At 34.7% G+C, this 144179-nt stretch overlaps 8 protein-coding genes and 1 long non-coding RNA gene across 15 annotated transcripts; 4 read left to right on the top strand and 5 right to left on the bottom strand.

Moving 5' to 3' along the window:
- Window positions 1-5928: 5928 nt before the first annotated feature.
- On the bottom strand, window positions 5929-11372 carry LOC115958574 (protein trichome birefringence-like 43). The gene is made up of 5 exons (XM_031077005.1): window positions 10976-11372; window positions 7950-8121; window positions 6893-7071; window positions 6612-6770; window positions 5929-6308 (listed from the first exon to the last, which is right to left on the bottom strand). Exons 1-5 carry the CDS (start codon window positions 11245-11247, stop codon window positions 6011-6013), a joined length of 1080 nt encoding a protein of 359 aa, XP_030932865.1. The 5' UTR covers window positions 11248-11372; the 3' UTR covers window positions 5929-6010.
- A 5365-nt stretch (window positions 11373-16737) lies between these two features.
- On the bottom strand, window positions 16738-19843 carry LOC115955582 (golgin subfamily A member 6-like protein 22). The gene has a single exon (XM_031073757.1). It carries the CDS (start codon window positions 19621-19623, stop codon window positions 17038-17040), a length of 2586 nt encoding a protein of 861 aa, XP_030929617.1. The 5' UTR covers window positions 19624-19843; the 3' UTR covers window positions 16738-17037.
- A 4191-nt stretch (window positions 19844-24034) lies between these two features.
- LOC115955298 lies at window positions 24035-29806 on the bottom strand. Of its 4 annotated transcripts, none has more exons than XM_031073388.1 (8): window positions 29582-29805; window positions 27757-27870; window positions 27624-27656; window positions 27393-27506; window positions 27048-27297; window positions 26450-26564; window positions 25954-26118; window positions 24035-24335 (listed from the first exon to the last, which is right to left on the bottom strand). In XM_031073388.1, the coding sequence occupies exons 1-8, from the start codon at window positions 29672-29674 to the stop codon at window positions 24299-24301; spliced, it is 921 nt and encodes a 306-aa protein (XP_030929248.1). In that variant the 5' UTR covers window positions 29675-29805; the 3' UTR covers window positions 24035-24298. The 4 variants fall into 4 exon arrangements, 3 of the variants coding, with proteins under 3 accessions (XP_030929248.1, XP_030929250.1, XP_030929249.1); XM_031073390.1 differs by having other exon boundaries at window positions 27096-27297; window positions 29582-29803; XR_004084088.1 differs by having other exon boundaries at window positions 24073-24335; window positions 25954-26105; window positions 29582-29806.
- A 5420-nt stretch (window positions 29807-35226) lies between these two features.
- LOC115956910 lies at window positions 35227-35571 on the top strand. Its single transcript, XM_031075172.1, has one exon. It carries the CDS (start codon window positions 35227-35229, stop codon window positions 35569-35571), a length of 345 nt encoding a protein of 114 aa, XP_030931032.1.
- A 9374-nt stretch (window positions 35572-44945) lies between these two features.
- Window positions 44946-48014, top strand: LOC115955297. Its single transcript, XR_004084087.1, has 2 exons — window positions 44946-45169; window positions 46259-48014. It is a non-coding gene; the product is annotated as an uncharacterized LOC115955297 (long non-coding RNA).
- Window positions 48015-53367: 5353 nt separating this feature from the next.
- Window positions 53368-68753, bottom strand: LOC115955296 (probable sugar phosphate/phosphate translocator At1g06470). The gene is made up of 6 exons (XM_031073387.1): window positions 68544-68753; window positions 61708-61893; window positions 61349-61435; window positions 59023-59117; window positions 55927-56076; window positions 53368-53873 (listed from the first exon to the last, which is right to left on the bottom strand). The coding sequence occupies exons 2-5, from the start codon at window positions 61738-61740 to the stop codon at window positions 55959-55961; spliced, it is 333 nt and encodes a 110-aa protein (XP_030929247.1). The 5' UTR covers window positions 61741-61893; window positions 68544-68753; the 3' UTR covers window positions 53368-53873; window positions 55927-55958.
- Window positions 68754-75671: 6918 nt separating this feature from the next.
- LOC115957620 lies at window positions 75672-79515 on the top strand. 2 transcript variants are annotated; one of them, XM_031075911.1, is made up of 2 exons: window positions 75672-75834; window positions 78164-79515. In XM_031075911.1, the coding sequence occupies exon 2, from the start codon at window positions 78950-78952 to the stop codon at window positions 79322-79324; it is 375 nt and encodes a 124-aa protein (XP_030931771.1). In that variant the 5' UTR covers window positions 75672-75834; window positions 78164-78949; the 3' UTR covers window positions 79325-79515. The 2 variants fall into 2 exon arrangements, with proteins under 2 accessions (XP_030931771.1, XP_030931772.1); XM_031075912.1 differs by having other exon boundaries at window positions 78161-79515.
- Window positions 79516-80469: 954 nt separating this feature from the next.
- Window positions 80470-91267, bottom strand: LOC115957618 (dynamin-related protein 1E-like). Of its 3 annotated transcripts, none has more exons than XR_004084382.1 (11): window positions 89933-90599; window positions 89679-89785; window positions 86167-86217; window positions 86012-86073; window positions 82567-82657; window positions 82410-82474; window positions 81849-82043; window positions 81648-81767; window positions 81491-81544; window positions 80960-81328; window positions 80470-80854 (listed from the first exon to the last, which is right to left on the bottom strand). XR_004084382.1 is itself a non-coding variant. In XM_031075909.1 (11 exons), the coding sequence occupies exons 3-11, from the start codon at window positions 89743-89745 to the stop codon at window positions 81257-81259; spliced, it is 777 nt and encodes a 258-aa protein (XP_030931769.1). In that variant the 5' UTR covers window positions 89746-89785; window positions 89933-90096; window positions 90953-91267; the 3' UTR covers window positions 80470-81256. The 3 variants fall into 3 exon arrangements, 2 of the variants coding, with proteins under 2 accessions (XP_030931769.1, XP_030931770.1); XM_031075909.1 differs by adding an exon at window positions 90953-91267 and having other exon boundaries at window positions 80470-81328; window positions 89933-90096; XM_031075910.1 differs by having other exon boundaries at window positions 80470-81323.
- Window positions 91268-115270: 24003 nt separating this feature from the next.
- LOC115958201 (geranylgeranyl pyrophosphate synthase, chloroplastic-like) lies at window positions 115271-116367 on the top strand. Its single transcript, XM_031076595.1, has one exon. It carries the CDS (start codon window positions 115352-115354, stop codon window positions 116315-116317), a length of 966 nt encoding a protein of 321 aa, XP_030932455.1. The 5' UTR covers window positions 115271-115351; the 3' UTR covers window positions 116318-116367.
- The last annotated feature ends 27812 nt before the right edge of the window (window positions 116368-144179 follow it).

Genomic DNA, 144179 nt, shown 5'->3' with positions numbered 1-144179 from the left:
GTTCAGCCCCTTGTATAAATTAGGGTACATTACCTCCACTGCGCTTCCTAGGTCTACCAACACCCTTCTCACATCGAAGCCTCCAATTCTCAGTGTAACCACTAAGGCATCGTCGTGAGGTTGGATAGTTCCCCTCTTATCCTCATCCGAGAATCCTAGTATCAAAGAGCTTCCCTTTTTAGACCTTTTAGGTTCCCTCTGCCTGTCCTCGGAGGGGAGCCGACCAACAGCCAGTACCCTGGAAGGAGGTGGCCCAGTTCTTCCTGGTGCTGCGAGGATGACGTGTATCATCCCGGTGGGCAGTCCTAATGACACATCCTTTCGAGGCTCTTGCATTGCCTGACCCGGATGGCCGCTCGATGGGTGCAAAAGGTGACGTAACTTCCCTTCTCGGACCAACTGATCTAGGTGATTCCATAGATTCCTGCAATCCTCGGTGGTATGCCCATGGTCCTAATGATAGTGGCAGTACAGGTTCTGGTTACGTTTTGAAGGGTCTCCAACCATCTTTCCCGGCTACCTGAAGAAGGGTTCATTTCTTACTTTCTCCAGCACTTGTTGTACCGGCTCCCTGAACACTACATTCACCGTTTGCATGTTACTCTGTCCAGCCTATCTCAAAAAATATCTCCTCGGCTGGTTATGGTTATATCGTTCCGACCTGAAATCATTCGCTTTGGGGGGAATGATCTTCTCCTTTCCCTTTCCTTGTAGCTGATCTTCTTCCACCCTTTTGTACTTGTCGATCCTATCCATCAACTAATGAACGTTGGCAACTGGTTTACCAGTGAGAGATTTCCTTAAGCCATGCTCGGTGGGGAGACCGCTTTTGAATGTGCTGATAGCAACATCATCATGGTTCTCATCTAACTCGTTATACATCTCCCAATATCTATCCGAATATGCTTTCAGGGTCTCTCCCTCGTGCATGGACAAAGACAATAGCGAACTGAGGGGTCGAGGGACTCTACTATTTGTAATAAAGCGGGAGCAGAAAGCCTGAGTGAGCTGCTTGTATGAGCCTATGGAATTTGTCTTCAGGCTGTTGAACCACCTCATCGCCATTGGTCCCAAGCTGGATGGGAAGACTTTGCACATCAGGGCTTCATTTTGCAAGTAGATAGCCATTTTCTAGTTAAACTGACTCACGTGCTCCACCGGGTCTGCTCGGCCATTATAGATGGCGAACATTGGTTGATTAAAGCGTCGAGGCAACTTAGCCCCTTCAATTCTGTACATGAAGGGTGATCTTGAAATCTGGTCTAGCGCCCTATTCATAGCATTGTTTCCCAAACCCTTGCTGGATGGGCTCTCATATTTTCATACAGGGCATGGTTCCCTCTCGTAAGAAAAGGTTTCACTTGGGGGGGGTTCTCGACCTCCGTCGATAACTCGCGTCCTCCCCATTAGAGGACTCATCTGAGCTAGAGGGAGATCGATTTCGCTGTACACGTCGTAACTTCCTTTTCAGGTCATCTATCTCTCGCTGCATGACCTGATGACTATTTCGCCTTTGGGATACATGACTACCTATCTGGGTGTGACTCTGGCTTGTCTAGGTAGTATGCACGCTTCCCTCACGATTCCCTCTGCCGCCTGGGTTAGGAGGGTTATTTTGCCACTGGGACTCAATGGTTTCTGTCTGTTGAAGGTTAGCCTGGTGAGGATTCTCCTGGTATGGACCTAGTTCTGCCATGCTCGACCGTTGTGCTTACTGATACTTTAGTTTTTCCCACAGACGGTGCCAATTGTAGGGACACAATTTTAGTTAACCCGGTTCTGGATGGTCAGGCCTTGGCCCAAAAGGTCCCACACAATGAATTTTTGTAGAGTATGGGCTGAAGAACTTGGTTCCAGTTGGCTTAAATGGTTCGTTGCATGTGCTTAGTAGATATAGAAACAAGAATGAAGAAAGTGGATGTGAAGGGGGGAAATTTTATTCATGGGCATGCATTCGTACAATGAACCTTTGCTCCTCTGTCTTTTCTCTCCTTTTTTCTCCGTCTCCTTCTCTTGGGGGACTCTTACATATTATATAGGCCCTCTTTTATCATCTGGGCCTTACACTTGTTGATCATCCAAACCCCTACTTGAGCACCTATCCTATCAGACACCCATATCAGTTATTTATGAGTTGCAGTGACCAAGGTAGCACTGTTCAAAGATCTTCTCTTCATTAATGCGGTCAGGAGAGTAGCTATGGTGCATTTAATGTGGTGGTGATAGCCTTTGCTGGGATATTTTGGGACTCCTTTCTTTTTACGTGCTTGGAGGGAGGACTACAGTAGCTGAGATGCACCTTTGACCTGGATTTGGAATGTCCGAGGAGTAATTACTCCTCAAACGTGTTCTCTTTGCTCCAGTGGGCCTGAGCAAGGATTCTGGGCCGCAACGTCTCCTCAGACAAAATGGTCCTCGGACGGGCCTAAGGCCCAGCCAACCTGTTATTCTGGGCCGGTCCCCACAAAAGCATATCCCAATATCACAAATAATCAATCACAATATGCAGGGATGGACCCACTAAGGGGCTAGGGGGGGGCCATTGCCCCCCCCCCCCCAATTTTTTTGAAAAAATTAAATAGTATATAGGATGAACAAAAAATCCTCAATTCATGAATATCATAATTTGATAATTCATAACCAAAAAAATCTCGTAGAAAAAAATTTTTGTTACAGGGGTTACAACAATTTATATGACTTTTTTAATTGATTTATAAACTATGGGAAAGTGAATTACAATATTTATATTTTTTTCAAAAGATAAAATGCCAAAATTCTTTTAGAAGCCAATATTGATGACGTAGCATTGCCAACTCTTAATATTGATATCCCAATTTTTTAAAATCCTCAAACAAAGTTTTGAAAAATTTCATTAGTATGATTTTCAGTTGCATCCAAAAGTATGGGATTATCATATTGGTGAGTTGGTCAACATGATAAAATCAACATATTAATTCCAATTACTCAAAATCTGGAGATCTGAAATCCTCTTCTTCTTTTCTTCTTCTTCTTTGAAAAAGGTTAGAATATCATGTTGTAACTTTCAACTTTTTTTGTTCATATTATATCCTTCTTGACTTAAATATTTAGGTAATAAAGTGCAATTTTTTGTCTACCATGATTTTTTTTTAACTAACCATGTCACATGAAATTTTTTTGGTTCATGCTTTGGCCCCTCCTAGGTTCAAATCCTGGTTCCGTCCCTGACAATATGTCAAAGAAAACAAACCACAACAACTAATAAGTTTATATACATAGAGTTTGAAGGGTATATTGGTAAAATGTCATTTAATTAAACGGGTTAGACGGGTCAAACAGGTTCTATGCATACAACTCTAACCCAACCTGTTTATTAAACGAGTCAGCCATCTCAAACCGAATATGACACAAACCCGTTAAGCCTTAACCCATAACCTGCTAATTTTGTGTCGTGCCATGTCGTGTCAAGTTCGTGGGTCGTGTCCAATTTTGCCAACCCTACTTAGCTATGAACTTGAAATATGAGCTTTGATGGAATTGGTTCTTGTTGATTCAAATGGGATTCATCTAGGGCTTAGTTGGGTGTTTTTGAGGAATTTCTATTAGCAAAATTGGATAAAGGTTTTGCATTTATGAAACTGCCCAGAACAGAGTCTAAACTAAGAAATCAAAGATCTAGTATGAGAACTAGGTTTTTATAAATTGTATTCCTTCCTTTGATACTTGTTATTTACAAAGAACTAGGTTTCATCTTTTAAGAAAAGCAGAAGTACATGATTTAGATTGAGGTCTTTATTAGTTTTCAATAATTGGCTGAAAGACCTTCCTTTTTGATGTACAAACTGTTCATTCCATGGATGATTGAGCTATGTTACCTGCCTTTGTTAGCATTGCTGTCTTCTAATATCTGAACCTTTTCATATCGCATCTTTTTTCTTTCAATTTTTCTTGCTTTTCCCTCACTTTGAAATCACTTTTTCTTTCAATTACTATGATGTTATCCCAGTTTTTCATGACTAGTAAAATGAATTGTGACTCTTAAGTGGTTCTTGCTAATATATATTTTTTGATAGGTAGTTCTTGCTAATATTAATTGTGGAACCCTTCCTTTATATCTTGAATCTGTTAAAATCATTGGGGGTATTTCTTTCATGACATTGCTTTCTAATCATCATTGATATTGTTATACATAGACATGACTTTAGAACTAATAATAAGTCTCAAATCATCTTCGGTGTGAACCACTTCTAATAATAAGTCTCAAATCATCTTTGTTGTATTGAAAATCTCCTTGTGTAAAGCAGCAGCCATTTCAAGTCATTGGTGGCTACAGCAGTGGCCAGTGAGATTGAGGTGTGGTGTTAGCCTTCCGTTAATAAACTGTTTAGATGTATGATTAATGAAAGGAAAAGGAATTCATTTTAGACTTATCCATGTTGGATGATGGCAACTAGAGAGAGAGAGAGCTGATGATGACTTTGTGATTTGTATGGTATTGTATATTTGTATATCTCCCTCTCTGTTTCTCTTTTCATATTTTAGCCTTGTAATTTCAGTTATTCTTCTTCTTCTTCTTCTTCTTCTTCTTCTTCTTAGTATTATTATTATAGTCTTCTTGGTTTGTCTGCAATGATTGCAATCAAAACTAGATATATGAACTATGTTGTGCCTTTTTTGTTCTTTTTGAAATTGTGTGTATCTTGAATTTGATATTGTGGAAAGGTGTGTAGATATATTTGCTGGGAAATTAACAAACTTTTGGTATCATTCTCTATTTTTTAGAAACTAGATGGCACAAATAATGGTTGAAATGTTCAATTGCACTAGCTGATGACTTCTTGCTTTGGAGATGATGATGAAGAATATAATGTATCAAAACTTTTAACTCTTACAGATTTGGTCTTTGTACAAAGTGTGGTTGTTGATATCTTTTCTCTTAAACAATAATTGTCATATCGGTTGTTTGTATGCAACCCCTAATTTGTTAAGTAATCTCAATATTGAAATTGATACTCATCATAGGTGTTAATTTGTTAACATAATTTAAGGCCTAAGATGATAAATTTAAGCAGGACCTTTTATATTTAAATATCAATTAAATAAATTTATTTAATACCAACCAAATCAAGGTTAATTTGATGAATTAATTAATACTAACAAAAGAAGTTAATTTCATATAAAGAATCGAATATATCATATAGTTCAAGCATAAAATTTAACAAAAAGAAACCAAAATTATTATTCTTTTCGGAAGGAGGTATACTTATTGATACAAATCTATGGGTAGAACTCATCTTTGAAAAACCAACATGTAAGGGAGGGTATCTAAGAGCTTATATACACATGATTAAGCTTGCACTTATCTTGAACAAGCGATGCATTGTTATTGTTAGCCCAAACTATTCATAGTTTTCAATTGGATTGAGTTTCTATATCTAGTATTTTGGAAACCTTTTTGGAGATAAGAAAAAATAGTGCACAACCCTTTTTGGTTTTTTTAAATCACTTATTATCACACAATTTTATAAAATGCCAAATGTACTATCAATTTTTTTTTTTTTTTTTTTTACATAAAGCATACATATAGATATGTTAATAAATGTGATTGGTGAATTTAAATTACTTAATAAATAAATGTTTTTTTTTTTTGTAATTGGTAACATGATACATTATTTTGTAAGTTTTATATAATAAAATTTGTAATATCTCTAACATCGCTCTACAATTTTGGGCCTTACGTTAACGGGACAGACCTTAATATCTTATTAAGGGTCTGTTTGGGATCCGCTTGTTTTGCTAAAACTGAAAACTTCTTGCTAAAAGTATAGTAAATAAAAGTAAAAGTTAGTTGAAATAGTACAGTAAGACCCATAAATAGTACCAAAAAGTGCAGTGGAACCCATGAATAGTAACAAAAATAAATTAAATAGTAAAATAAGTTGATAAAATTATTCGTGACAAACGGACACTGGAGAGAAAATATTTCTTTTATGGGGCTTAGGCCTAGGCGCCCCTGGACCGCCACTGTATTCTAGTTCGTAATTAGAGCAGCGTATAAGAGTTGATTCCAAGTATCAGGTACTCCGGGTAGGCACCAATGGCTGCAATCAATGCTCCTGTGTCCATGTCCATAAAATGATGGATGTCCATCTTTTCTTAGTTGTGATAGGGTTGTAACATTGAGCAGGTGAACCGGCTTCGACATGGTGCTTAGCACTTTCTCTAGCAGCTGCTGTGCTGGATGTGGACCCCCTCGATAACTATGGTGAAGCAATGGTTGAGTTTGCCCCGCACATTGATTTGCATGTGGTTGCCCCCAGAAATATCCACTGGTTCAATAAAACATACATATAAATATAAGACGAGAGGCAATTTTTTTTATCATTGTTTTGAGGATATACAATATATAACTAATTGATTAAGAGTGAGTGAGTGAATCTATATAGGATGGTTATAATGTCTTTTCCCTTTACTCCAAAACATTGAACTTTCACCACAACGAAGTGTACAGATATTTAGCTGTGGCCAAATCTAAAGCTAGAAGTAATTTTGTACCCTTTTTTTAAAAAAGAGAAAAGACTAAAAGCTAGAATTGGAGGAAAAAAAAAGAAACATGAAAGTAAGGGTCTTACTTTATATGATCAGGAGAAACACCTAGGAAGAAGACCTTGGTTTTTTTGGGGTTGACATTGGAGTCTATCCATTTAGCCCATGTATTCAACGCAATCTTGTATGCAACGAATCGATTCAAGTTTCTGTAACTCTTACCCCCTACTTGAATAAAATCCCATCTGCATCATATTCCCAAAATAATTATTCAGGAATGGAATAGAAAAGCCAGAAATAACTTCAACATAGAGTTCATGCACAAAAATTATAAACAAAATTAACAATAGGGGAGGGTTCAATATACGGTGTTTCTCTTCCCGTGTGAGTCCACCAATGCCATGAATTGAAGATCAATACGTCTATTCCTTTCCATACTTTTGCACTTTTTTTGATCGAGTCTAGTTTAATAGCACGCCCCTTGCTTGTGCGTTTAATATCAACAAGTAATGCGTTACGGTCGAACAACACTTCAACATTGTAGGCCTGAAAATTGTGGAATGTGTTATGGTGGAATTATAGAATCTAACTTCTTAAAAATTTGGAATCATATAGAATTTAGAAGTTTTCATACAGATAATAATTTCGTGAAGAGGTGAGATTAATTTCTAAGCTATCTTAAAATGTAAAAGTTCTAAATTTAAACGTGATAAGAAATTGAAATCAGCCTTTTGAATCAAACATTTGCTTATTTTCTCTCTTTGTTTCAAGAATTATGAATAAACCATCCAGGCCCCATATTATATAAAAGTAAACTTTTTTATTAAAGCCATTGTCATTTTTTAAGAATGATTAACTAACTTTTCAGTTCACTTTTTTCCCCCCTTTTGCCTTCATTTGTCCTTGTATCAAGCTTGTGAGGGGAACCAGAAATTTGAGTAGTACCTTCTATCCACGTATAAAAGATTGTTATAAACCATCTTGATGTTTTCTTATTCTCAAAGTAAAGCTTCTACTTATGCAGCTGTACATAGCTGGAATATTAACACATACAAAAGAGTTTATAAGAATAAATTATATTGATTTGATTTTAAAATATGTTAACAGCTATATATAGCATACTATGGTTTTTACCAAAATTATTTTTCTCAACAAACAAAGTTACAAATGGAAATAATCAAATTAATACTAACTTGTTATATTTGAACGGGTAGTTTGCATACTTTGTAAGAAGTATGTATGTCACTTTAACATGTTTGATATATTTACCAAAGCTAGAGTTATAGAGACTACAGAATAGTGGCAAAATTATTTAACCTGATTTTGACATCTTAGTTATCCCTTTCTTCACAATAAATAGGGGGACCTCTATTCCATGTGATGTAATATTTCTTAAAGTTACGGCATATATAACTTAATCTCACCGGGAATGTAAATGTGGAGATGTACCCAATCCTGGTCAAGCTGTATCTAGCCTCTGGTACAGCTCTATGAAGCATGCAAGTGAGTGATTGCCATTGGTTCAAACTCAACGAGTCCCCCACAAACATTATTCTTTTTCCTCTAAGTCTTGACAACAAATATCGACCATTGAATCTACATAAACAAATTAAGCGGGGTCCAATTAATTAAGGTGTCCATGATTTTATGTGTATAAACTTTCTTCTCTGTTTTGGCTTGGATATAGATATAATATCTATTTGAGGACAAATTAAAAGACGGTCAATAGCAACTTAACAACATGATTGTTTCTCTATTCGAAAAAGTTATTAAGCACTAAGTCATTGTTGGATGTGAGAGTCCAACTGCATAGGACCCCCTAGAACATGTTATGATTCCTTTTAGGTATGAGATTCTCACACCCTATCTTATACACAAATCAATTTTCTGTTAATATGAGTCGTTGTAGCATAATTAGCAAACTAGTCTCTATGCTAGCTACATTCTACCAATGTTGCATGGTGGATGGAAACGAATAAATGATCATGACAAGTACATCAATATTCTACAATTTTTCTTTTTGCCTTTTTTTTGTTTTTTCTATTGGAAATTAATTTACTATAGATAAAAGTTAACAAGCCAACACAAAATGGTGCCATGAGACTTCTTATATCTGAATATCCTAGATTAACAGACCATATGTTAGCATCCTAATAATAAAATGTCCTTTGCGCATGCTAAATCTCATTTTCATCAGATTCTATTTATTATCCGATCCTAAACTCAAGTTTTGTATATAATTTTGAAATAAAAATTATATAAATGAGATAGTTATTAATTTTTAATAATTTTATATTTTACAATTATAGAGGGCATAAGAAAACCGTATAATTCAACCATAAATTTATAATAAAATGAAACAGATCCAATAAAAGTTATCAAGGGGGAACTAATTAATGTAACACTAAGAAAAGTTACAATAGCTGTAACAACTAACAAGTGTGACTAAAACTTGATAAAGAAAAAATAATATTCTACTTTTCCAAAATCGTGGGGTATTCATGTTTGGCTAATGAAATTCTAAATGTAATTCAACCATAGAAGAAGAAAAAAATGATATGCAATTGTCTGACATCACACCCCACAAATTCTCAAAACAACTTAAGGTTGAGTAAAATATGGATGCTTAACAACTAATTAAATTATGGAAGAAAAGGCACCATATAGAGAACAGAATCATAATCATTGTCGTTAAGCGTAGCGTGATGATGAAAAAGACCATGTAAAAGCCTAATTATGAGGTTGGGTGAAGTGAATAGAAGCCTAGAGAGTCAAGTTCTTAACTTTTAGAAACATATACGTCTAACATGTGCTTAAAGTTGTGTGAGGTCCAGCCTAGCTGAAGGGCCCTAATGACCAGTTTCGACAACATTTAAAACAAGAGAAGAAACAAAGTAAATTCATACAGATTTTTTTGCTTCACTACCGTAGTGTGAAGTGTAAAGAAAGAATTGTTGTTGGGAGAACTAAACACCTTGGAGAGTTTTCTTAAATAATTAATAATTAATACATTTTAACCCAAAAGACCTAAGTCCAATGGGTACATATTATGTTATATTAACTACTTACACGTAATAAGTTGTGATTTGTGGAGTTGTAGACCCACCACTTTTACTTCACCACTCATGACTTTCCACGTGAGTAAGTTGTAGCAAAAATTATGGTCATAGCATTTTCTCATTCTATTTTTATAGAGCTTAGAATGAGGATTGAAATTAATTTAAATTCCTGCATTAAATCTACCATATAATTCTTAAAATTATAATTATTCATTAATAAATAAGTTCAAATTTTTTTCTTCATTCCTTATATTACATTATGTTCCCCTATATATATATATATATATATATTGTTGAAGATATGAGTTGCTATGCATGGTATAATAATAAAAATAAAACAAAATAATTATACAATTCAGTGGTGTATTCCTAGACATGCACTTAATGTAACTAGTTTTACAATATTGTGTATGAGCAATTTTTCTACTCTACCCTAATCTATGTATATGTGTGTGAATTTCACTCTTAAAAACTTAAACCCTGACCCTTCACCACCATCCATCCCACAAAAATTTTGTACTTTTGGAGTAACCATCATACCAAAGTTGTATGGTGGTGTGTATGAGCAAATTAATCTAAATTACGTCGAAGAAGTACCAATGTTATGTTATCTTCAGTTGTAACTAGTCTTAAAATATTCCAACTTAATTAACGATGATTGTAATTACTAATTAGTGAAGGAAAACTCAATCAAACTCTGATTAATAAGGAAACATCAATTAGCTCTCATGAATGAAGGCTTTTAACTTTCATAAAGAATCTCATAAATCAAATAAATACTAGGATATCAAGTAAGATTCGACATCGACCCAACAAATAAAAATGAAAGGTAAGCTTTTAACTCAACTAAACTACGGTCCACTCGTGCTCATTCACCCTGTGACTTTTCCCAGGATTTGCTTATATGCCTCTAGTGATCTATACCTACATTGTCCTATTTTTTGTTCTCATTCGGCTAGCATTGTCTCTATTCATTTAAATACAATTGTCCTAGTCCCATAGACCAATCATACAGAGCAAAAAGCCATTAAGATGTCTAGAATTGAATTAAAAGTGGCCCAAATTTACCATAGTAACAAAATATTTTTGAACCAACTAAAAAAGAAAACTAAAAAATCTCTACAACTAATCTTATGTCGTGAGGAAGGCCGGCCAAATTTCATTCATCCATTTGTAAAACAGATTTTTATTATAAAAATAAAATAAAATAAAAAAATAAAATAAAATAAAAAGAACAAAGAAACCATACCAAATGTTAGGAGAAAAATAAGCATCCATAGCTATCTCTTATAAAAGTAAATTGGATTGGATAAAAAGCATGCAAACATAACTTTAAAATAAGTGAAAAGAAAAAGATAGGTAGAAAAGGGCTATATAGTATATATATGTACCTTGGTAAGTTGCAGCCAGTGGGTTGCCATCTATATTTGAGATAGTTTTTGTCTGGGCGACCATTCTTTTGGCAATCGAATTCCCTCTCAATGAATGGACAGCTTGATGCATCGTAAAGAGGGTATGATCTATCGAAAACCCATTTCCCTGTGTAAAAGTCACAGCCCCTCTTTACAACTCGTCCCACCTTGTAAGAATGCTCACAATGCACATGGTGCAAAAGATTAAGTAGTATCAATGCAACACATAAAGAAAAGGCTCTCATAATCATGGGAAAAAGAATATTTGTTTTTTGGGAGAAAAGGCTCTCACATGAGTAATGTTTCGTACACAATAATTTATAGAAAGGTGGGCATGCATGTTTGCTTTGTTGTAATAATTTTTCGGAAGACTATAAAAATAAAAATAAAATTAAAAAAAAAATGTAAGAAATAAACAGAGCAAAAGAAATGCGATATGAATGATTGAATATCCTCCAAAAATAGAATGGAATATATTATTTGATTGAGCGATGCTAGATTCACAACAATATCATAATATTTTCACAACAAATTCTAAATAGCAAATTGTTATTGGATATTACTTATAGACAAATAAGTAATTTCAATAATAGATCCAAATTTAGAACTAATAACAATTTGCCACTTAGGATTTATTGTGAAAATGTTATGAAAATATTGTGCAAGTAGCATTTCTTTTATTGATTTAGAATTTGCTTGGCAATAAAAGTACACAAGAACAAAAGAGATTTATAAATAAATAATGGCATTATGCAACATAAATATTGGAATCAGTCTTTTCAAATACAATTTGAAAGTAAGACTGTCTACCAGGACCTCACAACCCCCACAAAAGTGGAAGTTATATCCACCAAGACTTTTTGTTGTGTACTATAAATAACTTGCCAGCATGTAAATGCTTTTTGTTGCGAACTATAAATAACTTGCCAACATGTAAATGCTAAATATGTAAACTAATGTGTTGGCAAATAAATATTCAAAATAAAAGGTCATCCCAAATTTCAAAATAAAAGGTTATCTGAAGTTCAAACTAATAATTTTGTTCCACACATTTTTTCCTAAATTGAAATAAAAGTAGGGGTGGCAATTCGTGTTCGTGGGTCGAGTTTGTGTCGTGTCGAGCCATTAGTATTCAACTATATGGGTTGACTCGAACTCGACCTATTTAGTAAACATGTCAGGAATTCTCAACCTGAACATGACTTGTTTATTAGACAGGTCGACCTGACCCGACACATTTAACTCGTTTAATTAACAAGTCATGTAAAGGTCAATACAAATGACCCATTTAATAACCTATTTGATTAATAGGTCATACCAAACCTATATAATTTTGATCAATTCTCATATATCTAAAATTAAAATACAATTACAACTATAAATATAGTAATAAACATATAAAAAATCATTAATTAAGCAATAATATCAAAATAACTAATAATTTTATAAGCTAAACGAGTCAAACGGGTTCGCATGTTGAACACGAACACGACCCGTTTATTAAACAAGTTAACTGTGTCAACCCGAATATGACCCAAACCCGTTTAGCCTCAACCCATAACCTGTTTATAAACGGGTTAATCGTGTCAGGTTTGCGGGTCGTGTCAGATTTTGTCACCCCTAAATTAAAGGTTTTGCTACGTGGCATATTCATTTTCTTTGTATATATATATATATATATAAACAATAATGATACAAACACAATATTTTTTATCACAATAAATTTTACAATAGTTAAAGCATATGATTGTAAGAGGTGGACACAATTAGCACTCATGGACCCATTACTTTTTCTTCACCAATCACCGTTGATCATTTTAGCAATTGTAAAATGTGTTGTCAAAAAAAATTGTGTCCATAGCATTATAATAATAATAATAATAATAATAATAATAAAAAAAATAGAATACTATAATACTATTCATTTAACCTTCAACCCTAGCAAAATCTTAATCATTTGTGTTATTACTTTTATTATTCTTTTTTATTCCATAAAAAATAATGGCGTTTTCTTTTATGAAAAAATATTAATTTATTGTCATGTATTTAATGAGGTACGTGCATTCATTTCTAAGTTTTAATTTTTTTTTTTAAAGTTAATAGATGTCCTAAGGGTATTGGTTTAGAAACTATTTTTAGAATTTTTTATGGGAAAAGACAAAATTTATTAAGTTTTTTGATAACTTTTTATATTTTCCATGAAAGTAGTATTAAAATTATCCTAAAATAGTCCATTAACAAATGTCCTAAGTGCATCTGTTAAAATGACTCTTTATTTTTTAGGAGGTACATTAATTATTAATATAATAACCTATTAATACCTACCGTAATTGTATTTTGAGTAGTTCCATTCAAAAACAAAATTATAATACATACCTATTAATAACTATCATAATTATCAAATTTTATATTCAATATTTCATAAATAAACAATTATTATAAAGTTTTATAAATAACTATCATAATTATCATATTTCATATTTATATACAAAACAAATGAGAGAAAATCATTTGTTTGAGATAAAATCATATTTTATTAAACTTTCACACATCCATTCTATAGGTTGCTAACTAGTATAGATTTTCTCATTAAATATCTTATGGTTTACAGCTTTGTGTTTCTTAAGTTAGGCATGTATTCCATTCTACTTCTTATGGTTATTATATTGTGACAAATGACTTTCTTGTCTTACGTGCACATCCTTCCTATGCAAACCATCTCAAACAATGAAACAAATTTAAAATCTTCTTCTTCTTCTTTTTTAATCAGTTTAAAATCATTAAAAAAAAAAAACTACATAATAATTATTAAATTAGTCAATATATATATATAGGTCTATTTCGGTATTGATGCATTGATGGCTACTATTGATGAAAAGATAGACAAGAGTGCTTGAGATGTTTTAGTTATGTTCTAAGGAGAGCAATTAATACATGGACAAAAAAAAAGTTATTTGATTGAAGTTGAAGAAACAAGAAGTAGTTGAAAATATGAAATATACTAGTAGAAACAATAAAATTGAAACATATGAAACATTCTAAATGTTTTATTTTATTTTATTTTTTTATAAAAAAAATAAATAAATAAATAAAAATAAAAAAAACATCAAGGAGAATATGTTGATAACGAAGATTGCCTTTTGTATTGTAGCAAGTAGCGACACACTCAATGATCACTCTATGAAGCAAATTGTTTGACGCGATTTGCAGTTGAATTTGAGGTCAAAGTCCTTTTATTTTTTGTCAATGAATGGTTAAAGTCTTGTTGCATAGAAAAGCCTAATTATTTATCAGCAAAACTAGTACTATAGGCCTTCGTCCTTGGCAAGCCTTGTGGCTCTCCAAATCCAATTCCAACGTGTTTCCATTTGTGACAGACATGTTGGGCCTTTTGCATGCCACTGGACCAGGGAGTGTTTAGCGAGAAGTATCTTGGGTCCTGGATCTCTCTTTTTATGTCTCATAGGTTTGTGTTTCATGATTGGATATTTGGAATTGAGCTTTGAGAGGCTCACCACTACGCTTTGTGTTTAAACAATTGAGCTTTCTTTCCCAAAATATGGAGTCAAAAAGAAGGGGAACTAAAATAGACGAAGAATTTTAGATGGATTGATGCGAATGCTCTAAGCAGCACATGCTAACGTGGTTAAATCTCTACATATCTTTCTACCATATAAAACTTAGTCTACACAGAAACTTGATCATAGAACCTATCCGCATTTAAATGAAGGGTTCGTGCCAACCAATAACATTACAGAATAAATTTTACTCGTGCATCTCTGCAATGCCACTCCTATTCTAGGTAGAAGAAGGCAGCAAAATAGAATAATAAAAATGTCCTCCTACGTAGAAAGTAGTTATAGATTGTACATTATACCCAAAAATATCAACTCATACCACTCCAAAAATTTTTTAAATAAAAGTAGAAATAAAAAATCAAGTCATGTCATAAACGCACATCAGAAATTATAAAAATTGCTTTCATCCAACCTCTCACTAAAGATAGCATGGCAGACAAATATATATTTTCTAAATTAAACCTGCTGGGATGTTGTGACCCAGTGCTCAAGATAAAATTAGTTGCAGACTTATAACTAAGGAATGAAAAACAAAGGAGAAAAGGGGCCCAAAAATAAAGAGAGACATGTGAAACCTGCTAAGTTCTAACCACACACATACATTCAAGTATTGTATAGCATATTAGCATACATCAAAATACTTTTCAAGCCATACCCTTTGTTCCCTTGCTTCAAGGTTCTGTTTGGCAAACAAAATTCCACTTATGCTACACTACAACCTGAAGAAGAGAAAATAGGGACATAATGAATGCACAATGTCCAATGTGAAAAGTGGAATTTTAAGCATGTATTGACTGGTAACAGGTACCACCGCTGGTATAACCAGAGCTCTAATGATTTTCCAAAGCACTATAAAGGTACTCACTGAAGCTTCCATTTCCCTTTACTGTCTTCGCCTGCTAAAGCCGCACCAAGGGAAAAAAATAAATTCTATTGGTAAGTTCCGCACCTACCTAATGGGTCTTAAACCATTCTTACAATTGGAGGTAACATTTGAGTTAAGAGGTCATTGGCAGTAGAAAAATATCAAGATATTATAATTGATTGATTATCTTCTTCTGTTCATTTGGTCAATTTATAGCTAACATCAACCTAGCAAGAAATTCATTTTCACGAGACAATGAAGAGCAAAAAAATTCATAAATAAGATTTTGAAGCCAGAAACACCCTAGAACTGATTATGTCAGGCAACGACGTTCACTATTCACTAATGTAAAAGCATTGGGCTACCAAGGTGTGATTTCCTAGTTAAATGCTACAAAGACCAGAGGAAAGGGGGGTTGGGGAAAGGAGAGACATGCAGCACAATGATCATGGTCCAGAAAGGATAAACTAATTTAGACACTCTATTGGAAAGTTATAAGCTACATTTAAACAAAAAAATATATAATTGACGGACAAGAACTACAATAATATCTTCGTAGGCAACTAAAGAGTTCATAACCTTTCAATCTAAATTCATTAAGCCAACAAGACTTACTACAAGACAGTGCCCTATAATTTAACCCAAAAAAAAAAAAAGGAAACAATTAAAAATTATACATAGATACATTATACATATAATATATAAATATAACAAAATAGCTTTATTAAAAAGAGAAACAACACAATCTATGTACACAGGAAATGCAATTGTATTGATACAATACATCATCTAAAGGTATTAGCTCTTTGGACAGTAAAGACCAAGTCAACACATATGAAGACTCAAGATAATAACAAGAACTATGGTTTACATAGGTATAAAACTAAAACCATTGAAAATAGATAAAAGCTAAAAGCATTGACAATAAAAGACCAAGTCGAAGACTCAAGATAATAACAAGAACTATGGTTTACAAAGGTATAAAGCTAAAAGCATTGACAATAGCTGAAAGTGTTAAAGTACCCCCACAGGCGGCTTGTAGTGCAACTGGTTGGCTCCTCCCAAGTGTTTCCAAAGGAGAAAGAAAAAGCAACAGAAAGATATAATTTATTAAGGACAAATTACTATCTCTCTCTAGTTTTCTAGTATTTCCATGTTGAACTCCATTCACCTAATCTTTTCTGCAAACAACTTGAGCTTGGGTTGGGCGCTCTTGTCTCTATTCCATTTTGTTTTTATCATCAATTCCAAAAAAACCAGTAATGACTATACACAGAATCTAGATACTATCCGCAAAGAGCAAACAAGCATACATTTTCATGGGATAAGCAGATAAGGCTCATACATGAATGCAAGTTGGGAAGAAAATGTCAGTAATGAACATGAATCATGTGTTCTATACTTAATAAAAGCAGTACTCGTAATACTAGTAGTCTACTAAACATAACAGGTCCCTATCACTACTTCAAGCGGCCAACAGATATACTAGATTTGGATAAATATAATCTCCATCGAAATATGAAGAAAAAGCTGAAGCTTCTATATTACACAAAAGAGCTGCTCCACATTCTTACATTTAGACAGCACAAAGTGAGGACTTACTGAGAAGTGCATGGTTCATTGGGAGCCCCTTCTGACGTTTCTGAAACCCTACTTTTCGTGAAAGACTCCTTAACTACTTTCACTCGATTCTCAACATCCAGCAACCTATTACCAAGCAAATTAACCGCCTCAGAATGTGATTCAAATTTATGAACCCATCCTCCTTCAAAGTCTTTAACTTTCCTCTCGATCAGCAAACGGTTCATCCTGTCTTCTTCTTCTTGCTTCAGGCGTCGCTTTTCCAGTTCCATGGTGCTCAAAACAAGCCCTCCAGATCCAGGAACATCCTTGTAAAGTGGCTCTTCAGGCTGCGGGCAGCGTGCCCTGTATTCAGAAAATGCCCTACTCGTTTCTTTCAAGGCCTTCCTATAACCCTCTAATAGATTTCCCATCAAAAAAAGCTCACGCTCGAGCCGGTACACCTCCACTTGTCTCTTCTGTTGCTCTTCAAACTTAACAGTGCGCAAGTGATCAATCATGGTTTCTCGCTGCTGCAACTCATTCAGTAGGAACTGTTGATTCACAGTAGCTTCCGCACAAGCCTGTTCTTTTGCTGCATACACTGTCCTAGTTTTCCCCATCCAATGTTGTATTTGCTCCATACACATATCAAAGTCAGTTGCTTTACCATCCCATGACCCGTCACTCCTCAACCTCTTATTACCACCATTAAAAGAGTTATGAATGTTATCATTCTCATGATCAATCCCCCTCTTGTTAGCATTACCAAAAAGTGACGTACCAGCAGACAGTAACCTACTATCATCCCTAGACGACAAAAAGTCAACTGCCAAATGATCACGGATTTCCAACCCCGAGCTAAAAGGCATGTGCATATCCGGAATTAGACTCCCCCCCGGAGCCAAACTGTCTAGCGGATTGCACTTGGGCGAAAGATTGAACCCACCAACCTCCCGTTCACCTTCTTCTTCTTCTTCTTCTTCTTCTTCTTCTTCCTCTTCCTCTTCTTCGTCTTGTCCTTCTTCATCTACTTCTTCCTCTTCTCTCTTCTTCTCCTCCTCCTCACTAACCAAGCCCCTAACTTCGCCCACATTGCATGGCCTCAAAAATGGTTCCCCCAAATCACCCAAACTGCTCTTCCCATCCAAAAGCCACTGCGCACCCTCGTCCTGCTCCTTACTTTCCTCCCTACATTGCTCAAAATCCACAACATCCTCATTCTGCTCCTTACTTTCCTCCCTACATAGCTCATAATCCATAACATCTTCATCCCCAACCCGCTCCTTAACATTCTCAACCTCAACCTCAACCTCCATCTTCTCTTCAACCTTCTCCGCCTTTTCTTCAACTCCCTCCACCTTCTCTTCAACTCTCTCCGCATTATCATGCCCAAGACTCAATTCAATTGTATGCTCCTCCAATTCACAAACCCGAGATTCTTCCTCTGATCCCTGCACCTGAAAATTTTCAGCCTCGGCCATCTTAACATCTCCAGCACTACCCAACAAATCTTCCTCCACATTGTCACTGCCCTTCACCTCCTCCACTTCCTCCACCACCACATTAGGTGCCTCCTTCGGCGGCGTGGGCTCATTGTCATCGTCCTTCACCTCCTCCACTGCCTCCAGCACCACCTTAGGTGGCTCCTTCAGCATAGATAACTCATCTTCATCGTCATCGTCCTTCACATCCTCCACCTCCACCTCCACCTTAGGTGCCTCCATCAGCAACTCCTCGCGCTGCGACCTTATGAGATGCTGCAAATGCGAGGCGTAATAACAATTAACCAGATTTGGCGATTGCACAAGCTCCTTCTCGACCATAAACCAAATCAAACTAGCCCAATCCATCTTCTCAAAATTCCCTTCCTTAATCACCTTGGTCCAATTCAACACCTCATTCGGCATCATCCACGTATCCTCGTGCAAAAGAATCCAATTCGACACCAAATCCTCCAAAAACCCAATCTCCTCCGCCGACCCCAGCGAGTCCACCTCCACCACCGAAGTGGCGGCGCCCTTCTTCACCGGCAACGGCAACCTCAACGCCCGAGCCAGATCGGCACGGTTGAGATTAACACGAACCGACTCAACATAACTACAACGACCCTGGGAACTGTAATTAGCAATGAGCTGAGCGAGAAGGTCGGTGCGGAGAGACCTATCGAACTCAATATGAACGAAATCCCACAAACCGAGGCGCCTTAGAAGCTTCTCGTGGCTCAGAAAGTCTAGGGTTTTAGAGGGCAAAAAGGGAATTGGGTTGAGGATTTCGATTAGGGCTTTGAATTTCTTCTGGGACTTTTCGAGAGAGATTCGGCGCTTGTGGGCGTTCTTCTTGTTTCGCTTTGGGGCTCGGCGAGAGAAGACGTGGTAGTGGGAGTCGGCGGTGGTGGTTTTGGGAGAGAAGAGTGGGGTTGGTTCTTCTTGGATTGCTGGGGTTTGATCGTGAGATGGGTTTTGTGGGTCTTCAATTTGAAGGGTTAGGGATAGTGGGGATTGGGGATCTTGAGATTGTGGGTTTTGTTGATCTTGATCTTGATCTTGATCTTGATTTTGAGCGGTCATGTTGTTTGGGTCTTGAGAGTGGTGTTCTTGTTGGGAATGGGTGGGAGAGCTCATGGTGGGTTCAACAGTGAAAGACTTCTTTTTAGTGTTTGAGAGATGGGAATTGGGTTTCTTTTTCTTTAGTTTGTGTGTTAGTAATACGAATAGTTTTTACTTACTCTCCCTCACTCACAGTTCCACACAGAGAAAAGCAGATGCGTATGGAGTGGACCTGAGTCCTGAGTGACCTTTTGAATCCCCTCGTTTTCGTGGTGAGATGGGATTTGATTGGGAATTTCCTCGTACTAATTTGCCAACTCACCCTAACTTTGAACTCGCACTGTCCCTCCTTTTATCTATTTCCATTATAATTAGCACAAAATCTAGCTTAAAAAAAATTAATTAGCTAAATATAAATTTTGATGTTGTGAACAAAATTTAAATGTGAAGGACATAAAAAGAAAATGATAAAATTTAGTTATAAAATTAGATGAATTACAATAATCTTATTTAATATATTTTTATTAGAGGTAAATTTTGACAAATCCACAATTAAATTACATCTACTTCTTATATCCTTCATACTTACAAAATTTTTAGAAAATTAAATATCATTAGCTATATCATCAATAAATTATTTAAATTTCAAATTGTTGTAATTTAAAATTATGCATAAAATATAAACTTATAAATTATATAGTAATAAATAATATATGATTGATACATGTGTATTAAGAAAGCATAAAGAACACAAATTTGACATGTGTATTGATGATGCAAAAAATCATTAGTGAGCCGCATGGTCCTCACTTGCTTTTAACAAAACCTAAGAAGACCTTACAAAGAGTATCCTACAGAGAGTACCGGTGTGGTACTGATCAAATACCCTCTAAATGTTAAGTTAGAAATAGAATTTCTACCACTTTAGTATGTCGGAGCTGGGGAATTATGCGTACACAGCGTACCTTGATTTATGAGAGTTTTGGGGTTTTTATAGTAGTGTAGAGCTGACCTCCGTTTCTTGGCGGAGAATGTATTTCCTTGTAGAGAAGATTCTCATTGATATTTGTATTTTATGGGATCCCTTTCTTGTAGGGATTCCTCTGATTATGGTTGGGCGTAGAATGCAAGATATTTCCATATTAGGATTCTTGGAGACCACTCATGCCACATAGGTGCCACGTGGCTTCAACAAACCGTCTCCCTTGGATCTGTCTACTTTAAGGAGTCCACCCGTCGCCCTGCCTCTCCGTCCAAGTTATGAACCCGTCTACTAGTTCTTTGGTTGGTAGAATGACTAGGCCATCTCTTTTGGTGACTTTGTCACTTATGATTGCCTCCGTTAATTGGATCCATCTACTTTGAGATTTATTCCTATCATGCATTAAGAGAGTAAAAAACATGTAATTTAATAGTTAAATTTTCAAAATACGTAATACTATTTATTTTAGGCGAAAAGCACATTTTGGTCCCTACATTTTCGCACGATTCCTACTTTGGTCCCTAAATTTTATTTTTACCGCTTTTAGTCCCTGTTTAGAAAAACGCCTTCTATTTTAATCCTTTCCGTCAGTGCCGTTAGGGCACTGACCTACGTGGCAAACGGAATTATTAAAATAATAATAAAAAATTTTATTTTGTCATTAAAAAATGCCAAGTCAGTATTTAAATTTTAAAAAATAATTTATTAAATTTAACTAAATAAAAAAATAAAAAACAGAAATAAAAATAAAAAATCACATTTATCAAGATTGAAGTGTGTCTTGAGCAAGAACAACAAGAACACTAACCCAGATTTAAGTACACAAACCCAGAACACAAGAACATAAAATTAAAATTCAATGATTTTTTTTGTGTACTTAAATCTGGGTTAGTGTTCTTGTTGTTCTTGCTCAAGACACACTTCAATCTTGATAAATGTGATTTTTTATATTTATTTCTGTTTTTTATTTTTTTATTTAGTTAAATTTAATAAATTATTTTTTAAAATTTAAATGCTAACTTGGCATTTTTTAATGACAAAATAAAATTTTTTATTATTATTTTAATAATTCTGTTTGCCACGTAGGTCAGTGCCCTAACGGCACTGACGGAAATGACTAAAACAGAAGGCGTTTTTCTAAATAGGGACTAAAAGCGGTAAAAATAAAATTTAGGGACCAAAGTAGGAATCGTGCGAAAATGTAGGGACCAAAATGTGTTTTTCGCCTTTATTTTATTAAGTAAGGTTGTAGCTTAAAACTACAAGAAATTTTGTAGCTAAAATTTGTCTAAAAGAAAATATAATTCAAATTCTCATACAATAAAAAGATGTTGAGTGGAGTTATAGCTATTAACTACAAATAAGTTTGTAGCCACACTTTTGTCTCCTTTATTACATGGGTCCTAATTTCTCTAATTTCCTTTTTCTAAATAAAATTTGAAAACAATGCCTCAATTTTTAATCAATTTTTAGCAATTTGCCAAGAACTTTATAACTTAATTGACACTTTTCCATACACAAAAGTGTTTAAAAGTTTAGACAGAAAGGGTTCGACTTGCAAAGTGTGAGAGTGCTTTTTTCTTTAGCACACAGGCCCGAGGATCCTTGGCCAAATGATTGTAACTTGGTGGACTGGACTTTGATTCACTGCAACTAAAGGGCTGTTTAAGAATCAAGTGGTGCACAGGGCATACTTCCTACAATATACATAAACTAGCAAACGAGAATATTTATATTGAACAACAATCAAAACAACAAAAGTAATGCAAAGCAAACAGTAAATGTACAAAGTAATGGTTAGGGATCCTCAAATCAATAAGAAATACTTCATTGAATTTTCTTTATTATGATTACAGTGTACTCACTAAGACGTGATACAAGGTTCAAGTAAGCTCAAAAATCACAGTCTTAGATGGCTATTCAAGCCTCTAAAACTTGCAAAGTTTGATTCTTTTTGAATCGAGTATATGCTATAGTGGCTGTTTCTGGGATACTGGGAGATAATTTACTAATTTCTCTGAGTTTTCTTCTCGATAGAACTTTCTCAATGATTCTGTTGTAATTTTTCTCTCTATCCCTTCTTCGCAATCTTTCTCCCCTCTTATAGTGTTATTCTAGAGTCCCGGGGAACTATTGATTTCCCTGTTTTGCCCCCTGGGTACCAGAGCCTGTTTTGTGCCCATCGTCCAGGAGGTTCAGTTTTCCCTGTTCCTCATTCTTTTCTTCCTTTTAGTGTTGTTTCCTCGAAAGTCCATGGCTTACTATCTATTTCAGAGTGCACTGATGTCACATTCCTCATGGTTCAGCTTTTTGGCCGTCCTTTTTCTTTATCTTTTTTCTCAAATGGGCGGAATCCCACTCTGCCGGTTCGAAAGTCCTTTGTTGCTACTCCCCTTTTTATAGCCCTTCATTCTGGTTCCCCGAGGTACCGTCCACTTGCGCTGTGAGAGGTCACTCCAGGTTTTCCTCTTTTCTTGCTGGATCTCTAGTACCTGAGAAGGATGTATCCATCCTCTGTTTCTTGTGTTCTTTTGGCTTTTCCTTTGAGCTGTTTTAATCCTCTCTTGGCTGTGCTACACGCCTCGAGGATCCCGAGCCTTTGGCAGCCTCTAGGGATCCTGGCTCAGCTTTTTTTTTACACTGGTAATTTTCCAATCTTCTGGTCTGAGCTTCTTTTCACTTTTTCTTCTTTTCTCATAGGCTTCCAGGCTTGTCTTTTTTTTCTTTATGGTTTTTGGGCTTCAAGCCTTTTGGGCTTACCACCTCTTTTCATTTTTTTATGGCCCCTTGTGTTTATTTCTTTGGACCTCGGTACTGTGATTTTTTGGACCTCAACACAAAGTTAACAGCATAATGTAATTATCTCAAAAAAAAAAAAAAAAAATTGTTTTGTTTCATTTGAGGTCTATTTAAATACCGCTTATTGCTGAAAACTGAAAATACTGTAGCGAAATAATTTTTAAATGTGTGAATAGTACATGAGACTTAGTTTTAAAGTTAAATTTATTGAAATCCGTACTTACGAGTCACGTGAACAATACACGAGACCCACAGAAAAACGTCAAACGCAGAAAGAGATAATTTCAGTGCAATCCAAACTCAACCTTATAGTCATCAGATTTTTCATATGATTGTGCTGCTGGTTGCAGTGCTCTAGTACATGAACCATGATCTATAGATGATTTTCAAAATTGCCCCAGCTTGCCGCCCAATGCAAACAACATAAAATTATTTTAGCTAATAGTGCGAATTTTACACTTCAACAATGCTACTGCTATTAGCATTGCTTTCAGTTTCATATGAGATAACCACTAATATCATTTTTATTGTACACCAATTACAATATGTCAACACATAAAATATATTGTATATTTATTGTGTCATTAGATTTATTGTTTAAATTTTTAATTTTACTCTTGTTACAACAAATGGACACAGGGTTAATGCATAATAGTGCGAAGTTAACCATCAAGCACAAGCAAGAAAGAAAAACCACCGTCAGGATATATAAAGGAGATTAAAATTTCTGACTGTAAGAGTAATTTGCTGAACTTAAACATAATCTATATTAAAATCTTTATTCAGAGCTTCATTTTCGTCCTCCTGTTTATAAAATATACTATGCAAAGAGTTGAAGTGGTACACACATACAACGCATGTTCAAGATGATGAACACTGCTTACAACAGTGAAGATTTGTTTTTTCAAGTGCCACACATACATTCAAACAAACATATTCATGCCACTGCAGCTCAGCTCAACAATGATCTTATATTTTAGGAATAATAATTTGTAGAAATCCATCCCTGCATCAACAAAAATTATGAAGATTAGCACTGTGTATGATATAATGATTACATGACATTATATAATACTCAATCTGAATTTACAACAGTGACAGTCCCCATTATAACACTGAAAAATCTAAAGTTTGAAAATATCATGGTTTGCATAACATTGTGATGAAATTTGCACTACATAAACATAAGAAATACTCTTTATTTTTCGTGACTTCACAATTTCAATGCAATTTTCGTGTGTTTGTACGATTTTGTGAAAAAGTGTGTGTATAACAATAATTACCCTAACATAAAAGAACAAGAAGTGCTTACTGAAGTCAGAAAGTACGTATACAACATGTTTTTATTTATATTTGTGTAGCACTTCCCCCACAGCCTAGCCCATCAAATTGATGGAGTTGTCACGTAAAGAACTAATATAAATGACTTTTCCCAAATATTAAAATTCTACAAACATTTTAAGCTATATTGAGGAACAATATAAACTGGCGTCAAGTATATATGTGATGAAATTTGGCTTATAGGAATGAAGGCAATTAGAAGTTTCCAGCTTGAGTTTCCAAGTGGTAAATTGAGAGATGAGACTGTTTATGCATCAATATTTAAGGAATCATCATTCATCTGCAGAAAAACCTGATACATTCAAAGATACCACTTGAGCAACTGGGAGCCCTTGCACTTAACCATGGACTAAGAAAATCAGGAAATCCTTGCATGCTGATCACCAGATTGACCACTGAATTTTTAAGGAGTTTCATGAGAAAAATCACATCATATTGGACAAACCAAAAAAAATCGCCATTTGCACATCATGCCAGCTCCTTTACTTCTCTAATCCAATTTTTTCCAACTTTCTGTTTATTTGTTTTTTTTTTTTTTTTTTAATGTTTCTTTTGTGTACAGTAAATTTGATGAATGGCTTCAGATGGACTATATAAACGCTTGCTTCATAATGACCATCATGACCTGTTATCAAAAATAACTGATACTCTCTTCACCATCTACCACTTTAAAAATTAAATATCTGCCCCAAAAGGCTTGCCCCCTTTATTTGTTGATATCTTTTCACCCAAAATCACTTGATCAGTGTTATAGGCTTATAGCTAGCCTTTTCATAAATGCAGTTTAATTTATGCTTTTGACAAGAAAAAGTAGCACCAGTCTTTAGCATTTTTGTTTGGTACAAAGACAACCTTTAAATTTAATCCTATCATAACTGATTTATAAATTTAAATATTATAATGTTTTCTGATAGTTAAAATGTAATTCCATTTATTTTAAAGATTTTTAGAAATCTACACATTAATTCTATGGCGCTAGGTACTAACTTCTCAAATTTCATATATAGGAAAAGGTAAAATATTTCAAAATTTTAAAGAAAATTATTCTATATTTTATTCATATCTAATAAAGAAGCAGGCTTCAGTTCCTTATCCCATCACAACTGCATTTACACATCACCACACCTACTCCTCATTTCACCACTACCGGTAATAATTCCACAATATGCTAACTAAGGCATATAATAGAAATCAAAATTTGTGACTGAAGCTTACTTTGGTGTCCATACTAAAGTAGAAACATAAAATTAGAAGGAATGCATGGCTATAAAGCTGTGACTTACAAAAATTCAGCCGAGACACTGTCCTTGTTGACATTTGCAGGAAGTGGCCATACTACCTGGTATGGTCCTTGTAAAATCTCTTGTTTGTGATATGCAGAGATTGAATCATTTGAAAAACCTGACACTTTCCAGTACTGGGTTGAGCGTCTACCCTGTACAGTTAATCTGTCACAAAATTGCATTCATATCATCACACGTTTAAATTCAGAAGTTTAGATATTGATCATAGAGATTGATCAGGCCAACCAATTCATAGATGTATTAAAAAATTAAGGCACATGACAAATATATAACACATGCTAATTTGATCATTTGCAAAGGAGGAGTAGAGAGAAATGACTCCAACAGCACAAGTTTTGAAATTGAGATTTCATAATTTAATTCAATCAATATTCTTATTTTCTTGTCCTTGACCAATCCAAAGTTTTGTATAAAAATTAAGATAAGAATAAATATTTGTGAATAGATAAATGTAAATCATCAGAATACATCTTACTTCTGGTCATCAATCTCCACGCTAATGTCATGGCGATTGACGCCTGGAATTTCCACTGTCACAACATAATTGCATCCTGATTCTGCAACATCCATCCTGGGAGACCACTCAATTCCTGCATGAAAAAGAACAAGTCCTCCGTAGTATGAATGATCTATTAAATATCTCCAACTCCAATCCACAATAAAGAAACCACATACCCTTTCATCATTGAAATTCTACTTGCCCTGTTTTGATATTAGAGGAGGTGTTTAAGGATTTGTACAAAGTAGACAACTTTACTGAATACCAATCTATGAATTTTAAAATTTAAAATTTTAAAAAATATATATAAATAATTTGAAAGAGATGCTTGTTAAAACATTAAGAACTGCTAGGCACTCTTTTCATAGGTCATAGTCGAGCTAGCAATTTAGTTGGTAAGTATTGCCAACCTGCTTACCTTCAAAATAAACAAGCAGCAAACAGCCATGTCTCTACCACATATTTTACAAGCCAATGCCACATGCTTATTTTAATAGAAACAAGAAAAGATAGAGTAAATTTTAAAAATCAAATGAGTAGATGCTTGTTCATTCAGTGATTAAAAGCTATTAACCATTAGATTCAGAGGAGTGTATTTTCTTCTTGGAATGCAATTTCTTACTTCCACTGGTTCTTTTGCCTGGTCCAGCAAACTTAGGAGGCTCAGGCACGGTTAACATGCAACCTTGCACCACAGGTTGGGCAACATTTGCAAAGTCTGGTTCTTTCTTCACAGGTCTAGAGAATAATGGTGCCTCAGAATCATTATAAGATCCCTTATAACCAGAGGGTTTGAGAGGCAAACCAGACTCAGCTGGATTGATCTGGCAAAATATTTTTAAAACACAGAATAATAACAGGATCAGGTACTTGAAGATTCATAAGAGAACAGAATAGAGTCTAAGAAAATTCTAACCACCTCTTTAGTAGTAGCCTGCCTCATAAAATTAGCTTGAGAAACAGATCCTTGCCTTGCAAAAAACATCCTATTATCACACCTTTGGATCACAGAGTTTAAACTGCTATTGCAGTTCTGAACCAAGAAAGAAGAGTGGATAAATTAATCGAGTGTAACCAAAAATTGGGAAAATCAAAGCAACTGTTCTTAATAGTTAATACACTTAATGGAATTTAAGAAAATTGTAAACACCTCTTCAATGGTAGCCTGCTCACTACTGCAGTTCTGAGACAAGAAAGCAGAGTGTATAAGTAAAGCGAGTGTAACCAAAGATTGGGAAAACAAAGAAACTGCTCTTCCTACACAAAATGGAATTTACAAACACCTCTTCAATGGTAGCCTGCCTCATGAAATTAGCTTGAGAAACAGATCCTTGCCTTGCAAAAAACATCCTGTTATCACACCTCCGGAGCACAGAGTTTAAACTGCTACTGCAGTTCTGAGACAGGAAAAAAGAGTAGATAAGTTAATCGAGTGTAAGGAAATAACTAGAAAGTGTTACTCACTTATGTTATATTGTAAATCTAATTGATGTATTTTAGCAAAAAAGAGTAAATATAATTGATGTTTGTAAGCAAAGAATTGATTCGTGTTTACAACAAGGCTCAAGAGATACTCATGCCTAACCTATGAATATCTGAAGGATTAAGACTACCTGATGCTTGGGACTCCAAATGACTGAAAAGCTCAATGACACCACTATATTTATTACATTACACCTTCCTCAGAGTTGTTTAAAAATCACTTTTTATGGGTACATTGATGATTGACACTAGCTGGAAAAAAAGCACTCAACAGTGGTCCTCAAGATCCACAAACATCATGGATTTTAACATAACCAGTTGTTTCTGCAAGGTAACATGAGTCTCAAAAAATACTTTTACAGTGAATTCAGATAACAAAATTAAAGAATCTCATGGGCAAAGACATTACAAGCAACATGGTCGTTTGTGTAAAACTTGACAATGAATTGTATGAAGACTTAAATTATCACCTTCTTGCCAAAACCAGACATCGTTCCGGATGTTTAAATTACACTCGATTGAATCAGCTTTCATGAGCAAAATTTTCAATTTGGTAAACCATCATGAAAATTACTTTGTTCCATTATCTATTGTAATTAGTTTGTACCTTTCTAGTGCATTAGAACTGGTCCTTCCGTCTTTTTTTTTTTTTTTCCTGATAAGTAATGTAATTTATTGCAGAAAAGCTACCTCATGTTTGATAGCACACAAGGAAGCTGAAAAAATACATCAAGTTAGCAACTAAGACCCCCCTTTTGTCTGAAGTCAATTACTCTTCACACTTGATCCTCAATATGGATAATACATACTCTACTGGACCAAGCGCAATTCTAAGTGTGGGCAAAAAGAAATAAGATGAATTTTGATTTCTTATGTTAGTTACTTTTAGAATTTCAACAATGTTACCTTTCATCAACAATTGAAATTGATTATTTAACTTAGGCATCGGGTTTGAATTCTCTAGCAGGATGAAGTCATGAGAACATTAAAAAAAAAAATTATTAATAAACTTTTTATACTGTGAGAACTTGAATATTCTGCTTGGAACCATCTTTCTTATAATGAATCCTCCATTGCAGGGCAAAAGTTCAACCTCCCAATATGTTGTTCCTTATTAAAACCATTCTTCTTAAAAAGAAGAATTAAGCAGTTTTTTTGGGTTAGATAATGGAACAAAATGGAAGAAAGCAAGATTTTTACTCTTATATCAGATGTCCTCTTTTTCTTTTCTTTTTTAATTTCCATAAATGGAAACTTAAACTCGTAAGATGTTTTATGATTAGAGCAGACAGGAGTAGAGTTCATAGTATTAACCAAACCACTTTATAGTACTTATGGTTAGCACTACTGATGAACTTATGAAGCCTACAAAATAAACCTTAAACTCAAATCTGATATTAGTTATTCTAAGCAGATAAATAGATCTAGTAGATAACATTGCATAAACTGATTTCTTTTGCTTAATGTACAACTAAAAATAAAACAAAACCCAAAAACAGAAAAAGTGAACCCAATGCAAGATTATGGCTAAATTATAATCTCATATCAACAATTACAGTGTTCACTAACCACAGTCTCACTGAGTCTCAAAAACACTAAAAAGCGAGAATATAACAAGAAATATACCATTGGGAGGACATTGGTGACAGAGATATCATCAGTAGGTGAGAAGTGAGCTGCAATCAAGTTGATTCTTCGTCTGGCCGCTTGGATCTCCATTTTGGTGCAAACAAAATTAAACCAGTGGACGTTTTGATTTGTTAGAGGTGGATCAAGTTTTTAACTTTGCCACGGGTCACTGACACTATGGGTGATATTTTTGGAGGAGAAAGAAGATCAATAAATTTATTATTAGTTTTTTTATGAATCAACCAATAATGGGTGTGGGAAAAAATATGTTTTGGAAGATGCCACGTGTAGTGAGAACAAAAAATCAGTTTATAGTAAGATTTTTTTTTTTTTTGGGGGTGGGGGGAGGATAATGGGTGGTTTACTTTTCTTGAATTTTTTTTTTTTTTTTTTTACTTTTTGAAAAGTATTGAAAATTAAAGAAAAATATCTCTTAGCGTATGTGTTGGATGAAATGAAATGAGAATAGGGCGAGATGTGATCCAAACATTACTAAAATTGCTTTAGAAAAAAAAATTATTATATTTATTAGTTTTTTCTTATTCATTTGTTTCCGTTTTGAATAAATAGATTCTTTTATGCCTCTTCACTAATACAATATTTTTTGATGAATGACTAAATTGAAAATCTATCTAATTTAGAAAATGTAATTTATAATAATTTAGCTTAATCGTGAACTAAAAAAAGAATTAAGACTTAGGAATAAAAGAATGAATTCGCGTCAAAAATAATATGACAAACTATGTTTTAAAGAGTAACAACTAGGGATGTAAGAGCATTAGCATTGGAGAATGCTAATGCTATATGTAAGGTGTATTTAGCATTTTAAACTTCAAAACATGCTACATCCCGGAATGCTAAAGGCAAGTATTGTAAATTTTTTACAATACTTGCTACAGTGCAATTCTATCTTTAGAATTACACTGTAGCAGTATTCTAAAAATAATAATAATATTTTAATCTTATTTTCCCCCGAAATTTCTCTCTCTCCCTCATTATTTCTGTTATCTTCTCTCTCTCTCTTCCTTTCTCTCTTTCTCATCTGCTCTCTCCTCTCTTTAGAACCGAACATCCTTCTCCTCCCACCATCAAGATAACACATCACAGTGGAGGAAATAGTGATCTGGGTTGATAAACGATGGAGGAAACGTTGATCTAGCGGCGGCAGTGGCGGCAGTTTCTGGGTTTTGATCGGGCTTGATATGGGTTTTTTTTTTTTTTTTTTTTTTTTCCTGTTGTGATCGGGGTTGATTCGTAGTGTCTGGGTTTTTGTTCCGGTGGGATTTTGGTGGTTGATTTGGGTTGATCAACGCGGCGGTGTTTGGCTTTGGGTTGATCAACGCGGCGATGTCTGGGTTTTGATCGGGTTGATCTGGGTTTTTTTTTTTTCCCCCTGTTGTGATCGGGGTTGATCGGCGGTGTTTGGGTTTTTGTTCCGGTGGGGTTTTGGTGGTTGATTTGGGTTGATCAAGCGGCGGTGTCTGGGTTTTGATTGGGTTGATCTGGTTTTTTTTTTTTTTTTCCTGTTGTGATCGGGGTTGATCGGCGGTGTTTGGGTTTTTGTTCCGGTGGGATTTTGGTGGTTGATTTGGGTTGATCAAGCGGCGATGTCTGGGTTTTGATTGGGTGATCTGGTTTTTTTTTTTTTTTCCCTGTTGTGATCAAGGTTGATCGGCAGTGTCTGGGTTTTTGTTCCGGTGGGATTTTGGTAGTTGATTTGGGTTGATCAATGCGGCGGTGTCTGGGTTTTGATCGGGGTTGATCTGGTTTTTTTTTTTTTTTTTTTTTTCTCCCCTGTTGTGATCGGGGTTGATCGGTGGTATCTGGGTTCATGAGTTCCTCTGCGTTCATCAATGGCTGCGGGCCTGTTGAAATAGGTTTGGGTTTTCTAATTGTGTAATGTGTATGATGAGAGGCTGAAGCAGTTAAGGCTGAAGCATTTTGGTGGTGGTAGTGTGGTGATTGATGATGGTGGAGCCGTGGAGGTGGTGGTGTGGTGATTGATGATGGTGGAGCCGTAGAGGTGGAGGTGTGGTGGTGGTGGTGGTGGTGGTGGTGTGGTGATTGGTGATGGTGGAGCCGTTGGAATCTGGAAAAAAGTGACGGTTGGAAAGTAGCAGTAGAGAAAGATTAAAAAATAATATTTTAATAAGAATAGAGTTTTAGAATGTGGAGATATTGTAAAATAAGATGGTATAATGATAAAGTGAGTTTTTAGAAGGGTAAAATAGGATAGCATTAGCATTTTCCAATGCTAATGCTCTAACATGAGGCAAGGACACCAAAGAGTTTTGATGGTGGCAACGATTGTAGGTTAGAGAACACAAAGGCAACCAAAAGAATGCCAAGGAAGACAGGGTTTCTTATGAAAACCTAATAGTCAAAGCTATGAGTGTGTGAGATAGAGAGAGAGATAGAGAGCTCTTAAGTCTTAACAACTTAATCCATAAAGGAAATTCTTTGATGACTACACTTTTATGATAATAAATTATTAAATGAATCCAATTTAGGGTATTAATAGGAAACTATTCCTAGACTAACCATTCACTAAATTATGGTTAGTTGGTTACTGGATATGTAATACAAGTAAAATATTTTACTTGCGTTCCAAGTATAATTGGGCTTGGAGCTTGACTTGGATTGAGTTTAATATCTTTAATGTTAATTGGATTTTTAATTACCACATGTTTTATGACTTTATCCATAAAAATTTGAGGATTCAATAGAAGGGATCTTATCCTACACATATTCTTGAGAAATTTTTCAGGTTACACAACACTGTATCAAGTCTACCTTGTTGTTACTTGACTGGATTGAAGGCTGTAAATTGCAATACTTATACAAATTCCTACATTATAACACTAAAGATATTTCCAGTTTTAAGAAGTAATATTTATTCATTTCCACCCTATTATATAGTATGCAATAGTCAACACTCAACAAAGTGTTACTTTTTCCTATAAAAAAAAAAAAAAAAAAAAAACACAAACAAACAAACAGAGTGTTACTGTTTACGCTACCAGCAACATAATAAAATACCTATTTGATAATTTAAAACAGAAACATAAATGTAGATAATGGGGGAGGAGAGGTAGACAGTGTTATTCTTTATACTATTTCGTATCTATGTGCATGAGGTACATTGTCTCATATCAATAAAATTATACTTAAAAAAAAAGAAAAAAAAAAAAGAAAAGAAAAAAAAAGAGAGTAGATAATGGGGGAGGAGATGTGGGGTTTGAAATACAATTTTTTTATTAAGGAACTTTCCATTTTCTTGATAGATTGGTGATAATATAGGGGTGCCATCCATATTTCAGTGACATTTATACTCTTGTTTTGTAAGGTGAGTTTCTTATATAGTATATTGCTGGGCCTCTAGTAAAGTGTAGTTTGTTAAGATTGCCTACATGACTTCAAAAAAAAATTTCTCTCCGTACTCCCACTAGTACTCTCTCCCCCTCACCTTTCCCCTAACCTTGCAACCCAGGTCACCATCATCTGTCCATCCTCCTCCACCCATCCTCCACCCCAAAATACCGTCTTCCCCACTCGTCCTCACTACGCAAATACCATCCTCCCTTCCCTATATCATCATGGAGGTCTCGGACCTTATTTCTCGCATAGAAAAAGTCTCCTACGAAGAAGCCAGAATAGAGCTCCCTCCAAACCAAGGCCCCACCACCTCTCTAAACCTCATCCTCTTCACCAAACTTATTACCAACAAAAACATAGGCCTCGCCCATGTTAGGGACGTGGTCCTTAAAGCTTGGAACCCAGTCTATCCACTGGAGGTGAAACGCATGGATAAGGACATTTTTATGTTCTCATTCCACCATGAAGTAGATGCTCATAAATCGTACCACAAACGACCATGGTTTTGCAAGGGAGGCCATCTTATCCTCAAAAAATGGAGCCCAGAAGTCACCTGGCAAGAAATAGACTTTTCCTCATCAACTTTTTGGGTCCAAGTCCATGGTCTCCCTGCCTCGTGGAATGCAGAGGATAACTTGAGAAAGATAGGGTCGAGGCTGGGAGAAGTTACAAAAGTGGATCTAGTTGGTTAACCAGGCGGTGCATGGAAAAAATTTCTCAAAATTCATGTAGACATCCCTATGAGAAAGCCACTAATCCCAAGCCTCTTCCTTCCTTGCCCAAACAATACTGACTCTTGGATCGGGATAAAATATGAAAAGCTCATAGATGTTTATTACAAGTGTGGATTTATAGGGCACGAAGAAAGGTCGTGTACAAGTACCCTATTCCAGCTCTGCAATCCCAATAGTGTCAGATTCAAAGCTACCGGACCATGGCTTCGACCTGGTTACGACAACCTACCACCAAGGGTTTTCGAGCAACCAACCGGCGCCTCCAATGTGACTGTAGCTTTAACGAGACAGCCACCGGAAAATGATAGTATCTCCGTGTGAGATAGTACACCTGAAAGGGCACCGCCAACAATGACAACATGCATTAGGAGCACTATACTAGCCCACTACCTACACATGACATGTGGCACCCCATGACATTCTCACCTCCGCTACATCAGCAGGTACAGTTGGTACTACCTTTATAACGTCTATACAAGCTGAGCTGGAATCACCACTGGAGACAACAGTCCCTTACCACGTCTCATGCGCTAAGGCAAAGTCCCAAGCGGGCCCTGCTACTAAAGCATCAACCTATGACTTTCGTAATTTGATTCGTTTAACTCCAGTGCAAGTGGGCCTAAGGCCCAAAAAGGAGCAAGCATCCCACTCATCAGCCCACAATCCAAATAGCTCAGACCATGCTCATAGCCTAACCCGCCAACAAACCTTAAGTGATTACTCTGAATTCCTAACTATCCAATCCTCCACACGCCTCACATCTCCATGTTCTACCACCACTGAACCTAACCAAGAGCTCCAAGTACCGCCCCTATCCACACCGAATAGATTACCGTCCCCATCAAATCCTTTGAAGAGGAAAGTAACGGAAAAAGAGCTCGACTTCTTCGCCAAACGTCTCAGAATTGTTGCAAGGGGACCAGAGCCAGTCTACTTTGACCCAGAGACAGTAGCTCTCATTCTGCAATCGAGCCTGGAGTACTTCATACTCAAAGAAAGACAGAAAACAGAAGATGAAGCACACAATCGTAAGTATTTCTATCACACTTTATCTGAAATCTGTTCACACTCCATTGCAAACCCCAATTCACCTACCTATACGACCGAGGAGGTAGGCCTTATCAAGCGCCCACCGTCCCCATGAAGCTACTCGGTTGGAACTGTCGGGGCATTTATAACGCCTCGACAGTTTGAGCCTTAATGGCTTAAATAAAAGGGGCTAGGCCGAATTTAATTTTTCTGTCTGAAACTAAAGCCACCGTTAGTAGAATGGAGTTTGTTAGAAATTCCATTAAGTTTGATCACCTACTAGTTGTTGAAGCAAAAGGTAAAGCAGGCGAACTCTGTATTTTGTGGAAAGCTGGGCTGTCTATTAAGGAGGTGGAATACAATAAAAATCTTATTATTGTTAAAATTAGTGATCTTGCATGTGAATGGCTCATGTTTGGCTTCTATGGCCCACCGTACTCCTCAAAAAAGAAGAAAGCATGGGAAAATCTCATGGCCTTACTTGAATCTCATCTAAGACCCTAGATGTGCTTCGGGGACTTCAACTTTGTGCTTAACGAAGATGAAGCATTAAGTGGTAAAAATGGCAGCTCCTCAACAAACTATCTCAAGGACTTGATGTTCGAGGTCCATGCTATTGATTTAGGGTACTCTGGTGGCAAATACACTTGGGTGAAAGGTAAATGGGGGAATGCCGCAATTAAAAGAAGATTGGACCGAGAAATTGCTAACATTTCAAGGAGGCTAGCATACCCGAGAGCAACAATAACTCATCTTGGTGCCATAGGTCCTGATCATACTTCTATTGTTCTCAACATGAACCCTCAATCCTGCTTTGCTCACCGACCTTTCAGATTTGAGGTTGCCTAGCTAAAGGACGACCGTTGTGTCTCGGTCATTGACAGTGCTTGGAATGATGAACCCATTGGCTTAGACTTTATTAAGTTGTGTAAAAAGCAGGCTACCACCATAAGGAAGTTTTTAGAATGTGCCAGGATAGGATCAACTCCCTTATGCAATGCATCAAAGACATCTAGAGACAGTCCCCCTCAAACCAATCTAGGAACTTAGAAGCATCCCTTCAAGCCAAGCTATCATAATGGCTCCTTTGGAGAGAAGCCTTGTGGCGCCAAAAATCAAGGGAGCTTTGGCTGAAATTATGGGACAAAAATTCCAAATTCTTCCATCTTTCCACAATTATCAGAAGGAAAAGAAACAACATCGATGCTATACGCGATGAAAATGGCTAATGGATTACTGAGGGCAACTCTATCAAAAATACATTCCTTGATTACTTTAAGAATCTATTTCAACAAAGTGAATCTGATTTTCCACCTCACTTTGAACAACTTGTCCTACCATGCATCACAGAGGATGAAAATGTCGAGCTTTGTAGAATTCCTCTCATGATGAGATCAGATCCACTCTTTTCCAGACGGTTTCCCTGCCATATTCTATAAGCAATTCTGGCCAACCATCAGCGACAGCATCATCAATGCTATCACATCCTTCTTCATCAGAGGGACCATGCCTAGGGAGGTAAATTGCTTTTTCATTGTCCATATTCCCAAAATTTCTAACCCCACTACTGTAAATCATTTTAGGCCCATAAGCCTCTACAATGTAGTTTACAAAATCATATCCAAGCTCTTGGTGGCAAAGCTCAGACCCCATCTTGACAAAATTATATCTCCAGTGCAGTCTGCATTCATCTCCAATAGATGGATTGCCGAGAATCAAGTCATTGTTCAAGAGATTCTTCACAGTTTCGAGTCTCAAAAAACCAATTCGGGTCTGATGGCTATTAAACTTGATCTCCAAAAGGCATACAATAGGGTCAGCTAGGATTTCATTCACTCTATTCTTCTCCACCTCGGTTTCATGAAGTTTTCTCAAATTGGATTCTTAGCTACATATCTTTGGTATCCTTTGAAATCCTTGTAAATGGAGGTAAATCTGAGAGCTTCAAACTGAACAAAGGGCTTAGGCAAGGGGACCCTCTCTCCCGTTACCTTTTTATTTTGGGGCAAGAAATGCTTTCTAGGATGTTGGACAAGGAACTGAGGCAAAGAAACATCAGTGGAATCAGAACAAGCAGAAGTGGACCCATAATCACACACATGATGTATGCGGATGACATCATTTTGTTTTCCAAAGCCTCTAAAAAAGATGCAACAACAATTAACCACATCCTAAATAAGTGCTGCCTTTGGTTCGGTCAACAAGTCAATAGGGAGAAGTCGGGCATCCTTTTCTCTAAGCACACTCAAAGCAATACACGCAGATCCTTGAAGAGTATTCTTCAGATGAGGTCCCTCAAAAAAGATACAACATACTTAGGTGCGCCTCTCCTCCTGTCCAGAGCACCTGCTAAGGACTTCTCTTAACTCAAATCTAAGCTTGAAGCCAAGCTCACGGGATGGAGGACCAAGTGCCTTTCATGGGCTGGAAGAAGAACTCTCAAATGCACTGTTGCCCAATCCATCTTGAATTACAACATGTCCACTTTCAACATCCCTAAAAAAGTGTGCGAAAACCTTGACTCCCTTTCCAGGAGATTCTGGTGGAATCTTAAGAAGCCAAAGGGCAATTTTCTCGCTTGGAGATCGTGGGATAAAATCTGCTATCCAAAGCGTCAAGGTGGCCTCGAATTCAAAAAAGCTAAGGATATTAATAACGCACTTCTTGCCAAGCTTGCTTGAATGATTGCCTCCAAAAGGGACAGCCTTTGCATGAATATCCTAAGGTCAAATTACAAATTTTCCAAGGACTGGTTGCACTCCGAGCCCCTCAAGCGAGCTTCACCCATTTGGAAAGCTATCGAGCATGCAAAGAAAATCATTGTTAAAGGAGCGTGTTAAAGGAGTATTATGTTTATGTGAATGACCATTGTAAACAATATCAAGATAACAATTCCTAAAATTGACAATGCAAAAGAATTTATTTCAAATGTGGAAGACCATTTCAAAACAGCTAATAAGTCCCTTGTAGGGACATTAATGGCAAAACTTACCACCATGAAATTTGATGGTAAGCATGGGATACAAGAGAATGCCATTGAAATGACAAATTTGGCTACTCAATTAAAAACTCTAGGGATAAATGTGGATGAGTTTTTTCTCGTTCAGTTTATATTGAATTTCTTGCCTCCTTAGTATAGGTCATTTCAAATTAATTACAACACTATGAAAGATAAGTGGAATGTAAATCAATTGGTCATTATGCTCAATCAAGAAGAGGCAAGACTCAAGCAACTTGAGCAACATTCAATTTATCTCATAAATCAAGGAGTTGAAAGAAAATTGAGGAAGCCTAAAAAAGGCTTAAAGCATGGATTACACAAGGCAAGTGTGGTTAGCCTCAAAAGAAGGAAAATGGCGATTATAAATGCCACTTTTGTAAAAAATCAGGAAATTTTAAGAAAGATTGCCCAAAATATAGGCAAATCTAACTGAAGTTCCTTCTAATATTTGGTGGCTTGATTATGGGGCTACAACTCATATTTCAAATATGATGCATGGATTCTTTCAATCCAGACCATAAATCCAAATGAGAATTTTGTATTTATGGGAAATTGGGTCAAAGCACCAATTGAAACAATTAGGACTTATTATTTATTTCTAGATACCAATAGACAAATAGATTTGTTTCAAATATTTTATGTTCCTTCTCTTTCTAGAAATTTAGTCTCTTTGCTTAAACTTGATCTTGATGGATATTTCATAAAATTTGGGAATAAAAGTTTTACTTTGTTTAAGAATACCCTTTTTGTTGGTTTCGGTATTTTTTTTTTTTTTTTTTTTTTTTTTTTTTTGGTTTATAGAAATTTAATCTTCATGATGAATTTGATGAAACCCTTCTCACCTTGCATTGTAGTACCAGTACTAAATGTAGCCTAATTAATGAAAATTCTTCAAATCTTCATAAGGGAGAGGGAAATATATATATATATATATATATATTTATATACATATATTTAGAAACAAACTATACCAAAGTATACCATAACTCCACTCAAAAGCTATGGTAACTTTTAAGGGAGGGTGGAACAAATTATATTACACACAACACACTCTCTTAAGCAATATTAATATCTCAATTGAAAACATCCAAATTAACAATAGCATATAATAATAATAATAATAGTAATATTTTTTTTGGGGGGGTGGGGGGAGAAACAACAATATTATTATTATCGAATCCAAAGACTTTGATTTTTTTTTTTTTAAGTTACTGTAATATAAATTTTTTTTTCTTCCATAAAAAAAAAGAATAAAATTATTGCTTATAAAAGTCCGTAAAAACCTAAGGGCAAGTAAAAAGTAAGAAGAGAACATGGTGGTGTGACACTGTGAGCAGGGTCATAGTATTTTTGTATTTAGAACGTATTAAATTATTAATTGTAAGAGTCACGCGTCAGAGACTCAGACAGTAAAACAAGCACCTAACACGTATTAATTATAAAAGTCACGCATCAGAGACTCAGACAGTGAAACAGGCACCTAACACGCACGAGAGACAAAAAAGAAAAGAAAAAAAAAAAAGACGCGTTAGAGACTCGTTCACACGTGTGAACATTTTTTCCTTTCCATATAATGGACGGCCGTACCCATTGCAGTTTCAGTTTCTAGGGTTTGTTTGAGTTTAGTTGTACTTTTACATATGTAAGAAGGGGAATGGCTGAGATTGAGATTAGTAGTCGGCGCACTACTCAATCTGACATCATATTATCGATGATGCCATGGGCTGGGCCTGTACTTTAACTCGACAGTTCCTTCTTTTAGATCTATTTCTTCTTTCTCTTTTAGTTCTGCAGGGCCTTCTTTTGGATTTTTTTTTTCCTTTTTTCTTTTGTTGAAATTGATATCTAATTCTAGATTGTTTGTTTTTGTATGCAATATTTTATATATATATATATATATATATTTATTTATTTATTTATTTTAATTACAACTGATCTAAATCATTAGCTATTTTGCCTTTTTTTTTTTTTCTTTTCTTTGATCTATCCATGTCTATTGCATATCTATAATATGGGTTGATCTAATTATTGTTTTATAGATCTGGTTGGTTGTAATCTAATTACTTTTTTATAGATCTATATATTTGTTTTCTTTTGAGATAAAAGATAGAAATAGATCTATATAATTGCTTTTATTATTTTTTTTTATAACAGATGTATATAATTGTTTATTCATATAATGTTTAATTGAAATTTAATTATTGTTTTATAGATCTATATAATTGCTGATTGTAATCTAATGGTTGTTTTATAGATCTATATAATTGTTGATTGTAATTTAATGGTTGTTTTATAGATCTATATAATGGTTGATTTAAATTTAACTTCAAATCATTATCTTTTTGTTTTTATAAAATTAAAAGCTTTTTTTTTATTATTTTGTAAGAAATTAAAAATCCCTTTTTATAATTTTTTTTATTTGATTTATTCTTATCTAATTCTTATCTATTTTTTTGTTCTTTATTGAAATATTTATGTATTCAAGTCATTAGTTTTTTTTTTTTGGTATTGAAATGTTCAGCTATTAATTTTTTGAAATGACATTTAATTTATGTATTAATATTTTTTTATTCAGATCTAGTTTTATATATATAAAACTATGTATATATTTAATTATGGGCCTGAAGGCCATAAGACCTAATAATTTCCGAGCCCCTGTGGTTCCTGATACCGGGTGGTTTAACCCAAAAAAAAAAAATAATAATAATAATAATAATAATTTCCGAGCCTTAGGCCATAACAAGTATTAATATTACTATTTTTTAATTCAAAACTAGTTAATAGAATTTTTTTTTTTTAAAACTATGGGCCTTAGGCCCTAGGGCCTAACAATTTACGGGCCCTAGGCTTTAACAAGTATGAATATTTTTTTTTATTCCGATCTATTTAAGAGAATATTTATTCTTAAATTATGGCCTTACTTTTTCAAAAAAAAAAAAAAAAATTATGGGCCAATGACCATCGATTTGGCCAGCTGGAGTTAGAACCCAATTTTGCTTTGCCTTTCTACTCTCTCAGTTGCTCACTCTCGAAGAACCCTAATTTTGCTTTTCATTTCAACTCTCTCAATCGCTCACTCTCGTCTGCTCTGACCTTGAAGCTGGTAAGTCTCTCAAAAAATAGATTCGAAACATGAAATTTCCTTTGCATTTTTTTGGTAGGAGATTAGCTAATTATCCAAATGCTATAATATCGTCTAAGAGACCTTGCTAAATGCCTACATACATATCAGTATCTTTGTATCATTACAATACTTGGACAACATAATCCTTATTTGCTTATGTGTCGCTGTGGTAGTGTTAAAAAGATATAGATTATAGCTTTCTTGGCTACAATTTAAAAGACGAAATGACCAAAAAAAGAGAAGAGAATTTTGAAAAGCTGTAGCCAAGTGATTTTTTAGTGAGCATGTACGATTTCAAGGTCTTGTTCTTACTTCCTTGTCTCATGCTACATAGTCTTTTGTTTTTTTCAGTGGTACATTTAACCTTAAAATTGACAATAATAAGCTAATCTATATGACAGAGTCTGTCCTAGATATGTGATCCTTCTATATTTTTACAAGGTCTTGTTCTTGCTTCCTTGGCTAAAGCTGCAAGGTATTTTGTTTGTTTCTGTAGTACATTTAGCCACTTCCCGATACTGATAGAATCGACCTTCACCGCACCAATCCACCCGCCTTATGACTCAACAACAGGTTTCAAGTGTGGTGGTCGGCAAAATTTTTCGAGTACCGACGCTAGCCAGTGCGGCGAGCGGTGGTGAGTTTTGCACATCGACGAGAACTGCACCGCACCGATATATGTATATATAAACATAAATGAATATGTGTGTTTGTGTTTTAGTATAACAAAATACTGAGAAAGAGGTGATTTCCCGAGAGAGAGAGAGAGAGGAATTAGCGTACCACACGAATAGCAAAGAGAGAGAGCGGCGGATGAAGCTTGAAGGAAGAAGACAATAGGTTTAAGTTGATACATGCTAAAACGATATCGTTTAGCTTCTTTATAAGTAAAATAAAAATTGATGCTAAACGGCGCCGTTTTGTATCCAACATTAATATTAATATTAACTTCAAAGCTACACCATTTTTAGTGTCATATTTATTTTATATAAAATAGTTAAACGACGTCGTTTTAACTCGTTAGGTTTAGGTTAAAATTTTTTGGGTAAATTCCACAAACCACTCCTGACGTTTGTGATAATACCAACTAAGTCCATAACATTTTAAAACCTACCAATTTCATCCTAAAAAGACAATTTTTGTCCCTGAACTTAAAAAGACAATTTTCTCCCCCTCTCTTCTCTGAGTTTCTCTATCTCAGAACGGCCAAAATGGCCAAATGGCCATAAAATTGTAACTATATAGTTAGTAGACTCAATTCCCAAATTTTATCATTTACTAGCATCTCGAGTCTATTAGACTCGATTTTGGCCTATAAATCAACTCTCAAAGACTCAATTTTTATGGTCTAATCACGTCCGATGTGGCATATTTTTCCACGTGGCGACCACATGAAAATCGAGTCTCTAAGACTCGATTTACAACCTTTATAAAGATCAGACCATTCAAAGACCAGAACATACCCAAAAAAAAAAAAAAAAAAACTGAAAGAGAGAAAAACCTAGGTAGTGCGACGGTGTGCGACCCAGACCAGGCGACGACCCAGGCCAGGCAGCGCGGTGCAAGGCGACCGACCCAGGTAGCGCGCAATCTGGGCCGCCTGACCCAGGTCGCACGCTGCCTAGGCCGCGCGAGGCAGTGCACGGCCCGCGACCCAGGCAGCGCGCGACCTGGGTCGCGCGGCCCAGATTGCGCGCTGCCTAGGTCGCGGGCAGCGCGCTGCCTAGGTCGCGGGCAGCGCGCTGCCTCACGTGACCCAGGCAACGCGCTGGCCGAGATCTAATCTGATCTGAATCTCTCCCTCTGATTTGGATTTCTTAAATTTTTATTGGGTATTTCGGCTTCTCTGATCTGAGTCTTCGGATTTCTTAATTTTTTTTTTGGATTTTGGATATTTTGGCTTATACGAGAGACTTAGAATTTTTTTAAATTTTTTTGGTTTATAAATCGAGTCTTAGAGACTCGATGTCCACATAGGAAACAAATGCCACATCAGACCATGAAAATCGAGTCTTTGAGACTCGATTTATGGGCCAAAATCGAGTCTCACAGACTCGAGATGCTAGTAAATGATAAAGTTTAGAAACTGGGTCTACTAACTATATAGTTAGAATTTTATGGTCATTTGACCATTTTGGCCTCTTAGAACCCTTTCTCTCCACAATGCCAAGGCCGTGAAGGACCTCCGATCCTGCATGGACGCCGACGTGTCCCTTGCTTTTAAGAAGACAAGCTGATCAAAGTCAAGCTCGAGGCGCTGTGGACCCGGTTTGTCTTCGGACCGGACCAGGACCTCCGTGGTGAACGGGCTAAGGAAGAAGCTGAAGGATTCGATGGAGAGTTTCAATAATCACCGGCAATAGATCTCATCAGAGTATCGGGAGATCGTACAATGCCGGTACTTCACCATCACCGGCAACAATCCCGATGAAAAAACTGTTGACCTTCTTATTTCCACAGGTTAGCTTTTGTTTCAGATACTTTTCGAATTTTCTGTTGAGATTTTTAGGAGATTTCATTGGGAATTTTCAAAGGGATTTATGTGTGTTGTTTGGCTTGGATTTTTGCTGTTTTTTTTTTTTTTTTTTTTTTTTGGTTGGGTTTTGTTGGGATTTTTTGGAAATTTCATTGTGAATTTACAAAGGGATTTATGTGTTGTTTGGCTGAGATTTTTGCTGGTTTTTGGGTGGGTTTTGTTGGAATTTTTAGGAAATTTCATTGTGAATTTACAAAGGGATTTATGTGTTGTTTGGCTTAGATTTTTGCTTGTTTTTCTGGGATTTTTGTTGGGATTTTTAGGAGATTTCATTAGGAATTTTCAAAGGGATTTATGTGTGTTGTTTGGCTTGGATTTTTGCTTTTTTTTTTTTTTGGTTTCTATTGGTTTTGAAAGAGATTTTTATTGGTGGTGTTGTTGATGCCGGTGACCAAGTCATGGGCTTCATCGTGGCTAAGGTTCCATTACAGATAGAGTTCTGAGATGGAGAACTCAGAGAAGAGAGGGGGAGAGGAAATAAAAAAAAAAGTAACGGCTTTTTTTTTTTTTTTTTTTTTTTAAAGTTCAGGAACAAAATTGTCTTTTTGGATGAAAATGGTAGGTTTTAAAATGCTTTGGACTTAGGTGGATATTATCACAAACCTAAGGGGTGGATTGTGGAATTTACCCAAAAATTTTCAATTCTCATTCATTTAGATCAGCCACTCTCTCTCTCTTCTGCCGCTCCCAATCTCCTCTCCCATGTCTCATGTGAAACCAAAAACTTGTCTCACCTCCCCCTCTCATCCTCCGCCTATTCCTCCGCCTTCACGTCCTCCTCCATCTGATCCGCCCTTGAAGTCTTCATTCTCTAAGGCCTAGCAATCTCAAAGTTTTTAGAGAAGGTTTTGATGTTCAAATCCAACTATAATTTCTACCAAAGTTGTATGTGCATTTTGTTCTTCCTTTTAAAACCTAATATGGATTGTGTTTTGTTTTTTGTTTTTATTTGAGTCTTTGTGATTTGAATGGGATAGTTGACGGAAAGATAGTAAAAGTGTTTTTTTTTTAAATATTTTTTATTTTGGGAATATTTGGGGTATTTTAATGATCAATATGTAGTTTGGGGTGTTAATTTTATTGTGTTTGGTTACTGAGAAAATGGATAAATAACCAAACTAACGCACTGAACCGGTATGGTGCATCGCACCTTCTATGGGCCGGTTTCCACCCTTTATATTTGAGGTGCGGTCAAACATGCAGAGAAATCGCCCCTGCTATTATCTCATGCTTAGATGGGTTCAGTCACATTTTTTTGTTCATTGGATGTGGATCAACTAGTTTAGGTTCCTAAATGTTGTGTTTCTGTTAGTACTTTTTTTTGGTTGAGAAAAGTACTTGTGTCCTTTATCCTAAATAAACATGCTATTGTTTTTAGGGATGATAATTTTTGTCTGACCCGTAAATACCCAGTCTGATCCAACCTAATGGACCGGATTTTACCCAGTCCGATTAAAAAGAGGGGTCGGGTTTAGATTCCGGGTCTTTACAAAAACCCGGCCCGAATCCCGACCTGACCCGGTTATATATATATATATGTATCTCTCTCTCTCTCTCTCTCTCTCTCTCTCTCTCTCTATTGTTATAACCCTAACTAAAATACCTCACCTCACGCACAATCTCTTCAGACTTCAGAGCCGCCTATCATCTCTCTCTCTCTCTCTCAACTCACAACTCTGACTCACTCTCCTCTCATGTCTCACGCCGTCAGCCTCTCTCATGCTCTAAGCCTCTCGGTCTCAATCTCTTTGCCGAAGAAGATGAAGACGAAATCCTAAGATTCTCGGTCTCACTCTCTCATGCTCTCATGTTCTTCTTCCATTTTTTCTTTATTTGATTAGTGGGTTTGGGGATTTAGATTCTCTTTGTTTAACCTGTGGGTTTGGGGATTTAGATTTTGTTGTTAAGATTTGACGTTCCTTGCATGTACTTGTTTCAGATTTTGATTTCAAATGTATTTGGTTTCTGTGAATAGGAAATTTGAATAGGTACGGTGGATTTGATTTGAGGATTATTTGGATTTGTTGTTTGTGCTGCACTACTGCTGTGATTCTTTTTTCTTAGGAAAACAATTGTTTTTTTTAATTGATTGGGCCACGGATTGGGCCACTGTTAGGGGCTGAAGATTGGGCCCTAAAGTGGCCTGATTGGACGGGACCTGACGGGGCGGGTCTGGACCCCGGCCCGACCCTGATCCGATGCCATTCCTTCGTTTCACAGAACTTTTTTGATTGAAGAAGGAAGAATTTAAAGGCAAATACAGTTGTTAGGTTGTGAGCTACATGAAACGTATTTCCTGAACTTTCAATTGGTTGGGCAAGAAGAATTTAGGGGCGTGTACCTTGGCATTGGGACAGCCATCAGATGGGGTTTAAATTAACTAATTAGTATTTTTAATGATGCATGCAAATATCTCTGTTTTAATTTTTAAGTTAACATCCATGAAATGGAATACTTATGGTACTATATTTTACCTCTTGCATGGACAACAAATAGTCATCCATTCTCTTGCACACACTTTAAAATTGGTTCTATCTACATGTTCTTTCTTTCACCATCTTGAGTCTTGAACTTGATTCATTACTTCAGATTCTTAAACTCTGCATCTTGAATCTCTATCTACTATAGTTCGAAATTTGACATTAATCTATCATTACTCTATTCATATTAATCTATCTATAGCATTTAACATTATAAAATTATTGTTACCCATGAGCCTTTTTTCTTTCTATTTTATGAATTGTTAAAGATATGTGTGACACAAATTTACTAATTAATCTACTTTACTCTATTCATATTTTATTCAAATGCTATAGTTTGAAATGTGAAATTTCTTGCATTTTTGTTTGCTGAATTTGTTTTTGTTTTTTTATAGGCAGTATGGTGTGCTACGGGTGCTCCTATATCAACATATGAGAAAATTAGTAGGTTTCAGCCGTCATCTTCCTCTTCCTTCTTGTAGATGGCAGCAATTCTTTGCTCAGCCAAAATGCTAGCACGTCTCCTACTTCTTGCTCCTGGAAGTAGGAGAAGTGCACTGACAGCCACAACTTCATTACTGGCCTCGACCTCCTCAGTGACAGCTTCAGGCTTGGCCACCTCAGAATCAGTTTCAGGAGGTTGAGGCCAGTAATGAAGCTGTGGTTGTCAGTGCATTTCTCCTACTTCCAGCAGGAAGAAGTAGGAGACGTGCTAGCATTTTGGCTGAGCAGAGAATTGCTGCCATCTACAAGAAGGAAGAGGAAGATGACGAGGATGATGAAGATGAAGATTGAGAAAAATTGAAGTATATATCTGGTGAGAAAATTCAAAATTCTGTGTATGAGCGAGAGATAAAGAGGGTGATTTAGTGGGTTTTTGTGGTGTGCTTTCTTTCTATCTTCTCAATTCTCTCGATTTTTTAATTTGCATGGTGATTTGTAGGATCTTTGATATGAGAATAGAATGCAGAAATATGTTTTGATTTTGTTAGCTCAACAAATTAAACACATGGCTGGGTAGTATGTACTATTTTATTTTGGATTATATTTCATTGGTAAATTGAAATATTTTGTGGTAATGCTGTATTTTGGATTATATTTCATTGGTAAATTGAAATATTATGTGGTAATGCTGTATTTTGGATTATATTTCATTGGTAAATTGAAATATAATGTATGAGGTTTGTTTTGAGCTGAGTGATATATATTTTCAATTTGTTAAAGATAAATTTATATTGGTTATTTTTTAGTTAAAATGTTTTGGATTTAACCAAAAAAAAAAAATGGGTATTGGGTCGGGTATGGATATCCATGGATAATAAATCCGGATAGATGTCGGGAATGGATACTAATGGGTATTGCTATCCGGGTATCCGTGGGTATATATTTCATGTAGGATATGGGTATACCCGATCTACACCCTACCCATGGCCATCCCTAATTGAGGGAGGGGATCATCCGAACAGAGGGATTTAGTGGAAACAATCGTTTTTGGCGTTGTAGCTGATCTGTAATGGAATTTTTTATATTTTTTTTTATAGGAATGGAAATGGTTGTTCAAGTGGTAATTACGTATCTGTTTTCCAAATAAAACTCTTGCTGTATTCAATGATTGCCTTGCTTGTATTGTTTATGGTATCAATGAATACAGCGATATATGGGTGATGCGTGAATATGGGGTCGAGGATCCTTGGACCAAACAACTTGTTGTAGGACACCTGTTAGGAATTGAGAGGCCACTACAAATTCTTGGGAATGAGGAGATTCTTCTGGTTGATGAAAAGAAGACATTGGTCTTGTATTAACATTGGTTCTCAAGAAATGAAGATTCTTCAATGCACGGGGTATCCAAAAATATTCATGCCAACGCAAGCACTCGTTTATGTGGAGAGTTGTTTCATTCACAGGTGGAGATGTGTTTGAGAGTTAATTTTCCTGAGCTCCTAGTTATTTATATCATTAAATAATTTTTCAGTAAGTTCTGTGTGGCTTAAAGAAGATGTTATGGCTTCTCATATGGATGATGTGTTTGTTAATTTATTTAGAGTGAGTGCTAGTTAAGGGTTTGAGTAGGTTATTCTGCAATAACATCTTAGCTATTGTTAGCTTTGTTGTCTATTTGTTCCAGTGAAATTTACAAAGACTTGGTCACTTGAGGGTTTGTATCACTAGGTAACGTGACAAACTAAAATTTCATATATATTGATGGAAACCATATTTATTAGAGGTAGATGACTCTATTGCTAGTTTTTGTGAAATTGTTCATGTTCTTTATTTTTTTACATACAAATTTAGACGGATAGGTTTCCATGTTCTGTTATTCATCGTGATGTGCTTCTTTTAGCCAAGCCAGAGGTTTGTGTTTTGTTCAACCTTGTTTCCATGTGTTGTTGCAGCAGTTGGAGTTCTTTGTATTTAGGCGGGAGATTCACCTAATAAATTTTGTGGATGGTATACCGTACCAAGAGCATTCTACCACTTTCATGACATTGTTTTTTTCTTCTTCTTAATCCTATTAACATGATCTCCTTATTATCCTTGTCCATTGCACTCCCAAAACTCCAAACGCCCAAAATTTGTTTCTTCTTCTCAATCCCCTAAACAGGAGGCATTGAAACACTATTACAGGTTGTCCATTGCTACCAAGACTTCAAATAAGAAATAACCCACTGCTTTCCTTCCTTTCCATTCTCTTCTTTCTCCTTGGAATCTTATTCCAAACACAAACAACATTTTCTCCTTTGAATCTTATTCCAAACACACAACATTTTAGACAATGTCGTATTCTGGAATTTATATTTTAAATTAGCCAACCTACTTTTAGTGTGATCATATCTTCGGGAGTTACCACCATAGCTTTACTCCAAACACTTGGCAGCAACTTTAGTGCCGTCAATTAGAATCCCTTCAAAAACTGTGCCAAATCCACCGTCACTGAGCTTCTTCTTGTAATAGAATATCTTGTGGGCATTCATGGTACATGATCTAAATCATACTCCTCAGCTTCATCAAAATCTTTGCTCTTCTGAACTGAAAAAATCAAGATCTAGATTAAGAAAAACAGACCAAACAAAGATGCAATTGATCCTAGTACTATTACAATCCCATTTCTGTTTTTTGCCTGCTCTGCACTTGGGACATTCTGCACCTTGATGTATGCATAAACGCATAATAATCACTAATATTGAACATCTTTATCGCATTTATAAGTGAAAAACTTGGGATTTTAAAGAGCAAGCCCCGAAAGAGTAATTTCGATAAAGGGTTTTGTATGAAAATAGCAGCTTTGCAGGAACAATTTTTTAAGCATGCTTGTTTGCAAAACTCTAAATTTACGTTTTGGAGTTCTGCAGCTTCTCTTATTTCAGTAAAGTATAGTTCTCAAGCTCCAAAAATTGCCAATTTGGGGGAAGATTCACAAGAGAGGGGAGTAACTAAGGAGCATCCACTGTCAAGCTACCTGTCATTCACTTGCTTAAAATAGTCTATCCCATTTTCGGGTACAGGACAGCTATACTGCCCATTTGTATAAATTCCTTAGGTACTGCAAAGTGCAAACCATAGGGTAACCACATTTATCTGTGTTGAAAAGATCAGCCACTTCCACTGGAGTTCATCTTGGTTCCACTCATACAATCTCTAGTGTCCATCAGGCCCAAATCTCATGTACTGCAATGATAATGCTGATGGAATTTTAAATTGATTACTATTATTTGGATATGATTCTGCAGGATCTGTGAAGAAAAGCGAAGCTTCCATTCTGAAATTGAATATAGCTTGTATTAGGTAAATTGAAAGAAAAATACTGTTCCGAAGCATTAGACTCTATGAAAGCGAACAACCCCTCCTCAGAGAGGTAAAGCGAAAACAATCTAATATTTTGCGGGAACACCAGAGGTGAGTCTCTGCCTTACCATCAATTTTTGCCCAGGAAGCAGCGAGTCAGTTGGGTGATCGAAAGATTGCCTAATTGTTTTGTTATTTTTGATTCAAGAGCATGAGGTTACCCATGTCAGATAAGTTCAGGCTAGCAACTGATTTTGTGCCAATGTTTGTGTACCACACTGTAGTTCGATTGGCATCTTGTAACACCAAACCTCTTTCTGAACTGAGCCGCAAAGTCGCATTAATGCTAATCTGATTCTTCTGGTTAGCAGACCATACTACTTATGGAGCAACATCCTCGTGAATGTGGCCGTCAATATAAATAAATAACAAAAATGGCAAAGAGATAGCCGTTGCAGATTTCATTACAAACGAAGCCACAAGCAAATATTGGGCCTGAGAATCCACTGTTAAGTATGATTCTCACAGTTGATCCGTCGCTGAATTGGACAGAAACAGGAGTGGAGAGAGTGTTGGTCCATGAAGTAGAGGGGTTTGCATTAAGATAACCGTGTGGTGGCCAAAAAACCGGTGAGTCGATTGGGTGATAAAAAGGACACCAAATTGTGGCATTATTTTTGTCCAAGAGCACAAGGTTACCTGTGTTGGTTAAATTTAGGCCAGCCACAGATTTGTTGACCAAGCTGTAGTTCCGTCAGTATCTCTTAACACCGAACTACTTTCTGAGGAGTACTCATTCAACTATTAAGCTCTCTTGAGTCTTGACACATAGGATATACTAGTAGCAAGGGAATATATCACTATTTTATAATTAGAATTAGGTGTAATATATAAACAGCAAAAATTGTTTCAAATTTTGTCTATTCTTTTTTAAAGAATTTTACAATTATTTTTTATCTTTATTCTCTAAAAATATATTTTAGGGTGTTTGATTTTTTTTTTTTTTTAAGACAAACTATATTCTTCTAATTTCTATTGTAGTTTATTGTATTTACCTAATAAACAACTAAACTTTATAAGTTTCAAATTTCTCATCTCTTAATGAATAGAAATGAGATTATCATGATAATCAAAACTCATCACAAAATTATAACATTAACTTAACCAAAATTAAAATGAAAACAAATAAATAAAAGATAGACTTTATAATAATTTATTACTTAAACAATTGGTAGGAACATTCAAATTCATAACTATGTAGATTATGTTTTGATATAAACTCAAATTCCTATTTCCAAAAAAGCTAATTATTAACCCAAATCAAAATCCAACCAAAGCTATAAGAGAGTAGAAAGAAGACTTTGTGATAAGGAATTAAAAAAACTCAGTACCAAGACACATTTTAAAATAAAATGACTAAATTAAAGTTATAAGAAATGACCAAATTCCAGAGAGAGAGAGAGAGTACTCATAGTTACTGTATGGGAAAAAATAAATTAAACGGGAGAAATGATTCCCAATCTGTACAAAATAAAATAAGTAGAAGAAGAGTCAAAATATAAGAGAAAATGATAGAAAACATGTAACGGTAAAATAAAGAGTAGTGGAAACTAGAAAGATAAAGAAACAAAGGGGGGAATAGAGAAAGTGTAACAATAGGTGTAGACTAAAAGGGAAAAGAGGGTTTTTTTTTTTTTTTTTTTTTTTTTTTTTTTTTTTTTTTAATGATGGAAAGAAAACGGTGATATGGCCAATATAATTCAATAGAAACGAAGTAAGTAGTAACAATAAATGTTACGCTTCAACTTTTAGATATTATATATTAGGATAAATTCCAATAAACTACCCCGAAATTTGGACTAATACTAACTAGGTCCAAAACCTTTAAAAATGAGCAACTTAGTCCTTGAAAAACAATTTAGTCCCTAACTCTGGTTATCACCGTTACTTTATTTACATTCTATTATCACTCCTCTTTCTTATCTCAAATTCAAACCCCTCTCTTCAATGTTGATGTCTTGGTACTTCATCTTGGCTTCAACCCAAATCAAAGATGCAACATTTGAGTGTAAACAGTAGAAAGCCAAGTGGGTCTATGGAGGAATTTCTTGGTGTCTTACTCACCAATTCTTGACTGTTTTGGCTGTCCGTGTCAATAATTGCACCTCCAATATTGATGAACAAGCATCTTAGAAGCTCTTTCAAGCATGGCCATATATCAACACAACAATGGTAGGATGATTAGCCAGCTAGATCGCGGACCCAGATATCTACTCTAATGAATTCTTACTCTTAGTTTAACATATTTGTGTGCACAAGGAAGTTCTTTGAGCTTTGTCTAAGGCAATTGCTGGAAAAACTTGTTCCAGATCCACAAAATCAAGTGAATATAAGAATTAAAACTCATTAGCATTCATTTGTTACAGATAAAAGAGTAGACAAGTAATATACAACGCACCTTACCAGTAGCCATTAGATGATGAGTCTTTTATGAGCAAGAGAGAAGAAGAAGCCTCAAGCTCCAGCAATATTAAGAATGGCAGTGGGTGTGTGCGAAAGGAGAGAATATAGTGAAGAGAGGGATCTGAGACAAGAAAGAGGGGAGAGAAAAGAATGTAAGAATAAAGTAACGGTGATCAACAGAATTAGAGACTTGAGTGTTTTTGAGGACCAAGTTGGTCATTTTTTAAGTTTTGAACCTAGTTAATATTAGCCCAAACTTCAGGGTAGTTTATTGGAATTTACCCTATATGTTATATAGATATAGATGTATAAAATTAACAAAACTAGTGTCATGGATAAGTGTTAGGAGTAATGCATATAACAATTAATTAGGAAGGTTATAGATTTACTTACTCTAGTTTATAAATACTCATTTAATATACTTGTTTCAAGACAAATAAATTGATTTGCTCTTAAGTGCTTCCAAAATATTAAAGTGTCAGAGAGTTTCTCCTATCTTATCTCTAAAATATTAAAGTGTTCTAGAGTTTCTCCTATCTTATCTCTAAACACTTGTGTGTGACTTTAAATTTGTAGAAGTGATATCAAAGTCACAAGTGATATCAAAGTGATATCTTAAAACGTCACTATAGGTCCTTAAAAACGTCACTATAGGGCTTCATAATTTTTTTTTTTTTTAAACTCGATTTTGAAAAAGTCGAGTTTTAAAAGAGGGACATTTCCCTATTTAGTTTGGAAAGAAGGACAAAATGCTAATTAATTTGCCAGAAAAAGGAAGAAGCCCATTTTGTCCTGAATTCATTATATCAAACAGGGATTATATAGTGTTAACCACTTAAAAGAGCATTTCAAAATATTTTATGCACCCTTTTGCCAATGGCACCAATTCCTTTGTAATATTATTTGTTTATAAGACTTCAAAATCAATATTTTGGTGTTTAATGAATACCTTTCTTTGTACATATGTAATACCAATTTACTTTATGATAATAAACTTTCCTTCTACAATTTTTTTTTATTATAAATAATTCGATAATTACAATAATAAAGGAGGAAAATGAATCTTGATTCTTACTAACATATTAATCTAAATGTAAATTTGATGGTAAAGAAAACATGAGGACAAGCGATGGGCCTCAAACAAAAGCCACTTAACCTCTAGCTCCAACTTGCAAAGACAGTGGTATTAAGAACAGCATGTTAAAAATTAACAATTGAATATTTTATGAGAAACTGTTTCTACCGGAATAAACCATACCTCATTGCAATTATTATTTATTTATTTACATCCAAGAAAACGAAGCTGCCAACTAACATAATGAAGGATTGGAGGGAAAGAGGAAAAAAAAAAAAAAAACAAAAAACAAAACAAAGCAAAAGACAAAAAATGGCACTCTAATCTTGACTACTTCCTGTTGCAATGTAAATCCTTTATCTTAAGGAGAAGAAGAAACATAATGCCAAAAGCTGAACCAGCAACAATCTTTGACATCCAGATGAATATTTTCTAACGCAGCATAAGTATTACTATTAACTGGAAGCTCAAGGAAACTTGCCATTCAAAATCTGTTGATTGCATGTAGGCAGTTGACGTTGACAAATTGTCAACTTGACTCCTATTAGTGCAGGAGGACATCCAATCTTTGCCACCAACCCAGAAGAGGAAGTACAGACTACAAGATCCAGAGCTCGAAGAGCATAGGACTTCATATATACTGTGAAGCTGAAACTAACTAAACTGGTGTTTCATACAAGCTTCACCTGAAAGAGAGCATGAGTATCAACTTTCCCTGTGTAAATTTACCACATTTATGATGTCTAGTTGAATCAACGACATAGCAATACCCTATCAATATGTTAGCTTGCAAGTAAAATACGAAGTAGAGCCCAGTATGTCATTTTTGCTTGGAAATCATTACATGATTTTCTGTAAGGTAGAATAAAAACCAATACTCGAAGGTGAAATATGATCCATGTCCACACACAACATTCAACAATATGCATTAAAAAACATCATTTTCTTTTTTGATGCTCAGCCGACAAAATCAAACATAGGTGATGACCACACTCATGCACTCGGGTATTGAACCCAGGTTTGTGGTACACCTCGCATCCAAACAGACCCTACCACCAGAACTGTGGGAATCTTTGACTATGATTTGATGTATCATATTTGGATACCGCTTATTTTATTGAAACTGAAAACTTATTACTGAAAGTACTGTAGATAAAGGTAAAAGTTAATTGAAATAGTACAATGGAGCTATGAATAGTGTCAAAAAGTGCAGTGGAGCACATGTATAGTAGCAAAAATAAGCTGAATAGTGAAATAATTTTCATTTTTAATCTTAACCCAAACGCACATGCGTTTGGGTTAAGATTAAAAATGAAAATTATTTCACTATTCAGCTTATTTTTGCTACTATTTATGGGTCCCACTGTATTATTTTAACTAACTTTTACTTTTATCTACAGTACCCTAGTTAGTTTTTACGCGTAAGATACGCGTATTGATCACGTACGTCCGTAATCTATAAAAAGACTCACGTCTCCAGTTATATTGGCAATGATACGAAACTATACGCGTTAATTTGAGGCTGAAAGTATAATAAATGTTTGTAATAGAACAGGTATATATCGGCTTGTTTAGTACGGCTTGATTGAAGATACAGCTTGTTAAAAAGTAACTTTCCTAATGAAAACGGTTGGCTTTAGGCATCAAAAGTCAAACACGATATATAATGGTTTTACAGCTTTTGCTTGAAAGTTCTGTTGTGTTAAAAAAAAAAAAAAAACACTTTTAGAAATGTATTCCAATCAAACTTTTAATATATTTCTTATTTGATTTTAAAAAAATGTTTAATATATCTATTTTATTAAAGTTGTAAATCCAAAAATAAAAATAGAAGCTTACAAAATAACCATTGTTAGTTCTTAAAAAATGTTAAAATTATTACAAGTTTTAGTATAAAAAGTGTACAAGTTGATGTGACAATGAATGCGATTAATGTAATTTTACAACGAAATAATAGAAGTGTGTTTTTGTTTTTAATAAATATTTTTTAAAAAAGTTATGGGTGTTTTTTTAAAAGTGGTGCTTTTATAAATTTATAGTAGTTGACACATCAATTTGTTAGATCTAAATAGTAAAATTTGTAGTAATCCTAGCACCATTCTAAAAAAAATTAATTTTGTCGAAATGTTCTAAGGATTAAATCACACTTGGCAAAAGATAAAGGTCACGATACAAAAATTATTGCTTTTATCTTTAAAAAGTATAGATATATGTTTCCGTATTTTTGTTACGATTTTTTTAAAAAATAAACGTAATATACTCATATTATACACATAGCGTTCTTTCTCCGTTTCCGTATCTTTATGCCGATTTTTTGAAACGTACTTTTTAAAAAGATGCCGAATTAAACCTGTCCGTATATTTACAGTATCAAACGCATACCGTATTTTGCTAACTATGTACAGTACTTTCAGCAATAATTTTTCAGTCAGTTTGTTTTGTTACTATTCATGAGTCTCACTACAATTCATGAGTCTTACTACACTTTTTGATACTATTTATGGGTCTTATTATATTATTTCAGCTAACTTCTACTTTTATTTACAGTACTTTCAGCAAAAGTTTAAAGTACAATGTTTCCAAATCCATTTTTGTGAGAAGGTTACAAGTGAAAGAATAAATTCAAAACCATCATTATCAACTAGGTGAATTAAGCAATTAAAAGCTAAATGGAAATGAAACATACATGGACAAATTTGCAATGAAAATCTTTTAGCAAGGATATAGTGAGCGGCTTACTTCGAATACAGGCAATGTGATTGCTAAGGCTCTCAAGCACCATCATCATGTTCATCCTCCTCAATAATCACATACTTAGCAGAAACATTTGCAGTGAGTGGTCCCACACTGTCATCTTCACTGTTTTTACCCTTCTTCAGTTTTTGGTATCTAATAAATAAATAACATAAATTGATCAACAAAGAAGCAGACAAGGATGAATAAGCTAGAATAAAAGGCATGTGATAAGTTCTCATGCTCTAGACATTTTAATTTTCTTTAAAAAAAATAATGATAAAGTTCAGCTCTTTCTACATTTTACAACCTATGGGATTATATTTATAAATGCTTAGATTTAGATAACGACCAAACATACAGAAACAAAAGTCCACAACTGAAGAGCCAACATTTTACAATTGGCTGGCCAAACCAGAATTTATCACACCAATCAGAGTGCCACTCATGACTCCACAAGTGCATGAATGGGGATTTGGATTCTTCTATCACTGGCATAAAAATATTTTAAATGTTAAATCCTATAACAAAACTAGTGTCTGATAACATTTTTTTTTTTTTAATTAAAAGGCAAGTTACGCATTTACTCAATGAGTCTTGAACAAACAGTTAAGAGCTCAAGATTCAGGCTTGCTGTGTCAACTTATCAATAACATGGTATTTCCCAAATTGACATACCAATCGAACATTTCACTTTTAAATATGCTACCACTAACTACTCAGATACAGCTCTCTTGAAGAAAGTTTCAACTACAATAATGGAAGAAATATTGCACAGTACATTCTGAAGAAATATTAGGGGCACTCATAAAAGCCCTGCAAATTCATAAGAGTTTAAGAAACTGTGACAAGCCTCATATTGAAAAGATATCACATCCCAAAGATAGAGTAAGTTTTAGTAGAAGAGTGCAACAACTCCCCAAAGTAGAGCATCCTGGTGCACACCTAAGAACATAGCATCCTTTTAGAAACACTTGGGTGGTGGGCTCAATGAGCTTAAAAGGATGTGCAGTAATCACTAAGGTCCCAAGCTTAATCCACCAAACTATCAATCCATGGGTTTTCAGGGTATTGCATGGGTAGGGAGTGAAATAGTCTACCTGAAAGCTAGGACACACTTCCTTATATTGGGAAAAAAATAAATAAATAAATAAAAACCACCCAATTAAGACGAAGGCCTTTTTTTTTAATCAAGTTCAACCTAGAGTAAGCTTTTCTTTTTAAAAAATAATAATATAAAGCTTATGTCATAAACCTTCAGCTATTATTCAAAATCACACTAAAACCATTTTTTCATGAATCTTCCCTTAATAAGCTGAACAGTTGCTGCAATTGATCAAGCAAACAGATCACTATTTCTGAACAAATGTGTATTTGCCACTGCTTCACTAAGCATGAGAACTGTCATAACATGAGAAAAATGTGGAAGATTGACCGCAGAGATATGGGTTGATTCAACTCAGTGACAATTAAGTCATCCCAGAAGGAAGAATCGAAGGGTTGACAATGTGCAGCTGCGGCATCAGATACAAGTTGATGTCTGCCTAAAGAATGACAATGATAGTTTCAAGGTATTCAGCTCCTTAAGGTCTTACGAGAAGACCCTGTAGCCAGTGCTGACTAGAATTCTCAATCCCCTAAAAAGATTATAAAGACCTATATTTGATGAATAGGTGTTTGCTTGTTCTCAGGTCTTGAAAGATTCTGGAGATGGATTTGATAATAGCAGAAATATTGTGTAGAGGGAACTGGTTCATAAAGGTTTTATATTTGGTGCATGTCAAATTTGCAACTACCCATGTAAATTCCCAATTGCAAACCTAGTCATCCAAACAAGAACCTTTTAGAATATGGGATAGTAAAGCCCTGCATTTCAATCCTCATCATTTCAAACAAGCTAGAGTTTTCCAAATCTCTTATCTCAACACACTACAGATGCTACTGGTGCAAAGCACTGAAGCACAAAATTCTGGGGCAAAATGGCCAAATACCATTTTTGGCAGAAATTATTAGTGTTCTATCATTGTTTGTGAAATAATTAGTGATCTACCACTGTTTTGAAATTTGAGTTTTTGAAACTCGAGTTTGCCGTGTAACTCCGAGTTCCACACAAAATAGTCATTAAGTTTGCTGTGTAACTTGATAGTAATTTTTTATGAAACTCGAGTTACACGGCAAACTCAGTGGCTATTTTGTATGGAACTCGACTTACAAGGCAAACTCAAGTTTCAAAACAATGATTGATCACTTTATTTCACAAACAGTGGTAGAACACTAATAATTTCTGCCAAAGATGGTATTCGGCCAATTTAACCCAAAATTCTAACTCCATTCAAGCCTAAGCGTGTAGCACACGGTGAGGCATGATTTCTCTCTTTTAAAAAAGAGAGATGCTATGTTCACAATATTTTCACAACAAATTATAGGTGGTTACTTGTTATTGGTTTGAACCTACTACTGAAATTATTTTTTTGCCCCACCAATAACAACCCATAACAACCTAACACTTAGGATTTCTTGTGAAAGTGTCGTATACATGGCAAAGTCAGGGGAGAGGCTAAATAGATAGACAAGGTGGTCCTAAACCTTGCAACCTACCCAGAAATATTTCAGGCGACTATAATTTAGCTCTCTCTCTCTCTCTTTCTATACACACACACACATATATTGAAACGCAAACATGAAATTTAAGCACAGCAATATGGTAAAGTATAAGCAAGACACTTTAGAAATAAACGCTTATAAAAACACAATCCCATTTCCAAATTTCCCAAGGCCACTAGGCATGTCAGAAAATGGAAATTCCAAGAATTTTTTTTTTTTATAATTCCATAGTTGGAGAAGGGGGATTGAACCCTAGAAAACTCCATTGGAAACTCAAAGGATTTTATTACTATTACCCAACAAATTGGGCAAATTAACAACAATTTAATGTTGAAAATCCTAAAATCTAAGAATGAATAAAGAACAACAATGACAAATGAACCAAGATAAAAATCTTGACAGTCTTTTATAGATTATTAGTTTCATTTTGTGATATGAAAAGGGATTAAAAAAAAAACATGAAATATTATGATATTTTGCTTGAAACTAAAGACTTACTTGTACCAATTGAATAAACTAACACCAATCATGATTGTGAAAAGGCCAGCACCTTTCAACCAGGTAAATTCATCATGGAAGTAGAAGACTGCAACCTGAATTGCACAAGATCAGAAAATAATGTCAAACAAATAATGCACAACAGCAGCTTCCAAACCAGCAGAGGAAATTCATCAATATCATGCGAATTAACAATGAATTTAATGAAATGCTTTCAATTCAAATCCAAGGTTAGCGGGCCAATAAATAGAGATTAATACCAGTGGAAAACATTAATTGCCATTCACAGGACCACATGACAGTAGTGCTTCATAATTTAAATAGTCCAGAATTAGCAATTACGTGTGTTTGGAAACAACAGGTAGGAGTCAATGGAGACAGCATCTCAATATACCGAATCACTCGAAAAGTTTATGGAGAATAAGAAATTAATATATTTAATTAATGCACCAAGGAACTTCAAATTTCCTGTTTCCCTCTTCATCCACTCTCTATCAAAAGGACTTTTGTATTTGACATCAATAAAATAGTTCATTGAGCTTATAATTGATAGGAGAAAATGCTAGCCTTATAAATGAAATGACCAGAAGTTGCTCTTAAATACATTTACTAAACGCTTACATGCAGACAGAAAAGTCCCCACACCCTTTTGTTAGCTTTCTAATTTTGGGAAAATATGAGTAATTGCACAACCTATCCCCTTACTGCTTCTATTACCTAAGAGCTTGTTCTCTCTCTTCCCAAAATGCAGACACAAAATTGACACTGTAACCACATCTGCATCTTTCAGGAAACATGTCTCTTCTCCAGGAAAGGATTGGAAAAAGCACTTTGTTATCTACATCTGGAACCATCACCGTACTGTGTAGAATGTCAAAACTTACATTGTCCACCATGCAGATTGAAACATTTGGAAATATTTGTTCCCTTGGATACACAGTTCACATATTATATCTTATAAACCGTGCCTTCCCTAGCGGTCTTCTTTATCAACTTTTGCAGGAAAGGCCCTACTCTAATAGCCAAGCTTTCCAAAATCACATGGACATTTTAAATGATAAGGCGAGCGAGAAGAGTGCAGAAACATTAGGTTACATATGGACAATAATCAGGTGAGTGAGAAGGTGGTAAAGAGAGGAAATCAGAAGTTCTTTTGAAGATGTGGCAGAACTCACTAGTAAACATGGGTACGCTACTTATATACCAAACTGATAGGTTTGCTATAGCAGTGTGACGCAGGACAACCAGAACAAAATTGAAACAACAATAAAATAAAGGGATATGACCTAAAAGTCAGCATCTAGGCCTTGCTTGGAGTCAGTACCAAGCGGGGAAACCACTAGGAGTCAACACCTAGGGTGGATTTGGAGCCAGCACCAGATCAAAAGAGACCAAACGGCCATTTTTTTCATTCATCAAAATATCAACTACCTCCTCAAGGAGTACAATAGGTTGTTTATAAAGAATTGCTAAACCCTAGTTCTAATTGGCTAGGAAACCCTAATTGCCTTATTACAAAAATAACCTTGCTTCCAAATTAAACTACTAATAGCCCAATAAACTAATAGGACTTAAAACATAAAAATGCAATTGATTTGCAAACAAAAATAACACTAAATAATAATCTTCTTGCATCTCCCGCATCACAGTGTCACGTGTATAAATCAGCTGTAAAAGGCACAAACTCCATCAAAGTTTTTCACTTTAGGTTTTACAACTATTTCTAGCTCTGTTCCATCAAATAGTCATACATTTGAGAATACAAACAGATCAATGACTCAACGTAGTTGATACACACTTTATTTGATTGGTCTTGAGTATTGGGTCTTACAAATTGTAATACATTAATAAATTTCATGGATTCACTTCTTTTTTGTGTATAAGTTTTTGCAATTCTTTAGGTTAATGGTCACCATCATGTGCCTAAAGTAATCTTTTCTTCTAAATTTTTTCTTACTTATCAAGAAAATAAAATAAAATAAAAAACCAAGCTGCACTTTGCAATTATGAAATCAATGATGAAAATTTATTACAAAAAATTGCCAGCATGCAATTATGTAAAAGGAAAGGTTACTCATTCCTAATTATAAAGAAAACCCTGCTAGCACATGCATGAATGAATTAGTAGTTGTTATATAAAGAGAAAATTAACAGCTGAATATCCTAAAAGAATGTGGAGTTGTGGACCAATTCAAAAACATATTTTGTGCATGGAAACAGAATTTACAACATGACAATGGGGAAGTCTAGACTGTTGGACAGAACCACAAATTTAGAGTTTGCACTAGGTCAATTTAATAAACAGACGAAAATGAGCAGTTCATACCGCTATAGTGACAGCCTCCTTGACAACACCTGCTATTGTTACTGTGACAGCACTAGTTACTGAGACAAGAATGTATTCTGTCAATACCTGCAGCAACATGAACATCCTAAGTATTTATAAGCAAAAACTCAAATTTATAGATATATAACTTAAAGGCATGCTAACTACAACAGCAACATGAGAAGTTAAACAACTGAACTGGACTACATTTAAGTTGAAGCCAGTTACAATCCAACTCCATCACCCCCCAACACCCCCACACCCCCCCCCCCCCCAAAAAAAAAAAAAAAAAAGCAAAAAGGAAACCTAAAGAAAAAATTGTTTTTAAAAAATAAAAAAAGTTAAACCTAAATTCTTACCATAAAAAAGGCAAGTGTTCCACCAAAAAGCATCAACAAGCAACTTCGAGTGACATGCCATGGACTATTGAAGTAGTTGCTCCCTATGATTTCATGCCAAGGATCCAATATAAGAGAAAAAACAGGCCGTTGCCAATGCCATCACTGGAGTCACATAGCTCATCAAGGTAAGAGGATTTTTCAAACCTGAAACAATTAAATAGAACCATCTTAGGACGATTTCGGAAAACCGAACAGCAATTTTTTAACTCTAAATATCAAAATAAGACATAACACCATTTATAATAACAGACTTGACCATCTTTTAGGGATTCATTGGTTAAAAAAATATAGTGATTTTCATATCCTAGGGAAGAAAGAACAAAATTCTCTGAAATGTGACACAAATTTTTGTGCTAAGCCTACCAGAACCAGAGAGTGTTTTTTCTTTTCTTCTTCTTAGTTAAGTTTGTGTGTGTGCTTGTGAAGGGGGTGGCATATTTAGAATAACAGATTTTTTATTGTAAGTTATACACTCCATAGGTCTTGATTCTTGAACCCAAAACCTCACCCATACAAGTGAAGGAGTATTAACAACATTGGAGGGGTAATAAATATTAATGGTTAAACCATAAATAGGGGCAATTTTAAAATTTAGGAGCCAACATAGACCCTTCCAAGCTTCTTCGAAGCTTTACCCCTATGCAAAGCATCTCACAACACATTCTCATGAATAACTTTCTTTTTTTGATAAGTAAGAAATATGTATATTAAAAAAACTGCTAAATGCAAAGTAGCACAAATCATATCAAAGAGTACATAAAAATAGAGAAAAGCAAAAACATAAAAGAAGCACTAATTACAAATAAAGAGAGGGCTAAGGAACAATGGGAGAGAATCACTAGATGCAAGTCCCCAAGACCAATCAAAAAGGAAACCAAAAAAGAGAGCAAGCAACTAGTCATCGGATCTATCCAAGTCCTCAAAAGTCCGCCGATTGTGTTCCCTCCAAATACACCACATCAAACACAACGGAACTAAATTCCAAATGTGAGATGAATGCTTCCCCAACCATTACACCACATCAAACACAACGGAACTAAATTCCAAATGTGAGATGAATACTTCCCCAACCATTCCACCAACCAAATAGAAAATCTGTCACCGAACATGAGGGAACCCACGAAATCCCAAAAGTACTAAACACAAAGCTCCACAACCGATAAATCTTTCCACAATGTAACAACAAATGATCCACAACAACGACACATAATGCACTAGTCAACAAAATCAAAGTCCCCAACACGCAAGTTATCTCCCATGAGAATCCTATCCCATGCGGCTGTCCAAACAAAGAAAGAGACACGCCGGGGTGGTTTAATTTTCCAAATACCTTTCCATGGAAAAACAACGGAAGAAGAACCATGTAACTTATGATAAAACGAACGGATATTAAAATCCCCGTTCTTTGTCAACTTACATCTCATACGATCACCATCTATCGTTGAAGGTAAATTGGATGCCAAAAATCAAAAGAAATCATTCACCACATCTGCCTCCCAATCATTAGGACTCTGAATGAAATGAACATCCCAAGTTCTCCTATCCCGCACTCCTTGGCATATCAAAGATGAGTCTACAGAAGTCGCTTTGTTAGTAGCAATATTGTACAAGACCAAAAAAGCCAAATGGAGCGAAAGATCCCCACACCACCGATCTGTCCAAAATTTCACTCTATTCCCCACCCCAACCTTAAACTGGATGTTTTTGCTAAAAACATCCCAACCCATTTGAATACTTCTCCACAAACCACACCCATGAACACCCCTTCCCAACTTGGAGGTCCCCTCCCCACCCCCAATTCTTCCCCAAATTTCAAAGTTACAACCCTCCTCCAAAGTTGAGTCTCCTCGACGCTGAAATGCCAAGGCCACTTTCCTAGTAGGGCTTTATTGAAAGTGGTCAATTTCCTAATTCCTAAACCGCCAATGGCAATAGGCATACACACCTTATCCCATCCCAACATATGTGTCTTAGAATCACCCCACAAAAAAATCCCTTTGCAACTTCTCAATTTTGTTAGCCACATGTGTAGGAACGGTGAAAAGAGATTAAAAAAAAGAGTAGGGATGCTAGATAACGTACTTTTAAGCAAAGTCAGTCTACCACCTTTCGACAAATATAACTTCTTCCACCCGGCTAACTTCCGTTCAATTTTTTCCAATATAGGGTTCCAAATAGAAAGGGACTTATGAGACGCCATCATGAATAACTCCAACATTAACAATTAATATATCTCATCTCTAAAAATACAACAAAGCCTCTGTCCCTGAACTTTGGGATCAGCTATAAGGGTATGTTCGGTTGGGATCAGCTATTAATAAACTTTTTATATTGTGAAACTTGAATATTCTGCTTGGAACCATCTTTCTTATAATGAATCCTCCATTGCAGGGAAAAGTTCAACCTCCCAATATGTTGTTCCTTATTAAAACTATTCTTCTTAAAAAGAAGAATTAAGCAGTTTTTTTTAGGACTGAGCAAGGACTCGGCCCACCCGAAAACCCGACCCGACCCGAACCGACAGGTTTTGGATGGGTCTGAGAATATTCGGGTTGGGTTTCGGGTCTTAATTTCGAGTTATTTTCGGGTTCAGGTTGGGCGTCGGGTCAAATAAATACACTAGTCTGAACCCGATTTTTTCTTTTGTAAAAAACCTTACTCTGTTTGTGTTCTCTCTTCGCCTCTCTCAGGGCCTCAATTATCTCTGTGTAAGTCATCTTTCACGTGTTGTGTTTGTGTGTGTCTGATATTTTTATCTCTGTGTGTTTTGAAAATGGGTAATAGGGTAAGGGAACAAGACCCACACACTGTGTGTGAGGTGTGGCCGCCGCAGTTTCCATTTTCAGAAGAGTCGCTGCTCGTAAGAGGACTTGTATGCCTCCTCCTTTCTCTCTCTCTTGTATTAATTTATGTATATATATATATATATATTTGTTTAGTGAATGTATTAGTGTTACTCATTTGTACTTCTGGGTTTGCTTTTGTTTCAGTTTTTAGGAACTGGGTTTTTGTTATTGCTTGTGGATTTGCTAAAATCAAAGTCATTTTTTAAAAGTGTTTTTTGATTTATGATCATGTTTCTTGATCTGGGTCATTCTTAATTTCTTATAATTTTAATGGGTTTTCTTTGTTTTTAAATTTTTTTTAATTGTGTTTTTGTATTCAGTTTTAGCTCTGATCTGATGGGGTATGTGGGTTTTTGTTGTTGTTTATCATTGGTTAGTTGCTTGATCAATTATGAACTTTGTTATTCGTCTGTTACTTGTTTGATCCAGCCTTTATGTGTTATTGTCCTCACTTGAATTTATGTTGTAACTTGAATGGTTATTTGTAAAAGTCTGAAGGTTTAATGTGTTTGAATTGGGGTTTACTTAATAAGTGTAGTTGTGATATACTACTCGATGCCTTAATTCAATATGATTAATAGATATGTTCGATGAATAGAATGGACCTTCAAATTGGTCCTCAAATAGCTAGGTGAAGTGCCTCCCTAGGCATGTTGGAATTATGATTTGGATGATTAGAGCTATTTACTGCCAAGAGTGTTGTTGAAAAGATTAGCAGCCTCTCATCACAGATTCATAATCACCACTGTGTTATCTGTTGCTAATGTCGAGATTGTTCCTGTAATGCATTTATAAGTGAAGTGAAGCATTTTAGTTAGATCTTCTAGTTCTGTGCTGATGTGGTATTGGGTATGCTTATATATTGTGTTTTATTTGCTGTATTCTTGGGGGAGGGGGTTTTTAACCTGGACATCTTCCTGGGAAACATCAATTGGCTACAAGCTTATTTGTGATATCATGTATGTCGTAAGGTTCCTGTTCTAGTTCTGTGCTGATAAATCAAATAATATGACAGCAACTAATGGGGCGTTAGAAAAACCATTTTTATATAGTTATATCTAGCTTTAGTTCATGGGAAACAACTATATTGTAATGAATTTGAGAAGAAAAGGAAAAAAAAATATATAGTTAAAGCATGATTAGTGGTCAAGGTCATTGTTTGAGTGGTCCTGTAGGTTTGGTCACATTGATGCATGTTCTGTTGTAGGGTTCATTGAATTTTGCTATTTAAAGCTCTCATCCCTGAAGCTTTGTAAAAATTAGTCATCTAAATAAAAAGGTTTTGGATTTTAGGGGAAATGGGTTTGTGTTTTGCTTATTTGTTTCTATTTGGTTTTACAGAATCAACCGGACTTCATGCACCAGTTCTACTCCGAAGCCGGTACCATGATTCGTGTTGATGGCAACAACTGCAACACTGCCTCTGCTATGCTTGTATACTTCTCTTTCTCTCTCTGTCTATCTTTTTATTCTTCTATTAACAATGTTGGATTTGGATTTTGTATTCATGAATTGGGTTATAACCAAAATATGATATAATGGAACGATTAAGTGTGTTGCTGCTTTACTGGATTTTTATTTTATTTAAATTTTGGTCAATTTTTGTTTGTCTGCCTGGATTTATTACTGCATTGTGATACATTTTAGTAGCAGTGGCAGGTTTAGATGGTATTTTTGGTTTGTTAAAATTTTGAGGTGGAAGGGTATGAACCATTGGGTCTATGAAGGAAACAAAGGAAGTGAATTGATGAGGTACAGATTAGTGCCATAGGGTGAATTATTTGTTTAGAAATATCACATGTTTTTGGTCATTCAGTAATTGCTCCATTAGTAGTGTACAAGATGCTTAGTAGAGCATGCCAAAGTGCTGGAAGTGAGATAGTTTTTGAGCTGGTGAGGGTGGGGGTGGGTTTGAGGGGTTGTAACTTTTTGGGGAGCACAATGATAATATGATTAAGGCACGTGCTTGATGCTTTTCGACTAATTTCATGCACTCTTTTGCCTCTGCACTCATTGGTATAATGAATTGGTGGCTTTGTAAGAAAAAAAAAAATAGTGTAATATGGTGGAAGCCACTGATAACTACAAATTCCATGCAAATTTTCAATGTATAAGAATGTGAAGTTTAATATTATGGTAGTCTTTCCCTTGTTATGTGCAATTAGTGTTTTGGATTTTGTTTCTATTTTGAGATTTAAGGTTTTAAGGCTAGTTTATACTTGTAGCTTCCATATTTTCTAATACTTGATTACTATTTTCTTGACCTTAGGCATTTATATTATCAACCTAGGAAAGACTTGGAAGAAGCTTCAGCAAGAATAAGCGACACCAAGATAGAACTACAGCATTGCGTTGGATGTGTGGGAAAAACTAGAAGATTTTGTAGATGGACCATGCAATTTTATTGATGTGTAAATTTCGTTTTTGGTTGTTGCCAATTTGCTTAGGACAATACTAATCTTAAAACCTAGGAATGTTTTTTTTTTTTATTTTTATGAATGAGCAAATTCATTCAAAAGAAACAACCCGCTTTAGCCAAGGATAAAAAAGTCTAGTTTACCCCAAAAAAAAAGGATAGGAAAACCTAAAGAGTCAAACAAAGTATCCAAGAGTTTAACAAGCAAAAAAAAAAAAAAAAAAAAAAAAAAAAAGACCTAGAAAATCGACCCGATTTTTCGGGTCGGGTCAGGTTTTAGGCAACCAAACTCGATTTTTCAATTTAGTCTTCTGTTAATATTCCGTCCATGACTACTATTAACTTGTCCAAAAACGATGTCGTTTTGCCATTTATATAATATTTAATTATTTATTTCTTAATTAAAAAGAGTTAATTTAAAAAAAAAAACCAGTTTATCCCCCATTTGAAGAACACGAACCGTCTGAAGAATAAGAAGTAGAAACCCACTACCCACTCCTGCTTACTGCCTAACCCATCAATAATTGAGATCGAGAGGGAGAAAGCAAGATCAAGAGAGAGAAAAAGAGATCGACAGACCGAGAGGTTGAGAGGGAGAGAAGGTACTCGGCAGCTCGGCTCAGGCCAATCCTCGGCGGCTCCGCTCCAAGAGATGTACTTGACTCTGGTCGAAATACCTCCTCTCCCTCTCAATCTCTCAATGCGGCGCCTGTGTTCTCAGCCACTGGAGTCACGGACCATGAGGCTAGAGAACCCTTGGGTTGGGTGTTTGAGCATCACTGAGTTGAGTACCTGGGTTTAGTTTGGGTTTATGGGGTTCTTTAACCCGATTTCACAATGGATTACTTGGTTTATTTTAGGTCGAAGGAAAAGTCTTTCTGCTGGGTTAGAAGCGTGTCAATCTCTCACTTTCTTCCTCACGATCTGCTGGTATTAGAGCCTTACTGGGTTCCTCTAATTTGCTCTTCTTCTTTTTTCTTTTTCTTTTTTAAAATTTTAAATTAACGTTTTTCTCTAAAATTAAGAAGAAGAAAAAAGTTAACGGAAGAAATTAACAGCATATTAACAGAGTACTTAATTAAAAATGAATGAAACATAAAGGATTGAAATGACAAATCTCAAACTTAGAGAACTGAAATAAAAAATTGTGAAATTTAGAGGGTCTGTTTTGTATTTTGGCTTAAGATGTTTTATGATTGGAGCAGACAGGAGTAGAGTTCATAGTATTAACCAAACCACTTTATAGTACTTATGGTTAGCACTGTTGATGAACTTATGTAGCCTACAAAATAAACCTTAAACTCAAATCTGCTATTAAGTATTCTAAGCAGATAAATGGATCTAGTTGATAACATTGCATAAACTGATTTCTTTTGCTTAATGTACTTCTAAAAATAAAACACACCCAAAAAAAAAAAAAAGTGAACCCAATGCAAGATTATGGCTAAATTATAATCTCATATCAACAATTACAGTGATCACTAACCACAGTCTCAAAACACTAAAAAGCGAGAATATAACAAGAAATATACCATTGGGAGGACATTGGTGACAGAGATATCATCAGTAGGTGAGAAGTGAGCTGCAATCAAGTTGATTCTACGTCTGGCCGCTTGGATCTCCATTTTGGTGCAAACAAAATTAAACCAGTGGACGTTTTGTTTTGTTAGAGGTGGATCAAGTTTTTAACTTTGTCACGGGTCACTGACATTGTGGGTGATATTTTTGGAGGAGAAAGAAGATCAATAGATTTATTATTAGTTTTTTTTATGAATCAATCAATAATGGGTGTGGGAAAAATATGTTTTGGAAGATGCCACGTGTATTGAGAAAAAAAAAATCAGTTTATAGTAAGATTTTTTTTTTTTTTTTTTTGGGGGGGGGGGGGAATAATGGGTGGTTTACTTTTCTTGAATTTTTTTTTTTTGACTTTTTGAAAAGTATTGAAAATTAAAGAAAAATATCTCTTAGCGTATGTGTTGGATGAAATGAAATGAGAATGGGACGAGACGTGATCCAAACATACTAAGGGTATGTTTGAATTGAACTTATTGGGTCTATTTGAATAGAACTTATTTTACTGAAATTGAAAACTGAAAATACTGTAACAAAATAATTTTTAAATGTGTGAATAGTACTGTGGGATCCATTTTTAATGAAAAAGTTGATAAAAAGTGGAGTTTGTGGGGCCGGTGAACAGTGCACAAGTGCACTGTTCACAGAAGAACGGGTCAACCATTGCGGCTGAAAAGAAAAAAAAAAAAACTGAGGAAACGCAGACGCAGCACTAATAAGTGCTATCCAAACGAGCACATTGTTGCTGAAACTGAAAACTGAAAATACTGTAGCAAAATAATTTTTAAATGTGTGAAAAGTACCGTAGCAAACGCTGAATCCAGGTGGGTTTGGATTCAGCGTTTGCTGAATCCTGCGTCCACGTTTTTCCCTTTTCTTTTTTTTTTTCTTTTTTTTTTTTTTCACTTTCACGCGTTTAAGGAGAGACAGATTTTACTGTTCAGAGACAATTTTCACTGTTCATGCACTGTTTCGCCACTGTTCACGTACTGTAGCAGTACTGTTCACGCATTTAAAAATATTAAAAATGGGTCCCACGGTACTTTTCACACATTTAAAAATTATTTTGCTACAATGTTTTCAGTTTTCAGTTTTCAGTTTTCAATTTCAGCAACAATAAGTTCAATCCAAACAGACCCTAAGTCTGTTTGGATAGAACTTATTTTATTGAAATTGAAAATTGAAAACTGAAAATACTGTAGCAAAACAATAAGTTCAATCCAAAGAGACCCTAAGTCTGTTTGGATAGAACTTATTTTATTGAAATTGAAAATTGAAAACTGAAAATACTGTAGCAAAATAATTTTTAAATATATGAATAGTATTGTGAGACCTATTTTTAATGAAAAAATTGCTAAAAAGTGTAATTTGTGGGACTCGTGAACAGTGTACAGATGCACTGTTCACTGCTGACTTAGTCAAGAGGTGCGGCTGAAGCAAAAAAAAAAAAAAAAAAAAAAAAAAAAAAAAAAAAAAAAACTGAAAACGCAAAACGCAGCAGGAAACGCGGATCCAAACCGCACCTAAAATTGCTTTTCCGCGTCTCTAACTGTTGCTAGCAGTTTTGTAAGATAGTGTGTTCTGTTGATCAAAAAAAACATACTAAAATTGCTTTAGAAAAAAAAATGATTATATTTATTAGTTTTTTCTTATTCTTTTGCTTCCGTTTTGAATAAATAGATTCTTTTATGCCTCTTTCACTAATACAATATTTTTTGATGAATGACTAAACTGAAAATCTATCTAATTTAGAAAATGTAATTTACAATAATTTAGCTTAATCATGAACTAAAAAAAGAATTAAGACTTAGGAATAAAAGAATGAATTCGCGTCAAAAATAATATGACAAACTATGTTTTAAAGAGTAACAACTAAGGATGTAACATGAGGCACATATACAAGAAAGGACACAAAAGAGTTTTGATGGTGGAAACTATATAGGTTAGAGAACACAAAGGCAACCAAAAGAATGCCAAAGAAGATAGGGTTTCTTACGAACACCTAATAGTCAAAGCTATGAGTGTGTGTGTGTGTGAGAGAGAAAGAGATAGAGAGCTCTTGAGTCTTAACAACTTAATCCATAAAGGAAATTCTTTGATGACTACACTTTTATGATAATAAATTATATGTTAAATGAATCCAATTTAGGGTATTAATAGGAAACTATTCCTAGACTAACCATTCACTAAATTATGGTTAGTTGGTTATTGGAAATGTAATACAAGTAAAATATTTTACTTGCATCCCAAGTATAATTGGGCTTGGAGCTTGACTTGGATTGAGTTTAATATCTTTAACATTAATTGGATTTTTAATTACGTGTTTTATGGCTTTATACATAAAAATTTGAGGATTCAATAGAAGGGATCTTATCCCGCACATATTCTTGAGAAATTTTTCAGGTTACACAATACTGTATCAAGTCTACCTTGTTGTTACTTGACTGGATTGAAGGCTGCAAATTGCAATACTTATACAAATACTTACATTATAACTAGGGGTGTTCACCAAACCCCACAAACTGTAAAAACCGCACCAAAATATTATAACCGCTCCGCACCACAAGTAATAATGCATCACACCGCATGGTGCAGTGTGATTTGCGGTTTTATAATAAGAAAACCGCACAAACCGCACCACACCATACCCTCTTTATATACTAAAATATTTATTTATTTTTAATATTAAATATATTATTAATAGTTTAATAACCCTAGTTTTCAAAAAAAAAAAAAAAAGTTTAATAACTCTAGCAAGTGTTGACTAGAAATGCCAACCCAAAATAAAGAAAAACTAACTCAATAATTTAAAACTTGGCCCAAAAAAGGGAAAAATTAGTTTTGGGTTGAGTAGAAAAAGCCTAAAATTTGAAAAATACACCGACTTCAAATTGCATCTTATACATAATATCGCACATGTGATCGCAAAAATGAGGTGCGGTGCGGTTATGGTTTTGGCTAAACTCTAAACCACACCACAACGCACCGCACTGCACATGTGACCGCAAAAATAAGGTGCAGTGCAGTTATGGTTTTAGTTAAACTGCACCGCAAAGTGTGGTGCTAAAAATGGCCTAAAACCGCACCACGAACACCCCTAATTATAACACTGAAGATATTTCTAGTTTTAAGAAGTAACATTTATTCATTTCCAAACTATTATATAGTATGCAATAGTGCTGCAATAGTCAACACTCAACAGAGTGTTACTTTTTCCTCCAAAAAAAAAAAAAAAACAAACAAACAAATAGAGTGTTACTGTTTACACTACCAGCAACATAATAAAATATCTATTTGATAATTTAAAACAGAAATATAAATGTAGATAATGGGGGAGGAGAGGTAGATAGTGTTATTCTTTATACTATTTCGTATCTATGTGCATGAGGTACATTGTCTCATATCAATAAAATTATACTTATCAAAAAATAAAAAAGTAGATAATGGGGGAGGGAATGTGGGGTTTGAAATACAATTTTTTTATTAAGGAATTTTCCATTTTCTTGATAGATTGGTGATAATATAGGGGTGCCATCCATATTTCAGTGACATTTATACTCTTGTTTTGTAAGGTGAGTTTCTTATATAGTATATTGTCAGGCCTCTAGTAAAGTGTAGTTTGTTAAAATTGCCTACATGACTTCAAAAAAAATTTCTCTCCGTACTCCCACTAGTACTCTCTCCCCCTCACCTTTCCCCTTACCTTGCAACTCAAGTCACCATCATCTGTCCATCCTCCTCCACCTGCTCCTTAACCCCAAAATACCGTCTTCCCCACTCATCCTCACTACGTAAATACCATCCTCCCTTCCCTATATCATCATGGAGGTCTAGAACCTTATTTCTCGCACAGAAAAAGTCTTCTACGAAGAAGCCAAAATAGAACTCCCTCCAAACCAAGGCCTACCACCTCTCCAAACCTCATCCTCTTCGCCAAACTTATTACCAACAAAGATATAGGCCTCGCCTATGTTAGGGACATGGTCCTTAAAGCTTGGAACCCGGTCTACCCACTGGAGGTGAAACGCATGGATAAGAATATTTTTATGTTCTCATTCTACCATGAAGTAGATGCTCATAGAGCGTACCACAAATGATCATGGTTTTGTAAGAGAGGCCATCTTATCCTCAAAAAATGGAGCCCAGAAGTCACCTGGCAAGAAGTATACTTTTCCTCATCAACTTTCTGGGTCCAAGTCCACGGTCTCCCCGCCTCGTGGAATACAGAGGATAACCTAAGAAAGATAGGGTCGAGGCTGGGAGAAGTTACAGAAGTGGATCTAGTTGGTGAACTAGGTGGTGCTTGGAAAAAAATTCTCAAAATTTGTGTAGACATCCCTATGAGAAAGCCACTAATCCCAGGCCTTTTCCTTCCCCGCCCTAACAATACCAACTCTTGGATCGGGCTAAAATATGAAAAGCTCGAAGACGTTTGTTACAAGTGTGGATTTATAGGGCCTAAAGAAAGGTCATGTATGGGCACCCTATTCCAGCTTTGCAATCCCAACGGTGTTAGATTCAAAGCTGCCAGACCATGGCTCCGACTTGGTTACGACAACCTACAACCAAGGATTTTCGAGCAACCAGCCGGCGCCTTCAATGTGACTGTAGCTTTAACGGGACAGGCATCGGAAAATGATAGTAGTTCTGTACGAGATAGTACGCCTGAAAGGGCATCGCCAACAACGACAACATGCATCAGGAGCATTGTACTAGCCCACTACCTACACATGACACGTGGCACCCCTATGACATTCTCATCTTCGCTACATCAGCAGGTACGGTTGGTACTACCCCTATAATGTCTATCCAAGCTGAGCTGGAATCACCACTGGAGACAACAGTCCCCTACCACGTCTCATGCGCCAAGGCAAAGCCCTAAGCAAGCCCTACTACCAAAGCATACCCCTGTGGCTTTCGTAATATGATCCGTTTTACTCCGGTGCAAGTGGGCCTAAGGCCCATAGAGGAGCAAGCATCCCACTCATCAGCCCACAATCCAAACAGCCCAGACCATGCTTATAGCCCAACCCGCCAACAAACCTTAAGTGATTGCTCTAAATTCCTAACTATCCAATCCTCCACACGCCTTATATCTCCGTGTTCTACCACCACTAAACCTAACCAAGAGCTCCAAGTACTGCCCCTATCCACACTGAATAGATTACTGTCCCTATCAAATCCTCTGAAGAGAAAAGTAACAGAAAAAGGGCTCGACTTCTTCGCCAAACGTCTCAGAATTACTGCAAGGGGACTAGAGCCAATCTACTTTGACCCAGAGACAGTAGCTCTCATTTCGCAGTCGAGCCTAGAGTACTTCATACTTAAAGAAAGACAGAAAATAGAAGATGAAGCACACAATCGTAAGTCTTTCTATCACACTCTATTTGAAATTTGTTTACACTCCATTGCAAACCCCAACTCACCTACCTATATGGCTGAGGAGGTGGGCCTTATCAAGCCCCCACCGTCCCCATAAAGCTACTCAGTTGGAACTGTCGGGGCATTTGCAACGCCTCGACAGTTCAAACCTTAAAGACTCAAATAAAAGGGGCTAGGCTTGATTTAATTTTCCTGTCTGAAACTAAAGCCACCGTTAGTAGAATGGAGTTTGCTAGAAATTCCATTAAGTTTGATCACCTGCTAGTTTTTGAAGCAAAAGGTAAAGCAAACGAACTCTGTATTTTATGGAAAGTTGGGTTGTTTGTTAAGGAGGTGGAATACAATAAAAATCTTATTGCTGTTAAAATTAGTGATCTTGCATGCGAATGGCTCATGGTTGGCTTCTATGGCCCACCGTACTCCTCAAAAAAGAAGAAAGCATGGGAAAATCTCATGGCCTTACTTGAATCTAATCAAGGACCCTGGATGTGCTTCGGGGACTTCAACTTTGTGCTCAATCTGACATCATATTATTGATGATGCCATGGGCTAGGCCTGTACTTTAACTCGGCAGTTCCTTCTTTTAGATCTATTTCTTCTTTCTCTTTTAGTTCTATAGGGCCTTCTTTTGGATATATATACATACATATATATATATATATATATATTTTTTTTTTGGTTTCTTTTTTTCTTTTGTTGAAATTGATATCTAATTCTAGATTGTTTGTTTTTGTATGCAATATTATATACATATATATATATATTTATTTATTTATTTATTTTAATTACAATTGGTCTAAATCATTAGCTATTTCGCCTTTTTTTTTCTTTTTCTTTTCTTTGATCTATCCATGTCTATTGCATATCTATATATGGGTTGATCTAATTATTGTTTTATAGATTTGGTTGATTGTAATCTAATTACTTTTTTATAGATCTATATATTTGTTTTTCTTTTGAGATAAAAGATAGAAATAGATCTATATAATTGTTTTTTTAATAGCAGATGTATATAATTGTTTATTCATATAATGTTTGATTGAAATTTAATTATTGTTTTATAGATCTAAATAATCGTTGATTGTAATCTAATGGTTGTTTTATAGATCTATATAATTGTTGATTGAAATTTAATGGTTGTTTTATAGATCTATATAATGGTTGATTTATATTTAATTTCAAATCATTATCTTTTTATTTTTATAAAATTAAAAGCTTTTTTGAATTATTTTGTAAGAAATTAAAAATCCCTTTTTATAATTTTTTTATTTGATTTATTCTTATCTATTTTTTTTGTTCTTTATTGAAATATTTATGTATTCAAGTCATTAGGTTTTTTTTTTTTTGGTGTTGAAATGTTCAGCTGTTAATTTATTAATTTTTTGAAATGACATTTAATTTATGTATTAATATTTTTTTTATTCAGATCTAGTTATATATATACATATTTATTTATATATATATATAAAACTATGTATATATTTAACTATGGGCCTGAAGGCCATAAGGCCTAATAATTTCCGGGCCTTAGGCCTTAACAAGTATTGGTATTATTATTTTTTATTCAGATATAGTTAATAGAGTATTCTTTTTTTAAAAATTATGGGCCTTAGGCCCTAGGGCCTAACAATTTACGGGCCCTAGGCTTTAACAAGTATGAATATTATTTTTTTATTCCCCTTTTAACATATCATCTTATGGTGTTTCCTCCTCTCTCTTCTAAACTCTCTCTGCGCCGTAGTCTAAAAAAACTTCTCTCTGCGCCTCCCTTTTGAAACTGCTCTTTCTCCAAGTCGCATGGATCTTCCTTTTCCTCTACAAACCCAGTCACGATCGTCCTATTCCTCTGCAGATCTAGTTCGCAAGGTACTTTTTTTTTGTTCATTATGTATTTCAAGGTAACATCTTTATCCAGTTTCATGTTAAAAATATCGCCTTTATTTGGTTTCTCTTATGGTTCTGCATTTTTATTGTCATATTTTCTAGATTATAATTCTAAATCCGACCCCAGATTTTAATTTTGCCTAGTTATATGTTAAAGATGTCACCTTTATTAGTTTTTCACCTCCTAAAATTTAATTGCTTCTCATTCTTCTTTTGAAATCAATCATTATTTTCGTTTTTATATTTTATTTTATATATTTATGTGTTTATCTGTTTGATGAGTAAGATTCTTATCATTGAACAACAAAAGTTCCAAACCCCAAGCTGCAAACACAAGCAGGGACGGAACCATTTTGGGATTGGCCCCCCAACTTTTTTTAAAAAATTGATCTTGTATATATATGTACACAAAAGTTTGAACATTTCACCCTTGGTTGATATTCTTGGCCTCCCTTCACCCAAAAAAATTTACAAATTGACCCTTGAAACCCATTTTGAGAACCTTACGCTTTCTTTAATTGCACAAAAAAATAAATCCATGAAAACAAAACGACAATGTGTGGAATTTTTAGTTAATATTGTAGTGATTGAAAAAAAGAAAGAAAAAGAAAAAGAAGTCCATTACTCCATTTAGATTGGATTATAGTTAGCTTGCACAAATGCCCTAAATGTCTAACCAAAAGTGAGAAATGATAAAATTAAAACCTTCTCTGTACAATTTTCTGGGCTAAGAAAACACAGAGCTAGCTAAGCAAAAGCATATATATATATATATATATATATATATAAAACTGAGAAACAGAGCAATTGAGTATAAGCAACCAAACATTGCTTTGTTTTATTTACAGCCGAAAATGGATTTTTGAAACTACGATTTTTCATATTTAATAAATGAAGCAACACTTTAATTGGATGAAATTAACTGTTGCTTTTAGAGTTATTCCAGTATCACAAATTTTATTATACAATTTTTCATAACTATCTTATGTGACAAATTATAATGGATTGCTAATTACTTTCACATAGATTTACTATACTTGCTCCACCATTTATGGTATTCCTTATTAGAATTGTAGCAAAAAAAGTTATAGCCCTAGGCTTTAAGTCATTACAATACTTGGACAACATAATCCTTATTTGCTTATGTGTCGCTGTGGTAGTGTTAAAAAAATCTAGATTATAGCTCTCTTGGCTACAATTTAAAAGACGAAATGACCAAAAAAAGAGAAGAGAATTTTAAAAAGATGTAGCCAAGTGATTTTTTAGTGAGCATGTACCATTTCAAGGTCTTGTTCTTACTTCCCTGTCTCATGCTACATGGTCTTTTGTTTTTTTCAGTGGTACATTTAACCTTAAAATTGACAATAATAAGTTAATTTATATGACAGAGTCTGTCCTTAGATATGTGATCCTTCTATATTTTTCCAAGGTCTTGTTCTTGCTTCCCTAGCTAAAGCTGCAAGGTCTTTTGTTTGTTTCTGTGGTACATTTAGCCACTGCCCGATATCGACAGAACCGACCTTCACCGCACCGATCCGTCCGCCTCATGACACAACAACAGGTTTCAGGCACGGTGGTCGGTAGAATTTTTCGAGTATCGACGCTGGCCGGTGTGGCGAGCGGTGGTGAGTTTTGCACACCGACGAGAACCGCACCGCACCGATATATGTATATATAAACATAAATGAATATGTGTGTTTGTGTTTGTGTATAACAAAATACCGAGAAAGAGGTGATTTTCCCACAGAGAGAGAGAGAGAGAGAGACTTCTTTATAAGTAAAAAAAAATTATGCTAAACGGCGCCGTTTTGTATCCAAAATTAATATTAATATTAACTTCAAAGCTACGCCGTTTTTAGTATCATATTTATTTTATATAAAATAGTTAAACTTATGGTACTATATTTTACCTCTTGCATGGACATCAAATAGTCATCCTTTCTCTTGTACACGCTTTAAAATTGGTTCTATCTACATGTTCTTTCTTTCACCATCTTGAGTCTTGAACTTGATTCATTACTTCAGATTCTTAAACTCTGCATCTCTAATCTCTATCTACTATAGTTCGAAATTTGACATTAATTTATCATTACTCTATTCATATTAATCTATCTATAGCATTTAACATTATAAAATTATTGTTACCCATGAGCCTTTTTTCTTTCTATTTTATGAATTGTTAAAGATATGTGTGACACAAATTTACTAATTAATCTAGTTTACTATATTCATATATTATTCAAATGCTATAGTTCGAAATGTGAAATTTCTTGCATTTTTGTTTGCTGAATTTGTTTTTTGTTTTTAGTAGGTTTCAGCCTCCTCGGGAAATTAAAGAAATGTTGAAGTTGTGCTGGAAGTAGGAGAAGTGCACTGACAGCTTCAGGCTTGACCTCCTCCTCAGCGACAGCTTTACCTCATAATTAGCTTTAGGCTCGGCCACCTCAAAATCAGCTTCCTTTCTTACCTCCTCCTCCTTAGCCACAGCTTTATGTCTAACCTCCTCTTCCTCAGCCCCTTCATTTTCAACTCCCACTACTTCATTAGTAGGTGATGCTGCTACCCGTGTAGCATCTACTTTAGAGGTCATTGAATTCACAAATGTATGAAATTCATTTTTCACCCAATCCGCTCCCATGACCTCCTTTATTCTATTGAATGCAGTCTTGTCTTCCTCATAGGCAGGAACCTCAACGGTTGACGCCCTCACTACTTCCTCATACCAAGCAGCAACCCTTGCTTCCTTTTTTATTGGGCAGTGTTTGGCCGAAGCTGAGGCAAGAATTCTGAATTTAGACTTATGCAATCCATGCCAGTTTTTGGAGGTCTATGATTGTAAAGGGGAACAGTGTGAGTTTCGTAAGTATTTTGGTACTGAAGCTGGTTTGTTTCCTTTTGCAATCATAGACCTCCAAAAATTGGCATGGATTGCATAAGTCCAAATTCAGAATTCTTGTCTTAGCTTCAGCCAAACACTGCCCAATAAAAAAAGGAAGCTAGGGTTGCTGCTTGGTATGAGGAAGCAGTGAGGGCCTCAACCGTTGGGGTTCCTGCCTATGAGGAAGACAAGGCTGCTTTCAATAGAGTAAAGAAGGCCATGGGAGCGGATTGGGTGAAAAATGAATTTCATACATTTATGAATTCAATGACCTCTAAAGTAGATGCTGCACGGGTAGCAACACCACTTACTAATGAAGTGGTGGGGGTTGACAATGAAGGGGTTGAGGAGGAGGTTAGACATGAAGCTGTGGTTGAGGAGGAGGAGGTAAGAAAAGAAGCTGATTTTGAGGTGGCCGAGCCTGAAGTTGATTCTGAGGTGGTTGAGCCTGAAGCTATCGCTGAGGAGGAGATCGAGCCTGAAGCTGTCACTGAGGATGTCGAGGCCAGTAATGAAGCTATGGCTGTTAACGAGCAAAGAATTGCTGCCATCTACAAGAAGGAAGATGACGAGGATAACGAAGATGAAGATTGAGAAAAATTGAAGTATATATTTGGTGAGAAAATTCAAAATTCTGTTTGTGTATGAGCGAGAGATAAAGAGGGTGATTTAGTGGGTTTTTGTGGTGTGCTTTCTTTCTATCTTCTTGATTTTTTAATTTGCATGGTGATTTGTAGGATCTTTGATATGAGAATAGAATGCAGAAATATGTTTTGATTTTGTTAGTTCAACGAATTAAACACATTGCTGGGTAGCATGTACTATTTTATTTTGGATTATATTTCATTGGTAAATTGAAATATAATGTGTGAGGTTTGTTTTGAGTTGAGTGATATATATTTTCAATTTGTTAAGGATAAATTTATTGGTTATTTTTTAGTTAAAATGCTTTGGATTAAAAAAAAAAAAATTTAAATGGGTATAGGGTCGGGTATGGATATCCATGGATAATAAATCCGGATAGATGTCTGGAATGGATACTAATGGGTATTGCTATCCGGGTATTAGGATATGGGTATACCCGATCTACATCCTACCCATGGCCATCCCTAAATTTGAGAGAGGGGATCATCCGAACAGAGGGATTTAGTGGAAACAATCGTTTTTGGCGTTGTAGCTGATCTGTAATGGAATTTTTTATACTTTTTTTTTATAGGAATGGAAGTGGTTGTACAAGTGGTAATTACGTATCTGTTTTGCACCACTTCTTGTTTGTACCTCGTAGATTTTGTATGAGGATCCTTTTGTCTTGTTCTATGTTAATCCGAGTCATCTTCATGACTATTTCATGCCACCGCCCCCTGCTTTCACATTAAAAACTAATAATAATAATAATAATCATGATTAGGCACCGATATCTAGATTTCTAAAATCTAAAAGTAAAAAAGATTAACAATGCCCATAGTGAAATTTTTGCCAATTATCTATAGGTCTCCCTAAAACATAACTTCAATAGGGGAAGCAAGTTCTACGGATTTACAAAACATAAATATATTAGTGTTAAAACAAAAGGAGAATCGAGTTTGCAATACAAACTGTACCCAGTACTATTAAAAATTGCAGAACAAATTATTAAAAGAATAAAGAGAGAGAGAGAGAGCTATCCAAGAATCTAGGACAATTCAGCAAGAATCTGATCTCTATATCAATTACTATATAATTCATCCAAAAATTCCGCAGGCTGCTTAGCTTGAAATAAAGGCATGTTATTTGTATCATAGAGTTTAATCAATACAACATCTAATATCTAGCAATGATTACAGCCTTGGGAATTGTGGTCTTAAGTGTCTCGGACACCATGCCCACATAAAAGAGGACACATTTGAGCCTATCCTCCTACAGTGCCCCTTTGTGTACCGGTCTATAGGTGTGCCGACTGGCCCTGCCGGGTTTCCTCCCTTCTCCACCTCTTGGGGTAGTCTTCTAAGAAATCCAGTCAAATATGAAGATTCCATGTCCAATAATAGAACAACTGTCGTCTTACTTTCTTCACGGAACCTTTCAAGGGCCTCTCACCAGCAGCAGCAGCTATTTCAGCTTGTAGAGTTGGAAAGCGCTTCAACTCTTATATGGTCATAAACATCAATATAAATCCTATTTCTCATTGAATAAACATCAATACTTAAATAAAGGAAATAATACTAATCATAAGTTTCACTGAAAATTCACCTGAGTTTCCGCTTTTGGTTTCCTCATGAGTTCTTTTAAAACAAAGTGAACCTACACTACAAGAGCTAGATCAGTTTTACCAATTTGATTCTGACTACTTACTGCAGTCTTGGAAATGCATTCCAGAAGAAACTTGACAAACAAAAAGTACGAAAAACATGACAACTTATAGCATCCACAGAAGCTTCAGTGGGACCTCTAAAATAGCTGAGTGATCCCTCAATTAGGCGCCAGTAACCTTGCTCAGGGGTCCCTCAAGCAGCTGGTGGTGGTGGTCAGGCCCTTGAAAGATGCCTATCAAATGGAAGCTTCCTTAAAGCAGTGGTTGTCAAAGACTCCATAAATTTGATCACCTCCAGGCCACCTAATCTTAAAAAGGAATTTTTTTTTTTCCAAAGACGCGCAATATTATTATAGGCATTGGAATCACAATTAAAACATAGTGGCAAATCTAGCTGAAGCTGGAAAAACCATGAAAGATTATGGTTAGAAGAGAAGCTGAAAGATGTTTTACACTCCCTCCAAATGCACCTTGAAAATCCGGTCGAATGCATGGCAAAGTTCCAAGATAGTGTACAAATGGTCCTAAAACATCATACCTCAGTTAAGGAGAGCACAAATAGCATCTTCTTTACACACACAAAAAAAAAAAAATAATAATAATTTGCTACAGCTTCAAGCCACTCACCCCAGCATCAACGGCAATAGGTCTACCATGATGATCCATCTCCGACTCAAGTTCCTCAATGCTTTTATTAATTAGAGATGTTATACTTGAAATCTGAGCCCAAATTACAGACTCCAGGTGCTAGAATCAAGATCACAACATCAGTTTAATATCCTATACAAACATCATCTTAATTTGCAAGAAAGATGCACAAGAAAAAACCTTTGAGAGAAGTTTTGCAAGACACTCTGAACCCATTTTACTGGCTAAGTGTCCAGAGTCAGGACTGGTTGCAAAGTACTCCCACTCCTTGCACCTCGCAACTAATATGTCAACATTTTTATTGATGTCAGCCTGGGAACGGTTAACAATTCCAACCCAAGGATGATGCAAACGATACGATCTTCCTTCAATAACCTGAGAGCATATAAAGTATGTAAGAGGCAAAGAAAATAAATATATTAAGACATTTATATTTTTCAAAGCAATTTTGAACCAAGAAAATGCACAGGAAATGCAGCAAAATTAAAATGTTATAGCAAAGTTTTAAGGAACATTTCTCAAGAAAGGGGAAAAATGTATACGCTAAAAAACGGTTCTACTCTGAATACAATTCAACCCAATCAAATGTTAACCCCAATCACTTTGAGAGTTAAATGCAAATAAATTAGATAATAATTAAAAGCTAAGCTATACCTGATCAACAAAATCCATTTATAAAGGTGGGGTTATTGAGTTATTCACACAAACAAAGAGACTAAGGGAGATAGAGAGAGATCTTACATCCAATGCATTAGTTCCTTTGTCCATCGAATCCAACTTTGTCAACACACCAAATGTCCTCTCTCCTATGCAATTTACATACAGGATTCATAAGGGAAACTGGGAAAGCTAAACAAAGCGACAAGTCAAGAGTTCTGCAAAAAGAGCATAAACATACCAGTAGCATCCACTTCCCTAGCAAGTTTGATAGCATCTGATGTCGCAACATCTTGATTGGCTGACGATATTGCGAGTATGATACAATTAGGCTGCAAAAACCAGAGGACATAAAATTAACTAGAGACAATAACAGAAGGCATTGGACTCTAACTGAGGACAGAAAGGCTTGCCTAGAGGGGGAGAGAGAGAATGAGAGAGAAGGGAAAACTATTAAAAAATTCGGCAGATAAAAACAAATTGCAGAACAAGGATCCAAAGAAGAAACAATTAGTTTTATTGTACATCATGCAACAATTATAGTTGAGACTAGTGGCGGAGCCAGAAATTTAGATTGGGGGGGGGGGGGGGCAAGATTAAAAGTAAAAAACTAATCGAAAAAAATTAATCAATATTAATAACAAAATAAATAAGCAACTATATGCTAATGTAATTGACATATAGAATCTAACATAAAATGTAAACTTTAATTTGGCTTTTCACACCTAGCTTAATTTACTCAATTGCCCTAGAAGATTTTTCATATTTTGAAACTGCTGCATGATCTTTTCACACTTAATAGTCTTAAATATATCTTTCTAAACAATTATTCATTCATTGATCTCCAATTCGATTGCGTAGTTGATTTTTAATTATGTTCATTGCCGAAAAATCTCTTTCAATAATAGTTGTTGCAACTGGTAAAATCAATGCCAAGGTCATGAGTAAACCAATGGATATGAAACATCATTTTTCATTTCTACCATCTTTTCAGTAAGCTGCCCAATTCCTTTAAGTACTAAATGCTTTCAAAAACTCTAAGCTGTATCAAAAGACCTTTTTTTATTTTTATTTTTTTTATTTTTTATAATGTGAGGCATCCTTTACTCCTTTATATTATATTATATTATATATATATATATATATATATTTATTTATATATTTTATAGAGTCCTATTAGTATTAGTATTAGGTTGTGTAATTCCTTTTAAGTTTGGCAGTACGATCCTCTTTTCTTTTACTCTTTTTTTTTTTTTTTTTTGTTTTGTTTTAATCATTAATAGGTCAGCCCCATTCCCCTATGATTCCTATTTCCTTATACGTACCATATTAGTAGCAAAAAAATTTGAAAGTTCAGGGGGGGCAGGTGCCCCCCCTCGCCCCCCCCTCCCTCCGCCCTTGGTTGAGACAATCCAAGAATTTGTTATTCATTATTATCCCCTCACCCATACCTATACAGTTCTTTTAAGCATAAAAATGTAAAAAGCTCATAGAATAAGATCACAAATACAGAGTGCGATAGTTACATGATATATAAACAATGTTGACAGATCAAGAACCGCTCATTTTGATAAATCAAATCCTACATGAACATAACAACGATCCAGAACATGTGATAATCATAAATATAATTAAGACTAACTTACAAATTACACCCATTGACCTAGCTTCATTTTTTTTTTCCAACATAGTCCTTCCATCCACTTACGGTGAATCTTCACCACTAAGGTTGCGTTTGGTATTAGCTGAAAAATGCCATTTTTTTTTACTATTTAGCTTATTTTTGCTATTATTCATGGGTTTTATTACACTTTTTGATAGTATTCATAGGTTCCAGTGTACTATTTCAGCTAGTGTTTAGCTTTATCTACAGTACTTTTAGAAAAAAGTTTTTAGTTTTAGCTAAATAAACTGTTCTCAAGTGGACACTAAGGTTACGTTTGGGATTAGAGTTTAAAGTTAGCTTATGTTACTATTCAGCTTATTTTTGCTACTATTCTGCTAATTTTTACTACTATTTGTGAGTTCCATTGCACTTTTTGGTACTATTTATGAATCCCACTCAGGAGCGGCCCAACATAATTTGGGACCTAAGGTGAAAAATTTATGTGGGGCCTTTAAAATGTAAATATTAATTAAGCAAAATTATTTAATTTTAATCAAATCAAGGTTAATTTGGTATGTTAAATACATAATTTGATGAATGATACCAACTAAACTAATGTTAATTTCATATAAAGAATTAAATATCATAGTTGAACCATAAATATTAATAAAATAAAAAAATAGAAATATACTATGATTAAAAAAGAGACTTTATTTTGGATATATGAAGATGCATAGTTAAGTAAAGTTGTAATCTAATTTTTAATTTTATATCTTGTTTTTGAGAGAGAGAGAGAGAGAGATGTAGATAGTATTTGGTGTGTGGCTTTGTAGGATATCAGTTTACAAAAATTAAAGTCTCAACTCTCAAACTATTAGGGGAGATTAATCTAGAATTGATGATTTAACACATTTGCAACATTTTTTTTTTTATAAACATTTTAGGGTTTAATTGGCTAAGGGTTCAATCGGTCTCGTACTTTTAGAGTCTTAATAGAAATGAAAATGAAAAATGCACTAAAAGCAATATAAAATGTTCAAAATATAATGTGACATTGACTCTCAATGATGAACTTCATCAATTTAACTAATGAATGTTTGAATCATTATTTTGTAATTAAAAACATAGCAATTTGTAAGTCATAAGTCAATAATAAAATTTGTAATATCCTTAACATCACTAATAAAAAAAATGCACAACTTTTAAAATAAATATATAATTTTATAAAAATTTGGCCTTTAACCATGGGAAGTGGGGCCTTTTTCCCTAAGGGGAATTTTTATTTGATGGGGCCTTAGGCCTAGGCCTAAATTTTCTAGGCCTTGGGCCGGCCCTAGTCCCACTGAACTATTTCAACTAGTTAGTTTTTACCTTTATCTATAGTACTTTTAACAAAAAGTCAGTTAAATAAGCTGTTTTCAAATGGACCCTAAGTCTACCAAAACAACATCATTTTGGAAATTTTAAATAAATAAATAAATAAACTAAAACCAACAAGAGATTGGAACTAGACAATAGGACTAGCACCTATATGGGAGGAGGTGCTTGTTGAGCTAGAGTTTGTTGAGCTAGAGTTCATTAGCTGAAAACATATTAAAGTTAAAGGGTAGGAATGGAGAAAAACAATGAAATATAGAGGATTGAATTAAAAAAAAAGGTCAAATTTAAAGTGTGTAATTTGTAGTTTTGCCTATAACAATCATGTTTTCAAATGAGTCTATCAATATGGCACTAAGTGTTCCTTAAGATGTGCCTAAGAAATCAGCAAAATATGCTAAGTGTCCTATGGGATTCATTAATATCTCAATGACTACTTTCACTGATTCCCATGAAGTTCCATTGTTCATGATGTCACAGAAAAATTAAACCTCAATATATGAAGCACCATATTATCATATTTAATAAAATTGACTTTGTTAAATTGGAGGGAAAAGGGGGGAATTGTTACCTAGGGTTCTTAAAAGAATTAAAAGAGTAGAGTAACCTGTGGCAGTGAAAAGATCACCAAAATGAAAGGGTCTTCCACTCATTAGTCATTACACATTGATGTACCCTTTTTGAGATGGGAATGTCCCATTACCTTCTCAATATAAGTTCGAACCATATTTTCAATATCTTCAACAATACTTTCAGGTTGTCCCTCTGGAAAGAGGAAAAAAAGGAACAACTATCTTAGTTAATGAATGGAAAATAATCATCATATAATCTAGAAGTTTAATCAAGTACAGAACATACCAACAACAACTTTTGTGAAACCCGGTAGATCAATCAGGGATAAGTTGACAACTGCCAAATGAAGGAAAACAAGAATAAGTGTTGAAAAATATATTAAAACATGGGGAATAGAATTATATCAACTATTTAATCAAACTTCATGCCATGCAACATTACCCGGTATAAGACAACATGAGCAAATGAAATTTAAGTGCAAGCAAGGAACACATCAAATAAGTGAAAATAATGTCCCGGGTATTATAACCAATAGTTATTCTTTATAGATCACACACAATATTCAGGATTGCACCAATGCAAATCTTTAGAAATCACACACACTCCTCAAAACCCACAGAAACCAATTTGTTGTCTATCTTTCTTTCCCTTCTAATATTTTTTTTCTTCGTTTCCTTTAATAAATGCAAAATGCACCATGCACATGGGAGCCAATGACGAAGAAACCATTAAATGACTTTGTTAAATGATATCTAATCTGCAAAGAGAAGCTAAATAGTGAGATTTCACAATTCAAACTACTGCTAAACAGCCTTACTCAAGTGACAAATACATATATACAATGTTTTCTTCTCAAGCAACTATTGCAGAGACTAGCTGTTTTTCATGCACAAGATAATATTTATACACATTAGTGCATTTTGCATCAGCTTTTTGGATTGTTAGGGAGAAGTAAACATCTAATTTTTCTGTCAAACTATAACTTCTTTTCAGTTCAAAATTATGCCAAGGCAATTAACTAATATTGATGGAAAAAAATACTGGCTGTGCTTAAAATTGCAAAGAATTGGTATCACACAAGCATCATAAAATGTCATGCATACAAACAAATTAAGATTATATTGCAAAAAGCATGGCTTTTCCAGATGAAGCAAAACATATTCTGCGAAAGTATATCTAGCACTGGTGATTATGATACAGGACCGTTAAGAAATTCAGTACTATACTAGATTTCCTGAAAAATTCTTGAATAAGGATTGATGTTTAAGAGTTTAGGTTAAAAAAGAATGGATGTTGATGGCTGTTTGGGGGCTGAAACAGGGAATAAACAAAAAATAACATAAATAAAACACTAGGAATCACGCCTAGGTCTTCCTAAGCATCACACCTAGGGTTCCTTGGCATCACACATCGGAGAAGTTTGCATCACACAAACAAAGCTTAAAATAAGCTGCTGAAATAGCATGACTACAAAAAGGTTATAGTTATCCTTTTCCTAGTAGAACTTCGACTCTAAAAAACCAATTCCTAGAATGAGTAGGAATACTAATAATAATTACATAAAAGACTTAATAATACGTAAACATAAAATAAGACTCATGGGCCTTTGGTATGGCTAAGGACAGCCCATTCCGGATTTCTTGAAATTACCAAATTACCCTTATTCTAATAGAACTTAATTAACACTGATCCAACAGCTTCTCAACCTAAAAGACGCAATATTAATAACTAAAATAGCTAAAATAACTTATGAAAGGTGCTAAGAAGGTCCAACATCAAAATTAGACCACAATTCTTGAATCTTTGTATATTTAATCTTTTTTTTCCTTAAGTCCTTCCTTGTCCTCATCAGATTAATACAACATAGCATAACTTGCCACAAATGACAAATGAAAATCATATATGCAGTTTGAATGGAGCAATAATTGCAACTAAAACTCCCAAGGACATTTTAAAAAGAAAGTAACCCAGAATAACGTGCCTAATAAATTTGAAACAAAAGCAATAAGGAGAAATCTTTTTATCTAGGAACAGGAGAAATCTGTTTTGAAATTTGGAGCATAGATACTGAGATGGATAGGAACATGAGAAATCTGTTTTGTCTTCCTGGTTATTCTATTAGTCTCATCCCGAATCTCCTTGCAAACAAGGGCTGTATGGAAAACTCAAAAGGCAAAATATTAGCTCCAGCATCATTTTACTCTTAGATACAGAAGGCAATAAACAATGTCAAAGAAATCTTTATACATTGAAGAATGTTGATACTAGCAAGTCAAGGAGGAGAAGTCTAAACTCATGCCAATCCCCACAGAAGACAAAAGTAAATTTGAATAGGCAATAAGTTGAAAATAATTCTGGAAATCCTTACAAAATAATGTGCTTTAAACTATTAAATTTTTTTTTTGGTAATTTACAAGCACCTAGTGGGTTTAGAACCCATGACCCCATCCTCCTCCCATTTTTATGGGAGATGGAAAAGCCGTTTAAGCTAGAGCACATTGGCATGTTTTAAAATATTAAATTAAGCATTAGACAAAGCCTGAAAGACTAAAAAACAGAAAAGGTTATCTAGTTTGGTCACAAATTATGGGACCAAATATATACAAGGTCCTTAAGGAAGAAGCTATGATTAAAGCCCAACATTGTGATAAATTCTCCATCCTTTTCTCTTCTTTTTATTTTTCTTCCTTTTTTGATGAATTACTTATCCATCCCATTTTTTAAAGTCTTTTCAATCTCAAGGAATAAAAGACAGAACCAGATATAAATTATAACTGCTAGAATACACTAGATTACCCTTTGCCTCCAGACATGGCTTATGAAAGGTAAGCAAATTTTGACCGACAGCATCTTTCTAAAATCTTAAAACAGAGTACTTAGTCTACCACAAAACACGTGAAAAGCAGAGCTTCAATATTTAGCATGCAGCACAACCATTGATCAGGTATGAGTAAAATACCAAACCAGTTTCATTAGACATATTACCCAAAATTGGAGCTGAATCCCACAAAACATTATTCAAAAGATAAATTTCCTATATAAAAATACCCTTGGCAACCTGCGTTGGACCACTATTTTTTCCTCTTTCTTTTTAAAGAAAATCACATTCCTTGATTTGGGAGTCACTTGACAGCTTCAGCATAAGGTACCCCCATATTAACAGAGGCAAGCATAACAGCTGGACAATAATTTCTAGAGTAAGAAAGTCCAGCTCAGACTACAGTTCCTTTCACAACAAACAGGTCAGAGTATACCTATTGAAAAATAAAACATGTTCATTCTATCTAAGTCGCTAATAAAAAGTTGAGCTTCAAATAGAGGCTTTTAAGTTTTAACCCAGTTGATAGTAGGCAGGGTAACCCTAAATTCCCATAAACAGGACATGTCAATAATGCTTTAAAAGCATCAAATAGCTCTAGAGATTTATTACTTATAGGCAAAAAAATTTAGTTGAATCTCATAAAACTTCACTAATACCAGCTAGAATTCAACAAAATTTCCAAATTCACTAATGAAGACCGAATGCTTATTTTTCATAAAGGCGCTAATACTAACTATCTACTATGTCTCATCCATATTCTTACATCATCTCTCACATAATATGGAACATAGTTATGGCCCATGAAAACTGAAACCAATTAATATTCATTATGTAATACTGCCTCCATGAAGCTAAGAGTTAAAACAGAGCCATTTGTAGCTTATTTTGAGCAACTACGGCTTATTTTTACAAAACTGAAATTGACATCACACATATGAAACAAGTAATTCACTAAAAGAGGAAAAAGATCACATACCAAAATCAGAGAATTTCCTCCTCAGGATGTGAAGGAAGTCGACATACTCTTGCGTTCCTTCATCCATCTTGTGAAGCTGCAACACCAAAGGCCGCCTGTGCCAATCCCTGCAACAGTCAAAGCAAGTCCAAATACCAAAAATTCATCACAGTTAGCAAAATAACAAAAAAGAAAATTTAAAAAAAAAAAAAAATCTGTATAAACGAATAAAGTTTTTTTTTGGAACACGAGTGAGAATCCATAAAAGAACTAACCTGATCCTCTTGGAAGAAAGTCAAGCCCTACAATACTCTCCAATACCGATGATTTTCCCGAACTCGGCACTCATTTCAAACCATAAACCAATCAGACCAAAAATTCAGCTCAAATCTTTTACTTTTCCTTACTAATAAACTTGAAATCTCTCTCTCTCCCCCTCCTGCAAATGAAAACTTTCACTTTTTCAAATGAACTCATCTTCTCTCTCTAGAAAATCACTCTAGACTCCTAAACTTTCTTTGCGTCAAAATTCTCTCTCGATCTCTAAACTTTCACTTTCCCTTGCTAAGAGCATCTGCTCCAGTCTCTCTAATTAACAGTAACTTTTACGAATCACTTATTTACTTTTTCAAATACGACTTCTAACAAATTCTTAATCTATATCTTTTTGGATAGGATATAGATTAAACTCTTGAATACATAATTGGGCCTCCATTTACTTACACAATAGTTAGACTCGGCCGGTCCACTCTATGATAAAAAGAATAAGTCGTACTGCAAATAAAAATATCAATGGCCGACCCAACGGACTAGTCGACTAGGGAGTGAAGGAGAAATTAACTGAGGGTCAATTAAATAGTTCTGGGTTATGAAAAGAGAGTTAAGAAAGTTTGGGAAACGAAGAGAAACGGAAACTAAGTAGGAAGAGAGATTTAGATAATAAAAAATTGAGAATCAATTTATCGATCTGAGTTTCATTGAATTAATTCATCTCAGTACAAATATATATATATATATATATATTATTTTATATATAAGAGCTATGCTTAACTGCTCAACTAGCAGTTTTTACCTTTACATAAGAAACTATTAACAGCCCTAACAACCAGAAACGCCAGTGATACAATCGTTTCAGCTGGAGAAACATAGGGAAATGCATGTATAGTATATGAACTGACAGAAGGTTAGAAGAAATTCTGTGCGCTCTTAAGATGTTTCTAAGTTTGAAATTGTATGATTGATTTCTCAATCAACCATTAGTTATATGTGTAGTTGGGAGAGCTTTTCCATTGTACCTACAGAACTGTATTCTTAATCACCACACGCATTCTGCATAGTGAGATTGGTACGATTTGCAGTCAAATGGTCTGCTGCCCCTCTGTCCGTTATCCATGATTCATCAGCTTGTGCTTGTGAGAAACTGCGATCTTGTCATGAGACGAGAAATATTGTCTCTCAAAATGATCGCTCAATTGATGACATTGTTCTTTCTAGATCAAACAATGTTTTGCATGGAATAAGAAGACCAAAATCAAGGAAATGCATATGATCTTTTATTGAAATATATATTCTACTTTATTTTGAGATAGAACATAAAATAAAAATTACAAGGCGTTCTAATAACATGTAAAATTATATAGGTAAGAATGGTCTAAAACCAATAATTTAAGTTCAGAAGTGACGATAGGTACCCACTCTGCTTAACTGAAGTCGGTCTTCTAAGAAATAATAAAATAAAAATTGTAGTTAACATGCATTATATAAAATAATTTTTTTTTTTAGAATTTTCTTGATCATTGCAAGGGGTCCTAATGAGTAGATATCTAATTATCAATCAAACTTTTTAAAATTTAGAGGAAAAAGAAATGGATGACATAAAACTTTCTAGATATATAAAGGGACCTGAATAACATGATTGCTACACGTTTAATGTTTGCCACACATTCAGTTTGCAACTGGAAAAAGTCTCCAAATTTCCAAGACTAAACTTTACAAGTTTTGGATGTTCCGGATAATGACTAAAGACTTGGTGAAATGTTAATAGGATTATAGTCTTCTAATTGTGTCACACATTTTGAAGGTTGAAGGACTTTGCCAATCTGACATATCAATGACTAATTGTAGTGCTATTGTTTTCTCTCACCCATATTTTAAGAAACTAGTTAAACTTTTCTTAGATGATATTAGAAAATCCCCTTAAGCCCGGCTCCTTCTTTCTTTTAGATACAACAGAAATTCAACTTTTGTAAACAAATTTTAAGAGATAAAGCTATTAATTAAATTTTTTTAGCTGATAATTTTGAAAAATTATTTGCCTTCCCCTAAGCCCCATTCCCCCACTTAACTACTAAAATATTATATACGTTTAATTATTTAGGAAGGAAAATTATGTTCGGTGGGTTGGCATAAGCTAGCGCCGTACAGACTCTCAATAAAATGAGAAAACGATAGTGACATATACTTAAATTAGTAAAAATGATGAATGGATGTCAGAATTATTTTAAATGTGATGTAAAAAATTTGTAGTATCCCTACTCCCTAGTATTGCTCTTAAAATTGTCATAGCAATTAAAATAAACTTGTGCCAATAAATAGATTAAAACAACACTAGTTTATCTCTGCAAGTCTTTATTAACTGACAAGAAATATGAGTTTTACAAGAAAAATTAGAAAATAAATAAAAAGAAAGTAACGTGATAATCTTAAAAAGAGATAAATTACTTGACAGCCATATTAAACCAAACCGTTATGCATTTTTTTCATAACAAAAAAAAAAAAAAAAAAAGAAAAAAAAGAAAGAAAAAAAGAGAGACAATAAAAATGTTCATCGATTATTAGTCTATTTTATCCTTCTTTTTCTTTTTTTAATTTTATTTTATTGAATCTAATTGTAACCAAGTGTAATGTTGGCTCCACCACTACACACATGAAATTGGAAATACTACAAATTGTACCCTCTTGATGATGCTATCACTTTATGTTCAACTTTTATTGCATGAAGCATTCCCAAGTTGTAGGTAAGGACCACCTATATACCTTACACTAATTAAGAAATTTTCTACTTTTACAGTGATCTAAGAACAAGAATTAATAATTGTATTTTGTTTTCTGGCATATAAATTGATGACAGGTATCTTTCATTCAACCAGCATAGTTATTAGAGGGACCCGGATAAGAATAGCCTGATTGCTACGCCTACGTGTCCAGATTGCAACTCTACAATCAGCAACAGCCAATTATTATACCATCCAAAATTCCAAGACTTCAGCTTTCCAAAGTCTTTGGGAAGTTTTTGGAAGTTCCAAACAATGACCAAAGACTTTTGAAATATTAACATTAATGTCCCGTTTGGAACAACTTGTTTAGTTGAAACTGAAAAATTTTTACAAAAAATAATATAGACAAAGCTAGAAGGTAGCTGAAATAGTATAGTGAGAATCATGAATAGTATCAAAAAATATAATGGGACCCATAAATAGTAGTAAAAATAAATTGAATAGTAAAAAAAACTGGCTTTTTAAACCATGCGAAATGCACACTAAAAGTCTACTAATCTATACCACATGTTTTTAAGGTACATTGAATCTTTTAGTAAGAATAGTCAGTATTTTGTTTTCTCTCGTATAAATTAATGGCAGATATCTATCATTCAATCACTGTGTATTTCACCAAGTCTTTTGGTCTTTGCTCAGAACTTCCACAGGACTTGGGAAGTTATAGTCTTTTCTATTAACCGGTGTGCGTTTTCAAGGTTGATGAATAATTGAGTCGAAAGCAACGAACAAGAAATTGAGGATAAAAGAATTTTGGGTTATGAAAAGAGAAATAAAAGAGTTTGGGAAGTGAAGAGAAAAGGAAACTAAGTGCCTGTTTGGATATCGCTTATTACTGAAAATTGAAAACACTATAACAAAATAATTTTTAAATGTGTGAATAGTATCGTGGGACCCAGCATTAAAGTTGTTTTTGCTGAATTCTATACTTGCGGGTCCCGTGAACAGTGCATGGGACCCACAGTAAAATGCCAAACGTAGAGGAAATTCAGTTTTCAGTGCAATCCAAACATACACTAAGAAGCAAGAGATATTTAGATAAAAAATAGAGAATTAATTGAATTAATTCATCCCAGTACAAATATATTATTTGTATATGAGAGTTAGACTTAACTGCTCTACTAGCCATTGTTACCTTTTTCATAACAAACCATTAATTAACTACCTAACAACTGTAACTAATTCAGCTGATTCTATAACAGAAACGCTAGTGCAAGAATTGTTTTAGCTATTCTATATACAACCACCGGTCATTTATCACTAGTATTTTAAAAAAAAAGACTTCAACAAATTCAATGTCAAAGCCAAGATTTTAGTTCACGATTCATCATTAAAATAAAAGTAGGATAAATTAAAGTAATTCCAAAAATGTTAATTAATATAAATTAAAATTTGAAATCTCAAATTAGTGTGAAAACACTATAGTTTGTTTAGACCCCAATTTTAATTACGGCTTGATTAATTTTATGCTTAACACACTTAATGCGGAATAACATGATTAGCAAATTAATCAATCGAAACATTCAACAATTGCATGGATGAACAAATAAGTGCAATGCTAAAATGGAACGAGCAGTGGGTAAAAGAACAGCAAACCCAAGATAACACGACGATGTGTTATCGAAGAGAAAACCGAAAAACTCGACCAAAAACCTCTCCATGACCCTCTTACTTGAAATGATACACTAGTGAATAATTTAGAGTACAAGGATACCAAAAAGACCTTCCAAGCCTATCTACTCAAAGTACTTGAACTCTCCAAGCTCCCGCTACCAACAGACTTCTCGGAGTCTTGTCTTCACTAGTTATCCGGATCCCACGATATTGCCCGATTGCACTGCCAAGCCTCACCGGCTTCTTTTGGCAAATACCCAATGCTTCCCAAGTTCCAAAGCACTCTATACATTATGAATAGGTGTGGGTTATGTTTGGGTACAAATCTCCTCTCAAGGTATAATAATCAGAGAAGGGAGAAAAAGAGAGTACAAGGATTTCTCTCTTAAGGATGAGTAGCTCTCTCTAACAATGTGGGTGTATTGTAGAAACCTCTCTAGTGTTTTCTTTTGAATAGCCTCCTTACAATTTTGTGGGTAATGAGGGTATATATATAGTATGGGTGAAGGCTATAAGAATCACATTTAAAATCATCTAAGTAAAGAGTTTCACTGGTTACTCGCAGGTTAGCCAAGTCATGATGTGACTCGCGAAATACAGTCTGACACTTGAATCTTTAGCTTCCAGCATGTGCTTCTCATGTGACATTGCATGGGTCGTTCACTTGCAAGTTAGTCACGAGCAAGTTGTGAACTTCACTGTCTTGAGCAATCTTCTCCAACTTAATACTAAACTCATTGCAAATAAATCCCACAAAATACAACGTAATAAATTAATGCAATTACAACATTTTTTATCATGGAATAAAGCCAACATACAAGACCATTATTATTATTATTTTTTCTTCTGTGCTCAACATACACAACTTCACTACTAGCATATTCTTTGAAAATGTAAAATAGTAAACTGTAAAAGACTTAACTTCCACACTTTTCACTTTATATACATTAAAGTTTTTAGTTTTTCAATAAGTAATGAAAATTTTATTAAGAAAAGGTTAATTGATGCTCTAAGGAATTTTTTAGTGCACTATATTAGGAAAGTTTTTATGGGAAAATAAAGAAAACAATTAATGTTTTGAAATTATTTTCTATTTCCCATAAGAGTAGTATAAAAAATTTCATGAAATGGTTTATTATTGTTATTTGATGGGGTAAATTATATTATTTTAATATGTTGTATCTAAATATATAAAAACTGGGATGTGGGTGAGTTGTAAAATGGTATAATAAAATAGATAAAGTAGATTTTTCAAGTGTAAATTTTGACTACGGTTAAATGTGAAAACTCACTCATGTCACTAATAGAACTACAAGGTTCTTGGGATCCAATACCCGTAGTCAAGCCCATTAAAAAAACATTGTTTTGGAAAGTGAAAAATATAAATAAATAAAGTTAAATTGGACATAGAATTGATGAAATGACTAAATTGAAAAAAAAAATGAAAATGAAATAAAAAAATTTTAAAATTAAAGTTACAAAATGAAATAATATTAGAGGATATAATTTGTAATATATATATAATTTTTTATTTAAATTTTCTTAATGTAATTATCAATTTAAAAAAAAAAATTATTTGAGCAAAAAGAAATAGATGACATTAAATAGTCCCTGATAATACCATTTCTACACTTTCAACTTAGCATGGTTAATTCAGACACCCAAACAATATAATTGCTATGCGTTTAATGATTGCTTGCTACACGTTCAATTTGCAATGACTCAGCGATTTGAACAAACAATTCTATAGTCCAAAATTCCGGGTAAGTAATAATAGACGAACCCTGCAAAAAAATATGCTTCTCAAGTCTTTGTAAGTTAAACATCAACAAATAATGAATATTGAAATAGCGATTGGTTATACAGTTTGTAAATGTACTGTAATAAAATTTATAATATTTCTAGCATGATTTTTAAAAAAATCATCGTTAAATAAAATAACTGATTTTTACCAAGCACATGCCAATAATAAGTAAATTAAAACAATAATGGTTTTGGAGTACACAAGTCTCACCAATTTCCTTAGCACAGCGAATGAAAAATAACATCAAAATTGAATCTGACGCTCTGTTTTTTGTATACTCTCAACACAATATAAGTTCACAGCTATGCAAAACCAAATTATCATTTTGCATTTTTTCCATAACAAAAGGAAAGAGGAAAAAGAAAACAATGAAATGATTTTTTTTTTTTAAAATTCTAGTTTGCCTTTTTTTTTAAAGTATATTTCATTGAATCATATTGAAAATAGTCAGTCATAAGTAATCCCCCCTCCCCTTTTTTTTTACCAAAAAGAAATTGAGTATGATGTTGGCTTCGCCATTGTATACATGAAATTGAAAATGCAACACCTTAAACGAGTTAATGATGTTTTCCGAAGTGCCTATATTTCAACCAATGGATCAGCTAAAGAATTGCAACCCCTTCTAGGCCAACTGTGGGAAACTAGGAGGTTTTGAACATCCTCCACAGGCTGCACCATATATCAAATGAGAACTGAGAAATTCAACAATTATGCCAAGAGGATGCCTTATTTCTTATTTGCTGAGTGGGTGGGTCCTTTACAATGTGCTAAATGTCTAGCATGTTTTACCCACAAAAAAAAAAAAAAAAAGTCTAGCGTAAATGTCATAGGTTAATTATTTTTATAAGCTGATGGTCCTAGATAGACAGAGACAAATATATCCACTATAGGCATCAATATAAGTGATTCTAGATTTAAAGTATATGGGATTATTATGATATTTTTTTTATAAGGAGTTTTTAGTTTTTAAAATCTGAGTCGGATAATCTGATTTTTTTCACTTTCAAAACTAGTTCTTATAAATAAATAAAAATAGAGTATCCCATAATAAATTTTCCATGCCTTTGACAATTGGCAACAATTCCACATGCCACAATTCACGGTAGTTAATAGAGTGGCTCACAAAACCTTAATTTTGTCTTTTTGATGAGGAGACACTAGACCTTAATTTTCCATGTCATGGGCCAAAGACTTTTTGAAACATTTTATTGGCTTAAAGTCTTTTTTAAGGTAATAATTAGAGCTCAGAAGGTAAAGAAAATTAAAGGCTCCAACCCATAAAGTATGCGAGCACTAGGGATTAGAATTGTGTTGTGGCTGATAATCGCGGTTATGGTCTCCCGCTGGGTTGAACCGGTTAGAAATTAATTTATTATGAAAACTGCTGGAATAAGAATGGGATTAGTGTTTGTTTCCTCCCTTCAAAGAAAGTATTGTGTCTGGCTCACCATAAATATCTTATTAAAACATTAATTTGAAACTTACCAGGATAATTAACACAATTTCTCCTAATTCAATCTAGCATGAATCTTTAGCAAATAGTTAAATAGTCTAAAAGTGATGCTAGTCAGTAGCTGAACCATGATGCCATTACTTTGCAAGTCTAAATTGAATTTTTGAACTTTAACCAAAGACTCATTCAATGTAATTAGGATTAAAGTCTTCTAACAGAACCACATGTTTTGAAGTCTTTTGGATAATTCGATAGTTAAAACAAAGGAGGGAGGCTTTGAATCATGGAGATACCAGGAGGTGTCAACTAATTGAGCTACAAAAATCTTGGCACAAGTTTTGAAGTATTTTCCCCTGTAACACAGATTTTCAAGTTTGAATGAATTTAGATAATCAATATATATATATATATATATATTTTTTTTTTTTTTTTGAAACACATAGAATCAATGACTTGAAAAGAGTAGTTGTATATCATCAAACAATTATATAGCTCAAATGTCATGCTAGCCAATAATGGTACCATGTGGCCATTACTTTCCAAGTCTAAATTTATTTTACAAACACTAACCAAAGACTCATTGCAACATTATAAGGATAAAAGTCTTCTCTAATAGTTCCACACATTTTGAAGTTTGTTTGTTTTTTCAATTTGATAGTTATAACGGAAGGAGGAAGATTGGAATCTGTAATGTCTCCATTGATAGTTATATCTAATTAGAATGCACCATCTTTTCAAATAAAGCAACCTAACACTAAATAAATTTTAATTTAGGTTTGATTAAATTTCCTTAAGCAAATTTTAATTAATATGTATATTCTATTCTAAAAGGTCTCTAATTGACTTTTTATTTATTAATACTTATTAAACGAAGGTTAAATTACAAATTACACCTTTAACTTTGACTTAATTTTAATGAGTCCAAATCTTCTGTCCCACTTTTCCTGTTCCACTCTATACTCCACCAATAAGAACATGTCACGTGTTTACATAATTAATTAAATACTATCATTATTGACTTATTAATAATACCGTTATTAATTAATAGTAGTATTTCATTAATTAGGTGAACACGTGGCATGTTGTTATTGGTGGAGTATAGAGTGGAGCAGGAAAAGTGGGACAGAAGATTTGGACTCATTTTTAATTCGATTCTTTAAGTTTTACTCTTTATGATTTTAGTCCTTTAACTTTCATTTGTTTTCATTGTATTCCTTCCATCCAATTCACATTGGATGATATTAAACTAATAGCAAGACTAGACAATATTGACGGAATGACTAAACTGAAAACATATTTAAGTTAAAGATTGAAAAAACAAATGACACTTAAATGACTAATTTGAAAATAAGTTAAAGTTGGAGGATGTAATTTGGAGTTTAAACTTAAATAAATATGTTTATATAAAAATAGGTTTTCTTGATCATTACATGGGACGTGGATGGGTAGAAAACTAGATATGTAATTACAATCCATTTTTATTTTTATTTTATTTGAGAAAAAGTAATGGATGACGTAAAACTGACCCAAATATCATGATTGCTACACATTTGATAATTGCCATACACTTAGTCTGCAATTATGCAGTCTACATCAAACAATTATTATATAGTCCAAAATTTTAAGATTATAACTTTCCAAGTTTTTGAAATTTTCAAACAATAACCAAAAGACTTTGGAAGTTTTGAACAATGACCAAAGACTTGATGAGATGTTAACAAGATTAAAGACTTCTAATGGTGTCATTCGTTTTCATGATTAAAGGTATCTAGCATATCAATGACTTAAAAAGAGCTGCAATTATTTTCTTCCACAAAATATTTTAAGAGATAAAGCTACTGATTAAACTTTTCTTACTTGTTATTTTGGAAAACTCTGTCTTCCCCATAAGTCCACTCCCCCTAGTAAATTATCAAAATATTACAAATGTATGGGTACATATTTAGAAAAAGCTAGTTCATGTTATGAAAGAGCAATCCAAAAACTCATGTATTATATTGTTTAAGTTGCACCAATCACATTTTTGTTACCCATTTATCATTGTTTTGCAATACACTTTATTACTCTAAAAAATATAGTACAATTTGTAGTATCTTTAAAAGTTTAGTAATAAGGTATCAAAGATTAAGAAATAGAAATAACATTAGGTATATAAGAAAAAAAGAAAAAAAGAAAAAAGAAAAGAAAAACAGTGCTACTTATTAAAAATAGGAAAGATGAAGTTGGCTATGCCTTTGTATGCATGAAATACAATACCAAATTGGACCCTCTAGACATTATTAGTTATCACCTTACGTTCAACTTTTATTAATTGGAGCATTCTCATGTTGTAGCTTGTAGGTCATGACTCATGACTGTACTATTACCAAATTGGACCCTCTAGATGTTATCACTTTTTTTTTTTTTTTTTTTGAGAGAGTTTCAACCTATGGCATTTGCTCCTAATGATAGCTCTTTATCATCGACCAAAACACCAATCGGTTTTTGATGTAGGCTGGAATTGAATCCCAGATCTCTTATACAACCATCAGAGACTTTACTAGTTGAGTTAACTAGAACCTACTCTAGACGTTATCACCTTATGTTCAACTTTTATTAAGATTTTTTTTTTTTGGCTAAGATTATTAAGAAATTTTCTACTATTATGAACCTTAGATCTCTTATACAACCATCAAAGACTTTACTAGTTGAGCTAATTGTAACTCACTCTAGATGTTATCACTTTATGTTCAACTTTTATTAAGATTTTTGTTTTTTTTGTTTTTTTTTTACTGAGATTATTAAGAAATTTTCTGCTATTACAATGATCTTAGATACTATATTCCTAAGGGTGTAAACTTCCCTTTAAACCAATGGCTTACCGGCTATTTTTATTTGTGCATTTGGCATGTATCTAAATTATATTGACTTAATTAATAATTATGCCAAGATGATACCTTTGTCTTATTTGCTGGGTCCTTAACAATATGCTAAATGTGTAGCATAAATGTCATAATAATAAGTTAATTATTTCCATAAACTAATTCTCCTAAATGGGCAAAGACATTTCCTAAAAATGAAAAGAAAAAAAATATACATAATATACATTAATAAAAATTTATCCACTATAGGTATCGGACTGAGTGAATTGAAATCTAAAGTTTTTTTAAATTTTTATGGGATTATTGTTATTTTTGAAAAATAGTAGATAGGATCATTATGATACTTGATTAATTATAAGGAGTTATTCTTATACATACCTAATCCGGATAACCTGTTTTTCTGACTTTCTAACTTTCTAATGGTGTTTACCTTAAAAAAAGAAAAGAAAAAAAAAAGAAAAAGAAAAAGGAAGGGACTTCTATTGATGTCACACGTTTTCAAGGTTAAAGGAATCTGGCAGATGAATGATATAAAACTTATTCAGATAACGTGATTGCTACATGTTAATTGGTTTCTACAAAATTTGTTTATAAATTTGCAATTTGCACCAAACAATTCTTCTCTAATCCAAAATTCCAAGACTACAGCAAATAAAGAAAAAAAAAATTCGAGACTTGAATTTTCAAAGTCTTTGGATGTTCCAAAAAATGATCAAAGACTTGTCGAAACTTGAAACGCTAACATGATTGAAGTCTTTTAATGTCTTCTAATGGTGTTTCCCTCAACAACAAAAAAGGACTTGTAATAGTGTCACACGTTTTCAAGGTTAACGGAATCTAACATATGAATGACATAAAACTTATCTAAATAACATGACTATTACATGTTAATTAGTTTCCACATATTTTGTTTATAGCTTTGCAATTTACATCAAACAATTCTTATATAGTCCAAAATTCGAAAACTATAGCGAACAAAGAAAAAAAAAAATTCGAGACTTGAATTTTCAAAGTCTTTGGAAGTTCCAAACAATGATCAAAGACTTGTTAAAATGCTAATATGATTAAAGTCTTCTAATGGTGTTTCTTCAAAAAAAAAAAAAAAAAAAAAAGACTCCTAATAGTGTACACATTTTCAAAGTTGAAGGAATCTGGCATATCAATAACTTAAAAAATGAATGATATCATTTTCTCTCATACAAACTTTAAGAGATAAAGCTACTAATTAAACTTATCTTAGTTGTTACCTCTAAGCCAACACCCCCCCCCCCCCCCCAACAATAAGTTGTAATTAAAATATTACATATGAATGTATATATATTTAGAAAAAGGCCGTCCATTATGTAACAAATAATAATACCTTAAGGCTAATTATGAAAGTAAATTATTTGCACTCTCACCAAATAACAAGAAATATGAGTTTTACATAATGAAAAAAAGAAAAAGAAAAGAAGATTTTGAGCATTTTCGAGGTCTCCTCCTTGCTTTCTTGCTCACATCAGAGATGCAGGGAGTAGGCAACGAGCATATGCCTAACGCATCAAGCGTTGAACAATTTTGCTACGGTCTAAAAAATATTATATGCTGGTTATAGAATTGGCATTTCAATCTGATTAGATATAAAAGATGGAGTACTAAATAGCTCTTGTGATTTAGCTTGAAGCAAAATAAAAGTGACAACAATTCAATTTTTGTTAATAGCTGATCTAAATTCGACTTACTAAAAAGGCTTCGGAAATGTGTCATTGACAAGGGATGTGAATGCAACTGGAATACACAAGAATTTTATTGGTATATATATAGTTTCCTTAGAAAAAAGAATGGAAAATATCTTCAAAATTGAATCTGAGTTCTGTTTTTTGGATACTCACAAAAGAATGTAAGTTTATGGCTCTACTAAACCAGAAAATTATGAAATTTGTTTCCATTACAAAAGGAAAGAAAGAAAGAAAAAAAATCATCTATTATTATTCTAACTAGTATGTAACCGTACTTATACACATGAATGATGAATTGTAGTTGTACTATTGATGTTGTTTTGAGTTATTAAATACATAGAACATTTGTTCGACCAAGATATTAGGATGTACTAAAATGATTTTTTCTTGCAATTTTAATGATATTGGTTACTCCAAGTTTTTAATTACACTGTTGTTATGTATATAATTTTGAAAATCACTATTGAACACTACATATACAATATCAATTTACTATCATTGTTTGTAAAATTCTACTAAATGCAACACAAAATAAAAGAATAAATTGGTTCAATAATATCTATATCTCCTAAATTGAATGGGGATAGGTGCATGTGATCGTTTAGCTCAATTATAGTTTGTTACGTTCAAGATCTTCACATATAAAATATCTAAATAGAAACAATATAAAAAATATACTCATTAGTTCAAAAAAAAAATGTATATATATAATTTAATTTGTATGAAAAGCTAACAAAGGAAAAATCTAATTTTGATTCTAATCAAATTTTCTCTAAAATTTAGATTAGATGAGACACATGGCGTAAAATTAAACACCAATTGAATTCCAATTTGAAATTTAATTGGATTTTCTTTCTGCTTTACTTATTATATATATATATATATATATATATATATTTATATAGACTAGCATATAACTCCATGCAAATGCATGGATGCATTTAAAATTAAACAAAATTTTTATTTTAAAAATATAAATAATTAGTCAAATTTTTTTTTTTAAGCATGTAACACATGCATTCATGCATACATATAGATATATTTAAAATTAAACATAATTTTTATCATAAAATATAGATAATTAGTCAAATTATTTTTTAGAAGTAAACGTAATTAATCACATATTAAAATTCTTACCTAAATTTAATACTACTTATGATCATTTTTTTTCTTCTAATTTTTAAAAAGTAGAACATGTGGTGACTTTTATTTTATTTATTTTTTGAGAAGCATATGGTGATTTTTATTGATTATATGTGATTTTTTTTTTAATTTTATAGTTTATTAATATTAGATTCTTAGTATTTTGCACTCATTAACGCACTTGAAACAAAGATTAAAAAACTTAAGTAAACACATGGCACAAGGTTAAGTGGATAATTATGGTATAGTTCCTACATAAATTTAGACATATGGCGCAAAATTGGATTATAATTTCAAATTCTAATTCAATTTTCTCTAAGTTTTACCTATTAATATATATATATATATATACACACACACACATAGACATAGATGACTTATAAATTTGAATTTTTTTTAGTTATATAATTATGTTTTTAATGGTTTATTATATTGGACTCTTTGTTTTCTACACTAAATTAACTAATTTGACACAAAAATTTAAAAATTTAGATTAGATGGGACACGTGGCGTAAAATTAGACTCTAATTAAATTCTAATTTGAAATTTAATTGGATTTTCTCTCTGTTTTACCTATTATTATTATTATTATTATTATCTTTTATTTTAAAGTATTTTTAATTGAATCAAATTGTAAATAATCAGTTTGAAAGCTCGAAAATGTGTTGAAAACACAAGAGCTGTTTTGACCCTCAAATTAAAGTTACGGCTCGATTGATTTTACACCAACTTAATACTAAGTATGGAATAGTGTAAATGCGAGTGGATAAATAGACAAACTACTCTTATCCATAATCATAGCAACACAGCAGTAAAGTGGAATGTAAAAGAGTAGGGAAGAAAGATGCAAACATAAGATAACACGTCAACGTGTTGACGTGTTATCGAAGAGGAAACCGAAGAACTCGGCGAAAAACCTTTTCGCTGCCCTTCAAGCGGTATCCACTAGACAATTAGTTGGGATATATTGGTTAGCAAGAGACCCTCCAAGCCTAATCTACCCGCTATACCTAAGCCCTCCAAGCTTCTACTCCAACAAGGCTTCTCAGAACCGTGTCTTATCAAGCTCTCTGGATCCCGCAACAAACTCCATATTGCATTTGCCATCCTTAGCTTCTTCCAATGCTTCCTAGTAGTACCAAAATCTCACTTGACACTCTGAAAGGATGTGGTAAGCGTTTGGACTATCAACCTCTCAATGGTATGGAAATGGAAAGGTAGGAGTTGAGGAAATCCACAAGCATATGTGTAGAGATATATGGGTATGATAATCTCTAACTCTCAAGGTGTTTGTCTAGGATTTTCTCTCAAAAGCACTCCTCAACATTTGTGGGTAATGTGGGTACAGAAAGTCTGTATCAGATAGTACAGTCTGGCAGAACAGAATGTCTCGCGGGTGTCTCGTGGGAAGACCTTGCCTGTGAGATACTAGCGAAACACGGCTGTCTCCATCTGTACTGACTCTTTGCATTCCAGTCATGTGCAAGGCACATGCTTCACTTCACAGGAAGCTTAGTCGCGAGATACCCGCGAGAATTCTTCTAACTTCAATTGCTTGAGTCTTCACACTCACTCTCTCTAACACACAACCCTTACAATCAATACCCACAATAAATACAGGGTACAAAAGATTGAATATAATTACAATCAAATTTGGCACGGAATAAAAGCCAACAACATACATATTTGTAAATCACAACTTTACACAGTCATTAATTAAATCCCCTTACTTTTTCCCAAAAGAAACCGATTATGATGTAGCTCCACTACTGTATGCATGAATTGGAATTTTATAACACCAAATTAGAACTGAGTAATGATATCATATACTCTGTAATACACACTTACCTTATACATTCTACCACATGAACTGCAATTTTAATTTTTTTTTTTAAATGATTTAGTTATATTGTAAAATAAGAATTTTAAAACACGATTTCACAATGTTGGTCATGAGTGTACCTTACAAGAATTAAGATCAATGCAGTATTTCTTAAGGATATTTTCAGAAGTAATTATATTTCGGGCAATGGATTGGAAACCCCTTGATTGGTCTTTTTTTTTTTTTTTACTTGTGCATTTGGCATGTACCTAAATTAAAATAATTTTTTTTTTACCAGATAAATTAAAATAATTTAGTTAAACAATTATGCCAGGGCCTAGGAGGGTGCCTTTTTTCTTATTTTGCAATGTCTAGAATAAAAGTCATCATTTCATAAAGTACTGTTTTTTTTTTGGGTAAAACATGATTAAACATTAACTTAGGAATTCACAAGTCTATTACAACGCAAATTAGCCTTGTCAAAAGCTAATATATCCTCCACCACAGGTGGTGGGTTACAAAAAGTAACAAAACTATACAAAGATTGCGCTCTTAGTTTAGCCAATGCATCAGCGCATTGGTTTGCTTCCCGGAATGCATGGATCACGCGCTTATTTGGAATTTCCTTCAAGAGGCTCCTGCAATCAGATAAGAGAGGCTCCATTAAGAGGTTTTCAGATTCATTATTCATTAGAATAACAATACTTAAAGCATCAAGTTCTATTATAAGTTGCTGAATTCCCATTTCCTTGGCTAGCAGCAGCCCATCTCTAAGTGCCCATAGCTCAGCCAAGGCACTATTAGTGAATCCAAGACCTCTTGCAAAACCTTTCAGCCAAACCCCATCATGATCTCTAATTAACCCCCCTCCACCAGCTCTTTTTGGATTCCTCATAGCTGAACCATCGGTATTGAGTTTCAACCAACCCCTCGGTGGCTTCTCCCAACCCACAGGAACAATGAATTTTTGTTGTTTGAACTTAGAAGCAAACCCAATAGCGAAAAATTCAGCACCGACTTGAATGCATTTTCTCCATATCTGAGGATCCACAACACCAGTCTAAAAAGGAATTCCCATTTCATTTTCTCCATATCTGAGTCCATAAAGTACTGTTACTCCAAAATAGCCAGTGACAAAACATAAATAATAATAATAATAATAATAATAATAATAATAATAATAATAATAATATATTCACTAGCAACAGGTACCAATATGAGTTAATATAAATGTAAAGTATAAAGGATTATTATGATACTTGTTTATAAGGATTATTATGATACTCGGATTACCTGATTTTTTGACTTTCAAAGTTTTTTTTTTTTTTTTTTTTTTTTTTTTTTTCCAAATAAAAGTTTTTTTATTAATCAATGAATTATATATATAGTCTACAGCGTACGCTAGTAACGGAGTGACTCTTAAATTCTATACATAGAGTCCACATCAACGCTAGTTTATAAAATAATGTCATTAAAATATTCTCAAAAAAAAAAAAAAAAAAAAATTCATTAAAATAAAGGTAAAATTATACTTTACCACCCTAAACTATACCCTATTTTATACTTACCACTCTAATCTATGGGAATGAACACATACCCCACTAAACTATTAACAATGTAACACTTTGCACCCCACTATCCATTTGTCAATTAAGTTTGACAGAAAACCAAGTCAAAGACCAAAATACCCCTATGTCAAAGACCAAAATACCCTTGTCATTCTCAATCAAACATGAAGCTCTCTAGTCTCGAGGTAATGTGCAAAACAGCAATGCAAAAGAATTGTATATAGTTAGTTAAGCAACGTTTGAAACAATAAAGGAAAGTAGCATCTCGAGTTTTAGAAACTCGAGATCCATATTACAAAAAGGCCGCATAGATCTCGAGTCTTTAAGACTCGAGTTTTATGCGAAAAAAATTTCATCTATAGTGGCGTTTTTAAGCCTTTCAATGACGTTTTAAATCCCTATAGCGGCGTTTTCCTGGAAATTTTTTTTTTCATAAGTACAGATTTATGGAGTCCTATAGTGGCGTTTTTAAGCCCTATAGTGACGTTTTATAGACCTATAGCGGCGTTTTTATTCAATTTATGGAACCCGAGTCTTTAAAACTCGATTTTCAGCTTAATTTTTTTCCACTTTAGACTAATCCACTTACAAATCGAGACTTAAAAACTCGATTTTTATCTTGGAACTCGAGTTTTAGACACTCGAGATGCTAGTTTTCAAAATTGTTTTGAAACATGACAATTAACTAAATTTTTTAATATTTATTGTTATTTAGAAAAAAAATTCCTCTAGTCTCTCCCACTCTGTTTCATCGATTTAAAAAAAAAAACCAACGGAAGAAGATAAGAAAATCAAACAAAAATTTGAAACAATCAAAACTTGTAAATAATTCAGAACCATTTGATGAGATGCATAGAATCTAAAGAGTCCAGCCAAAAAATATGCAAGGACCCACCATCTTCACCGTTTCCTTAAGGTCCTTTAGCACTAGCAAAAAAAAAAAACTTAAACTTATAAATTGAGATGAACATCAAACCCAGAAATTTACATGAAATCCAAAAAATGAAATGAACATCGAACCCAAAAATTAATATCAAACAACAAACCCAAAAAAATTACTTCAAACCTGCAAATTTACAACCCAGAAATAAACATATAGAGAGATCAAGCAACAAACCCACTGAGATGAACAACCCAGAACCCATAAGCAGCTCCTTATTTCAGTCATCAACAAACCCAGACCCTATAATCTCTGCTTCGGTCATCCACTTCGTCAATGGCCAGATCTGAAACATCACATCGAGTTTAATTCCACCCATTCTTTTAGACCCCTCCATTGGTGTTAATACCCTTTCTCTCACCACCGAGTCACTGAATTGCAAGGCCAACAATGAAGGCTTTTGTGACTCGATTTCAACGAGCTCGATCTGGGCTCACCCATTTCATGGCTTTCATCTCTTCAAAAGCGCCACTTAAGACCCACAACTAGCAGCGTGATCAGCTGTCATCAATGTGGACTGGGCAGCACCATTGGGAGTGGAGAAAGATTAAAAGAGGGAGAGAGATTGAACCTGAGAGAAATTTGAGAGAGTTCAAAATTGTGTTTTTGTTGAGGGGCATTTAGGGAATTTAGGGCTTCCACTGTAATTTCCGTCCCATCTTGATCTTAACAGCTCATTAAACGGTGGAGTGCAAAGTGTTACATTAGCAATAGTTTAGGGGATAAGTGTGCATTCTTATAATTTAGGGTGGCAAGTGTAATATGATGTAAAGTTTAGGGTGGTAAAATGTAATTTCCCTTAAAATAAATTTTCCAGGGCCACGCTGGTTAATACTAACTATTAAGTGACCCCCAGATTTCCATAAAAAAAATAAAAAAAAAATAAAAAAATAAAAAAAAAGAAGAAGAAGAAGAAGAAGAAAAAGTGAGCCACAAGACCTTAATTTTCCAAGTCATTGGCCCAACCCATTAAATAAGCTAAGATGAGGGATTAGAATTGTCTACATGTGCCTGATAATCGTAGTTATGGTCTCTCGCCTATAAATAAATGTACCATTCCTTCTGATTAATGTATCTATGCCATCTCATTTCCTAAAAGAACACCCAAAAAATATCACTCCTTTCCTTCTGATTTCTAAAACCAGCCAAAGCAAATATGGAGCGAGTAATACTCTTACTCATTTGCTTCCTCTTGCTTTCTCAACCTCATAATTGTTCCTCTTCTCTCTCTTTTAATTCATCAACGCCTCTTTGCCATTCAGACCAAAGTTTTGCGTTGCTCCATTTCAGAAACTCTTTTTCTGTCGGCAATTATGTTCTTAGGTGTGATTTATATTCTTATCCTCCGAAGAATTCGTGGAAAATGGGTACAGATTGTTGTGGGTGGGATGGGGTCACCTGTGATATGATGACAGGTCATGTCATTGCTGTCGACCTCAGTTGCAGTGGGCTTCATGGTCCCATCCATCCTAATAGCACCCTTTTCTCTCTTTGCCATCTCCAGAGACTCAACCTTGCTTACAATGATTTCAATGACTCCACAATTTCATCTAAGTTTGGTGGCTTTGCGAACATGATGCATCTCAACCTCACTGAGTCCTCCTTTGCTGGCAATTTCCCATCCGAAATCTCCCACTTATCCAAACTGTTTTCACTTGATCTCTGTTGGAATTATGACATGAGAATAGAAATTCCTAGTTTGAAAAGGCTTGTTCAAAACCTAACCCATCTAACTGAACTTGTTTTGGATGATGTTGACATGTTCTGTTTCACCTAATTCTTTCATGAATTTGTCTTCGTCTTTGACATCTCTTCGTCTTTCTGAATGTGGATTGAATGGGAGATTCCCAGATAATATATTCCACCTCCCAAACCTCCAGCTGCTCGATGTAGGTTACAACTACAATCTCACCGGTTCAGTTCCAACGTATAACTGGAGTACTCCTCTCAAGTCCTTGGGTCTCTCTGTAACTGGATTCCCAATTAACTTACCTAATTTAATGAGCAATCTCAAGTCCTTAAAAGAATTGGACCTCAGAGGATGCAATTTCAGAGGTTCATCGTATCCAACATTTCTTTGACATTCCAATTTTGCTATGCCGAAGCACACAAATGTCATTAACATTGCACTTTTGCTATGCCGAAGTATACATATGTCATTTTATGATTGGTGGGTAATAGTGGTGAGATAGTTATTTATGCCTTTCTCTTAGAATTTTCTAGTCTTTCCCATCAAAAAGAGTGATATGAGTGTTTAAGTATAAGAGATCACTATCTTACTCATCAAAAACACGAGCCACAAAGCTCATTTGCTTAGTTGTGCATAGAGATGCTTATCTAAGCTATAAGAGATACAAAGTTTAGAAAACTTTGTTTCAATGGCCATCCAAGGTACACAATTACCAATGTACACAAACACACACTGTTTTTGTATTTTTCTGATTTTTCATTTTTTTTAAACTTTTATATGAAAAACAAAACAAAGCAAAACTGAAAAATAACCAAACAAAAACATATTAAACAAAACAACACAATGCATAAAACTAAATGCAAATGCATGAAAGCATGATTCCAAAAACAAATAAGAAATCAATAAAGAAAGTCCGACTTTAGATAGAAAGAATTAAAGCAAAGAACAAACAGAAAGACAATTAAGGCTTAGAATCCTTTATCACCCACACAGCGCGAGTCTTTGATTGTGAAGATGAAAAGGCACGTGTCCTAGTATGTCTACTAAAGGACATAGAGGAATTAAGATTCTCCTGAAATTGAGTCAAAAAGCTCAAAGCTTTTAATAACTCACCAAGAATAGGTACAGAGCCTTTAGACAAAGGATGAGACCTATTGGACACTCGCTTATGAGGAAACAACTTGAAACAATTAGGATGAGTGTGACCTGAAGCACCACAATGGTGACAAACATGAGTAGTTTTCGAACTACTATGCTTCCTAGAAGAAGGTCTAACCTTAGAGGTTGACAAAGACCTTAATTTAGGACAATTTGGCCTAATATGACCAACAATATGACAATGATGACAAGTGGAAACAAATTCAGAATTTTTATTCAATCTAGGAGGAGTTTTAGATATAGGTTTAGAAACTTCAGCGTTAACATTAGATATTTTACTTTTGTCTATCCTAGCAAAATTAGCTTTCAACTCTTCATTATTCCTTTTAAATGGAGGAATATAAAAATCTTTTTTCTTTTGAGTTTGGCTTAAAAACAAGTTTGACACTAGTTAATTTTTCAACTTTAGTTTTAAATTTAACTAGTTGCTCTTCCAAACTTTTAATTTTGTCCACCTAAGATGAAATTTGATTTTTAAAATTCTCATTCAAATTATTGGCTTCATCCAATTTTGCAATCAAATCATCTTTTTCAAGTTTGACCTTTTTAAATTTAGCTTTTAATTTTGTAAAACATTCAAGAGATTTTATACAAAAATTATAAAGCTTGCAGTAGGCATCTTGAGTATCATCATCATCATTCAACATAAGATCATGCAAATCAAAACAATCAAGAGTTTCCATGACAATGAGGGTCAATGGATCACACAACAAAGATTAAAACCTAATTAGAGTGTGTCTACTCTAATACCACTTGATAGGCCAAAAACGAAATGACCCCTTGTGATAAATTAACTAATTAATTTAACCAACTGAATTAATTAAGTTAATTACATGCAAAGCGCATGGTAACATAAATAAATCACCAATTAAACTAAGTGCAGTGGAAATGAAATTGATATGGTGATTTATTTATGAATGGGGAAAACTACCAAGGCAAAACCCCACTGGGTGATTTTAAGGTCACCACTCTTGAAATTCCACTATTATCACAACAAACGGTTACAAGTAAAGGAATCCCAGTACCTTATACCAACTTACAGTTGAACCTTTACCCCAATACCCAATTGGACTTGTTCTGTAGTAACATTCTCTCCTTTTCAATACACAACTCTCAGTATGTGACTAACCAATCTGATGCGCGGATCCCAGTACGCGGCTTATTCTTTTGCACGAATCCAAGTACGTGACTAACTCTACAGCAACCCTTTGATTGTTGTAATTGATTTGTAGCAGCTTCACATAGAAACATCAATAAGATCTTCAATGTTGGTGCAAGAGACTTTGTTTAGTTACAGAACCCAAAGGCGTACAAGAAATGCAACAAGAACTCTTTCTTCTGTAGTAGGAGGCTAGGGTTTCAAAAAGAAAAACCTTATGAAGCTCTCTAGGATTAGGTTTTTCTTTTTCCACCTCATTTAAATAGGAGCTTAATGGGCTCTCCTATTTCAAATAGGTGTACACAAACCTTAGGCTTTCCTAGTCCAATAAGGATTATACAAACCTACAAACCTTGGGTTTTCCTAGTCCTATAAGGATTATACAAACCCATAAACAAATATCTTTTTAGAATAAAAACGTTGCTAGCTATAATCTAAATCCCGTAAGCTTGATAGATCGAGACATTTGTTGAGCTTTAATGAATCTCGACAGATTGAGCTTCTGTCAAGGAGGTATCGAGATCTGCAGATTGTACTTTTCTCAAGCAGTTCTTGAGTAATCTTCATGTCTTCAATTTAAGCACTTGTAATAATCATTTTGAATCTACTTAGATTTACCCAAATACAAGTAAAGTGCATTTTGTCAAAAGATATGCTAATCACATAAAAATATGTCTCTAACAAAAATTTAGGTACAGTATGTTAGGTGTTGTTCCTTAGGTTCTCCTCTTAAGATTCAACCATGTGGCTACCTAACTAAAAAATACACTTCCGTCCCATAAGAAAAAATTCACATAGCAGAATCTTAAGAGGGGAACCTAAGGAACAGAGAGAGAGAGAGAGAGAGAGAGAGAGAGAGAGAGAGAGAGAGATTTTTACAATTTTATATTTGTGCCCCCATAATTTTACATTGATTTTATTGTAATAGAGTCCGCATTAGTTGTAAAATAACATAAGGCCCCAAATTTGTTCAATCAACGCCAAAATATACTCACATCAGTCTATATTATGCAAAAATGCATATGTACTATAGTAACTATGCAAATTTACACAATTATTGTAGCACAAATGAATTTTTGCAAATTTACACAATAACCATAGTATAAATGTATTTTTTTACAATGATACATAGACTAATGTGAGTGTATTTTGGGTTGATTGGGAAAATTTACACAATTATTTTTGCTATGCAAATGAATGTTTTAGAGATTATTTAGATTGAGAACAATGGTTTTTGGTTGAGGAAGAGAGAGATGATTTGAGATAATAATAAAAAAATTGATAAGGAAATAGTATTATAATGAAATGTAGTGTAAAATAAATAATAGTGAGTATATAAATAAATAAAAAAGGTTATTATGCTAAACTAGATAGAATTTTTTTCATGAGTGGATGCAAATGCTCTAATGTAATAAGAAACAATGAAGTTTTGTGTTTTTATCTTTATTAGTAGATGATTACATTATAATGTATTAAGAAACAAAAATTTTGTGTATTTTTCTTTGTTGATAGTTTGTTAATATTAAATAGATGCTTATTTGAATGACCCTCCTTAATTCGAAATCTTGAATTCGTACTTGAGTATGAAGTATGGGGTGAGGGATCATTACCAAGAGGTGTTTGCAAATTCCTATACTCCTTATTTGACTGCATAAGTGTTGACAGTAGGCGTTCACTTTGGTCTGTGGCAAATGAAGGTGGAAAATTTGTATACAAGAGTGTGAGTGGTATTTTTGAAGTGAACCCCGATATTGCAGGAAAAAGGGGGTGGGGTGGTTATCCGTGATCACTTGGGAAATGGGTGGTAGGTTTTTCTTGTCACATTGGGATTGCTTCTAATAATAAGGTTGAATTGTGGGATATTAGACAGGGTTTAATTACTGCTCAAGACATGGGTATTAAATTTTTAAATGTTAATGTCGATTCCACTTTTGTTCTTACATGTCTAACTTCTTCTAGGAACTGGGCTCCGGAATTGTTTCCCATAATTTTTTATTGCAGGATGCTCCTCAATAGGGAATGCAGGATGGTCCATCTACATCACATATACTATGAGGCAAACTCTGTAGCGGATGGTTTTGCGAAGAGGGGGAGGATGCAAGCTTGATTTTTGAAAACGTTTACTGATTGTCCATCTTTTGTGTGCTGTAAATATGTATGAGACTTTTTGTGTATAGGGACTCCACGTGAGTGCCCTTTAGTTCTTGTAATTAGACACCTTTTACAGTTGTCTCTTGGACAAATCTGATGTACTAACTTTTTTTTATATAAATAAATTTCCTTCTTAACAAAAAAAAAAAAAAAAAAAAAAGTATTTTTGAAGTGGACAGAACAAGTTTTCAAGCTGAACTGGCCATTTGTGATTACCTTCCGCGCGTGTGGATGCCTTTGTGTTATGTTTTTTCTGAATTTAGTGTGAGTTTGGTAACACTTATTTTTGTCAACTTATTTTACTATTCAACTTATTTTTGCTATTATTCATAGGCTCCACTGTACTTTTTGAAACTATTTAGGGGTCTCACTATATTATTTCAGTTAACTTTTATTTTTATCTACAATATTTTTAGCAAAAAGTTTTTAATTTCAGCAAAATAAGCGAATCTTAAACAAACCCTTAATATCATCAATTTGATGCATTGTTAACCTCTTATGTATTAATTTAGTTGCTTTCTTCAGTACTGTGATCTATTCATTGTTGTCTAAAATCCTGACTGTATAAAAATCCATGTTACTGTCTAAATGCGTGACCATCTATGATAAGTGTTCAACTCTATTAGCTCTCTCGGTGTTGGTATTAGCTAGGCAGGATAGAATTTTCACTTTTGACCTTGTTTTTGTTTCTAAGTGAGAAAGGGCAGGAAAAACAGGTTACTAATGGGTCTCCATTTTAGTATTTTACAGATATAGGGATATATTCTTCTTCTTTTTTTGCTAAAATATAGGGATATATTGTGGGAGCTTGCCACTAAGAAGATCTCATGGGATAATCTCAAATCAATGTAAGTATTGTTTTCAAATTATGTCTTGGAAATACTATTTTGATTCTATAAATTAGTTTAGATATTAGACATCCAAAACTTAAAGATCTCTCTAAAGCAAAAATTCAAATAATATTTGTTTTATACCGAAATCTTGTTTTAGAAACACTTTCTCAATCCACATCCACATATAAGTTTGGATATTAAACATTCATCTTTAAGGTAAAAATTCAATATTATTCATGTTATTTAGAAATCGTATTTTAAAATATGATTTCAATTCTACAAATGAGCTGTTCAATTGTGATTTGTGAATGCTCTTATTCCAATAATTATGACTTGGAATTCCAAGTCCTCCCAAGTATACTCCCTCTAGAAGACTATATATAACACGGTAGAATTTTCTATTGCAAAGAATCAAAGATTCCTAGGGATGGAAGATGTGGAAGATTTAAAAAGAAGTTAATAATTTTTTTTGTCTTTTTATTTGAGAAAATGCTAAGTAATGAGTGAATGCTTTTCGAGTCTCGTAAGTCACATCTATAATCTTTCTTAGGAAATTTCACTGTACGCGTACATCAGTGTTAGTATATATATAGTTGTCACTCCAACATATGATGTACAAATTATAAGCTAGCTAGCACTCGATAGAGTTTCTCTAACTCGTTCTTTTCTTAATTTTGCAGACTGCGATAACCACCCTCTCACTCTCCCTCAAAACTTCCAGAGAAAAATGAGCCGTGCAATGGTCCTTTCCAAGGAAATTACTCTCAAAGGACATGAACATGAGTCAAAACCCACTTTCAACTTCGAATCCTACATGGTCCAGAAAGCCATTTCCATCAACCAAGCCCTCGACGCAGCCATTCCATTCAAAGGTCATCACAATAAGATCCAAGAAGCCATGCGCTACTCCCTTCTTGCAGGTGGCAAGCGAGTCCGCCCTGTCCTCTGCATTGCTGCCTGTGAACTCGTAGGTGGCACCGAGTCCATAGCCATGCCCGCTGCCTGTGCTATCGAGATGATACACACCATGTCATTGATCCACGACGACCTTCCTTGCATGGACAATGATGACCTCCGACGAGGAAGGCCCTCGAGTCACAAAGTTTTTGGTGAAGCTGTTGCTGTTCTAACCGGCGATGCACTTCTAGCCTTGGCGTTCGATCACATAACATCAGTTTCCACAATGGGCGTGCCTCCCACAAGGGTAGTTCATGCGATTAAGGTGTTGGCCAAGTCAGTAGGACACGAAGGACTCGCTGCTGGGCAATTAGCCGATATAAGTTCAGAGGGTCTCTCAGTCTCTGATATTGGATTGGAACAGCTTGAGTTCATTCATCTGCATAAGACTGCAGCATTGTTTGAAGGGACAGTAGCAGTGGGAGCTATTTTGGGAGGTGGGTCTAATGAGGAGGTTGAGAAGTTGAGGAGGTTTGCGAGGCATATTGGGTTGCTGTTCCAGGTGGTGGATGACATTCTTGATGTGACAAAGTCGGCCCAAGAGTTGGGGAAGACTGCGGGCAAAGACTTGGTTGCAGATAAGATTACATATCCGAAGCTAATGGGGATCGACAAGTCTAGGGAGTTTGCTGAAAAACTGAACAAGGAAGCTCAGGATTCGCTCTCTGGGTTTGATTCAGTGAAGGCTGCGCCATTGTTTGCTCTCGCGAATTGTATTGCTCATAGGCAAAACTAGTGCAATACTAGACTACTCTACACAATAGTAAAGTATAAAGTCTATATAGGTTATGAGTTTTTTTTTTTTTTTTTTTTTTTTTGAGGGAAATGAAGGTTATGAGTTAGTATGGTTCCATCGTTTATCTAAAAAAAAAATAAGTATGGTAATAAGTTTTGTTTTAAACTTTTAGTTACTTCTAATAATAAGTTGACTTGATGATCCCAACAAAAAAAAGTTGACTTCATGATGAGCTAATATATGTATATTAGCTCATCATGCTACGTTTGTTGATGATTTTGTGACATGGGCTGAGAAACCCCCAGTTTCTTAGAAACTTCTATCGCACAGGATGTATTTTTGACTTCTTTTAATGAAATGCTGCTGTAATTTCCTATCAAAATAAATAAATAAACTGACCTTATGGCCAAAAATAAATAAATAAATAAAGCCTTTTTTCTGGGAAGAAAAATTAAAGCCTTTGATTGTTATGGAAAATTGTTTGTTTTTCTCATTATTTATTTACTTATTTAATAAAATATTAGAAATATGGCAAATTGTATCGAGATTCTTATTTTATACTTTCACTTGTTTCTTGAAGCATGTAATCTACATGTACAAATTTTTAGGGTAGAAAAAACATTAAGATCTGATCTCGAAAGAACAAGGTACATGTTTTTAAATCAAATTAACAAATTAAAATTTAACTCAAAGTGCAAGTGGCAAAAGAAAATGCATGTGACAGACAAAAGTTTTAACAAATTATGTTAAGAAGATAACTTGGAATTGATTATCAATAAAAGAAATATAACTTGGAATAAATTTAACAAGAGACGGAGAAAGGTACGAAATTGATACCCTTTTTATTTTTCTAGTATAAACTTATCAGTTTTAAATTAGAGATATGAACACCAAACTTAATCAAATTTAAAAGAATAAAGTGTATTTCAACCAAATTCTTAATACTTTCTCAATACTCAAAACTAATATTTATCCCATTAAAAAAAAAACAAGAAAAAAGAAAAAGAAAAACCAACCTTTAACTTCTTATAAAATAGTGCCTAAGAGAAGATTTCTCACTAAAAATGTTAACTATCACACTGGTGAGGTCCACAATTTTTTATAAAACAAAACAAAAACCAGGCTTGACTAAATCTTAATTTAGGAGTTTCTTTCAACTATCAGATTTAGGATTTCTTTGACTAGACTAAAAAGTGTGTGGAAAAATAGCATTTTCCATTATTTGATTCGAATAGGAAATGGAGGAATGAAAAATGGACGCCTGGGTGCTTTCTACTAGGGCTCACAAAATTTGATATCTCCAATATGGGAAGAAAAGTGGGTGAGTCATTTTGGGCCACACAACCCACTTTCTCTCTACCTTTATCAATTAGTATCTTCTTCTTTTCTTCACTTTCTATTAAAGAATTAGATGCATAACAATTTTTAGTTAGTCACGTTATTTTTATTTTTGATAGGCCAAAAACGAATTGACCCTTTGTGATAAATTAACAAATTAATTTAGTCAAGTGAATTAATTAAGTTAATTAACATGCAAACGCGTGGTAGTACAAATAAATCACCAAGAAACTAAGTATGCAGCGGAAAATAAATTGACACGGTGATTTGTTTACGAATGGGGAAAACCAACACGGCAAAAACCCCACTGGGTGATTTTAAGGTCACTACTCCCGAAATTCTACTATTATCACAACAAGCGGTTACAAGTAAAAGAATCTCGGTACCTTATACCAACATAAAGTTGAACCCTTACCCTAATACCCAATTGGACTTATTCTGTAGTGACAATTTCTCCTTTCGATGCATGGCTCCCAGTATGTGACTAACCAATTGTGCGGATCCCAGTACGCGATTTCAATCACCAACTAGAGAAGGTTGTTGGCTGCAAAGTTCTTCAGTTCATCCCAACGACGAAGATCAAGAAGATGCTTGATCACAAAACCCTACGGTGCACAAACACAGCAACTTCTTCACAAGAATGATGAACTAGGGCAAATTCTGTCTTTGGTCACAATATGCTTGAACAAACTTTGCTCAACACTTGTGCAACTTGTGAACTCTTTGACAGCCCTTAAAATAATCATTTTATATGTTTAGGGTTGTGAGAAAAGAAGGCCCAAACACATAAACACGGATTGAAGTCAAAACAGAACTAAAAATCTATTTTTCATAAACCTCGACAGATACCCTTCCGGTTGAGTTGTTGTCAAGCCACAGGGCTGAACAGCTCTTTAAACTCGATAGATGGCTAGCTGTCGACCTTTAATGACAGACACTTTTTAGCTTGTTTCTTGGACAGACTCGCATGGCTTTAACACTTGATCTTGAAACAAAATTTCTTAAAGTATTAAACACATCCTAGATCTACCCAAATACAAGTAAAATGCGTTTGTCAAAAGATTAACCAATTATATAAAATAGTGACATATGTTCCTAACAAGTGAATCACATATGTCCTAACAATCTCCCCCTTTGGCAATCCATGACAAAACCACAACAAACAAATGAGATACGAGAGAAGTCATAAATCACTCAACTCATATTCACTTGTTGAATATAATAAAATCTATCCTAACACAAACTCTTGAAAAACTTTGTAAGAAGAGAGTTTATGGCAAGTAGACTTTGACAACCTGTATTTCTGAAACACTTTAAACAAAACTCATTAAGGCATCTTTGTGTGAAACAGAAATAATAGATTGCATATAAGTAATAAGAACCATGTGTATAAAGAAAGAAAAGAAACAACACATGCAAGGGTAGGTGAAAGAAACATACATCAACATATATAAAGAAGATAAGTACAATGTATGTCAATAATGGTCACAAGACTCATGTACAAGAATAAATGTATCTAAAATCGAGAAAAGAAAAAGATACAAGCAATCCTCACTACATCTTTCAATACGCACTCTCCTCCTAACAAAAATCTCCTATGCTAACCCTCCCCCTAAGTATGAGTACTCTCATAATCAAAACTACTCCCCTTTTTTTTCATGAGTGACAAAAGGTAAGAGTGTCAAGTAGACATCTCGTCATCGCTAGGTGAGCTAGCATTGCCATCATCCTCATCATCGGAATCAGCATCATCAGCATCACTTTCATCCGCAGGAGCCACATGAGTGGAAGGCATAGTATAACCACCCATCTCAGCCTGGCGTCGAGCAATGCGTCCAACACGAGTGTTCACCTGACACAACTCATCACTGAGAGTGTCGAGGCGAGCATCCATGCGTTGAAACTGCGCCATGATGTCCTCTAAAGTCACTCTACTCATAGAAGAGGAAGGAGTGAATGTGGATGGAGCAGATCAAGATAGAGCTGAATGGGAGGGAGGAGCTGTTGAATTCGACTGCCGTGACCTAAACTGCGCCTCACTACGTTTAACAGTAGCAACGCCTATGGCACACATGATAGAAAAGTGGTCGGAAGAGAGAAAAGGAACAGAAAAGTGGCATAAAATCCGCGTGATAGCCGAAAGGAAAATGAGCTTATCATGGGTAGCCGTATCCCTATACATATCTATAATAGAAAGAATAAAATGTGAAGGAAAATTTATAGTGAGGTGCTCTAATAAGGAAAGCAAAAATCGAGCATGAGGCTCTGTGATAGAGTTATAGTGAGAGAGTGGGTGCAAAACAAAAGTCATCACCATGTTCATGAATCTAGGACCTTTAGCAAAGGCCTTACATGGTGTAAGCTGATGATCACCCCAATCAGAAGGGCGCTCGCAGAAAGCAAAAATCATCTCGTCTTTGGACACAGTCCTCAGACGGTCACATCTGGGGTAGTTACGATGCTCTACCCTCGAAACACGGAGCACATCGGATACAAACTCCGATGTGACAACAATGCGCGTACCTCGAACGCAAGTATGAAAGAGAGGTACTGAAGAATCAAGTCCATGCATGTTAGAGTAAAAATCTTGAATCAGCACGGATGGACATGTGACCGGGATATCACATAGTGACTCCCAACCCTGACTGTGAATGACATCCGGTAGGTCAGTGTCGGCGAAGTTTGCCAAAATGACTCGACGTTTCGAATGAACACCTCGTCGAGAAAAGTTCTCCGATAAGTCCTTTCGAGCATCCTCATCACAGAATTGAATAAAAGAGAGAGTAGGATCAGACGAAGACAATGCCCCGGAATGAAGAGGGTTCCAGGACGGAGCTGACTTACGCTTAGGTGCCATAGACATGACTAACGTAAACAGAAAAGGGAGGGAGAGAAAGAGACAATCAGAAAAGTCCCAACACATTTCAAATATAGCAAGTATATTGAAAAAAAGAGTACGTATGCATGGAGAATGCATGAACATGTGACATGCAAAAGAAATTGCATCATGGGCTTAATCCAATCCAATCCTACCAGCACATAATCAATTTGCACACATCTAAATGCATGATAATATTGTTATAATGCTTATGTGATGCATGAGATTTTAAACTCATTTAATCAAAAACCCATCCCAAAATTTCAACAATAACTCATTAATTTTGAAAAACCCCAAAATTTTTCAAAAACCCCAAAACTTAGGTTTCAAAACATGAAATGCATGTAAAAGAGAGATAAGTAACATACCAAGTGAAGAAAAAAACTTGAGAAAGCTTGAAAAACACTTGGAATTGAGGTTTGGAGTGAGAAAAGTGTTTAGGGAGGAGAGAACACAAAGGTATTGAGAGAGAGATTGAGAGAAATGAAGGCCGAATCGCACAGAACCTATATATAGAGGTTCATTAAAGCTTAATCGAGACAGGTTTCGAGAAAACAGAATGTCGACAGATGTAGCTGTCGAGAGGTGTCAAGGAAGAATTCATTAGACACGATTAAAGAAGCTCAATCGATCCACCAATTGTCGAGAAGGTATCGAGGATCCAGGAACTTTCTCGATCGATCCACCAGCTATCGAGAAAGTGTTGAGATTGTGATAAGAAACAGCTTAAGATCTCAACAGATAGCTAGGTGTCGAGGAGGTGTCGAGATTGCTTAAAAACAGTTTTTAAGAAGGGAAAAACACAGATATGAATGCAATCAAGCATGCAACTCAATCAAGGATCCAAACAGCATTTTAAGTACTCAAAAACATCTCTCAACAACAATTCTAAGCACAAAGATCCCAAAAACACACACACACACACACACTAACCAATTTTATATTTCAAAAACAAGTCAAGATAATTTAGTGAGCATACATTAACACATGTAAACCTTGTGATGGCCAAATCACATTGTACCTGCACATGTATCAGGAGTAGTAAAGAATATTGCGTGTTGTGTGTGAAAAACATCGCAAGATTGCGTAAGTGTATACATGTTATGATGATTTGAGATATGGGAAAATCACTTTAACTCACACACAATCATAACTGTTTGATGGGGACTATCAACTTCGAAGTACATCCTATAACTTTCACATCTCCTAGAATACACGCTTGCAATCATATTTAAAGCATTTTGATCTTTTTGCTTTTTATTTTTCTTTGCATATTTTTCTTTTTAAGCAAATCATGCATAGGTATATAAGAGAGAGAAAAGAAATACTCAATGATGTTAAGCATTTGACATTCCAATTTTGCTATGCCGAAGCACACAAATGTCATTGACATTGCACTTTTGCTATGCCGAAGTATACAGATGTCATTTCATGATTGGCGGGTAATAGTGGTGAGATGGTTATTTATGCCTTTCTCTTAGGATTTTCTAGTCCTTCCCGTCAAAAAGAGTGATACGAGTGTTAAGAACAAGAGATCACTTAACCTTACTCATCACAAACACGAACCACAAAGCTCACTTGCTTAGTTGTGCATAGAGATGCTCATCTAAGATACAAGAGATACAAAGTTTAAAAAACTTTGTTTCAATGGCCATCCAAGGTACACAAGTACCAATGTACACAAAACACACACTGTTTTTGTATTTTTCAATTTTTTTTTTATATGAAAAACAAAATAAAAGAAAACTAAAAATAAGCAAACAAAAATATGTTAAGCAAAGCAAAGCATAAAAACTAGACTAACTTTAAATAAAAGCAAAAACACACAAGTTATGCAAACATAAACAAGAAGGGAGAGAGAGAAAAAGTGATAGAATTACTTGGAGCCATTTTCCTTCTGTGCCTTGGAAGAACCTTTCCTTTGAGTGTACCCTTGAATCGGCGGTAAGGGGGAAGAATTGAAACCGTTCAAGTTCGAAAGGACCATGAGGGCTTTGAGAAAATCTCCAAGGGGAGCAAGAGAGGATTGAAGCTGATTCTGGCTTCCAGATGCTATCATGCCATTGCTCTGTTGAGTGGTTAATCACTTATAACAATTTGGTCGAGTATGACCGGCAACTCCACAATGATGACAGAGATGCTGCTTCTTCTGTTTAGGTTTTTTAGAGTTACCCTTCTTAGCCCTAGGGTTTTTAGCTTCCTTCTTATCTTGCTTAAGGGGTGCTCTTAAGATAGATTTACCTTTGTCTATGTTCTTACTAGCTATATCAGTTTTAACATCATTGTTCTCAATAACATTATTACTAGAAGGAACAAAAACAGTAATACTAGTAGAAGCAATATTAGAAGAAGAGAGACCATACCCTAAACCTGTTCGATCAGAAGCAGATTTCTGAAGATTGAGCATCTCATCAAGCTTTGCACTTGAAGTCCTCTCCAACTGAGCTCTGACTTGAAATAGCTTCGCTTCAAGCTTCTTGGTCTTCTCAGCCAGGAAATTGTTCTCGAACCTCAGTGCTCCAATAGTCTGATTAGTTTCATCAAACTTTGTGGAAAGCTCTTTATGATCAAGTTCCACATTATTGAGCTTCTTGGTGGTCAACCTATAAAGTTTCTCGTGTTTGTTAGAAAGCTTGTATAATTTCTCATAGGCTATATGGATATCATCTTGATCATCCATCTTCTCAAACTTGGACTCTACCAATTCCTTTTCTTCATCCATATCTTCAACAATCCTCTCTGTAGGATTGACAGTGGTAGTGAAGGCATTCATGATTCCGTCATCCTCATTGTTGGAATCACCCTCAGGCTCGATGTCGCTCAAAGTAGCAACAAGTGCCTTGCTCTTCCTAATGCTCTTGAGATATGTAGGACGCTCCTGTTTCATGTGATCGAAGCCTTAACACCCCAAGCACTTAGATCTTGCGGGAACAGTGTACTGACCGCCATCCTTAGCATCCTTCATTCTTTCTTCCCTTTGTCTTAGCTCTTGAACTAAGAAGAACTGGATTGCCTACAGTCCTTGTCGAAGCCCTTCCCATTGGCATTCTTCATGAACTTCTTGAATTGCCTGGTGATGTAGGACTTCATCTTAGAATCTTCATCGTTTGAAGACTCATCTGTGTACTGCTCTTGGCCTTCAGTGCCATGCTCTTGCCCTTACCCGATTTGCCAATTCTAGTTAACCCTACCTCGTAGGTCTATAGATTTCCTACCAGCTTTGTCAAAGGAATCTTGTCAATATCCTTTGATTCCTTGATCGCTGTGATCTTTGCATGGAATCTCTCGAGCAGAGATTTGAGCACTTTCCTCACAATCTTGGGTTCAAGAATGGTTTCCCCAAGATTGAAGGCTGAGTTCACTATGTCCTTGAGCTTGTCATAGAACTCATCAAACGACTCATCCTCCTTCATCTTGATTTCTTCAAAGCTTGTAGTGAGTCTCTGAAGTTTTGAAACTTTGACAGCCTTGGTTCCCTCATAGGTTGTTTGGAGAATGGTCCATGCCACCTTAGCAGTTTCAGTAGAGGATATCTTCTTAAACTCCTCATTAATGACTGCATTGAATAAAGCATTCAATGCCCAGTTGTTGAAGTTTGTCGCCTTGATCTTGGCATCATCCCATTCGGCCAGCGCTTCCTTTGGCTTGGTCCAGCCAATCTCTATAGCTTGCCACACCTTCTCATCTAGAGAGTGCAAGAAAGCTTTCATGCGTACTTTCCAGTATGCATAGTTAGTGCCATCAAATAAAGGAGATATAATTAATGACTGTCCTCTATCCATGACAAATAGGGGTTAATGGATCAACACAGCAAAGATTAACCTAATCAGAGTGTGCCTGGTTTGATACCACTTGATAGGCCAAAAATGAGTTGACCCCTTGTAATAAATTAACCAATTAATTTAGCCAAGTGAATTAATTAAGTTGATTAACATGCAAACGCGTGGTGACACAAACAAATCACCAATAAACTAAGTATGCAGTGGAAAATAAATTGACACGGTGATTTGTTTATGGATGGGGAAAATCAACACGGCAAAAACCCCACCGGGTGATTTTAAGGTCATCACTCCCGAAATTCCACTATTATCACAACAAGCGGTAAAGAAATCTCAGTACCTTATACCAACCTACAGTTGAATCCTTACCCCAATACCTAATTGGACTTGTTCTGTAGTGACAATTTCTCCTTTCGATGCACGGCTCCCAGTACATGACTAACCAATTGCGCGAATCCCAATACGCGACTTCAATCACCAACTAAAGAAGGTTGTTGGCTGCAAAGTTCTTCAGTTCATCCCAACGATGAAGATCAAGAAGATACTTGGTCACAAAACCCTACGGTGTACAAACATAACAACTTCTTCACAAGAATGATGAACTAGGGTAAATTTTATCTCCGGTCACAATTTGCTTGAATAAACTTGCTCAACACTTGTGCAACTTGTAAATTCTTTGACGGCCCTTAAAATAATCCTTTATATGTCTAGGGTTGTGAGAAAAGAAGGCTCAAACACATAAACACGTATTTGAGTCAAAACAGAATTGAAAATCTTTTTTTCATAAACCTCGACAGATACCCTATCTGTCGAGCTGTTGTCAAGCCACGAGGCTGAACAGCTCTTTAAGCTCGATAGATGGCTAGCTGTCGACCTTTAATGACAGACACTTTTCAGTTTGTTTCTTGGACAAACTCGCATGGCTTTAACACTTGATCTTGAAACAAAGTTTCTTGAAGTATTAAACACATTCTAGATCTACCCAAATACAAGTAAAATGCGTTTTGTCAAAGGATTAACCAATTACATAAAATAGTGACATATGTTCCTAACAAGTGAATCACATATGTCCTAACAATTTTGTAGATATAACATGAATGAATAGAGATAGAAACTAAAAAAATATAATAATTGTGATGTGTCAATTTAACTCATTCAACTATTCAAGAAAAAAAATTACATAATTCAATTAACCACATTAATTTCAAGTAAAATGCGTTTTGTCAAATGATTAACCAATTACATAAAATAGTAACATATGTTCTTGACAAGTGAATCACATATGTCTTAACAATTTTGTGGATATAACATGAATGAATAGAGATAGAAACTAAAATAATATAATAATTGTGATGTGTCAATTTAACTCATTCAACTATTCAAGAAAAAAAAATTACATAATTCAATTAACCACATTAATTTTTTTCTTATATCTAAATTGGATGGGTAAATAAATACATATAATATAATAATATAATAATTGAGATGTGTTGATTCTTATAAGATATCATTTTTACTATAATTTAATTGATAACATTTTTTTCTCTTACATGATAATTGAAAAAATAACTTACTATGTACTATTGAAAAAATAGGTTTTATGTAATAAGAGTATAATAGTAAATTCATACAAATTATATTTTTTATAGCTCATTTTTTTCTTCTCAACTAAATAAATAAAAAATTTACTTTCTATTACTTCACTTTTCTATACTCTATACCGAACACAATTGAAAAAAAGCTAAAATCTTTCCATCCTCTACTTTTATGATTTCCTTGCATTTGTTAATATCTTTTTTTTTTTTTTTTTCATCCTTCCATTCCATTCAAATCAACCCTAAAGTTAAGTCAACAATACCGGTGGTTGCAAAATTCCATTCCATTTAAACTTCCATGCATTTCCACAAGCCTAATTTATTTAAAATTCCACTCTATTCTAAACTTCCATTCATTTCCACAAGCCTAAAATATCTATAACAACTATACCGCTCAAATTTAATTTTCAAAATTTCTTCCTTCATGTATTTTTTTTCCTTTCTTTACCCAATAAATCACCATGGTCCATGTACTAGGTTAAATCGTATAGGATCAACTCATATTATATTGTGAACAAATAATTAAACAGCATACTCGAAAAAAACGAGAAGAAAATCAGACTATCTATATATAAGTACATAGATATAGGTAGATCCACCTATCTACATCCTCCTTCCCCACTCTCTACTTGTAGTGGTCTTACTGTAATATTAATGGAGCTCTGTCTACATCCTTCCTCCAACTCTCTTACGTACCCTTCACCTTCACAGTCAAATTCTCTCCCTTATCTTGCTTTCCTTCCTTGTCTCCTCTCCAATATATCCTCTTTATGGTTGACCCTCATCTCGATATCGACAAAGTCGTCTCCAAAAACTAAGAGCCTAAAAGAGGTGGATTGATCAACTCATTCTGCTGGACGCCTACCCCACCAAAGCAATTTCAATCGCAACTCAAGGCCTAATAGGCAAGCTGTCATAGCAGACTGAGGAGTTCGTAAAAACAAAATCAAAGTCATCCTAGAGGGATATTGGAAATATAAAGGGTAGATTTATTTTGACTCTTCAAACGATGGGTCTTTTTTTTTTTTTGGTTTTAAATTTGGGGCAGGGGATCGATATAGTTGTGGAAATTGACAGGAAATTATAATCCGCTTATGTGTAATTTCTCATCTATATCTATATACTAGTTGCTAACTCGTGTGATGCACGGAATAATTAAATAAAAATTAAAAGTACTTATTTTATCTAAAGGTTGATGACTTAACTTTAAAAAATGTATAACTTGAAAATGAATAAAAATAAGTAATTTTTTGTTCAATATAATGATTTAGAATTTTTTTTTTCTTTTATATCATTGGCTCCACATAACACATTTCTGCATGGGCTATTCTATGGTAATAACTTCACATAATACTCAACTGCAATTAAATCTACTATTCACTACCAATCTAATCTATGTTATCTTGAAAGTAGATCAACAAATTGTATTCTCATATCCTTAGAGCTTGCCACATTATTAATATTATTTATATATAATATAAAACTGCAGTTTTTGACTTTTTGAGAGACTTACGTTAGAATTAGGATTAAAAAAAAATTATAATTTTTTTTAATTAGACCTCATGTAAGATTTTTTTTTTTTTTTTTTTTTTAAAGAACTCACTTTAGGTTTATAAAAAGAAAAAAGAATGACCCACGTAAAATAAAAATAAATAAATAAAAACTTTGGGATTAAAGGAAATGATAGGCCACAAACTGAATGACCCCTTGTGATAGAAATTAATTACTTAATTAGCCAAATTATTAATTAATCAATTTATCATGCAAACGCGTGGTAGCACAAACAAATCACCAATAAACTAATAACGCAGAGGAAAATAAATAACACGGTGATTTGTTTACGAATGGGGAAAACCTAATGGCAAAAACCCTACCGGGTGATTTTCAGGTTACCACTCCTGAAACTCCACTATTATCATAACAAGTGGTTACAAGTAAAAGAATCCCAAGTACCTTACCAACCCACAGTTGAACTCTTACCCCAATACCCAATTGGACTTGTTCTGTAGTGACAGTTCTCCTTTCAGATACACGACTCCCAAGTACGTGACTAACCAATTGCGCGGATCCTTGTACGCGACTTCAATCACCAACTAAGAAGGCTGTTGGTTGCAAAGTTCTTCAATTCATCCACACGATGAAGATCAAGAAGATGCTTGGTCATAAAACCCTACGGTGCACATACACAGTAACTTCTTTAAGAGAAAGAGATGAACTAGGGTAAGAACTTCATCTCCAGTCACAATTTTCTTGAACAGAGTTTGCTCAAAGCTTGTGCAACTTGTGAACTATTTGACGGCTCTTAAAACAATCCTTTTATATGTTTAGGGTTAGGAGAAAAGAAGGCCCAAAGACATATTTACGAATCCCAAGAAAATCAGATTTAAATTCTGAAAATCTTAAACCTCGACAGATAGGAGGTGTCGATCAGCTGTCGAGTAGGTGTCGAGCACACTGAACTTTGAACAGCTTTCTTAAGCTCAATAGATATAACTGTCGAGCCAGCTGTCGAGATTTAATGAATTTGCACTATCAACTTGTTTTCTTGGACAGACTTGAAGGTTTCAATACTTGATCTTGAAACATGGTTTCTTAAAGTATTTAAACACATCCTAAATCTACCCAAATACAAGTAAAATGCATTTTGTCAAAGGATAAGCCAATTACATAAAGTCATGACATATGTTCTTAACATGTGAAACACATATGTCCTAACAGGAAAAAAGAGAGAGACTCCTATTAGGACACTCTCACTATTTAGTTTAAAAAAGACCACAAGTTAGAATTTTTTTTTTTTTTTTTTTTTCTAAATGACTCACTTTAGGTTTCAAAAAAGAAAAGAAAAAAGAATGACTCATGTAAAAAAAAGAAAAGAAAAAACTTTAGGATTAAGGAAAAAGAGAGAGAGAGAGACTCCTATCAAGACTCTTTCACTACTTAGTTTTAAAAAAGACCACACGTTAGAATTTTTTTTTTTAAATGACTAACTTTAGGTTTCAAAAAAAAAAATGACTCATGTAAAAAAAAAAAATTAGGATTAAGGAAAAAAGAAAGAGAGACTCCTATTAGGACTCTCTCACTATTTAGTTTTAAAAAAGACCACACGTTAGATTTTTTTTTTTTTTTTTAAATGACTCACTTTAGGTTTCAAAAAAAAAAAAATTAGGATTACAGAAAAAATAGAGAAAGAGACTCCTATTAGGACTATCTCATTATTTAGTTTAAAAAATTAAAATGATGATGTGGAAAATTGTGAGAGTTTCAAAGGTTTCGGTTTTATATATATATATATATATATATATAGACTAGTCGCAAACCTGTGCGATGCACAGATTAGTTGAACAAAATTTTAAATTTTAAATTTGCCTAAAGTTATGATCACTTGAAAAAATAAGTTACAATTTAAGAGGGAAATAAAATACTAACACCAATAATGTTAGGCATGCCATGTCTATTATCAATGAAATCATTTCTTTAATGAAAATTAAAGTCTCAATCATTTTTTTAATATAATATAATCCCTCCCATTACTCAATTTGTTTGCAAAATCATGAGTTTTTATTGCCATATAAAATGCAACCAAAAAACCCAAAAATAAGAAAATAAAAACTATAGAAGTTTTTACATAGAAAATAGTAATTAATTACACTCAGAAATGGCATTGACACTCAGAAAGAGTCATTAATCTAGAGCAATAGGTTTTGGAAAAGATTTTTTTTTTTTTTTTTTTTTGAGAATTGAAAAAGCTAATTTAGTGTTAAAGGCAATAGTTATAATATTTTAACATGTAGAAGAAGAACAACAAAAAGGCGTATCATATGAATAAATTGACTTCGTTAGAGAATGAAGACAAATAAATGCATTGGAAAGAATAGATTTTGGAATATATGAATGTAAAAAGAAGAAGAAGGAAGTGCCAATTGAAAGGCTATAGAGTTTTAATCGAGATAGAAGACAACCAATCTAGGAAGCACTTGGAATGCTCCTATTATCTGCATAGCCTCGGTTGCCACCTTCTTGCCTTTCATCTACTTGTGATTCCAACTTTTATTCTTGGCGAGAGAAAGGTGCTCTTGCTTTCAAGTAATGTAATTGAGGAAAATGCCACAAGAAACATATCAACACCCTTTTTGGTCCTTAAATGGTAAAAATTTAAAGAAAAATTTATGAGGTTAACGCATAACCTAAGCTTGTTCATCAAGATTCAAGACCCAGCAACGTAAAAAACAATAAAAAAAAATAGAGTAAAAATGTAAAAAGAGTCATATATGAAAAATAATTTCTTAAAAATAACAGTAATTTATAATTCTTAAATCACATTAATTCAAACAGTAAGGCAAAATATATGACTACTGTAAGGACACAATTCTCTGGCGGCCCAATAAGGATATTGGGCTCGCGCATGAAAGATCCCTCACAATATGATTTGTAGAGAGTGGGCTTGAAAAGCTAGCCGTTGGTCACGGGGCGGTGCCCAGTCCTGGTTTTAGAGGAATTCGTGTAGAAAAAGGATTTGGGCTTGAACGTTTAAGCCCTACGGCATCGCATCCTATGGGATGGGCCTCCTCGGACTTGATCCGAGGACCATTAGGGTCTTACCCCGATTACCCGACGATGGGTTTTTTCTGTAATCTCAGGTGTTGTTGAGATGTTCTCACCCAGATCGTCTCCCTTTTTTGGAGGTGGAATGGGAGTCCCCTTTCGAGTTACTTACTTTCTTCTTTTATACTCGTCTGCGTTAACTGTCTTTCGTCCACGTGTAGGGTCAATCTTTACAAGACTGACATTTGTCCCATCAGTCTAATCCCAGAATTGTTGGGGATGGTTGATAAGGCTGCAGAGTATGGCTCTGTCAGGTGCAGAGTCTTATCTGGAAGGGTAGTAAGGATAACTTTCCCCAAGATATTTTGGATCTCCTTACAAATTCGTTCCTATACCAGTTTTACCCCTTTATTCCGGTGGGATTCTGGATCTGCCGAGGACTGAACTGTCCTCGGCTGCCTCCCAAAACTGTTTTGTGCTCTATATTGTAGAGCTTGGGCCACAGCTCTCCTCGGCTTGGGCCTTCGGATTTTCCAAGAGCAACTGGGCCTGACCCTTAAATTATTGGGCCCCACAACTACATAATAGAAAAAATATAAGAGAAAAATAGGTTACCTCAAAAGAATAATGCATGACTATTTGAAAGACTTATGTTAGAATTAGGATTTAAAAAAAAAAAAAAATTGTAATTTTTTTTAATTAGACCTCACGTAAGTAAGTTTTTTTTTTTTTTTTTTTTAATTTATAAAAGGACTCACTTTAGGTTTATAAAAATAAAAAAGAATGACTCACGTAAAATAAAAATAAATAAATAAAAACTTTAGGATTAAAGGAAAAAAGAGAGAGACTCCTATTAGGACACTCTCACTATTTAGTTCAAAAAAAGACCACAAGTTAGAATTTTTTTTTTTTTAAATGACTCACTTTAGGTTTCAAAAAAGAAAAGAAAAAAGAATGACTCATGTAAAAAAAAAAAAAAAAAAAACTTTAGGATTAAGGAAAAAGAGAGAGAGACTCCTATCAGGACTCTCTCACTACTTAGTTTAAAAAAAGACCACACTTTAGAATTTTTTTTTTTTTTAAATGACTAACTTTAGGTTTCAAAAAAAAAAATGACTCACGTAAAAATAAAAAAAAAACTTTAGGATTAAGGAAAAGAGAGAGAGAGACTCCTATTAGGACTGTCTCACTATTTAGTTTAAAAAAGACCACACATTAGATTTTTTTTTTTTTTTTAAATGACTCACTATAGTTTTCAAAAAAAAAAAAATAGGATTATGGAAAAAATAGAGAAAGAGACTCCTATTAGGACTCTCTCATTATTTAGTTTAAAAAATTAAAATTTTTATAAATTAAAATGATGATGTGAAAAATTGTGGGAGTTTCAAAGGTTTCGGTTATATATATATATATATATATATATATTTATATTTATATTTATATAGATAATGAGTATGCCTAGTTCGACAATTTGAGTGATTAAAAGCACATTTTTAAACCCAAAACATTATTTCGCAATAGTAACTTCTCATAACTCTTTTACAAATACTAATTGTAAACCCAAAATGTGATTTTGCAACAGCTTATACAAACATACTCAATATCTAAAAGCTAAAGTGTAATATTTAATATTTATTGTTGTTTATTTAAAATACTCATAATTAAAAATCTCTCCCGTGTGTGGAGTTCTCTCTCTCTCATGGTAGCACGAGTTCCTCCCTCCCTTGGTCTAGTACGAAAGGTATAGTTTTGCTCTCTCACAAAATCATGGCTGATGATGTCGTTGACAGTATGGAAAAGATGAAGCTAACATCAGAGGAAGAAGAAATTATAGCTATTTCGGATGAAGGAAGACTAGAAGCTCTTGAAAGTTGTCAATTGAGTCTGATTGGAAAATTCCTAATGTGCAAACCCTTCAACAAGATGGCAGCCAAGAATACAATACAAAGGGCTTGGGGAGTTAATGATACAATGCAAATTCTAGAGGTGGGGCTGAACTTGTTTCAATTCAAGTTTCAATCTGAGTTTGAGATGAATCAAATTTTCAAGGGGGGTCCTTGGTCATTTGATAACCAACTTCTCATGCTCCAACGATGGAAGAAAGGGATGACGGTGGGTAATATAATCATGGAGACAGCTTTGTTATGGGTTCAAATATGGGGTACTCCCTTTGATATATTTTCACCCCGAGTTGCTAAAGAAGTTGGGGGCAAATTGGGTGAGGTTAAAGAGGTGGAATGGAAGAGGAGGAAGGATGATATTAATCTTTTTATGTATGTTAGGGTTGTTTTGCCTATATCAAAGCCTCTTAGACATGGGGGGTTCCTGGTTGGGTCGGATGGAGAGTGTTCTTGGGTGACATTCAAATATGAATGGCTTCCCATGTTCTGTCATTATTGTGGGATATTAGGGCATGATTTAAAACATTGTGCAGCACACTATGCGGTGGAGAAGAATGGTGGAAATATTGTTTATCAGTATGGAGATTTCTTAAGGGCAGCAGGTGCTCGAGCAAGGGGTCCAGTCCATCAATATTCTAATCCTAAATCCTCTATGGAGGAGGGTGCAGGTAGTGGTCAGGTACAAGATCTAGTGCCGGTGGCTGAATCCATGTAGACGGCAGTGACAGAAATTGAGGAAGGAAACGAAAACCCTAGGGCAAGTGATAAGGTTGAAGCCAAGAATCTAGGAGCTGTTATGGATTCCATGCAAGCTGATGGTGCGTTTTGTGCAAACTGTACTAACGTGGAGGAGCATAACTCTATGGCAGTAAATCCAAGCCCGGATATTCAACTATCTTTAAATGGCAAGCCTGATTTGAATATGTGAATTGAGAAGGAATTAGCACATGCTATTATGGATGAGGTGCAAGTAGAGTCTAGGCCAGATGGGATTCATGAGCACATGCCCCTCAATAATCAGTTATCTACAGATGGAGCTAGGCTGTCTAATACTAAGCCCAAAACTACATGGACCCGAATCAACAGAATGGACTTTGGCCTTAATGGTTTAGCCCGTGCAATTACACTCCCAACACTTGGGAAGAGAGACATGAGGGATACTGTTGGTGAGCAGATTGATGAGAATAAAAATAAGAGAGGGAAGGTATTTAATGAGGAAGGATTTTCAAAAGAATTATCGGTGGGGTTGGACAGCTACCTTTGCTGGAAGCAATGAGGTTGTTAAGCTGGAATTGCCAAGGGCTTGGGAACCGTTGGACAGGTTAAAGCCTTTGCAAGATTGTGAGGGAACAAGCTCCCATAGTCTGTTTTCTGATGGAGACAAGACTGGGTAAAGACAGATTTGAAAATTTATATGGTAACTTGCCATATCAGAATAAGATTATTGTGAAGCATCCTAATTCGGGTGGAGGGTTAACACTTTTATGGAAAAATTCTATCACATTTGAAGTTATCAACTATACTATGAACCATGTTTTGGCTGTAATTACGGAGGAATATGTTTTTAAATGGTTTTTGACTTGTTTCTATGGATGGTCGGAGGCACAACAAAAGGAAAAATCTTGGAGATTGTTGGAATACTTGAAGACCTTTGTGGAAGGACCTTGGTTGGTTGTAGGATTTTAATGCTTTTTTACATGCTTCTGAGAAGAAAAGCAAAAGACCACCACAATATTCGCAGGTTGATGCATTCAGGGCTGCTTTGGAGTCTTGTCAACTTTAGGATCTAGGTTACAAATGATATCCTTTTACATGGAACAATAAGAGACTGGGTGAGGCAAATACTAAAATCAAATTGGATAAAGCTATGGCCAATAAAGACTGGATTGGGAAATTTCAAATGAGCAAAGTTATACACATTTCAGCTCATGCTTCGGATCATTTACCAATTCTTTTACAGGTTCAATCTTTTTTCCACAAATACGGAAGAGAGGATTTAAATTTGAGGAGTCTTGGCTACTTATGGAGGATTGTGAAGCTACGGTAAAGGAGGCTTGGGATAGTGAGCTGGCTATTGAGTAGGGATTAGCTTCAACCTTGAAGAAAATACAAGCTTGTGGTTCATAATTAATGAAGTGGGGCTCGACAAGAATAACTCCAGATGAAGAAATTATTAAACAGATTTAGAAGAGGCTAGACAGATTAAATGAAAAGGAGATGACCACTGACAGCAAGGCCGAATATCTAGAGTTGAACAAAAAGATGGATGAGCTTCTCCAAAAACAGGAAATTTATTGGGCTTAAAGGTCTAGAATTTCATGGTTGAAGCATGGTGATAAAATTACTAAGTTCTTTCACTCAAAGGCTTCACAAAGAAGGAGAAAGGATCATATCTGGGGTGTCAAAAATGGCCAAGGGCAATGGGTGGAAGAATTAGAGGAGGTGGTGGCAGTTGCCTCTGATTACTTTAAAAGCCTATTTCATGCAGGAGCATGTGACCAGATGAAGGAGTGCCTGGCTGCTGTTCCACATATGGTGATTGAAGAAATGCAGGAGGCTTTATCTGGGGAGTTTACTGCAAAAGAAGTTAAAGTGGCCTTATTTCAAATGGGACCTATAAAAGCTCCAGGACCTGATGGTATGAACGCCCTTTTCTTTCAAAAATTCTGGCACATAGTGGGTGATGATGTTGTTATGGCTGTTTTGGATTTGTTAAATAATGGTAACATGCTACCTGAGATAAATCACACAAACATAGTTCTTATTCCTAAAGTGAAAAATCCTGAAAAAATGTCTAATTTTAGACCTATAAGTTTATGTAATGTGATTTATAAGATTATGTCAAAAGTCTTGGCAAACAGATTGAAACAGGTACTTCCATATATAGTCTCGCCTACTCAAAGTGCCTTTGTACTGGGGAGATTGATCACAGATAATGTCTTGGTGGCCTATGAAACAATACATACAATGCATGCTAGGAAGAAGGGGAAGAAAGGGACTTTGGCGTTGAAATTGGATGTCAGTAAAGCCTATAATCGTGTGGAGTGGCAGTTTCTTCAGGGGATTATGGAAAAGATAGGCTTCCCAGCACTGTGGATAGAGAGGGTGATGAGTTATGTCACTACTCCAACTTTCTCTATTTTGGTGAATGGTAAACCTTATGGTATGATACATCCATCAAGAGGAATACGACAAGGTGATCCATTATCACCATATCTATATCTCTTATGTGCAAAAGGCTTTACGGCTCTGTTGGCAAAAGCAGAAATTGAAGGGAGGATTAAAGGGGTTTCCGTATGTAGAGGGGAACCCAAAATTACTAATCTACTATTTGCTGTTGATTCTTTGTTGTTTTGTCAAGCTATATAGAATGAAGGGCAAGCTATAATGGAAATTCTTCAAACATATGCACAGGCTTCAGGGCAATGTGTAAACTTGGAGAAATCTTCTGTTTATTTCAGCAATAATACCACAGGCAGTCAAAGGCAACAAATTCTGCAGATTCTGGGGGTGAAAGAGGTAGAGAGATTTGAATCATACTTAGGGTTGCCAACTTTGATTGGAAGAGACAAGTATCATACTTTTTCTTATTTAAAAGACTGAATCTAGAAGAAGCTGCAAGGATGGAAAGGTATGTTGTTATCTAGAGCTAGAAAGGAAATTTTGATAAAGGCGGTGGCCCAATCTATCACTACTTATACCATGAGTGTGTTCCAACTTCCTATGAAACTATGTGATGAACTGCATAGTATGTGTGTTTGATTCTGGTGGGGCCAAGTAGGTGATGAAAGGAAAATCCATTGGAAGAGGTGGGATAAGTTGTCAATTTCAAAGATGGAGGGTGGTATGGGTTTTTGGGATTTGAGAGATTTTAATTTAGCCCTGTTGGCCAAACAAGGCTGGAGATTGATCCAAGGGAATGATTCTTTGCTACACAGGTGTTTCAAAGCAAGATATTTTCCTCAATCTTCTTTTCTTGAGGCCAAAGAATCACCTGGCTATTCCTATGTGTGGAGAAGTTTGATGGCTTCCTTGCCTATTCTTAGATTGGGTTCTTGTTGGAGGGTTGGTAATGGGTCTTCCATAAGTGTTATAGGGGATAGGTGGATTCCTAACCATCCCACAAATAAAATTATGCATCCAAGACATGAGCTGGTTGAAGATTTAGCAATCTCAAATTTGATTGACCTGGAGTTGCATGCATGGAGAAGAGATATTATTATGGCAATGTTTCACAGAGAAGATGCCAAAACTATATGTAGAATCCCTCTCAGTTGAAGATTTGTTCGAGATTCTATTATTTGGTTGCACAACAAGAAGGGTAAATTTTCTGTCAAGTCTGCCTATAAGCTTGCAAGACGAACTCAATTTCATGGAGATAGGGCCGAGGCTTCAAGTGGTTGTGTTGGGAGAAAAATTTGGCCGGTCTTATGGAAGCTTAAAATTCCAAATAAAGTCAAAGTATTTGGATGGAGAGCTTGCCATGATATATTACCAACATCCTATAATCTATCACGCCGAAGGATCATAACTGAGGATAAATGTCAACTGTGTACCAGAGAGATAGAGACAACAACTTATGCATTGTGGGAATGTACTATCGTGCAAGATGTATGGGCTGGTAGTATTTCGAAGTTGCAAAAAGGGTCCTCTGTTTTTAGTGACACACTTTAGCTGATGGAGTTTTTTGTGGACAGGTTAACGGTAGAGGAGTTGGAGCTGTTTTGGGTGCAGGCGTGGATTATATGGAACCAAAGAAATTGTGTGGTGCATAGGGGTCAATTAAAGGATCCTAAATGCCTTAATAAGCAAGCAGAGGACTTCATTTTGGAATTCCAGCAAGCCCAGGCGCAGTTGATAGTATCTCGGACTGATCAACTCAGTTCTAAACAGTGGCAACCTCCACCGTCGAATGTATACAAACTAAACTTTGATGCTGCAGTGTTTTCGGGGCTAGACAGAACATATATAGGCGATATTATTCGCAATGATAAGGGGGAGGTTATGGCAGCAATGTCTGCTGTTGGACCAAGTGTAGAAAACAGTGAAGAAGCCGAGTTGTTGGCCTGCAGAAAATCCTTGGAGTTTGTCGTGGATGCTGGGTTTACAAGCTTGATAATTGAGGGTGATAATGCTAATGTAATACAAACCATTTCTTCATCCCTGCCCAACCATTCCATTCTTGGCTGTGTGGTGGATGATATTCGCCATTTGATACATGGGTTATATTGGGCTAGGACTAATCAAATTAGAAGGGGAGGGAATACAGTGGCACATGTTGTTGCCCAATATGCTAGAAATTTAGATGAGGATTTATTTTGGTTAGAGGATTCTCCTCCACCTGCCTTGGCAACCTTGTATTATGATGCTTCATTATTATAATTGAATGAAAGTTTCCTTTTCAAAAAAAAAAAAAAAATCATCATCAAGAATTGCCATTGTGCTACCACAGTGCACCTTTGGTGAGGTGGTCACTCCACAAGTATAAATACTTGTGAGGTGTGGGGGGCAAGGGCCGGAGTTCAAGTCTCCAAGAAGGAGCTTCACACACATATACACTTAGATTAAGTTAGAGTAGAAATTCTATCTTGTATAAATATATATATATATATATATATATATATAAATGTTGTTTCACTCTTGTTGAGCTACATTAGCATAGAATTTCAGTCCAATTTGATTCATTTAGGTCCACTGAGGTCACTTCGGCCCAATTCGGTTTAATTTAGTCCATTCGGTTCATTTTGGACCTGGGCCTTAAATTGATTCTTTTCATAAGTTGTCTTTTCAGTTTTTGATTAAAAAATTCATATATATATATATATATATTTTTTTTTTTCTTCTTAATATTTGGATTATAAAGTATGATATTTTTTATTTTATTTGGGTCAAACTCTTTAGTTTTTAGCTAAAAAATACAAATAAAATAGGCATTAGAAATTAGAGATATGAGTCATAAAAAAGAAATAAAAATGATAAATATTCAAAAAATTATCTTATTCAAGTTTCAATAATATAGACACTTAAAAAAAAAAGAATAATATAGACATTATACTTAAATTCAAATTTTTTTTATAAAAAAAATTCTACAATTCTAAACTTATATAATAATTAAACTTAGTGTAACATATTAAACTTACATGTATTTCATGGAATGGGGGTGTGCATTTTTTTTAATATTTTTGAAAATGTTCAAATTAGTCAACCGATTATGGTACATTAAAAAAAAAAAAATCATTTTTAATGACATTCTCAATTTATATAAAATAATTTAAACTTTTTTATTAATATAATATTATGTATTGTTGTTGAATGCAAAATATATTATATGTTTCATTAAATAAACCTTATAAACATAGAAAATACTTTTAAATAACACGTGCACTATTTAACTTATAAATTTAACATTATATTTTTAAAAAACTAAGACATGGGTATGGCGGGAATAATATATTAATTAATTATTAAATATATTTTATTTATATTTTTATGTATGGTTAATCATTTATTTTTTTATATAATATCAAACATATATCAATCTAAGAGAAACAATTAATATTTTATTTAATTAAAGTCTAAGATTATTATTATTATTATTATTATTATTATTGTAAGGACACAAATTAGTTCCTAAGCCCAAAACAAGAGCCCAATACAATGAATTTGTAGAGAGTGGATTAGAAAATTAGGCTTTAATGAGTTTGGTAACAATTATAACGGATCCAGATGACAATAAAGTAAAGATAGACTGGTTTTATCTAAAGAAAATCGTACTCGGCACAATCAGAGAAGATCAGTTATTGTATATATCTCTTGAATTTGATTACAAGTACAGTTCTTGTTACCACAATATTTTTCTTTTAATTCTCCGATCCCTTTTCCTTATGGTCTTCTTTCTATTTTATATTATATTCCTTCTTTCATCTATACCCTCCACGTGTAGATTAGTTTGCTGGTGTTGATCATTGTCCCATCAGCACCCTCCTGAAATCTTTGGGAGTAGCTGTAAGGTTGAAAATTACTGTTCAGGTATCACTTCCTCATTAATGCAGCCAAAGAGTTAGTTATAGAGCATTTAATGCGGTGGTAGCAGCTTTCTCTTAGATATTTCATAACTTTCCTTTGTTCGGTACTTTCATGATATATATCCTTATCAATAGAATCTCTTGGAATGTTACTTTTGGATGGCAGACCGCACCTTTTGACCTCTACTTCGCTCAACCGAGGAAGTATCACTCCTCAAACCACCTTCTTGGACCATCATGACCAGACCCCTTTCTTTATTCATTAATGCCGACCTCCATAACAACATTTACCCATCCTCAGACTACTAGGCGTCCTCGAACCGGGCCCCCGGCCCAATATATACTACTAGGCCTATCATCCATACAATAGCCCCTCAAAATTCTCCACTTTTGCTCCTCGGAAAAAAGGGGGATTTCGACATTACCACAAGTGCCCCCTATTATCATACATCATCTCGGTCTATGCAATTTCCTTTTTAAGTGCCCAATGCACGCTCCTGACGCTTCGGCATCCGAGACGCGCCTTCATTAAATTTTTGTGGCTCTATGTTCCCCACGTTCTACGGTGCGATGTGGATCCAACAGCTAGGGATTTTATAGGAACTTGGGTGGGAATTTTCCCGCTTACCCTTCTCTTTGATACAAATATTGTTCGAACACTTTAGTCACTCCACTTTTGCACTCATTCACTTCATTTGCGCACTTACTCACTTCACTTGTGCCCCTACAAATATCAAGAGCCAGTCCGAGGAGAGTTCCTATCTTTGCGTAAGTCTTTTTAAACCTTTTCATATATTTCTCCTTCTACTTTTCTTTACACAGAGCCCTTTTCTCTTCAGCCCTCTTAGTTCTCCTTTACCATCTTAGGACCTTAAACCCTTTTTCAAACATGGGTAGAGAGCTTTAAATCTATACCCTCCATGTGTAGATTAGTTTGCTGGTGTTGATCCTTGTCCTATTAGCACCTTCCTGAAGTCTTTAGGAGTAGCTGTAAGGTTGAAAATTACTGTTCATGTATCACTTCCTTATTAATGCGGCCAAAGAATTAACTACAGAGCATTCAATGTGGTGGTAGCAGCTTTCTTTTAAATATTTCATAACTTTCCTTTATCCTGTGCTTTCATGATGTATATCATTATCAATAAAATCTCCTAGAACGTTGCTTCTAGATGGTAGACCGCACCTTCTAACCTCTGCTTCACTCAATCGAGGAAGTATCCCTCCTCGAACCACCTTCTTGGGCCATCATGACCAGACCCCTTTCTTTATTCATTAATGCCAACCTCCATAACAACGTTTACCTGTCCTCAGACTACTAGGCGTCCTTAGACCAGGCCCCCGGCCCAATATATACTACTAGGCCTATCATCCCTACAATTATTATTATTATTATTGTAGGGACCAAACGAACCAGCAGCCCCAGCCCACTAAGAATTATGGGTGGGTTGGTCCAACCATGACCTTAGACAATGAATTTATAAGTGAGGGAAACAAACAACCAAAGGGGGACTCCGCTCGAGGAGAAAAATAAGAAAAAAAATGCTAATCTGATTAAAGGGATGAACCACTTTCTTAATATTGATAGGCCCAAGGAGACCACATTTACATAAGAATTATTACTATTCACTCTTCTCTCTCTAGATTCTCTGAGTGTTCTTCTTGTTTCTTTCTTTGTCTTTTGATACTTGTCTTTAGATCCCCCTTTTTTGTAAACCCCTCCTTTCTTATATACTCCTCCATTCTTCACATCTCAACCATCCATCCCTACCTAACTAGCTTTCTCTCATGACACTTGTCTCTTTCTACCTTTGAAGAACGTGGTGGAAGGAGTTTGCTTAGCTGTAACTTACTCTGTTCAGGTCATTTCCTCATCAATGCAGCTGATAAAGCTGTTGCCCACCATTTAATACGGAGGTGACAAGCTACTCAAAATTAGAAATTTCCCCTATGACCACTGACTTTTTCTCTTTAGATCCTCATTCCCACTTGGAATGCCTCAGAGTACTTTGACTCATCCCTTCCTCTCCTCGGGTGACCTTCCTCCTCGAGCCCATGGCCTGTGGCATTCCCACACCAATGTTGCAACTCTTCAACTTCATCCTCGGTCCTTGAGCACCTACAATTATTATTATTATTATATATATATGATAGAGATCTAAAATACTTCTTTTAAAATTTAAGCCCATGTCTTAAGTATATTAAAGCCCATTGTGTGAGTTTCATTTTGATATGTGAATTAAAAAAGAAAAGAAGAAGAAGAAGAGATATGTGAGTGAGAGATGAGAAGTGTAAAATAGAAATAATTGAAGAGAAGAGGGGAAGTAGCTAAGAGCATTCACAACCGGAAATGTCATCCTATTCTATTTTACCATCTCAAAAAGCTACTTTATCAATTATACCATACCATTTTACAACACACCTAACATCCCAACTTTTATTTTCCTATTCTACTCACTAAAATAATACATCTACACAATAGAATATATTTCCCAAAATAATATATCTCATTTCTCTAATTTCTGTCTCTCTTTCTCCCCTCTCTCTCACTGCCGTGAACAAACCTAATACCCCACACAACCACCATCCAAACCCCACCACCCCACCACTACTGCACCCACGGAAAAAACCTACAAAAAAGAACTAAACCCACAACTCAGGCCTAGCAAACCACATCCACAAGAAAACCCACAACTAAGATCACCAAATCCACCACCAACCATAACCACAAGAAATAGTCACCACAGAGGAAAAAAAAAAAAAAACAAAACAAAATTTAAGCCTCCAAAAACCCTCAACAACAGCCATATCCACAAGAAATAGCCACCACATAATCACCAAAAAAAAAAAAACTGATCTCCACACCTCCACCATTGCAGTCTGCACGCCGATCCACCACGATCCTCAGCCCCAGAGCCACCACAATCCACCACGACCCGCCATGATCCACATCGATTCAAATTCCAACCAACGCCACTAGACTTGAGGGAGCCACGATGGACTTGAGAGACCCATAAACTCATCAAACCCACACCGAACTTGAGAGACCCACAACCCACAACCCATATCGGACTTGAGAAAGCCACGACCCACACCGAACTTGATGCACCCACAAACCGTGACAGAGCCATGATCCACAGAGAAGACGAGAAGAACAATTGGGCTTGGTCAGGTGGCTTGCGGTGGCCTGTGACAGTGGCTTGCGGTGGGGCTTGTGACGGTGGGTCTAACCATGGTGGCTTGGTGATGGCGTTCATGCAGGGATGGACATAGGATTTTAAGCTGGGGGGGGGGGACGGAGATAAGCGAAAAAAAAAATTTCAAATACGCATCCATTTAGTATTAATAAACTATCAACCAAGACAAATACCCAAAAATCATTGTTTCTTAATATATTAAGATACAATCATCTACCAACAAAAACAAAAGACATGAAACACTATTGTTTCTTAATACAATTATCTATGAAAAGGGAACTCAACGCTCTTTCAAATCTTCAAAATCATCTACGATTGAATCCAAACTAAATGTTGAAGCTATATCCTTTCAATGTATAACATCAAAGAGTCCATCAAAAAATCATTTTCCATTTTGTTTCGAAGGTTAGTTTTGATAGCTTTCATAGCTGAAAATGTTCTCTCTGTAGTAGCAGTAGAAACTGGAAGAGTAAGCACAAATCTCACCATTTTATAAACAAAGTTTATAGTGTTCTGAATTTCCAGTTCTCACTAACCATTGACACAACTCAGATAAACTTTTCAATTTTTTGAACTCTGGATCCTGAACTACATTATGCTCAAAATGATAAAACTTCTTCTCCAACACTTGTTTGTCATAATCTGTGAAATCTTGTGGATAGAAATTCTTTACCAACAAACAAAGATCACTATTTCTGAAAGATTTTAATGCCTCTCAAGGTTCTAAAGCTAAGCTAAGTCTAAGTAACTCCATTGCATCTTCATTAAACCTATAATTTAGTTCCTGTAGTTGAGAATCTATTGTAGCATAAAAAATATTTACTTGATAATGATGCTCAATTGTAACGTTATCTTGCTGATTATGAGCTCGACCTCGCCTTGCAACATAACAAGCATTCATATCTAGGACATCAATGCAATGCTTCTCACAAAATGATATCATAGTGGTGAGTAAGCCATCCCATCCATCATCTCTAAATTTTTGGATAAGTGCTTTAGTAGATGAAACTAAATGCATGGCATTTAAAATGTCTTGAGATTGGCTTTGCAAAGCTTGACAAAGTTTACCAGTGATCTACATAGTTTCTTTCTCAAGATGCAAGATGAAGACAAATTCAAATGAAGTTAAACCATCATAAGCCGACTCTGCTTCTGCCTGATATTCTCCATCAATTGCATCATCAATTATATTTTGTAAAACTTCAACATTTGAAGTAAACATCCTTAATAACCTAGAAACTGATCTAAAATGTGAACTCCAACGTGTTTCTACAGGTCGTTGTAAAGTGCCAATTTGATTAAGTCCAGTTCCAGTCTCAAGCTCTTCAAGATCAATCAAACGTGTTATTTCGTTAGCATTGACAACTTTCAATTGCTCATTGCGCTTGCATGAAGCATTAACAATTTTGATCAGAAAAAACAATTTAAGAAAAAAGTGACTAATGGGGACAACTTGTTTTGATGTTTTTACTAATGCCAATTGTAAGCGATGTGCAAAACAATGGATGTAGTAAGCATTTGAGCAATCATTCAAAATCAAAGCTTGTAATCCATTCCACATACCTCTCATGTTGCTTGCTCCATCATATCCTTGCCCTCGAATATTTTGT

The sequence above is a fragment of the Quercus lobata genome, chromosome 8, assembly GCF_001633185.2.
Source record: "Quercus lobata isolate SW786 chromosome 8, ValleyOak3.0 Primary Assembly, whole genome shotgun sequence".
NCBI classification, from domain to species: Eukaryota; Viridiplantae; Streptophyta; class Magnoliopsida; order Fagales; family Fagaceae; genus Quercus; species Quercus lobata.
The sequence above is the reverse complement of the archived record's forward strand: the minus strand, read 5'-3'. Positions and strand labels throughout refer to the sequence as shown.

Bases quoted from the DNA above. Each gene is read 5' to 3' on its own strand.
- LOC115958574 (XM_031077005.1), bottom strand. From the start codon at position 11,247: ATGATTATGAGAGCCTTTTCTTTATGTGTTGCATTGATACTACTTAAT. The intron at 8,122-10,975 runs GTACATATATAT...TTGTTTATGTAG, and splicing joins ACTGGCTGCAACTTACCAAG to ATTCAATGGTCGATATTTGT. The intron at 7,072-7,949 runs GTGAGATTAAGT...CACAATTTTCAG, and splicing joins TCTCCACATTTACATTCCCG to GCCTACAATGTTGAAGTGTT.
- LOC115957620 (XM_031075911.1), top strand. From the start codon at position 78,950: ATGGGAGCGGATTGGGTGAAAAATGAATTTCATACATTTATGAATTCA.
- LOC115955582 (XM_031073757.1), bottom strand. From the start codon at position 19,623: ATGAGCTCTCCCACCCATTCCCAACAAGAACACCACTCTCAAGACCCA.
- LOC115957618 (XM_031075909.1), bottom strand. From the start codon at position 89,745: ATGGATGAAGGAACGCAAGAGTATGTCGACTTCCTTCACATCCTGAGG. The intron at 86,218-89,678 runs GTATGTGATCTT...TTCATTTGGCAG, and splicing joins GAGGAAATTCTCTGATTTTG to TTGTCAACTTATCCCTGATT. The intron at 82,475-82,566 runs GTATGTTTATGC...TAAATTGCATAG, and splicing joins TAGGGAAGTGGATGCTACTG to GAGAGAGGACATTTGGTGTG.
- LOC115955296 (XM_031073387.1), bottom strand. From the start codon at position 61,740: ATGCTTTTTGGTGGAACACTTGCCTTTTTTATG. The intron at 61,436-61,707 runs GTAAGAATTTAG...ATGTTGCTGCAG, and splicing joins GAACACTTGCCTTTTTTATG to GTATTGACAGAATACATTCT. The intron at 59,118-61,348 runs GTATGAACTGCT...TGTGCAATTCAG, and splicing joins AGGAGGCTGTCACTATAGCG to GTTGCAGTCTTCTACTTCCA.
- LOC115956910 (XM_031075172.1), top strand. From the start codon at position 35,227: ATGTGCTTCGGGGACTTCAACTTTGTGCTTAACGAAGATGAAGCATTA.
- LOC115955298 (XM_031073388.1), bottom strand. From the start codon at position 29,674: ATGGAGATCCAAGCGGCCAGACGAAGAATCAACTTGATTGCAGCTCAC. The intron at 27,298-27,392 runs GTGGTTAGAATT...ATATTTTGCCAG, and splicing joins GGCAGGCTACTACTAAAGAG to ATCAATCCAGCTGAGTCTGG. The intron at 26,565-27,047 runs GTTAATAGCTTT...TTTTTCATGCAG, and splicing joins ACACTCCTCTGAATCTAATG to GAATTGAGTGGTCTCCCAGG.
- LOC115958201 (XM_031076595.1), top strand. From the start codon at position 115,352: ATGAGCCGTGCAATGGTCCTTTCCAAGGAAATTACTCTCAAAGGACAT.